The sequence below is a fragment of the Mobula birostris genome, chromosome 4, assembly GCF_030028105.1.
Source record: "Mobula birostris isolate sMobBir1 chromosome 4, sMobBir1.hap1, whole genome shotgun sequence".
NCBI lineage: Eukaryota > Metazoa > Chordata > Chondrichthyes > Myliobatiformes > Myliobatidae > Mobula > Mobula birostris.
Window position 1 is genome coordinate 29897462 of NC_092373.1, and position 127464 is coordinate 30024925.

Below are 127464 nucleotides of genomic sequence, written 5' to 3' on the forward strand. Positions count from 1 at the left end.
AGCGCTGGAAGGGATCAATCAGGTTCACTAATAAGACTTTTGCTTCTGTGTGAGAAAGCAGTGGGGTACACGCCCAATTCCAGAAACTTCCACAATCATGAGATAAATATCACTCTTTGCATGGAAACGGACAAGTTCTAGTCACTTTGAACGTCACTTGATTGTACTCTTCATTGAGTTTAATGGAATGTAAGATTGGCCAATGTCATTTTAAACCTTCTCCATTGCTTGATAGCAATGCTGATAGAATTATTGTATTACTCAAAGTGATACGTTTTGAATAGGTTTTATGCTATGTCCAACTCTTCAGGCAAACTTGAAATATATTATGGCAATATTGAAAAATAACAGGGAGCTCTCCTGTGCTCTGGACAATATTTATCCAGTAACAAACACTAAAAACAGAGTAACTAGGCATTATCTTACTGCTTTATGTGGAACCTGGCTCTTTTTAAAATTTGTTCTCATGTTTGCTAAGCCAACATGTGATTGACTTCCTGCCAGTATTGTTATATTTTGCAATACCTTTTAAAGCTTTCACAGCATTCATAGCTTTTGCTTTTAATTGTCTTCTCCTCTTATGATTGGTGTCCAGTCTGACCATTCGTTGCCCAATCACAATTGTCCTTGAAATTTACAAACTACTAGACCTTCTTTATTATTACAAGTTATTAATGTTTCACTTCTCTACCTATTCTCAGTTCTGAAACTGTTCTCTTGTGTTTCAGATTCAGATTCATTTATTTATCACCCGTATACAGAAACAAATGCAATGAAATGCAATGTTTACATCAACAACCAACACAACCTAAGGATGTGCTGAGGGCAGCCTGAAAGTGCCACCACACGTTCTGACACCAACATTGCATGCCTCCCCCATGTTCACAAAACAATACAAATAACAACAATGTCAGAACAACAGCAACAAAACAACAACTACAAAACAAGCACTTTATCTTCTCCCCACCCACCAACAATTTTTGTATTTCTCAAATGTTCTTACCCCGATTTTGTCAATGATAATCTTTTGCCTTTCAGTTCCAAACACAATGTGCTTCACCATTGCACTATTAGTGAGTTGAAATCAAGGTTCATGCAGGCATACCTCACACAAAATCTCTGCTTCTGGGATCTGAAAAGTGTTCAGTTCTTCATTCTTCTTCTTCCAATCAAAAGTTTTTAAAAACAGTTTGTTGGCACCTTACCTTCCTGAAGGTTCTCTGACCAACCAGTTGTATCTCCTTCAATTCAAATAATGTTGCCCAGTGTAATGTAATGTTATTGGCATGAAATGTTAACCACGCTCCCTCTCCACAAATTCTCCAAAATCTGTTTGGCATTTTCAACATTTTTATTTCAGATTTACAGCATACCCTATGTTTTCTTTGCACATTATTCAATAATGAATTTGCCATTCAATACTTAATAACTGGAAACTAAAAATGTCTTTTTGTCATTCAATGCAAAGATAAAGGTTTGCTTTATTCGTACACAGAATGTCAAAACACAGTGAAATGCATCATTTGTGTCAAATGAAATCAGCGAGGATTGTACAGGAGCCGTGCTTCCATTGCCAACATACCATCCTCGCACCGTACTAACCTTAACTCTAACAGTACATCTTTGGAATGTGCGGGGAAATCAAAACCCCCAAGGTCATGGGGAGAACATACAAACTTTATAATCAAACCCTGACCAGTGATCACTGGCGTGTTAAAGCAATTATATTAACCGTTTTACTACTGTGTCACCCATGTTAAAGGTTCAGACCTTTAACACACATTATCAAACACAGAATAAGCGGGCCATCTCCAAACACTTATAAGAATTTAAACCTGTGATTACTGATCAAAAGGAATGATTAAGCCCTGTCTGTATTCACAGTCCTCCAAGAGGGCCACAGCCCTGTCGTGTGGTTTGGAGGCTTTGTGTACCTCAATGGCCTGGAGGGCTATGCAGGTTGGAGCCAGGGATTTCAGCTTTGACTCTTGGAAGGGTCACCTGTGCCAAACAGGTCAAAGGGCAGAGGACAGACTGAGAGTGCTCCACTGATCCTCCAGGTTCAGGGGTTCAGCTCAGGGCTAACAACCCCAATTGGTAAAGCAAAATTGTTATGGAAACAGCAATGAAGAATCTTTCTAAATCTGAGTGTGATGGTATTCCTGAGACTTAATAGACAATAGACAATACACAATAGGTGCAGCAGTAGGCCCTTCGGCCCTTCGAGCCAGCACCGCCATTCACTGTGATCATGGCTGATCATCCACAATCAGTATCCAGCTCCTGCCTTATCCCCATAACCTTTGATTCTGCTATCTTTAAGAGCTCTATCCATCAGCCATGATCATGGTGAATGGTGGTGCTGGCTCAAAGGGCTGAATGGCCTACTCTTGCTCCTATTGTCTATTGTCTCTTTCTTGAAAACATCCAGAAACTTGGCCTCCACTGCCTTCTGGGGCAGAGCATTCCACATATCCACCACTCTGTGGGTGAAAAAGTTTTCCCTCAACTCAGTTCTAAATGGCCTACCCCTTATTCTTAAACTGTGGCCTTTGGTTCTGGACTCACCCATCAGCGGGAACATGCTTCCTGCCTCCAACGTGTCCAATCCCTTAATAATCTTATATGTTTCAATCAGATCCCCTCTCATCCTTCTAAATTCCAGTGTATACAAGCCCAATCGCTCCAATCTTTCAACATATGACAGTCCCGCCATCCCGGGAATTAACCTTGTGAACCTACGCTGCACTCCCTCAATAGCAAGAGTGTCCCTCCTCAAATTTGGAGACCAAAACTGCACACAATCCTCCAGGTGTGGTCTCACCAGGGCCCTGTACAGCTGCAGAAGGACTTCTTTGCTCCTATACTCAATTCCCCTTGTTATGAAGGCCAGCATACCATTAGCTTTCTTCACCGCCTGCTGTACCTGCATGCTTGCTTTCAGTGACTAATGTACAAGAATACCTAGATCTCGTTGTACTTCCCCTTTTCCTAACTTGACTCTATTTAGATAATAACCTGCCTTCCTGTTCTTGCCACCAAAGTGGATGACCTCACATTTATTCACATTAAACTGCCTCTGCCATGCATCTGCCCACTCACCCAGCCTGTCCAAGTCACCCTGCATTCTCATAACATCCTCCTCACATTTCACACTGCCACCCAGCTTTGTGTCATCTGCAAATTTGCTGATGTTACTTTTAATCCCATCATCTAAATCATTAATGTATATTGTAAACAGCTGCGGTCCCAGCACTGAACCCTGCGGTACCCCACTGGTCACCGCCTGCCATTCTGAAAGGGACCCGTTAATCGCTACTCTTTGTTTCCTGTCAGCCAGCCAATTTTCAATCCATGTCAGTACTCTGCCCCCAATACCATGTGCCCTAATTTTGTCCACTAATCTCCTGTGTGGGACCTTATCAAAGGCTTTCTGAAAATATAGGTACACTACATCCACTGGCTCTCCCTTGTCCATTTTCATAGTTACAGCCTCAAAAAATTCCAGAAGACTAGTCAAGCACGATTTCCCCTTCGTAAATCCATGCTGACTGGGACCAATCCTGTTACTGCCATCCAAATGTGTCGTAATTTCATTTTTTATAATTGACTCCAGCATCTTTCCCACCACTGACGTCAGGCTGACTGGTCTATAGTTCCCTGTTTTCTCTCTTCCTCCCTTCTTGAAAAGTGGGACAACATTAGCCACTCTCCAATCCACAGGAACTGATCCTGAATCTACAGAACATTGGAAAATGACTACCAATGCGTCCGCGATTTCTAAAGCCACCTCCTTAAGTACCCTGGGATGCAGATCATCAGGTCCCGGGGACTTATCAGCCTTCAGACCCAACAGTCTATCCAACACCATTTCCTGCCTAATATAAATTTCCTTCTGTTCTTCCATTACCCTAGGTCCTTTGGCCACTATTACATCTGGGAGATTGTTTGTGTCTTCCCTAATGAAGACAGAACCAAAGTACCTGTTCAACTCCTGCCATTTCCTTGTTCCCCACATTAAAATTTCATCCGTTTCTGTTTTCAAGGGCCCAATTTTGGTCTTAACTATTTTTTTTCCTTTTCACATACCTAAAGAAGCTTTTACTATCCTCCTTTATATTCTTGACTAGCTTACCTTCGTACCTCATTTTTTCTCCACGTATTGACTTTTTAGCTACCTTCTGTTGCTCTTTAAAAGTTACCTAATCTTCCGGCTTCCCACTTGTCTTTGCTATGTTATACTTCTTCTCTTTTATTTTTATATTGTCCTTTACTTCCCTTGTCAGCTACGGCCTCCCCTTACTCCCCTTAGGATCTTTCTTCCTCTTTGGAATGAACTGGTCCTGCACCTTCTGCATTATTCCCAGAAATACCTGCCATTGTTGTTCCACTGTCATCCCTGCTAGGGTATTGTTCCATTGAACTTTGGCCAGCTCCTCCCTCATAGCTCCATAGTTCCCTTTGTTCAACTGTAATACTGACACTTCTGATTTTCCCTTCTCTCTCTCAATTTGTAGATTAAAACTTACCATATTATGGTCACTACCTCATAATGGCTCCTTTACCACGAGGTCCCTGATCAAATCTGGTTCATTGTACAACACTAAATCTAGAATTGCCTTCTCTCTGGTAGGCTCCAGTACAAGCTGTTCTAAGAATCCATCTCAGAGGCATTCCACAATCTCTTGGGGTCCAGTACCAACATGATTCTTCCAGTCTACCTGCATGTTGAAATCCCCCATGGAATATGGAGTAAAGTCAGATCTAACATACAGAGAGGCTTTGAGGAAAGAGAAGCAGAATAAACGGTGTAAAGACAGTAAGGTAGAAGGGCTGAAATGTGTGTACCTCGATGCAAGAAGCATCAGGAACAAAGGTGATGAACTGAGAGCTTGGATACATACATGGAATTATGATGAGGTGGCCATTACAGAGACTTGGCTGGCACCAGGACAGGAATGGATTCTCAATATTCCTGGATTTCAGTGCTTTAAAAGGGATAGAGAGGGCAGAAAAAGGGGAGGAGGGGTGGCATTACTGGTCAGGGATACTATTACAGCCACAGAAAGGGTGGGGAATGTAGCAGGATACTCTTTTGAGTCAATATGGGTGGAAGTCAGGAACAGGAAGGGAGCAGTTACTCTATTGGGGGTATTCTATAGGCTCCCTGGTAGCAGCAGAGATATAGAGGAGCAGATTGGGAGGCAGATTTTGGAAAGGTGCAAAAATAACAGGGTTGTTATCATGGGTGACTTTAACTTCCCTAATATTGATTGGCACCTGATTAGTTCCAAGGGTTTAGATGGGGCAGAGTTTGTTAAGTGTGTCCGGGATGGATTCCTATCACAGTATGCTGACAGGCCGACCGGGGGAATGCCATACTAGATCTAGTACTAGGTAATGAACTGGGTCAGATCACAGGTCTCAGTGGGTGAGCATCTGGGGGACAGTGACCAGTGCTCCCTGGCTTTTAGCATTATCATGGAAAAGGATAGAATCAGAGAGGACAGGAAAATTTTTAATTGGGGAAAAGCAAATTATGAGGCTATAAGGCTAGAACTTGCAGGAGTGAATTGGGATGATGTTTTTGCAGGGAAATGTACTATGGACATGTGGTCGATGTTTAGAGATCTCTTGCGGGATGTTAGGGATAAATTTGTCCCGGTGAGGAAGATAAAGAATGGTAGGGTGAAGGAACCATGGGTGACAAGTGAGGTGGAAAATCTAATCAGGTGGAAGAAGGCAGCATACATGAGGTTTAGGAAGCAGGGATCAGATGGGTCTTTTGAGGAATATAGGGAAGCAAGAAAGGAGCTTAAGAAGGGGCTGAGAAGAGCAAGAAGGGGGCATGAGAAGGCCTTGGCGAGTAGGGTAAAGGAAAACCCCAACGCATTCTTCAATTATGTGAAGAAAAAAAGGATGACAGGAGTGAAGGCAGGACCGATTAGAGATAAAGGTGGGAAGATGTGCCTGGAGGCTGTGGAAGTGAGCAAGGTCCTCAATGAATACTTCACTTCAGTATTCACCAATGAGAGGCAACTTGATGATGGTGAGGACAATATGAGTGAGATTGATGTTCTGGAGCATGTTGATATTAAGGGAGAGGAGGTGTTGGAGTTGTTAAAATACATTAGGACGGATAAGTCCCCGGGGCCTGACGGAATATTCCCCAGGCTGCTCCACAAGGTGAGAGAAGAGATTGCTGAGCCTCTGGCTAGAATCTTTATGTCCTCGTTGTCCACAGGAATGGTACTGGAGGATTGGAGGGAGGCGAATGTTGTCCCCTTGTTCAAAAAAGGTAGTAGGGATAGTCCGGGTAATTATAGACCAGTGAGCCTTACGTCTGTGGTGGGAAAGCTGTTGGAAAAGATTCTTAGAGATAGGATCTATAGGTCTGATCAGGGACAGTCAGCATGGCTTTGTGAAGAGCAGATTGTGTCTAACAAGCCTGATAGAGTTCTTTGAGGAGGTGACCAGGCATATAGATGAGGGTAGTGCAGTAGATGTGATTTATATGGATTTTAGTAAGGCATTTGACAAGGTTCCACATGGTAGGCTTATTCAGAAAGTCAGAAGGCATGGGATCCAGGGAAGTTTGGCCAGGTGGATTCAGAATTGGCTTGCCTGCAGAAGGTAGACGGCGGTGGTAGAGGAAGTACATTCAGATTGGAGGATTGTGACTAGTGGTGTCCCACAAGGATCTGTTCTGGAACCTCTACTTTTCGTGATTTTTATTAACGGCCTGGATGTGGGGGTAGAAGGGTGGGTTGGCAAGTTTGCAGATAACACAAAGGTTGGTGGTGTTGTAGATAGTGTAGAGGATTGTCGAAGATTGCAGAGAGACATTAATAGGATGCAGGAGTGGGCTGAGAAGTGGTAGATGTAGTTCAACCCGGAGAAGTGTGAGGTGGTACACTTTGGAAGGACAAAGTTGAAGGCAGAGTACAAAGTAAATGGCAGGATACTTGGTAGTGTGGAGGAGCAGAGGGATCTCGGGGTACATGTCCACAGATCCCTGAAAGTTGCCTCACAGGTGGATAGGGTAGTTAAGAAAGCCTATGGGGTGTTAGCTTTCATAAGTCAAGGGGTAGAGTTTAAGAGTCGCGATGTAATGATGCAGCTCTATAAAACTCTTGTTAGGCCACACTTGGAGTACTGTGTCCAGTTCTGGTCACCTCACTATAGGAAGGATGTGGAAGCATTGGAACAGGTACAGAGGAGATTTACCAGGATGCTGCCTGGTTTAGAAAGTATGCATTATGATCAGAGATTAAGGGAGCTAGGGCTTTACTCTTTGGAGAGAGGGAAGATGAGAGGAGACATGATAGAGGTGTACAAGATAATAAGAGGAATAGATAGAGTGGATAGCCAGCGCCTCTTCCCCAGGGCACCACTGCTCAATACAAGAGGACATGGCTTTAAGGTAAGGGGTGGGAAGCTCAAGGGGGATATTAGAGGAAGGTTTTTTACTCAGAGAGTGGTTGGTGCGTGGAATGCACTGCCTGATTCAATGGTGGAGGCAGATACACTAGTGAAGTTTAAGAGACTACTAGACAGGTATATGGAGGAATTTAAGGTGGGGGCTTATATGGGAGGCAGGGTTTGAGGGTCGGCACAACATTGTGGGCCGAAGCGCCTGTACTGTGCTGTACTACTCTATGTTCTATAACAACTGTAGCATTATCTTTGCTACATGCCAATTTTAACTCTTGATTCAACTTACACCCTACATCCAGACTACTGTTTGGGGGCCTGTAGATAACCCCCATTAGGATCTTTCTACCCTTAGAATTTCTCAGTTCTATCCATACTGACTCTACGTCTCCTGATTCTATGTCCCCCCTCACAAGGAACTGGATATCATTCCTCACCAACAGAGCCACCCTACCCCCTCTGCCCATCAGTCTGTTCTTTCGATAGGACATATAACCTTTGAAATTCATTTCCCAGGCCCTGTCCACTTGAAGCCATGTCTCTGTTATTCCCACAACATCATACTTACTGATTTCCAACTGTGCCTCAAGCTCTTCCACTTTATTTCTTATACTCTGTGCATTCATATACAATACTTTTAATTCATTACTCCCCTCACCTCCCAAATCAATTCCTATATCACTTGGCCATACCGTACAATCCCTTCTTGAGCTTTCTGCTCCGTTGATTCTGTTGTCTTTCTTAACTTTTCTTATTCTCACTTTCCCTTTATCTCCATCCTTATATTTCCAGTTCGTACCCTCCCCCCCCACTACTTAGTTTAAACACACACGTGTGGCAGAGGCAAACCTGCCTGCCAGAATGCTGGTCCCCCCACCCCTTCTATTAAGGTGCAACCCATCCCTTTTGTACAATTCATCCTTACCCCAAAACATACCCCAGTGGTCCAAGAATGTAAATCCTTGCTTCCTGCACCAGTTCCTCAGCCACACATTCAGATCCATTATCTCCCTGTTCCTGCCCTCTCCAGCATGCGGAACTGGAAGCAAACTGGAGATAACCACCCTGGAAGCCCTGCTTTTCAGCCTTCTTCCGAGTTCTCTGAAGTCACGCTGTAGAACGTCTTTCCCCTTCTTCCCCACGTCATTTGTGCCGACATGCACCACCACTTCACCCTTGAGGATTCTCTGTAATCGGTCTGTGACGTCCTGGATCCTGGCACCAGCGAGGCAACACACCATCCTTAAATCTCGCCTGTTGCCACAGAAACCCCTCACTATGGAGTCCATTACTACCACGGCTCTGCCTGACGTCTGTCTCCATCCAGGACTTTCATGACTGACAGTAGTGAAAACCGAGAGGAAGCTACTAACATGACGAAGGAAGCCCTGAACCCCCAGAGATGGAGGATCTTCATCACTGCCCTAAACGCTAGTGGTGTAACAAGCAGTAGGTAAGTAAATATTCACAATATATTGGCAAAATATAAACTACTCTTGTTCCTACTCAGCATCCATTAAAAGAAATCTGTTGGAGTAAAACCTTTACTGATTAAGTTGCAGATAGTGTCAAATTTAATGGCAATGAAAACAGAAGATGAAAGTTCGAACTGCTAAACCTCAGAAGATTGTTGTTTAGGGAGAAATAGAAGAGGCCAAGGGGAATAACAACATCAGTATGCAATGGTAAAAGAAGTAAGTGCTCTTTTGGCTGTATTGAGTGTTTAAGAATGGAATCAACTAAATGTGCTAATTGACAGTAGAAAAGGAGGGTCCAGTCAACTGTGTCAAAGTCAGGACAAATCGCCTCTTCCTTTATTATGCAGAAATACTTTTATGCAGAAATATTTTGATGAAGAAATATTTTGATACAATGGTGATGAATGTAAGATGAAAATATTTTAACAGTGTTTGAACTTGAAAGGTTCAAATTTCAAAGTAAATTTATATCAAAGTGTGTATCTGTCACCACATACTACCTTGAGATTCATTTTCTTTGTGGGAATTCACAGTAGAACAAAGAAACAGAATAGAATCTATGAATAACTACACATAAACAAATACTGACAAACAACCAATGTGCAAACAAAGTCAAACTGTCCAAATACAAAAACCAAATAATAATAAATAAGTAAACAGATCATATAATAAATGTAATATATAAATGTATATATAATTATTTAGGAATAAATGCTTATTCATAGACCATACCCATATGGGAACTTGAGAGGTTAAAATATATTCATAGATACTAGAGAGGTAAAGGAGGTAATAGCTTTCAAGAACAGACCACCATTGCCTTTTTGATGAGGCAGGTATGTACTTTTAGGGTGTTAAGGAAAGATTTGAACGAAAGAGGACCTGGTTCATGATATTAAAAATATCAGCTAAAATGGGGGCCAGGAAGGAAATTATGGTGGGAATAGGTTCAAGGAATAAATTGGTGAGTGCCAAGGTCAACATCAGCTCAGAGGGATTATGAGGGTGAAGGGGAAAAGGGACCAGAGAAAGATGAAAGGTCAAGTATTGTCTAAATGGGAAGAATGGGAGTTACGGGAAGGAAAGGATGAGGGAAGAGGAGGGGCAGAATAAGATTTATTCATTTTAGTCACAAGCAAAATTGATATTACAAATTTGGAATGTATTTTTGTAAAGGAGAAGCAGCCAAATATTTTGCAGTCTAAACCAAAGCTATAGCTATGATTTTGAAAGTATGTCAGTATGTAAATTGCATTATAACTTGAGCATTAGATCCTGCTCTGATGCTTGAGTGCACAAAGCAAAATGCTGTGAAACCCTCACTTGCAACGTCCGCCAGCATAGAGCCCATTTCAGAAATGTTTATGCATAGACCATATGGGAACTACGGAAGCCAAAAGAAATTTAATAGAGAAGTAAGCAGTAAAATTTTACAGTACAGAAAGGGACTTGCAGCAAGTTTGCTTCCAGTAAAGGGATTGCCAATCACTGAATGTACAAATATTGGTGTTAGTCTTAGTTAATTATTATCACATGTACCAAGATACAGTGTAAAGCTTGTCTTGCATGCAGTTTACACAGATCATATCATTACACAGTGCAAAGAGCTAGAATAAGGTGTAAAAGATACCAATAAAGTATATACAGGTAAACAATAAAGTGCAAGATCATGATGAGGTAGTTTGTGAGGTCAAGAATCCATCTAATCATACAAGAGGTCCATTCAAGTTTCTGATATTAGTAGGATGGAAGCTGTACTTGATCAGTACATGCTTTCAGACTTCTGTATCTTCTGCCCAATGGGAGAGAGGAGAGGAGAGAAAGCCCAGGGTGGGTGGGGTCTTTGATTAAAATGGCTGCTTTACTGAGGCAGTGAGAACTATAGACAGAGTCCATGACAAGAGGCTTATTCCCATGATGTGCTGAGCTGGTCCACAACTCTGAAGTTTTGTGCGGTCACATGCTGAGCAGTTGTCATTCCAGGCCATTATCTGTCCAGACAGAATACCTTCCACTGAGGATTAATTAAAATTGGTAAGCATCGACGGGGATGTGCGGAATTTCTTTCATAATTTCTTTAAGACTTCTCAGAGTGTAGAAGCATTGGTGAGCTTTCTTGGCTGTGAGTCTATTTAATGATTGAAAAGAACATCGGTTATGATCTCAATGACTGAAGTTGAAACTTTCTCCACTTAACTTTTCAACAGCAAAGCAAGCTCTTCTGATGATTCTTTTTCAGAGCTGGTGGGTGTATTAACCAATCTCCTCACTACCATAGTTGACAGGCCTCTCAAATGCGTCTGTTAAACCTCCTCCACGTCTACTCCCTCCTTCCGTCCAGACCAGGAATAGGGAAGATTGTCCTGAACTTTCCATGCCCCTAGTTTCCACATTCAAAGGATTAATCTTTTTGCATCTGCTGTTTTCAAAGTGATGCTACCACCAGACACATCTCTCCTCCCCTTCCAGCATTCTAACAGGACTGTTTTCTGCGTGACACCTTGGTCTGCTGATCTGTCTCCAACAAAACTCGCGATGCCCTCTTCTTGCTACTACTATTGGGCAGGAGGTGAGGTCCCTTACCACCAGGTTCAGGAGCAGTTATTACACTATAAACATTAGGCTCCTGACCTGGCGTGATTAACATCACTCACCTCAACTCTAATCTAATCCAACAACCTACAGACCTACAGACTTACTTTTAAGGACTCTTTACAGCTCATTTTCTTAATACATTTTTTTATCCATAATTTGTCTTCTTTTGCTCTTTGGTTGTTTGTCAGTGTTTGCATTTGTATAGTTTTTTCTTAAACTTTAAATTTTCTTTATTTTCCTGTAAAAGCCTGCAAAAATTAACCTCAAGATGGTATATAGTAACATATAGTAACATATAATAATTTTGACTTTGAACTTTGAACTTGTCTCTTTCATTTGCCATCCCTCTCTGATCTTTCTGGCTTTGGCCTCCTTGCATTTTTGGTAAAAGCATCCTCTGAGTACAGAAGGGCAGATTGCAGCCTTCAGAAAAATATCATTTTATTTATTTAGAGATATAACATAGCAACAGGCCCTTCTGACCCAATGAGCCCACGCCTCCCAATTACACCCACGTAACCAATTCATTTACTAACCTGTACATCCCTGGACTGTGGCAGGAAACTGAAATACCCAGAGGAAACCCGTGTGGTCATGGGGAGAAGGTATAATTTTCTTACAGACAGCGGTGGAGCTGAACTGCTACGCTACCATGCCAACCCTTGATCTCCGATCAGTGATCGCTGGAGCTATAAAGCATTGCGCTAACTAATACGCTACTGTCTTAAAAAATAAATATATAAGCAATAAATATTGAGAACATGAGCCAAAGAGGCCTTGAAAGTATGGGAACAGTTCGGTGAGAGGATAAGTGAAGTTGAGTGAAGTTATGCCCTTTGGTTCAAGAGTCTGATGGTTGAGGGGTAATAACTGTTCCTGAACCTGGTGCTGTGAGCCCCAAGGCTCCTGTACCTTCTTTCTGATGGCAGCAGTGAACGAGAGCATGACCTTGGTGGTTGGTGTCCCTGATGACGGATGCTGCTTTTCTGCAACAACACTTCGTGTAGATGTGCTTATTGGTGGAGAGTACTTTACTCATGATGGATGCTTACTACTTTTTGTAAGAATTTCTTCTCAGGGGCATTGGGGGTTTCATACCAGGCTGTGATGCAGCCAGTCAACGTATTCTCTACCACACATCTATAGAAGTTTGTCAAAGTTTTAGACGTCATGCTAAATCTTCACAGACTTCTCAGGAAGTAGAGACACTGCTGTGTTTCTGAAATATTAACACCAAGAATTATGTGGTTACTTGAGCTACTGTTGCCTTCCTGTCAGCTTGAACCAGTCTGGCTATTCTCTTCTGACTTCTCTCATTAACCCATAAAGCCATAACCATAATCTCATTCACTGGGTACTTTTGTTTTTGTTTTGTTTTTCACAGTTTCAGCAGTTTCTGAGATACTCAAACCTCTCCTTTCTGGCACCAACAATCATTCCACAGTCAAAGTCAGGTAGATCACATTTCTTCCATATTCTGATCGTTGGTTTGATTCGAACAACAACTGAACCTCTTGACCATGTCTGCATGCTTTTATGCATTGTGGTGTCACATGACTGGTTGAATAGATATTTGCATTAACGAGGTGTACAGGTGTGACTAATGAAGTGGCCACTGAGTGTACAATAGAATCAATGGAAAACCACACTCAAAGATTGACAAGCAACCAATGTGCGAAAGATAAATTGTGTGCCTACCAAAAAACCACCCAAAGAATAAACAAACTAACAAAACAAACAGATAAATAAATACTGAAAACGGAGTCCTTGGAAGTGAGTCCATAGGTTGTGACCAGTGATGCGATGAGTGAAGTTATCCACTCTCAGGAGCCTGATAGTCGAAGATTAATAATTTCCTGAACCTGCTGGTATGGGACCTGAGACTCCTGAACCTCCTGGCCAAAGGCAACAACATGGAGAGAATAGCCTGGATGGCGGGGGTCCTTCATGATGGGTTCTGCTTTCATGTGGCAGCACTCAATGTGAGGAGGGCTTTTCTTGTGATGGACTGGGCTGCATTCACCACTTTTTGTTGTCCAGTCACAACAAGTGGTTAATATAATTGGTTTGACACTATAGCCACCACTAGAATGCATTTCATTTCACCGGGAATAGCTTATTTTATCCTGAATTATTCTGTTTGCCGTAGTTAGAATGAAAGTAAATGATATTGTTTGGCTTGCCTCTCATTAGTAAATCCTATAGCTGGTCCCACTTCACCTTCAACTTACTCTGTACTGCCTGGACATTCCCATCCCTACCCAGAGCCAGTGGTCTTCTGAATGAGACGGGAAAACAGACCAGGCAAACTCAGAGAGAAAAGTAAGCTGAAACTTTCCTCTTAAGGTGATCAACTCTACAGCAGGCGATCATTCATTCTGTGTGTGTGGTAAATCTCATCCTAGCCAGAAGCAGCTTCAGCCCTCGTTGAAAACATTCAGCAAGTCACCCTATGTTACTCGAATAACAAGCGGCATAACTTTTCACTAGAGTTCTCTAACCTAATTCTCCCCAGATAAAAGCTCACAAGACTAAGTATTGTTTGTTGCAAGCTTGGTTGCTTCACTCTTAGTTCATGGCCCAGGTGACAAAACTGAAGAAGGATTACTGTCATAAATTATTGTACCATCAATAGAAAACATGAGAGTCCAGTGCACCTGGTATTACTTCTAAACACTTCATTCTTGTTGCAGAGTCTTGGCCTGACATGTCAGCTCGTTATTTCTCTCTATAGATGTTGCCTGGCCTGCTGACTTCCTCTCATGTTTTGTGTGTGTTACTCTATATTTCCAGCATCTACAGAATTTCTGTGTAATTTCTCTGACAGGTATGTACATTGCATGGTAGTTATACCTAAAATATTTTCTCCTCTACTGTGATACCCCTGTGATCAAATAACTCCTTCGCCAAGTAATGCTGGGTTGCCTTATTTCAACCAATTGGAAGTAACCATGAAGGACAATTGTGGTACATTTGTTTCTTTTGCCATGCAAAGTATAAATCTTCAGTTGGAATGGCACCAGAGTTTCAGACAACGATGCCTTCTTACAAAGTTCAGCCACCCAGGTAAACTAATCAACCTCATACTGCTTCCTTGACAACAGGCTGGCCGATGTATCATTGAGATCTCTTTGCTGGATTGCAGCTGGATGCTGCATATATTACCACCAAATACTACCACCCTAAAGCCTGCTTTATACTTCTGCGTACGGTCTACGCCGTAGGCCTGCTTTATACTACTGCGTATGGGCTACGCCGTAGGCCTGCTTTATACTTCTGCGTACGGTCTACGCCGTAGGCCTGCTTTATACTACTGCGTATGGGCTACGCCGTAGGCCTGCTTTATACTTCTGCGTACGGTCTACGCCGTAGGCCTGCTTTATACTTCTGCGTACGGTCTATGCCGTAGGCCTGCTTTATACTACTGCGTATGGGCTACGCCGTAGGCCTGCTTTATACTTCTGCGTACGGTCTACGCCGTAGGCCTGCTTTATACTACTGCGTATGGGCTACGCCGTAGGCCTGCTTTATACTTCTGCGTACGGTCTACGCCGTAGGCCTGCTTTATACTTCTGCGTACGGTCTATGCCGTAGGCCTGCTTTATACTACTGCGTATGGGCTACGCCGTAGGCCTGATTTATACTTCTGCGTAGCTCTACGCCGTAGTGAGCATACGTTGTTGTGCCTGCGTCACTCTGCAATTCACCGCCAAAGTGCTAGTTGGCGGTGGGGTTTCTATGCCACTGCATAGAGTTTCTTCGTGAGAGACATGGACGAGGAAATGCATTTCAAATATTTTCAGATGTCGGCAGGTAGATTTGACGATTTGGTTCATTGTCTCCAACCATTTACTTCGCATCAGTGTACAGACATGGCGGAGGAAAGCAACAGGAAATGCAATGCTACCAAGCGGACCAATCACAGTTGTTGCGGTCTGTGTCGCCGCGACACGTGAGTTACCTTTTTGGGGAGGTGCAGGTCACCCTACGGCGTAGATTTGATGCAAAAGTATAATCAGGCTTAACAACATGACTTGATGGTATACTCCCAAATGCCCATGGTTCAAAACCAAAGAAAGTCTCATCAAATCAAAATGAAAAAAAAGTCACTGAGTGCCAGTGATTCAATGTCTGACACCAATTCTGAGAATGTTGTGAGCAATATACACTGACTGCCCATCCTTCCCCTTCTTAACCTTTGCATTCTAAAGAAAACAAGAACCTTATACAACCTCCTCCTGGCTGAAACACTATACTTCTATGCCTACCGGAAATATGAGACCCCCTTGTTCTTACAAAGAGTCTCGGACCTGAGACATTAACTGTTTCTCTTTCACCATACACTGCTTGATCTGTTGAGTGTTTCCAGCATTTTCTGGTTTTACCTCAGAGCTTCAGCATTTGCTGTTTACTTTCCTTTTCTCCACCAGAAATAAAATGGTAGTCTATTAAATAAAGTTTAATTCTTCTGTCACTATGATGGCACTGTAACTATTGATACCAGCGTTAGCAAAGGACTTTCAAGTAGCCAACAAGCTGACTCAGCTTTGGGTTAGAGTCACAGAGAAAAATGGCATAGAAATCACCCCACCCATTTGGCCCACCTATCTATGCTGATTGAAGGCGTGGGGTAATGCAGTGGGTGGAAACATACACTGTGCATTAGTCATAACCACTGACATTGAGCTGGGGTTCAATTTAAGAGGTTGGTCTGATGTGATGACTTAATGACATGAAGATTTTTTACCGTGCTTTAGATTCTGTGTTTGGTGGAGAATAAAGGAGTTGTTACAGTTCCCCTTAAGCGTAAGATGCCATTTTATTTACAAAATTCTACAAAGGTACTACTCCCAAGCTAGACCTATTTATACTTTTACTTTATACTTTACTTTATACTTTATTGTCGCCAAACAATTGATACTAGAACGTACAATCATCACAGCGATATTTGATTCTGCACTTCCCGCTCCCTGGATTACAAATATTAAATATTAAAAATAGTAAAAATAGTAAAAATTAGTAAATATTAAAAATTTATATTATAAATCATAAGTAGAAAATAGAAAAATGGAAATTAAGGTAGTGCAAAAAAACCGAGAGGCAGGTCTGGATATTTGGAGGGTACAGCCCAGATCCGGGTCAGCATCCGTTCAGCAGTCTTATCACAGTTGGAAAGAAGCTGTTCCCAAATCTGGCCGTACGAGCCTTCAAGATCCTGAGCCTTCTCTCAGAGGGAAGAGGGACGAAAAGTGTGTTGGGTGGGTGAGTCGTGTCCTTGATTATCCTGGCAGCACTGCTCTGACAGCGTGTGGTGTAAAGTGAGTCCTGCATTTGGCCCATATTTCTCTAAACCCTACTTATCTAAGTATCTTTTTAAATGATATTATTGTACCTGCCTCAACTACTGTATCTGGCAGCTCATTCCATACACACACCACCCTCTGTGAGGAGAAGTTGCCCCCCAGGCTGTTTTTAAGTCTGTCACTTCTCACCCTAACCCTGTGCCCTCTCATTTTAGTTACCTTTCTCTGGGAAAAAAGACTATGTGTGTTTACCCTGTCTAGATTCCTTGTGATTTTGTATATAGAACATAGGAATATAGAAATTTACAGCACATTACAGGCCCTTCAGCCAACCATGTAACCTACTCTAGAAGCTGCCTAATATTTCCCTACTGCATAGCCCTCTATTTTTCTAAACTTCATGTACCTACCTAAGAGTCTCTTAAAAGACCCTATTGTATCCACCTCTACCACCATCGCTGACAGTGCAATCCATGCATCCACCACTCTCTGTGTGAAAAACTTACCTCTGACATCCCCCTTGTACCTACTTCCAAACACCTTAAAACTATGCACCCTCATGTTAGCCATTTCAGCCCTGGGGAAAAGCCACTGGCTATCCACATGAGCAATGTCTCTCATCACCTTATATATCTTTATCAGGTCACCTCTCATCCTCCGTAGCTCCAACGAGAAAAGCCAAGTTCATGCAACCTATTCTTAGAAGGCATGCTCCCCAATCCAGGCAACATCCTTGTAAATCTCTGCACTCTCTCTATAGTATTCACATCCTTTCTGTAGTGATGTGACCAGAACTGAACACAGTACTCCAAGTGGGGTCTAATTAAGGTCCCATATAGTTCAAGAGCTGCAACATGACCTCACATCTCTTGAATTCAATCCTACGGTTGATGAATGCCAACACAGCACACGCCTTCTAAAGAACACTGTCAACCTGCGCAGTAGCTTTGAGTGTCCTATTGACACGGACCTCAAGATCTCTCCGATCCTCCACACTGCCAAAAGTCTTATCATTAATATTATATTCTGTCTGCAAATTAGACCTTCCGAAATCAGCTACTTAACACTTATCTGGGCTGAACTCAATTTCTCACTTCTCAGCCAAATTCTGCATCCTATCGATGTCCTGCTGTAACCTCTGACATCTTTCCAGACTATCCACAACACCCCCAATCTTTGTGTCATTAGCAAACTTACTAACCCACCCTTCTCCTTCCTCACCTAGGTCATTTATAAAAATTACAAAGAGGAGAGGTCCTAGAACAGATCCCTGAAGAACACCACTGGTCACCGTCCTCCATGCAGCTTCTGTGGGCAAGCCAATTCTGGATCCACAAAGCAAAGTCTCCTTGGATCCCATGCTTCCTTACTTTCTGAATGAGCTTTGCATGGGGAACCTTATCAAATGCCTTACTGAAATCCATATACACGACATCCACTGCTCTATCTTCATCAGTGTGTTTTGTTACATCTCCATAAAGTCACCTATAACACAGGCTCTCCAGTCCTGCAGCACTCTGGTAAATTTTCTTTGCACACTTTCCAGTTTAATGAAGTCTTTCCTGTAACAAGATGACCAAAATTGTCCACAGTATTCCAAGTCGCCCACAGAAACAGTCTAGGGTGGCTTTAGGAGAGAGAGGGCATTAGTGACAAAGATCAGGAGCAGATAGTATACAAAATTACAACATTACATGGTCACTAGGTTCCCTGGTTTTCGATCTTTTTCATAATTCCTCATTTAGTCTTCTGCGCATTATCCTTGTTCATTTTTATACCCAAACTCTTCTCTGCCTACAACAACATCATCAGGGCAGCATAGTAGAAACTAACTACCTGATGGATCACCATCAATGACCAGTCATCAAAGTTGAACTCGGGTTTATTGTCAGGTGCATAAGTGCATATATTTGCGGGTTCAGGGAAAGACTTACTTGCAGCAGGATCACAGGCTTGACAGTCTCGCCAAGCATGGAAACCATACTAAAATGAAAGTAACCAATCTGGGCTGGCCACAACGTCATATGGATGATATATGATATGACAATTGGAAGGTTGATGGAGGAGGCTATTTCAGCCCATTAAACTGGTGACAGATAACAAAACAATCTTATTTCACCACCACTTTTCACTGCAACCTATCTTTTCCACACTTCCTTCAATTTCACCACCCCATTCTGCAAAGAGATGTTCTAGCCTGGAATTTGGGATCCTGCTGTCAGCCGGATGTTTGGGGGCGGGGGGGGAGTGGTCAATACCAAAGATTAGAGCCCAAATGTCAATTGGAAGTCTGGAATTTGAATCCAGTGTCTGAAGCGTGGAGACTAGAGGTCTCTATGGAGTTGGAGGACTGTCCATGTCAGTGAGTAGGACGGAGGGTGGCAGGGAGGAAAGGGGTGTGTTTCACTGGTGTTGTTTCGTTGCTTGTTCTGCTGAGCATTGTGGGCAAGTTCTGTTGATGTTGGAATGTATGGTGATACTTGTGGGCTTCTACCCAGCACATCGCTGGGCGGTGGTTATTGTCGCGAATGATGCATTTCACTGTATGTTTCAGGATTTAAAAAATTTGAATCTAAGTACCAATTTGAGAAGGCCAGGGATCAGGATTGAACCCAGATTGATGGAGATTTGAGCAACAGCTGTACCAGCGGCAGCACTGCACCACCTCGCCTGCTTGTTATATAGAGGTCAAACGGAGAGGCAGCAAGGACATAGGAATTGAGGAACTATTGCAGAGCATCCTCAAATCTGATGAAGCATCAGACACATTGTGTAAAAGAAACTGAAGGGGCAAAAGAATATAACTTGCATCTCCTTGGCTGACAGTAAAAGGCAGTGCAGGCATCATTCTACCCTGACAAGTTTCCTGAATCTACGTGTGGAAACTCGTTCCAGTGTTAGGGACAGTCTCTGGTGTTTACTTTTGCATTGTTCCAGAGTTAATTTAGCTTCTCAATCATTCGAGTAAGTACACTTACTGGTCGCACTGGAAGGTTTCACTGAAGGTACATATGCCTCCTTTAGGAAGATCAGAACCATTTTCAGCAATACATTGCAAGGACACTGCCTGCGATTCCGCACTGGTCAGAACATTACAGGATCACTAATGCTGCCTGTTTCCAGGTCGCGCTCCCACATCCGACAACCATCAGGTCCATAGGCGCCGGTAAACCTTTATCAGTGTGTAACTGAAAACATACTGACCTACTGCATGACAGAATGGCACACTAGCTGCAACAAGATCGACCAAAAAGCGCTCCAGTGAGTGATCAGGACAGCACAGAACACCGGTGGGACACAGCTACCACATATGGAAACCATCTGCAACTCACGCTGTCTATGGCGGGCTCGTAACATTGTGATAGACTCATCCTGCCACTCTAATCACTCGTTCACTATCCTACCATGCAGCAGGAGATACAGAAACACCTCTCAGGCGTTATTCTACATTTGGTCGTTGTGCTTTTAGTAATTGATTTGCCAGTGTGCTGTTTTACACTGAATGGAGCAGCACTGCAATCTCATTGTCCTCAGTAATGACAATAAATTTTTAACTAACTAATTAGCATATAATCCTAAAAGTCTCAGACACATATATATTGCTAGAGAGCCTAAAACATTTGATCAGCACTGTAATTTTATGTTTTGCACTGTCCTGCTGCTGCGAAAAAAAAACAAATTTCATGACATATGTAACTGATGATAAACTTGATTCTGATATGGGTCTGTATTGTGAACTGAGAATGGGAAGGGAGACTGGGAGAAGGGAATCATGGTTGGGAAAGGGGGAAGAGAGAGGGGAGGGAGCAGGAAGCATCAGACAGACATTCTGTAATGATCAATAAACCGATAGTTTGGAATAAAATGACCTTGCCTGGTGTCTCAGGGCTGAGTGTGACTGCACCTGTGCCATGCCACCCCCGCCCCCTGGCACTCCTTCTCTGCCACCTCTCCCCCACTGCTTCACTCTTGCCATTCTCAGCATCTGTTACTTCTTCCAGATTTACAAACTTGCCGTCCACTTCATGTTGACAAATACAGTACTGTGCAAAAGCCTTGGGCTCCCGAGCTACATACATATATGTGCCCGTAACTTTAGCACACTATTGTATACTTGTTACTAAGCTCATGTTTGAGGCAAAAATGGGACTCCACAAACCATAAAATAGTCTTTCCCTTAGTTTTTGTCTTGAGTTATTTTCCAACCATTTTGCTTAAAAATATCTTCCTATCACAATCTTTTAACTTTCTCCTTACGGCAGAGAAGAGTCGACGAAGATGTTTGACCTCCATGGTCTCGTCCTGCCAATACATGGCTGATCGCACTTGGAGATTGGCAGCTGACGCTCAGTGTGGAGGTACATACTTTTGTGTGCGAGCTTACAAGATGAAACAACAGCCATAAAAGAAGTGACTGAGAGCATCTATTGAACAACAGGTGCTTATTTCTTCATTCCTTAAAAGGCAAGGTTGGTTTGTCCTTCAGCTCTCTGTGAGAATGATGCCTCAGCTGTCCACTTCACTTTCCAAACATCAGGTCATCCTTTGGAATATCAGTTTGTATCAGTTTGACTATCACAAATGATAGAGAAAAAACCATAAGACCATAAGATATAGGAGCAGAATTAGACCATTTGGCCCATCGAGTCTGTTCTGCCATTCAATCATGGCTGACCTTTTTTTTCTCTTCTCAGCCCCACTCCCTTGCCTTCTCCCCATAACCTCTGATGCTGTGTCCAATCAAGAGCTTATCAAGCTCTGCCTAAAATACACCCAAAGACCTGGCCTCCACAGCTGCCTGCGGTAACAAATTCCACAAATTCACTATCCTCTGGCTAAAGAAATTTCTCTGCATCTTTATTTTAAATAGAGACTTCTCTATCCTGAGACTGGGCCCTCTTGACCTAGACTCCCCACCATGGGAAACATCCTTTCCATATCTACTCTGTCTAGGCCTTTCAACATTCGAGAGGTTTCAATGAGATCCCCCCCCCCCATCTTTTAAATTCCACCAAGTACAGACCCAGAGCCATGATGTTAACCCTTTCATTCCTGGAATAATCCCTATGAACCTCTCCTAAACCTTCTCCAGTGTCAACACATCTTTTCTTAGACAAGGAGCCCAATTCTTTCGCAATACTCAAGGTGAGACCTCACCAGTACCTTAAAAAGCCTCAGCATTACATCCCTGCTCTTGGTATTCTAGACCTCTTGAAATGAATGTTAAAAGAATGTTTATCACCCTTCCTCACCATATCAAATTTGGTTATGATCCTGACATACAAGAGAAGATCTGCAGATGCTGGAAATCTGAGCCACACACACAAAATGCTGGAGGAACTCAACAGGCCAGGCAGCATCTATGGAACAAAATCACAGTCGATGTTTCAGCTGAAACCCTTTGGCAGGAAAGAAGTAAAGAAGCTGAGGAGTAGATTGAAAGTTCTGAAGGGGGTGGGGGGAGGATGTACCCACCTTTCAAATCTACTCTTCAACGTTTTGTTCTCCAGTTCTGCCGAAGGGTTTTGGCCTGAAACATTGTCTGTGCTTTTTTCCATAGATGCTGCCTGGCTAGCGGAGTTCCTCCAGCATTTTGTGTGTGTGTTGCTGGGTTATAGGTAGATAGAGAGATAGATATACTTTATTAATCCCGAGGGAAATTTGATAACTGTCAACTGAAATATATGCTATCAAACACACATATTTAAATTAATTCCATAAGACCAAAAGACAGAGGAGCAGAATTAAGCCATTGAGCCTGTCAAGTCTGCCCCACCATTCGATCATGGCTGATTTATTTTCCCTCTCAACACCTTTCTCCCGCATTCTCCCTCTAACCTTTGGCACTCCTACTAATCAAGAACCTATCAACCTCCGCTTTAAATATACCTCATGCCTTGGCCTCCACAGCTGTCTATGGCAATGAATTCCACAGATTCTCCACCCTCTGGCTAAAGAAATATCTCCTTATTGTTGTTCTAATAGGACATCCTTCTAATCTGAGGCTGTGCCCTCTGGTCCTAGGTCCTCCTGCTACCTTATCCATATCCACTCTACATAGGCCTTTCAATATTGAGTTTGTTTCAATAAGATCCTCTCCCATTCTTCTGAACTTCAGTAAGTACAGGCCCAGAGGCATCAAACAGGCCTTACACATTAACCCTTTCATTCCCAGGATAATTCTCAATTACCTCCTCTACACCCTCTCCAATGCCAACATATCCTTTTTTAGATGTTGGGCTCAGAACTGCTCACAATAGCCCAAATGTGGTCTGATCAATGTCTTATAAATTCTCAACATTACATGCTGCTTTTATGTTCTAGTTCTCTTAAAATGAAAGAATTTGCATTTGCCTTCCTTCCAACCAACTCCACCCATAAGCTAACCTTCAGGGAATCCTGCACTGTGACACCCAAATCCCTTTGCAGTTCTGATTTCTGAATCCATTCCGGATTTAAAAAATAGTCTATGCCTTTATCCCTTCTCCCAAAGTGCATGACTATACAATTCCCAACACTGTATTTCATCTAACAATTCTTTGTCCATTTTCCCGATCCATTGAATTCCATCTGCTGATTGTCTACATCCTCAACATTACCTGCCCCTCCACCTACCTTAGTATCATCTTTAAATTTAGCCACAAAGCCAATAATTCTATCATCTAGACTATTAGCATAAAATGTGAAAAGTGGTGGTCCCAACACCAACAGCAGCAGACCACCACTGTTTATGAGCAACCAACCAGAAAAGGCCCCCATTATGCGTGCAGGAAGCAGCGCCAATGCAGTCGTCGATGTAGCGAAGGAGAAGTGGGGGACAGATACCAGAATAGGTTTGGAACATAGATTGTTCCACAAAGCCAACAAAAAGGCAGGCATAGCTAGGACCCATATGGGTGCCCATGGCTACACCTTTAGTTTAGAGGAAATGGGAGGAGCCAAAGGAGAAATTATTAAGAGTAAGGACTAATTCCGCTAGACAGAGCAGAGTGGTGGTAGAGGGGAACTGGTTAGGTCAGTGGTGTGTGTGACAGTGTACAATGGCAATGTCAGAACCCCAGTGCAGAGCAAAGACAGACTTCAAGTGTAGAGATAGCAACCAGAGTTTATTCATAAATTCCAACAGAACATCGGTGGTCAGGCAGCCGACAGTGTGAGATGTGACAATCATCCTCGGAACGTAGAAGACTGAGGGGAGATTTGACATACAAAATGATGAAGGGTATAGATAGGGTAATTGAAAGCAGGCTTTTTCCACTGAGGTTGGGTGGAACTACAACTACAACTAGAGGTCATGGGTTAAGGGTGAAAGGTGAAAAGTTTAAGGGGAACATAAGAGGAAACTTCTTCACTCAGAGGGCTGTGAGAGTGTGGAACGAGCTGTTAGCAGAAGTGGACTATGCAAGCTCAATTTCAATATTTAAGAGAAGTTTGGGTAGGTACATGGATGGGAGGGATATGGAGGGCCTTGGCTGCAAATCAATGAGATTAGGCAGTTTAAATGGTTTGGCACTGACTAGATGGGCTGAAGGGCCTGTTTCTTTTCTATGACTCTATTCCCAATCTTTGCCTTCTGCAAGTCAGCCAATCTTCTGTCTGTTTGTACCTTTGCAATCATTCCATGGACTCTTGTCCCGTTTATCAGCCTCTTGTGCAGCACTTTGTCATAGACCTTTTGAAAATCAAAGTAAAGAACTTTCTGCACGTCTATCCTGCCTGTTACTTGCTCAAAATGTTTCAACTGATTTCTCAGGCAAGATATTCAGTTAATGAAGCCGTGCTGGCTTCGACCTACTTTATCATCTGCCTCCAACTACCCTAAAATATCCCTCACCCCCCACGACAATCATAACATTCCTGTCAATGAAAGTATGTATCAGAATCAGGTTTATTATCATTGGCATGTGACGTGAAATTTGTTGACTTAGTAGCAGCAGTTCAATGCAATACATAATCTAGCAGAGAAAAGAAAAAAAAAATAAATAAACAAGTAAATCAATTACGTATATTGAATAGATTTTTAAAAAACATGCAAAAACAGAAATACTGTATATTAATAAAAAAAAATGAGGTAGTGTCCAAAGCTTCAATGTCCATTTAGGAATCGGATGGTAGAGGGGAAGAAGCTGTTCTTAAATCGCTGAGTGTGTGCCTTCAGGCTTCTGTACCTCCTACCTGATGGTAACAGTGAGAAAAGGGCATGCCCTGGGTGCTGGAGGTCCTTCATAATGGACGCTGCCTTTCTGAGACACCGCTCCCTGAAGATGTCCTGGGTACTTTGTAGGCTAGTGCCCAAGATGGAACTGACAAGATTTACAACCTTCTGCAGCTTCTTTGGGTCCTGTGCAGTAGTCCCTCCATACCAGGCAGTGATGCAGCCTGTCAGAATGCTCTCCATGGTTCAACTATAGAAGCTTTTGAATGTATTTGTTGACATGCCAAATCTCTTCAAACTCCTAATGAAGTATTGCCACTGTCTTGCCTTCTTTTTAACTACATCAATATGTTGGGACCAGGTTAGACCCTCAGAGATCTTGACACCCAGGAATTTGAAGCTGCTCACTCTCTCCACTTCTGATCCCTCTACAAAGATTGGTATGTGTTCCCTCTTTAGCAAAGGATCTGACTGTTGTAACATGGTGATGTTTTCTGGCACTTCCCACTTAACATCTGACACAGCATTTTCAGGCATTTCACAAGATAAAGGTGTACCAGCATGTTTCTCTAACCTCCGTTGTGGACGTGTCTTTCTATGCCCTTTGGTTCCAGCATTGCACAGACTACCACACAAGTCTGGCAAAGGTTGTATCCCAGACTGAGCTTGGGTTTTTGCCTGGGACTGTGTCATGACAAAACAAGAGGCATGCATTTTCAGTTCTGACACAGGTTCACGAGCATTACAGAGACTTTTACCCCTGCTTAGGAGATCATACAGAACAGGCAAATCCCACCCCAAAAGCACCTCCACTGGTAAGCTCTCCACCACCCCCACTGTCATCAGATACAGTGGAGGTAGATGGTCAAAAGTAAGTTCTACCTGTGGCTCCGGCTTACAGTCACCATGTACACATAAAACCTCTGTTCGCTGGCTGTAGTCAATAGCACAGGGCACACAACTTTTTCTTATGAATGAAATGGAACTACCAGAATCAGGGAGAGCAGTAAGGGGTTTACCATTAACTTTTACTGGAACAGATCTAGACTCTCCCTCCCTGTCCTGGCAGTCGCTCTGCTCACCTTGTCTAGGCACATAACACAGTCCAGTCAGTTTTGATCTCTTCAGGGGGCAAACAGATGCTTTATGTCCCTGCTGCTGACAATGACACCAAGACTGAGACTGAGCAGTGTTTTCCTTGTCATTTGCCCCCCAATTACCTTCAAAGTTTTTCGTAAAGCTGTCCCTGGGGTGGTTGTAGTCCCTGGAATCCAGCTGTGTTGGTCGTGACAGGGTCCCCTTTCTGGTGTTCAGGTACTGCATGGCCAACTTCACTGCCGTCAGTCCATCCCTCCGGTTCATGTTCTCTCACCCACGTCCTGATGTCTGGAGGAAGCACCTGCAGCAGCTGCTCCAGGGTGATGGTCTCCCCCAGCTGATCCTTACTCCTCTGCCCTGGCCACATCCAGTGATGATAGAGGCCTTTCAGCCGGTGATATGTCTCTGTCGGTGTCTCCCCAGATGATGTTGAGGTGGCCCGGAACAGTTGACGATAGGTCTCTGACGAGATGTCAAATTTGGCCAACAGTGCCTCCCTCAGGTCCGTATAACAGTTGGACTTGTCCTCATCCATGGCTGTGTAGGCCTCCAGGGCCTTCCCGGTCAGCAGGGGAATTAGTCGACAGGGCCACTGCCTTGTTTTTGCCATGTGTTCAAAACGTAGAAGGTAATTTTCAATGTCCTCCCCTTGTTGATACACTGGTATCTTGGGTTCCTTACACTGGACTGCTGGGAATGGCTGTAGGACAGGCTGTTGGGAGGCCTCCAGTGAGATCTGCAGGCCCTAGAGCTCTTCTTGGAGAATATCATCTCTCTTCTGCTGGGCGGCTAAAAAGTCCCTGAAGAGATTTACCTCCTCTAGGGTTGAGGGACCCTCTTCCGGCGATGACCCAGGCTGTAGCTGTCGGGTTTTGGATCTTGCCCCTTGTGCCTCTTCCTCTGACGTCACCACTGTCTCCCACTCATCCTCATTCTTCATCTGAAGTTGCTGGCTTTGAGACCGTAGTCCAGTTTGTTTTTTAAAAGCACACTTAGTTTTGTGACTGGCCATCCCACCACTGCCACCATATGTCATATCTCAGGCTAGCCTCTTGGTTCTTTTGACCTTCAATGTACACTGACGTGCAGACATATTGCAAAACGTGCACAGAGTGTCAAAAAACCAGTGCTGTCCGTAAATCAGACCGAGCACCCCTTCAATCCATGCCAGTGATTACCACCCCATTTAAGCGGATTGCAATGGACATTGTGGGGCCCCTGGAAAAAAGCTCAGCAGGATATCAGTACATTCTTGTTGTATGTGATTATGCCACCCTCAAACCAAACACCAAAGAAAACTAACCGCAAAGCCTTGGTAACCTGAGGCTTATAACTGCTAAGCCCCTCCCCCTAGACCAACCAAAAGCTAATTAACTCAATTATCCAATTAAAGATGGTATTCTCCACCATCAGCACACCTGTGCAGGTTGCTGCTGCCTCTATATGAGACAGCTCCATGCAGCAGCTCTGGTTCAGACCCAGTCACTATTACTGCTGGGGATGAGTGTTTTACCGAGTGCACCATGTGCTGTCCGTAGTCAGTGTCGGGCCTTCATCACAGTCGTCTTACCCTTCCTGAAGTCCACAATCAGCTCTTTCGTCTTACTGACGTTGAGTGCCAGGTTGTTGCTGTGGCACCACTCCACTAGTTGGCATATCTCACTCCTGTACAACACCCTCTTGTAGTTTGTCTTACAACAATTACCTGGTTTGGTTTCTCTGCTCCCAGGATCTCCTGTACACATCAGCATCAGTTTGCTTCCTTCAAGAGTGTACAATGTGGTTATAGAAGTCCATAACATATTGCAGCTGAAAGCTTGCAGTTCTGCTCATTGGTTTCTACGCACACTTGACTTTCATCATGCTGTTAGAGCATTTAGTAAGGATCTCTTGATCGCTGTTGTTTGATTCTGTTCTGAAAAAACACACAGGAGAACTCCTTTCCCCTGACCATCAACGTTTGGAATGACTAATCTCAAACAATGGCTTCTCTTTGACTTTGTTGTGACAAGAAGTGTTTCCTGTGGGGAAGCTTCTTTGCAGGAGATGGACAGTTTTGGCTCCTGGACTTGGATGCCATGGGAGTCAAGATCTGAGTTGCAGGCAAAGTGCAATCAACATCTGGCAAGTGATCTTCTACAGCTGGGGATTGACAGTAAAGCTGGAGGAACGATTGATAAGTGAACAGTTACTTTTTTTGCATTAATATCTATAAGGCATTATGAAAAGTGGTATCATCCCTGTCTAGATACACTTACAGTCTTGATAGTGTCCTTGTTAACTTTACAATTTAATATAGCTTGCTTTAAGGTAGTGTATATACAGCAGGTTCACCTAATGAAACCCCTATAAGCAAAGGGGAGTGTATTAGATTTTCATGGTGAAAGATCCTTAATTTTGGTACCTGTATAGGAACAGCCACTTGAGTTTTTTTCATTTGAGTCGTGGGTAACTGGAACTCATTTCCTGTTACTTACTTTTGATTCTTTGATTCTTGTGCCAAACAAAGTCTGATATTCAATACTATATTAAGGTCCTTATTGCAAAACTGGACTGAGGAAAGCTCAAGAGAATGGTTTTCGATAAGTTAAGGGCAGTGTAGATAATTCTGCAGAGTACAAGGTAAGTAGTTGTGTAAGTGGGTAGGATGTGGAACTACCAATTCTTCAGTAAAGTGATCAAATTTCTATGATTTCAATTCCCAAAGAGAAAAATAGTGGATCTGAAGGTGCTGCCACCTTCCACTGGCCAAAACCGAGGAGGTTTCAACTGCTTGTCACTGTGAAGCTGAAACCAATCTACAAACATCAAGGAGCTGCAGAAGGTCATGATATAAATGGCCAATTTTTGTCTTGGAGGTGTTGATTGAGAAACAAATATTGCCCAGCACATCAGAACTTCCTTACACTTCTTCAAAAAAAATATCATGGCTCTTTTACATCAGCCTGAGAAAGTAACTGCAATCTTAGTTTAACATGTATAAAAGGCATCTCTGAATATGCACCCATCTCTTAGCACTTGATGAGGTGTCTGCCTAGCTATCCCTCAACTGGAGTGTATATCTTTATATTCCAGGGAACAGGAAATTATGAGCTGAATATTATTTTCCTTGATTTTACAATGACAGCATATGTCTGCTAAATGCCTACATCCTGACACTGAAGAGAAAAATCTGGATTCTTATCATAACCTTTCTCTTATCTCGTGATCACAAAGTACACTGTGCTGTTTTAAACAATTGTGCAAAGATGGGTATCCCACATCTAAAACCAGCATGACAGTCCAATGTTTTGAAATTCCTATGAGCTCTGTCATGGTTCCCAGTTACCTGCATGCAGACTTTTTTTTAAATCCAGGATTGTTTTTCAAAAAGATGTGGAGGATGTAAGCTAAACACTTTCCCACAGGTGGGAGTGATATTCACATTACATTTTACCCTTACATAAGGCTGGTAGATATATTGTGCAGCTCCGACAAAAGCCTTGGGGTACAGGAAAAAAGATAAAACACTGAAATATCCCCATGTTAAGATAATATACTATGAATTACTTACTTACTGCCTGTTATGCCACTGGTGTTTAGGACAGTCATGAAAGTCCTCCATCTCTGGCTTCCTTCATTGTGTCAGCAGATTCCTCTCGGTTTTCACTACTGTCAGTCATGCAACTTCTAGGTGGTTTCTCAGGAATACCATTGCATGCAGATGTAAGATCCTTCATTGCTGTTTCCATTTCAATTTCATTTCACCAGTTCGCCCTGAGCTGAACCCCCGAACCTGGAGAACCGGAGGACCACTCTTTGTCTGGTCTCTACCCTTTGGCCTTTGACCTGTTTGACATAGGTGACCCTTTCAAGAGCCAAAGCATAAAGCCCTGCCTCCAGCCAACAGAGCTCTCCAGAGCATTGAGGCACACAAGCCTCCAAACCACAAACAACAATTGTGGCCCCCTTGGAGGATCCTATAAATTAAAAGCAGCAAAATACTCGACTGATTCCATATTCAGAGAGCAAATAGTGTGGGTTGATGTACAGACAGAAAGGGGGAAATTTTACTAATCTCCTATCTTGTTTTGACACCTCTGGTTGTTCTATTAAATTCAGTTCAAATAATGAATCAAATCGTCCAAGTTAAAGTGATGGTACAGTGCATGATTTTATCCTAAAATATCTTGTGCAATTAATATAGGCACTATTTATGAAACAGCATTAAACTTGTAACAGGAGGAAATAAAGAAATGAAAGCAGCACACACAAAGTGCTGGAGCAACTCAGCAGGCCAGGCAGCATCTATGGAAAGGAGTAAACAGTTGACATTTTGCGCCGAGACCCTTCATGAGGGCCTGGCGAGATCACCGATGAAGGGCCCTAGCCCGAAACGGTGACTCTTTACTCATTTCCATGGATGCTGCCTGGCCTGCTGAGTTCCTCCAGCATTTTGTGTGTGTTGCTTCAGATTTCCAGCATCTGCAGATTTTCTCTTGTCGGTGAAGAAAGGAAAGTGTCCTGGCTTACATTTACTTCATACCTTTCACAACACCATAATACCCAAAAGCACTATACAGTTATAGAAATACTTTTGAGGCGTAGTCATTGTAGAAGCCAGAACACATAGCACCAAACTTGCAGTCAGCAAAATCCCACAAACTGCAATGGGACCAGATCATCCATTATTAAGACCATAAGACAGAAGGGTAGAACCCAGTCTGCTTCACCATTCCATCATGGCTGATCTCAGATCCCACTAAACCCCATACACCTGTCTCCTCGCCATAACCTTTCATGCCCTAACCAATCAGGAAATGATCAACTTCCGCCTTAAGTATACCCATCAACTTGGCCTCCATTGCAATCGGTGGCAGAGCATACAACAGATTTACTGCTGAATGGCTAAAAAAAAAATTCCTCCTTACCTCTGTTGTAAAGGCTCACCCCTCAATTTTGAGGCTGTGCCCTCTAGTTCTGGATAGCCCCACAAGAGGAAACATTCCTCTTCACATGCACCCTATCCAGTCCTTTCAACATTTGGTAGGTTTCAATGAGATCCCCATGCATTATTCTAAATTCCATCCGGTGAGCACAGGCCCAGAGCTGCTAAGCACTCCTCATATGTTAACCCCTTCACTCCAGGAATCATCCTCGTGAACCTCCTCTGGACTTCCTCCAGTGACAACACATCCTTTTGGAGATATGGGGCCAAAAGCTGTTGACAATACTCCAAGTGTGGCCTGACTAGTGTCTTAGAAAGGCTCAGCATTATCTACTTGCTTTTATATTTTATTTCGCTTGAAATAAATGCCAGCATTGCATTTGTCATCCTTAACACAGACTAAATGGCCTGCTGCGTTCACCAGCAACTTTGGTGTGTGTTGCCTAAATCTGTAAGTTCACCTTCTGCGAGTCTCACACGAAGACTCCTAAGTCCTCAGCACCTCTGATCTTTGAACCTTCTCCCCATTTAGACAATAGTCTGCACTATTGTTCCTTTTTCCAAAATGCATTATCCAACATTTCCCAACACTGTATTCCATTTGCCACTTCTTTGCTGATTCTTCCAGTCTGTTTAAGTCCTGCTGCAATCACATTGCTTCCTCAGCACTACCTACCCCTTTACCAATACTCATATTTTCTGCAAACATTGCCACAAAGCCATCAATTCCATTACCTAAGTCATTTTCAAACAATGTGAAAAGCAGCAGTCTAAATACTGACCCCTGAGGAACACCACTAGTTACTGGCAGCCAACCAGAAAAGGCCCCTTTTATTCCTACTAGTTGCCTCCTGCCTGTCAGCCATTCCTCTATCCATGCCAGTATCTTTCCTGTAATGCCATAGGATTTTATCTTGGCAAGCAGCTTTAGGTGTGGCACTTTATCCAATACCTTCTGAAAATCCAAGTAAATGACATCTACTGCCTCTCCTTTGTTCACCCTGGTTGTTACTTTCTTGAAGAACTCTAACAGGTTTGTCAGGCAAGATTTCCATAGAACCATAGAACATTACAGCACAGAAACAGGCCTTTTGGCCCCTCTTGGCTGTGCCAAACCATTTTTCTGCCTAGTCCCACTGACCTGCACCTGGACCATATCCCTCCATACACCTCTTATCCATGTACCTGTCCAAGTTTTTCTTAAGTGTTAAAAGTGAGCCCGCATTTACCACTTCATCTGGCAGCTCATTCCACACTCCCACCACTCTCTGTGTGAAGAAGCCCCCCTCCCCAATGTTCCCTTTAAACTTTGCCCCCTTCACCCTTAACCCATGTCCTCTGGGTTTTTTCTCCCCTAGCCTCAGTGGAAAAAGCCTGCTTGCATTTATTCTATCTATACCCATCATAATTTTATATACCTCTATCAAATCTCCCCTCATTCTTCTACGCTCCAGGGAATAAAGTCCTAACCTATTCAACCTTTCTCTGTAACTCAGTTTCTCAAGTCCCGGCAACATCCTTGTAAACTTTCTCTGCACTCTTTCAACCTTATTAATATCCTTCCTGTAATTTGGTGACCAAAACTGTACACAATACTCCAAATTCGGCCTCACCAATGCCTTATACAACCTCACCATAACATTCCAACTCTTATACTCAATACTTTGATTTGTAAAGGCCAATATACCAAAAGTTCTCTTTACGACCCTACCTACCTGTGACGCCACTTTTAGGGAATTTGTATCTGTATTCCCAGATCCCTCTGTTCTACTGCACTCCTCAGTGCTCTACCAATTACCTTGTATGTTCTACCTTGGTTTGTCCTTCCAAAGTGCAATACCTCACACTTGTCTGTATTAAACTCCATCCGCCATTTTTCAGCCCATTTTTCCAGCTGGTCCAAATCCCTCTGCAAGCTTTGAAAACCTTCCTCACTGTCCACTACACTTCCAATCTTTGTATCATCAGCAAATTTGCTGATCCAATTTACCACATTATCATCCAGATCATTGATATAGATGACAAATAACAATGGACCCAGCACTGATCCCTGTGGCACACCACTAGTCACAGCCTCCACTCAGAGAAGCAATCCTCCACTACCACTCTCTGAGTTCTTCCATTGAGCCAATGTCTAATCCAATTTACTACCTCTCCATGTATACCTAGCGACTAAGCCTAACTAACCTCCCATGCGGGACCTTACTGTAAGGCCTTACTGAAGTCCATGTAGACAACATCCACTGCCTTCCCTTCATCCACTTCCCTCAAAAAACTCTAACAGATTGGTTAAACATAACCTACCATGCACAAAGCCATGTTGACTCTCCCTAATAAGTCCCTGTCTATCCAAATACTTGTAGATCCTATTTCTTAGTACTCCTTCCAATAATTTACCTACTACCGACGACAAACTTACTGGCCTATAATTTCCCAGATTACTTTTAGAGCCTTTTTTAAATAACGGAAGAACATGAGCTATCCTCCAATCCTCTGGCACCTCACCCGTAGATACCAACATTTTAAATATATCCCCTGGAATTTCAACACTAGTCTCCTTAATAAGGTCCTTAATAATAGACGCCAACATTTTCCCAACCACTGAGGTTAGGCTAACTGGCCTATAATTTCCTTCTTTTTGCCTTCCTCCCTTCTTAAAGAGTGGAGTGATCTTTGCAATCTTCCAGTCCTCTGAGACCATGCAAAATCAAGTGATTTTTGAAAGATCATGACCAATGCATCTGCTATCTCTTCAGCAACCTCTCTCAGGACTCTGGGACGTAGTCCATCCAGTCCAGGTGACTTATCCACCTTAAAACCTTTGAGTTTGCCTCATACATTTTCCTTTGTAATAGCAATGGCACTTACTCCTGTTCCCTGACAATCACAGACCTCTGGCACACTGCTAGTGTCTTCCACAGTGAAGACAGATGCAAAATACTCATTAAGTTTATCTGCCATTTCTTTGTCCCCCATTACTATCTCACCAGCATCATTTTCCAGTGGTCCAATGTCAACTCTCACCTCCCTTCTACTCTTTATATAACTGAAAAAACGTTTGGTATCCCGTTTTATATTATTGGCTAGTCTGCCTTCATATTTCATCTTTTCCCTTCTTATAGCTTTTTTAGTTGCCTTTTGTGGGATTGTTAAAGCTTCCCAATCATCCAACTTCCCACTCACTTTTGCTACCTTATAATACCCTTTCCTTGGCTTTAGTTAGTTAAGGGCAGATGCTGGTAAAGGTATTGGTGAGAACAGCCCTTCTTTTGTTCAAAGTTATGTCCCCGGACATTTTATTCTTACCAAAATCAAGTCAGTGGTTTAAGATCACATTTGAAAGGTATTTATGATAGGCATAATCTGCTTTTTTCCCTCACTTTAATACCTTAAAGACTGTACGTGGTTGAGTTCTTTTTCCTTAAAAGGAATTACTTGTTAATAAACCCAGAAACAGTTTGTTGCTGAGACATGTTTAATGTCCTCACTTGAAAAGCGAATACTATCAAATCTCCCATCTATCAGCGTGAATTTGATTATTCACACAACTGATTCATGTAGCTGTGATATTTGATATGTGAAGAGGAGGTGAGTGAGAATTTTAACCCTTGTAATCCCTGTAGAAACCTCTTGCTAGGACTGTTAAAATACCCTTTATTATTTAACTGGTTAATCCCTGCTGGTTTCCTGGGAGCTCCAATCTAATCCAAACTATGTTGTAGTCTAGATGGACTCTTCTTACACAGTAGAGTCACTCAAAAGTTGAATATGGAGATTTAAGAATGATTCTAAATATGTAGGTAATTATAGCCATGGAAACTGAAGTTACTTGTTTAATTGTTTTAGTGTTCAAAAAGAATCAAACATTATGTTGAGAGAGAAGAACTAGATTCTCTCCAGAAGATCTGCTGTAAATCAGTCAAGACCTTTTGTATCTCCCAGATGTGGCTCAGTGTTTCACAACAACTAGGTAAATTGAGAAACATTTTGTCACAGGTTTTCTTATTGCCTCTGTAGATCGGACATTTAACTTCCTCTCATCCTCAACTCCCACCCACTTAAAAGAAAAATCTCATCTATCTCCAGAACTCTCAATTTCAAAGATGTTTAAGAGGCTGTAGTCCAGAATGTGCCCAAAGGGACAACCTCTACAAAACAGCTCAGATTTGCTTTGAAAGTAAGCTCCTTGAGAAACTGTTGAAGACAGGAAACATTGCAGCATTAAATACTTATAATGGGAGCACTGTCAACTAACAGAACTGCTTTGAATACTCAAATACTGGTAGATGGTCCAAGAGCTTCTAAGCACAAACTCCGGACACCCGATATATACCTGTTTAGTCACAGTGCTGTGGCAAGGATATGCTTTGAACTGGAGATGGGCCACTTGATGTCTTCCCTGATCTCACCCTAAAGTCTTTAATGACTAGCAATTAACACCAACATTGTCCTCCCGTGTAGTTTAGTGTGACTGAAAATGTCCCACACCCTATGACCGGTTTCAACACCTTAAAGATCATTGAACTATTAACAAGTTTTAATCCATGAAGACCGGTTCTCATTTTAGTTAACATCCACTATCCATAATTTTAAAAACCTGACTAATCCTTAACAATGATCAGATATGCACTGGGCATATTAAGTGATGTGCAATCGAGTTGAAGCCGGTAAATTGGGTGATTAATAATTTAGCAATCAGATTATAATGATATTGCTTGAGGAATAAAAGCTGAATAATTCTTTGCACCTCCTTGAAATAATGCCATGAGACCTTTTAAGTCCATTGAGAGGATAAAACAGTACCTCACCTGAAAGATGGCACCTGTCAATACAGTACAGGTCTGCCCCAGTTTACAAAGACTAAATTTATGTACAGTCCATGCAAATGGAAAAGCATTTGTGAGACCAGTGGTATGGGTTCGCCAGCTGCTGTGGAGCTGCAATTATCTTCAGCCATGTGGCATGTGCAAGGAGCATTCGTAACGAGGTGGATGAATTGAAAGTGCAGATTGTTATTAATGATTATGATATAGTTGGGATCACAGAGACATGGCTCCAGGGTGACCAGGGATGGGAGCTCAACGTTCAGGGATATTCAATATTCAGGAAGGATAGACATGAAGGAAGGGGAGGTGGGGTGGCGTTGCTGGTTAAAGAAGAGATTAACGCAATAGAAAGGAAGGACATAAGCCGGGAAGATGTGGAATCAATATGGGTAGAGCTGCGTAACACTAAGGGGCAGAAGACGCTGGTGGGAGTTGTGTACAGGCCACCTAACAGTAGTAGTGAGGTCGGGGATGGTATCAAACAGGAAATTAGAAATGCGTGCAATAAAGGAACAACAGTTATAATGGGTGACTTCAATCTACATGTAGATTGGGTGAACCAAATTGGTAAAGGTGCTGAGGAAGAGGATTTCTTGGAATGTATGCGGGTTGGTTTTTTGAACCAACATGTCGAGGAACCAACTAGAGAGCAGGCTATTCTGGACTGGGTTTTGAGCAATGAGGAAAGGTTAATTAGCAATCTTGTCGTGAGAGGCCCCTTGGGTAAGAGTGACCATAATATGGTGGAATTCTTCATTAAGATGGAGAGTGACATAGTTAATTCAGAAACAAAGGTTCTGAACTTAAAGAGGGGTAACTTTCAAGGTATGAGATGTGAATTAGCTAAGATAGACTGGCAAATGACACTTAAAGGATTGACGGTGGATATGCAATGGCAAGCATTTAAAGGTGGCATGGATGAACTACAACAATTGTTCATCCCAGTTTGGCAAAAGAATAAATCAAGGAAGGTAGTGCACCCGTGGCTGACAAGAGAAATTAGGGATAGTATCAATTCCAAGGAAGAAGCATACAAATTAGCCAGAGAAAGTGGCTCACCTGAGGACTGGGAGAAATTCAGAGTTCAGCAGAGGAGGACAAAGGGCTTAATTAGGAAGGGGAAAAAAGATTATGAGAGAAAACTGGCAGGGAACATAAAAACGGACTGTAAAAGCTTTTATAGATATGTAAAAAGGAAAAGACTGGTAAAGACAAATGTAGGTCCCCTGCAGACAGAAACAGGTGAATTGATTATGGGGAGCAAGGACATGGCAGACCAATTGAATAATTACTTTGGTTCTGTCTTCACTAAGGAGGACATAAATAATCTTCCAGATATAGTAGGGGACAGAGGGTCCAGTGAGATGGAGGAACTGAGCGAAATACATGTTAGTAGGGAAGTGGTGTTAGGTAAATTGAAAGGATTGAAGGCAGATAAATCCCCAGGGCCAGATGGTCTGCATCCTAGAGTGCTTAAGGAAGTAGCCCAAGAAATAGTGGATGCATTAGTGATAATTTTTCAAAACTTGTTAGATTCTGGACTAGTTCCTGAGGACTGGAGGGTGGCTAATGTAACTCCACTTTTTAAAAAAGGAGGGAGAGAGAAACCGGGGAATTATAGACTGGTTAGCCTAACGTCGGTGGTGGGGAAACTGCTGGAGTCAGTTATCAAGGATGTGATAACAGCACATTTGGAAAGCGGTGAAATGATCGGACAAAGTCAGCATGGATTTGTGAAAGGAAAATCATGTCTGACGAATCTCATAGAATTTTTTGAGGATGTAACTAGTAGAGTGGATAGGGGAGAACCAGTGGATGTGGTATATTTGGATTTTCAAAAGGCTTTTGACAAGGTCCCACACAGGAGATTATTGTGCAAACTTAAAGCACATGGTATTGGGTGTAAGGTATTGGTGTGGGTAGAGAATTGGTTAGCAGACAGGAAGCAAAGAGTGGGAATAAACGGGACCTTTTCAAAGTGGCAGGCGGTGACTAGTGGTGTACCGCAAGGCTCAGTGCTGGGACCCCAGTTGTTTACAATATATATTAATGACTTAGATGAGGGAATTAAATGCAGCATCTCCAAGTTTGCGGATGACACGAAGCTGGGTGGCAGTGTTAGCTGTGAGGAGGATGCTAAGAGGATGCAGGATGACTTGGATAGGTTGGGTGAGTGGGCAAGTTCATGGCAGATGCAATTTAATGTGGATAAATGTGAAGTTATCCACTTTGGTGGCAAAAATAGGAAAACAGATTATTATCTGAATGGTGGCCGATTAGGAAAAGGGGAGGTGCAAGGAGACCTGGGTGTCATTATACACCAGTCATTGAAAGTGGGCATGCAGGTACAGCAGGCGGTGAAAAAGGCGAATAGTATGCTGGCATTTATAGCGAGAGGATTCGAGTACAGGAGCAGGGAGGTACTACTGCAGTTGTACAAGGCCTTGGTGAGACCACACCTGGAGTATTGTGTGCAGTTTTGGTCCCCTAATCTGAGGAAAGGCATCCTTGCCATAGAGGGAGTACAAAGAAAGTTCACCAGATTGATTCCTGGGATGGCAGGACTTTCATATGAAGAGAGACTGGATGAACTGGGCTTGTACTCGTTGGAATTTAGAAGATTGAGGGGGGATCTGATTGAAACGTATAAGATCCTAAAGGGATTGGACAGGCTAGATGCAGGAAGATTGTTCCCGATATTGGGGAAGTCCAGAACGAGGGGCCACAGTTTGAGGATAGAGGGGAAGCCTTTTAGGACCGAGATTAGGAAAAACTTCTTCACACAGAGAGTGGTGAATCTGTGGAATTCTCTGCCACAGGAAACAGTTGAGGCCAGTTCATTGGCTATATTTAAGAGGGAGTTAGATATAGCCCTTGTGGCTACGGGGGTCAGGGGGTATGGAGGGAAGGCTGGGGCGGGGTTCTGAGTTGGATGATCAGCCATGATCATAATGAATGGTGGTGCAGGCTTGAAGGGCTGAATGGCCTACTCCTGCACCTATTTTCTATGTTTCTATGTTTCTATGTAACTCAGCCTGTGGCAACTCAGCTTGTGGCCACATTTCTGACTTACGAACTCTCTAGGTTATGAGCAGTTCACAGAAATTAAGTGCTTCCATAACCTGGGGACAACCAGTACCTGCTTTGTGACGGCAAAGCAAACAAGAATGGATATTGAAGCTTAGTAGAAAAAGATTACGGATCAATTTTATTCGGCATATACAGTATTTCACGTATTAGGAATTTGCTGTGGTGTGTTAACGTGCCATGCAACAAAAACAGCATTCAACAATTATAAGAATAAAGAATTATATAAAAACTAAACTGGAAGTACGGATATGAAATAAAATGTGTGTAAATACATGTATACCATCATGTACTTACAATGAAAAGTTAGGAGAGACAACTAAAAAATCGTCTCTAAGGACAGAAGGTGCAAGAGAGGATACGAGTGTGGTGGACATTACAGAAGAGGGTAGAACAAGACCATGGAGGAACTTGGAGATGATTTTACATTCATTTCACTGGGGTATCTGGGAGTTAGTTTTGGTCAGTGGAAGTTTTATAATGAGCTAATGTACCTGATGAAGAATATACATAACTGAGTTTTAAAGTACTTGTAGCTTCAAAAGGGCATCAATCATGCCAATGCCCAAGAAGAGCAGTTAAGCTGTCTCAGCAACTATTACCCGGTAGCACATATCTACAGTGATGAAGTGCTTTGAGAGGTTGGTCATGGCTAGAATTAACTCCTGTCTCTCAAGGATATGGACCCACTGCAATTTGCTGACTGTCACAACAGGTTTACAGCAGACACAATTTCACTGACTCTCTACTCGGCCTTGGACTACCTGGACAACAATGATACCTACCTCAGGCCACTGTTTATTGATTAGAACTCGGCGTTCAACACTGTCATTCAATCCATCAGCTTCAAAATCCAGCCCTTTGCAACTGGATCCCTAACTACCTCATCGGGATTCTACAGTCAGTGCAGACTGGAAATAACATTTCCTCCTCATTGAGAATTAACACAGGCATATCTCAAGGATGCATTCTTAACACCAAGCTCTGCTCAATGAACATTCTTGACTGTGCAGCTAAGCACAACTCATGCACCATCCATAAATTTGCTGATGACACAGCAGTAGTTGGTAAAATCACAGATGGTGACAAGGAGGCATGGAGGAGTGAGATAGATCAGCTGATTGAGTGGTGTCACAATAACAATCTTGCATTCAATGTCAGCAAGACCAAGGAATTGATAGTGGATTCCAAGAAGGGGGTGAAAAGAGAACACACACCAGTCCTCATTGAGGGGCCAGCAATGGAAAGGGTGAGCAGTCTCAGGTTCCTGGGCAACATCATCTCAGAACATCTATCCTGGGCCCAACACTTTGATGCAATCATGAAAAAGTATGCCAGAGGCTATATTTCATTAGGAGCTTTGGTATGTCACCAAAGCCTCTAAAAAATTTCTACAGATGTAATGTGCAGAGCTTGATGACTGGATGCATCACTCCTATTAAGGAGGCTTTAATGCACAGGATCAAAAAAAACTTCAGAGGGTTGTAGACTTAGCCATCTTCATCATGGGCACTAACTAGCCTCCCCATCACCGAGGATCTCAGGAAGGCGGCATCCATCATTAAGGATCATCACCATCCAGGACATGCTCTTTTCTCATTACTACCATCAGGGAGAAAGTAACAGGAGCCTGAGAACGCACACACAAACATTTTAGGAACCGCTTCTCACCCTCCGCCATCACATTTCTGAATGTTCTCATTTGCACTATTTTTTTGATTATTTTCTTGTGGGCTGCCCCGACACATCCTTAGATTGTTCTGGTTGTTAACGCAAGCAACACATTTTACTGTGTGTTTCGATGTACCTGATTGCAACCTACAGTAATTTTTAAAAATGTGAACACAAGGGATTCTGCAGTTGCTGGAAATCCAGATTAACACACTCAGAATGGTGGAGGAGCTCAGCAGGTCAGGCGTTATGTCATTTGGCTTGCTGGAATATGATATTGTTTCATACAGAAGCTGGGAAAATAATTTCTGAACCTTATGGTGCATATTCAAATACAAATTTTATTTTACTTATCATCAATGCATTACAGTGGTGTCTGAAAAGTTTCCAAACATCATTTTACAACTCCTACCCATAAGATGGGGAAAAACAAGAAGAAAGCAATAAAATTAGGAAACAAAGATATAGAGAAACAGAGAAAAATGACTTGTATTTGGATAACATTTTCCTGCCCTTGAGATGTTTTGAAGTATTTCATGATTACTTGATTGCTTATTTGAGCATATTGTTATGTAAGTCCGACATAAATAACCGTGAGATACAAGCCTGGTTAATTTGTTTAGATGATAAAAGTGGAACGTAACATTGTAATATTTCTCTTACCTTTCTGCTAGTAATCATTGTAGGAATTTTATGTCAGAATCAGAACCACTTTATTGCTGGCATGTGAAACGTACCAGAATTGGTTGTGGTTCAGTGCCAAGCATAGAACACGGGCCAATACCATATAATAGCAACCAACAATTTACAAGACAATAGTGCAAACAGCCATGGGCAATCAACAATTAGCAGAACGGTCACATGTGCAAATGTCAATAATCAAACTTAAATAAATGGGAAAATATGAACAGATTTAAATAATTATCATCAGAATGAAAAGAGGAGGAAAGGCCATTTAACAGATGTTGTACAAGGATAGTTACGGTATCACATCTGAGCGAGTTTTGTTGAGAACCTAGGTAGATGCAGGAAAGAAGCTTCAGAGATGATGTGCAGTCAAGGTGGTGATGGATTTTAGTGATTGGCGAATAGCTTGGCTCTAGGAAGGGTGGAGTCAGCAGGAATTTTTTCAGCTCTTTTCTTTGCTCTAGTGATGAACAGGTCTTCTAATGTCGGTAGCTGACAGCCAATGATCTTCTCTGCTGAGTGGACCACTCTCTGCAACCTGGACTTGGAGCGGGAAGAGGCGGTGGGAAACCAAAAGGCCAGACTAATTTTGTCCTTTTCTTCTTTAACTAAATTGATTTAACTTGTAACTTCTAATCCTGATATTGCAGAAACCATCTCACTAAATATGCAAGATAATTTCAATAGTAGCTGAATTGTTTGAACACATGCAATTACTCTAAAGTCAAAATATGCAATCATTTTTTCCAATATCATTACCTTACCCAAGGCCCAGCAATGTTAACAGAGAAACTATTTTGGCGGCAACTACTGCATGTTGGCGCCAGAACATGTGGTGACACTTGTGGGCTACAACTAGCACTCCCCAGGGTGTTGTTAATGCAAACGATGCATTTCACTGTATGCTTTAAGATGTACATGTGAGAAACAGATTTGAATCTTGAATCTTAACAGAGATACACACTGAGGGGCTTAATGTGAAGGGAAGATCTCAAAGGGGGTTAAAGGTAGAATTCTGTCACTTCAAAGCCATAATTCTAATTTTCCACTCTGAATTCACCTGACCAAATGTAGTTTCCATGTAAAATCTAAATGAGCAGTTAGCTTCAGGAACTACTTCACACATGATTCCATGTTTTTCCTCTCATATTTGCTTGTACCTTATTACATAGTCTTTCATTAGCCACATAGGAGGGTTACCACTGGTGGTGTATGAATTTAAATATCTCTGTATGGTTTCTCTCTTCTCCCCCTTTCCATTGGGCAGAAGACATACCACCAGGAGCAGGGGCAGCTTTTGTTCCACTGTTATAAAACTCTTAAATGGATCTCCTGTACGATAGGATGAATGAACTCTAGATCTCTGAGTCTAACTCATTGTGACCCTTGCACCTTATTTGTCTAGCTGCACTGCCCTCTCTCCGTAACTGTGACACTTTATCCTGCATTCCGTTTTTGCTTTACTTTTTGTATCGCCTTGATGTGCTTATGTTTGGGATGATCTATCTAGACAGCATGCCAAACAATTTTTCCCACTGAGTTCAGTTCAGAACTGCCCAAGCAATACTCTCACCGGTTCAGAATCAGAATTGGGCCTTTTTGTTGTCACATGTATCGAGGTTCAGTGAAAAACTAAATAACTAAATAGTTGGAAAAAGAAGATTCATGATCTGTAGTAAAAAATGACAGCAGAGGAGAGAAGCTGTTCCTAAATGATTGAGTGTAGGTCTTCAGGCTCCTGTACCTTCTCCCTGATGGTAGTAATGGAAAGCAGGCCTGTCGCGGATGGTAAGAGTCCTTTGTGATAAGTGCTGCCTTCTTGAGCCAACATCTCTTGAAGATGTCCCAGATGGTGGGGAGGATTGTTCCAATTTATTTCTTAATCAACAGACAGACTTATCATAGAAAGATACTTCATGATAATAGGTCCTCAGCCTACTGACTCCATGTTGATCAGTAACCACCCATTTACACTGACTGTGGGTGACTGAGGGTGTATGGGGTGTCAGGGAGGGGTAGCACCTCTGGTGGGGGAACATGTCGCGTCCTTTTCAAGGCGGTTAGTCCACCTTTGGTCCCCACCTGGCACTCAGCTCTCACCTGTGGCTCCCCGTAGCTGTTTGCATGCGACAGCGGCCACACCCCAAGCAACGGCTTCGACAAGCCGGCTAAACCAGGTGAGGGTAGCCGACGGGTCTCAAACCCTCGGTGAGATAGGGAGTTGTCTATCCCAGCATGTGAAGACAGACTCCGGCGGACTGAACGGACGAGACCAATTGAAGGTCCAACGGTCAAGAAGGCGGTCTCTGCAAGCGTCGTGGAATGTGTAGAGCAGGACAAGACACAGAAGATGTCCTGGTCATCCACTGCGCCTAGTCCCATCTCCAGCCGTCTGGACTCTGTCTTGCCACCGGACCCAGATGGGAATTGGGAAGAGAGAGTGAGGCTGACGCTGCGCAACTCTCCCTCACTTAAATCCAAATCACGCGCTAGTCTTGACACCATCATTATGGTGTCGAGGTCCTCATCGACGTCAATGATGGATGAACAATACACTGACTGTACTAGTCCTATTTTTATACAATGCCATTATGATCTCTGTACACTTCAAGCAAAAGTACTGTAAAATAATAAATGTCCATTATTAACATTACTTAAAGCAACAACTAGCTACATGGCTAAAGAGAAGTTACTAAAATATTAAACAATATACTCATTCATCCCAACAAGACTATTTACTCTATAAAATCCACTTATAGGAGTTAAACTACCATAGATAAACATCAAAGAAAATAAAACTTCCGCTGGATTCCCAGGAGCGATCAATATAATTTCAGAAGATTACTTCAAATTTACAACTCTTTAAAAAAGAGGCCACACTCAGGTTGGAGGAACAACACCTCATATTCTGTCTGGGTAGCCTCCAACCTGATGGCATGACTTCTCTAACTTCCTTTAATTTCTCCATCCGCCCTCTTCTCTCTCTTTCCAATTTGGTTCCCCTGTCACTGCTCCCTCCCCCCCCCCCAGCTCATCATCTCCCTCTGGTGCCCCTCCCCCTTCTCTTTCTTCATGCTCCACTGTCCTCTCCTATCAGATTCCTTCCTCTTCTGTGCTTTACATCTTCCATCTATAAGCTTCCCAGCTTCTTCAGTCCTTCCCCTTCCCCCTCACCTGGTCTCACCTATCACCAGACAGCGGTACCCCTCCCCTCCCCTCCCCTCCCCCACCTTCTTATTCTGGCTTCTTCCCCCTTCCTTATCAATCCTAATGAAGCGTCTCGGCCCAAAACGTCAACTGTTTATTCCTCTCCATAGATGCTGCCTGACCTACTGAGTTCCTCCAGCATTTTGAATGGGTTGCCCTATATCGTCACTGGTTTTCATTCATGTTCACTGCAAAGCACATTTCGTTTCTTATTGTTCCAATGTGCCCTATCAGCATTAATATCAAAGTTATCTCTGTACAGATATTTATTCAAACTTTATTTAAATGATTTAGTCAGCTGAGTGTCGATTTTTGTTTAGTTGAATCTCTTTGTTTGTGGTTCTGCTGCTCTCTAACCTTGACAGTACTTAAAGAAACAGATTGTTCAGGAAACCAGATTTAGATTTCAATTCTATTATTAATTGACATTAAAGTCTCTGCTGTGCAATCTTTTTACTATCATAAATAAAAATAATGCTTTGCAACCTGTTTCAAATGAATTCTGTTGAAGTCTTTATCTTTAAAATGATTTGTGTGTCATTAATTTGATTGTATTTGTCTTACAGTACTTGGACCTTTTTAGAAATATTTATATTTAATGATTTCCAATAATTCTCTGGGTAACAACTCTTATTTGCATTCAGTTTTTATGCAGAGAAGGTGTAGAAACCAAATCCAGTAAAACCATAGATAGGAGCAAGGCAGATGTGGGCTGAAATTCAGATATAAAGTTATTTTTGACTTACTCTCATGATGCAGATAGTGCTGGCAAGAGTGGAAATTTTTGGACACCCATAATTGCCCAGATATGAAGGTGATATGCACTTTCAACCACTGCTGCCCATGATCTCAAGAGAATTACAAAATTGTACTATGATGGTAATGACGTTAAAATAACTTAAAAAACTATATTTTAATTTAAATTTTGAACTGATTTATATTAATTCTGCGAAGCCCCACACACACGATGAAATACTCAGCTTTGCAAATAGTTCGAGCAGATTTGACGGTATTGTGTGAACATTAATTTCAATAGCCAAAACTCCAATGATTTAGGAACACGAGTATGTAGAGCAATCGGATTTACATATCTGTATGACCTGGGATATAGAAATGATTTTTTTTTGTATTTTGTACATTGGTACTTTACATTCCAGCGTCCAGCCCAGGTACAAGTAATTGCCATTGTTTCCTCCCAGTCTGACATTTTATGGCACTCAGTAGGTGGCAGTAGAGTGGTGCCAGCACGGTAGCTTTGCACCTCAACAGCAACACAGTGGAAAGTACGGTTCTGCAACACTTGACAAGCCGCAAAATGGAAACGGGTTGAAATTATATTCTCTCAGCAACGTTTCTTCCTCAATCTGGATGCAGTCGCCAATAATATGGAGCGCGAGAATTATAACGCGCTGGCATTTCTTTTCTTTCAAAGCGGCAATTTAAAATATACAATTTGCACCAATATTTCAGAAAGTTTTAAAATAATCGTTGTGTTATAAGCTCGCCGTAAATTAGCCATCAAGCAGAATAAACCAGGGATTCCTGCAAGTCAACGCAGATGTTTACAATTCTCGGACCGACTAAACATGTGGTCCCTATATCGTTGTGCTATGAATTTCTCAATTATTAAACATTGTCTGTCTGTATCTTGTTTTACGGCGGTTGGTTAAACATTGTCGGTTAATTAATTTATATAACTGCATCTCTTTCCCCAATCAAAGGAGAGCGCTGTAATTTAATTTGAAAACGCATTCGCTTGTCTTTTTTCATGTGGTTTCGTGATAGGGCAGTTGTAATTACGGAACAGTTCAAACATTACGAGATAACGTGTTGTTTTCCATTTGAAAGCGGCAAGAACATCGTGACAGCACCTGGGGTAATGTGCAATGCAGAGCAGAATGCGGAGGTTGGGATTTGAATCCTAACCCCGCAGTTCTGCATCACAAACTTGCAGCATTGCTATTTCTCCGGGGATTTAATAATATTACGAACTTATGATGTGAATTTAAGGACTTTTATCTAAATCGCATGGTGGTTCCGCTGACAACTGCATGTGGATTAGTTTATTTATTTCAGATGTGTCTAAAATTTGCTTCCTATCACTCTTATCAAGGACAGAGGAGGGAAAATGCAGCACATACTACCACAAAAATACACTATAATTTGAAATTGCAATGCTGGGACCTTCTTCTAGCCTTGGCAATATCAATGATAATGAATGGCGGGTGCACCTTACTACGATACGCATCCACCGAACCAAAAGGCGGGGGCGTCTGCAGAAGGAGGGGAGGGTCGAAGGAGGCGACGGCGAGCGAGCAATAGGCTGGGGATGATTGGCAGCTCGTCCGCGTGAAGGAGGGCGGTGCTGGGGGGGGGGCGAACGCGACAACATTCCGAAATAGAACGTAAACAAGGGGGGCAGCTGGCCAATCGTCGACGGCCATGGGAGGGGAAGGTGTAAGAGGCGGGTGGGGGGGGGCACCCGGGCAGACGGTTGGCTGGGCGTAAGAGCCCGTAAGCGCGCTCGCAGGGGTGCCGCGCCCCCCTTCTCTCCTCAATAGCAGGGCGGGCGGGTGCGCGCACGCGCGCACCCCCGAAGTTGAGTTGTCAATCGCGGTGCGCGCGGACAGCCGACAGCGCGGGAGCGAGGAAGGGTTACTCACATCGGGCGGGCTGCGCGCTTGTTGTGGTTCCCTCTCGGAGGCGGAAAAATAATTTTACATTTAATTGGAGAGAGAGAGAGTAAGGGGTGGGAGCTTTAAAAAAAAGTGAAAAGTAATCCCGAGTGGTTGGAGGTGTTTTATTTTGCCGGGGGAAACCAGTCGGTGTAGTACTCGCCCTCACACCCCCTCAAGCCTCCAGCTTGCTGTTTGTAATTGTTTTAATTTATTTACTGAATCCTGATAGTGTGTCCAGCCGGGCCAGCTCGCCCGGACTCCGAGCAAATGGCGAGTCCGCCCGAGCCCAACTCACCCGGCACTGACGGCTTCTCGGACGTGAGGAAAGTGGGCTACTTGAGGAAGCCCAAGAGCATGCACAAGAGATTCTTCGTGCTGCGGGCGCCCAGTGAACTGGGCCCGGCGAGACTGGACTACTACGAGAACGAGAAGAAATGGAGGCACAAGGCGAGCGCGCCGAAGCGGTCCGTACACCTGGAGAGCTGCTTCAACATCAACAAGAGGGCCGACTCGAAGAACAAGTACCTGGTGGCCCTCTACACCAAGGACGAGTACTTGGCCATGGCCGCCGACTGCGAGAGCGAGCAGGACAGCTGGTACCAGGCGCTGCTGGAGCTGCACAGCAAGGGCAAGCTGACCGGTGAGGAACGGGAGGCTGCGGCTGGCTCGGCCGCCCACCCCGGCGGCTCGGCGGCGGTTGAGGACACCTACGGCGAGGTGAGTCCCGGGCCGGCTTTCAAAGAAGTGTGGCAGGTGGTGCTGAAGCCCAAGGGTCTGGGACACACCAAGAACCTGGTGGGGATTTACCGGCTGTGCCTGACCAGCAAGACCATCAGCCTGGTGAAGCTGAACTCGGAGGCGGCGGCCGTGGTCTTGCAGCTGATGAACATCCGCCGCTGCGGGCACTCGGAGAACTTCTTCTTCATCGAGGTGGGCAGGTCGGCGGTGACGGGCCCCGGCGAGTTCTGGATGCAAGTGGACGACTCGGTGGTGGCCCAGAACATGCACGAAACCATCCTGGAGGCGATGAAGGCCATGAGCGAGGAGTTCCGACCGCGTAGCAAGAGCCAGTCATCGTCCAGCTCCAACCCCATCTCGGTGCCCCTCCGTCGGCACCTCAACAACCCACCTCCCAGCCAGGTGGGCTTGAGCCGCCGGTCGCGCACCGAGAGCATTACGGCCACCTCGCCCGCCACCGGCAAGCATCATTCGTTTCGGGTGCGAGCTTCCAGCGACGGCGAGGGCACCATGTCGAGACCGGCCTCGGTGGACGGCAGTCCCGTGAGTCCCAGTGCCGCCCGGACACATTCCCAGCGCCACCGAGGCGGCTGCAGGCTGCACCCCCCTCTCAATCACAGCAGGTCCATCCCCATGCCGTCGACCCACTACTCGCCTTCGGCCACCAGCCCGGTCAGTTTATCGTCAAGTAGCACAAGTGGCCACGGATCCACTTCCGATAGCCTTTTCCCCAGGCGATCCAGCGCTTCCATCTCTGGATCACCGAGCGATGGTGGGTTTATTTCATCGGATGAGTACGGATCCAGTCCGTGTGATTTCAGGAACTCCTACAGAAGCGTCACTCCCGATTCTTTGGGACACACTCCTCCTGCAAGGGAGGAACAGGAGTTAAATAACTACATCTCTATGGGGAAGCATTCGAATCTGATTCCAAATTGCCACAACAGGGGTACTCAGAGGTGGGCTTCTACTAAATTAGATGATGCAGATTCGGATAAAGGATTTAGGAAGAGGGCTCATTCGTCAGGCACATCGCCACCCACTGTGATGCACCAAAAGACCTCTTCTCAATCTTCCACTGCTTTGTTTGAGGAATACACAGAGATGACACCATGTTACCCAGGGGGACATTTGTCCACCTGTAAAAACTCAGCTTTCGTACCTACTCATTCTTACCCTGAGGAATGCTTGGACCTTCACCCAGCTGGTAGGCGTTTCAGCCAGATGGATGATGGATATATGCCAATGTCACCAGGAGTGGCTCCTGTGCCTAATAAAAGTGACTACATGCCAATGAGTCCCAAAAGTGTTTCTGCTCCACAGCAGATTATTAATCCACGCCAACATTCACGAAAAGATGGGTATATGATGATGTCACCCAGCGGTAGCTGCTCTCCGGAAAACGTGAGCTATGGAAAAATTTGGACCAATGGAGGGAATTCTAAGTTGTCCGTTGAAAGTAATGAGGGAAAACTATCAGTTAGTGACTATATAAATATGTCTCCTGCAGGTTGCTCAACCACAAGCACACCACCAGACTGTTTCTTCAATCCAGTTGAGGAGTCTCATAAACCAGTTTGTTCCTATTTCTCGTTGCCTCGTTCCTTCAAACATGTGCATCGAAAAAGCGAGGAGTCCCCTTTAAGAATCGCTGTAAATTCAGGTCGTCTTTTATATGCTGAGGATTCTTCTTCATCTACAAGTAGTGATAGTTTAGGGGGGCAAGATGGTGGGCATCATGCAGTTAACCCTGTTAAAAATGACTTGTACGTACCAATGAAAGGTAAACTTGTACGGCCCACGAGGCTATCGCTTGATAACACTAAAGCGAGCACTTTGCCCAGAGCACGAGAGCATCCACTTCCACCAGAGCCAAAGAGCCCAGGAGAGTATGTAAATATTGACTTCAGTGACAAAACCTATTCTTCTCGTTCATTGTCTCTTGTTGGACCCTCTTCAGGTGCAGGGAAACTTGTTCAGCAAAGGCAGTCTATGTCAGAATATATGAATATGGACTTAAGAACTGAGGCACACAAGTTTTCTGGCATACCAAAATCTACTGCGGGTGTCACCAGGTCTGCAGCCAGCTGCGCTTCCAGCACTTGCAGGAAGAATAGAGGGCAGGGAAATGGTGATTACGTTACCATGCAGCTAGCTGCCACCTGCTCAGACTTACTAGAACCGCCAGTAAGTAACTATTCAGAGATGACAGTTGGTGAAGGTGTAGTACCTTCTATTTCCGTTCTACCTCAGGCAGAAGTGAGCTCATTGAACACCGTTTCTGATGCAGTACCTGGTCCTCTAATGGACCAGATTTCAGGAAGGAGTGCCTTTACTGTGCTTAATCTTGCCCCTAATCGGAACCAAGGTGCCAAAGTCATCCGAGTTGATCCTCAAGGTAGAAGAAGACATAGTTCAGAGACTTTCACTTCCACAGCCAGTGTAGCTGGCATGACACTTTCTTGCGTTGACCACATTAAACGACATAGTTCGGTATCTTTTGAGAATGTGTGGCTTAACAAACCAGGAGATTCTCTGGCTTTAAGTTCCAAAGATCAGTCAAATGATGTCACAGTGCAGAATGATTGTAAAAATGGTATGAACTACATCGATTTAGATTTGCTAAATGACTTTAACAAAGAATGGCCCTCCTCTCAACATGTAACCCCTCATCAGCTTCAAGGAAGTACCTCTGGTGGTGGTAAGAGTGATGATGATCTGAATTCGTATGCAAGCATCACCTTCCAGAAGCCAGATGAAATAAACAAGCCTGCAGAAAGGGAAGGTAAAAGCACTAAGTGAATTCTAATAGATACTTGGAATTATGTTTCCCCTAATTTAAATGTGATTTTTTTTAGTTTCTCTGATCACTTTACTAATGACTACAAAACATGTTTTTCTTTAAATGATTGCAGTTAAGTTAATTGCTAGAGCTGCTTTTTGTTTTAAAGTTTTCTGTTTGAAAATACAAAAGCATTTACATTCTTGGTTGGCTAATAGATGATTGTAAATACAGATGATTGAAATCATTGGGCGAATAGAGTCAAATTTAAATATTTCACTGAATTACCAGGGTCGATCCTTGGGAATTAACCCCGTTTGGCCTGTATGAAAATTTCCACATCGGCTGTAGGGTTGGAAGTTAGTCGTGTATGTGGAAAATTCTCAGAAATTATTTACTCTATTATCTGTCAATAAATGTTGATCCCCATTTAGTTAGACAAATAATAAAGCAGTTCTGTCAACATTGAATTTTTTTCTCTCAAATTTTATGCTTTGTACTTGTGTTCAGACCTTCCAAGTTGAGCCGGGGAAAAGTGAACCTCAAGAAATAGTTGCCTTGGTTACACAAAATGTTTTGCAATTGAGAGGCATATGTATTTTCCCAATTAGGTCTGCCTATGGAATTTTTAGTGCTCAGCAAAAGCTGGTTTTGAATTGGTCAATTCCAGTTAGAGTTGCTATTATGGAATCCCTGGCATCGTAGGGGAATGGGGAACAACCTATGAGAGACCAGAACACTTGTCAATTTAGATACACGGTCAGCACTACTGAGTTAACATGCGGAGCTTCAAGCGGTTTTGATCATTAGAAAGCGAGACCCAAGTGATCTAAGCGTCACTTCCTGTGACTTGGCAGGAGCACAGTAGAACCTTGTAGCTTTCCTTCTATCATGCTTATAAAAATAGTGAAATGGCTGCAACATTTTATTGAATATTTTGGAGAAATCTGTGGAGCCACTAATCTGCCTTCATGGTTTGGCAGACTGTTACTTCACCACAAGAGCACGTCACTTAACCCTTTTGACAACTGAAGCAGCAGTTCTCTAGCAAAATAAGGCTTCTGTTAGTTCAACAAATGTGAATTAAGAATAATTTCCTGAATCCATGTGTTTCTCTGATGCTGTGCACGAAGGAGGAGGAGAGCCTTCAAGAATGTATCATTGAAAACAGGAATCAGGGTCGGAGTTGAAATTCTTGTAGAGTAAATCATACATCTTCTGGAAAATTTCCAAGATGTATTTCTGTGAAGTACAGGTATATTACATTTTATGAGACAGGTTGCTAATTGTGAAGAAGTCTAGTATATTATACTGACATTTTAAGGACTCTGTAGGATGCATTCTACGGCAGTCTGGACTGGGGGTGAATGGAGAGTTAGTAAAGTTAGTGGTGCATGTTTACTAGGTACTGTAGAATAGCATTGAGGTACAGTAATTGCAAGTGTTCGAAGGAGTTAATGGGGGTTGGAATGTGAAGATGGGGAGGGCAGAAAAGAGGAAGCAAGTACTTCCTTCAAATAGCCATTTTCTTGATTATTTGTAATAAAATGTTATTGTAAATACTTGTAGAAATTAGTGAGCAGAGACTGTTTTCATACAAATATAACTTGCTCTGAGTAAATCTCTCTCAAAATGAAGAAGCAAATTGTATTGAGCTGCAAAATGTGGATTGTTAATGCCAAACAGTGATTTATTTCAGCTTGTCAAGGGCATAAGGTATGGCTTTTCTCTGGTCATGCTGCAGAGATAATGATATATTCATAAACAGCATTGTTCAGCAAGAGTTGATTTTTTTTATCTCCCATAATTATTTTGCAGATTGTTATTTTAGCTTAAAACCTTTCATATTGTTGGGGCATCTGTAACAGTCTGTACATCCTCTTCGTGGAATATGTGGGTTTCCTGCCACAGTTTAAAAGATGTACCATTTAGTAGATTGGTCATTGTTAATTGTCCTGTAGTTATGCTAGGGTTAAATATGGGGTTGCTGGGCAATGCAACGGGAAGGGCATATTTTGCATTGTATCTCAAAAAATAATGTGTATAGCATGTGGCTTGTGTATTTAATGGTAGTGACATTTGCTCTGCTTCTGTCTTGTGATTGGTAAGACTTTGAAGCATATGAAACAATATAATGAACCAAACTGTATGTTGCATTGTGTCAGAGGAAGATATTGGATGTCTTTCTCTGGCTTCAAGTTTTCAAGGAAAGCTCTTTTTGGAATTTTATAAAGTACAAAAAGATACAATGTGAAAATGTGAAGAATATTTTAAATCTATATGGGATTCAATTAATGTACCATTGGGTACATCACTGAGTAGAAATTATTTTGCAAACATAATCCATGTTGAATGGACGATCCAGATTGTCCAGGGCCTGGAGCACGGTAACCATAGTTGGGTACCTCATATATTTTTGTGGATTTATTTCATGTGTAAGGTCCAGTTTTATTTTCAGTTTATATTTTTAAAAATGCAATGACATGGTTGTGAGCTTTGTGCATTTGTGAATCTTTCTGGACTTGGCAGCAGCGTTAGCAAATCTGATGTTACAGTAGTAAAGCATGAGTTGCACCATTTTATGACTGTGTCACTTATTGATTGCTTGTTTTAACCACAGAGGCTGATTGGAATGCAAATCATTGCCAGAGAAGTTGAAAGGAAATGATCTGTTTACTTCATTCTGAAAATCACTTCTTAGGGGAAAAAAAAGTCTTGCATAGGTTGCATTCCGTTCTGCACCGTGAGAATCAATGGAGTTTCTTTTCTCAATGTTCCTTGTATCCTATCCATTACAATGCTGATTTGTGATACCTTTTCTCATATGGTTTTGGTTCAAGGTACAGTCTGAGGAAATTGCAGGCTCTCATGTCTATTTGCACAGCAATTTTGATACTATTTTCTAAGTGTGTGTATGAAAACGCAGCTTGTTCACGAAGGCATTCTGGCACTCACTTCAGTTGCCCCTTCATGGGTGTACAGCTTTGTCAGCTAAACTCTTTAAGAAGACCTCTTCATTGAGCACCTTCCATTCAGCTTTTATTGTTGTGTATTTTAACTGGACTACTTGGGGCATGCCATTTGATAGTCACATATGCATTCCTGAAATTATCTGAATTCCTTTTAAGGGTGTGTCTTTAATTTGAAAGAGGGAATTTAAGTTCAAGGGGCATGCTTTTTGTGATTGTATGTATTGCAGAAGCCATCTATTTGTCTATTTTCATACTCATTGTGTACCTCACCTTTGCCCCACCCTTTGGTTTGTCTTCTTGCACTTGCATTCTTTTAGTGAAAAGCAGTTTTTTTAAATTCAATGAGATCATGCTTTTGAGTACAATGTTTAGCTACCAACTTCTCAGCAAGTGCAAACCCTAGCTTTCCAAAGCTTTAATGCTTTTGAAGATTAACCTGGGTGATCCATGATTTGGGTGCTGACATTTAATCAGCTGTTACTGCTTTTATGCAGTGCAAACTGTTGCCATCGTGCTCTTGCTGTATTCCTGTACTTGGTTGTCTACCATGATACAGGGACCATGTTTTTATCAAAAAACTACATGTAGCACAAACTTAATTTGAACTGAGTGTCTGACTTGCCATTTTAATTTTAACACCAGCAAAAATTTAAGTAATGAAGTAAAAGTGAAAAAAAATTGTAAATAAATCTGACAATTCTCAACTCTGATAGGTGTGAGACTCAGCTGTTGGGAAAAAAACTGAATTCGCCTTTCAAAACAGTGAACCCTACGTTTGACCATATTTTCTTCTGTAGGAAAATGTTTCCAGCTGTGTTATATCAGCCTATTTTCTTTGTTCCACAATAAGTGAAAATTGTGGGGGTCAGGGATCAATTAGACACTTTTGTAAGTGGATGGAGATGAATCTGGTTCCAGATGCTTTTCCATGAGATTCAATCATTTACTTATGTTTCTGATTTGGACCTTTAAACAGTTTTTCAGTCTTTGTTTTGTATAAAAGTAAAAACAAATCCTTTAAACAGCTGCTGAAGATGTCAAAATGAAAATGGGCTTCTAAATCAGTTAATGACAGATTTAAAAAAAAAGTGCAGTACAGAGTGGCTTTTGGGGGAAAAAAGTAGAAGGTATTATGTTTTCTGAGGCTGAGATATTGTATGAACCCTGTTTTGGTGTGGAAGCAGTTATGTGGCAGTGGTTGTAATATTACTGGAAATTGGTATCCACTGGGTGTGGCTTTTACCTGGTACATTGTGTGCTGCATTTCTAAGTATTAACACTTGCACGACTCTTGGTTGGTAAATATTGATGGCTTATAAAGCGTGGGTAGGACTATACTTTGAAAAATTATTTAAGAAAATTCAAGAGGTTTTGAGCATTAATCTAGTTCCAGAAACTTTTTCATGAGATTTGGTCATTTACTTCTGTTTCTGCCCCCCACTTTAACAATGATGTGGAGTTACCTAGTAAGTGGAATGTGACTGATCATTATGGGAGGTCTGCCAGAACTGTTTTTCCGATTAGGAACCTGGAGTAGTTTGATGCCTTTGCATTAGCACTTCTTCCTCTGTGCTCTGAATGAAATACCTGTATGATACTCCCTTCAGTTTGCACTTCAGTATCTTCTCTATTGCTAATGTACATTATTGTGAATTAGCGAACGAGAGAAAATCTGCAGGTGCGGGAAATCTGAGCAACACACAAAATGCTGGAGGAACTCTGGCAGTCCCAAGCAGCGTCTATGGAAAAGAGTACAGTCAACATTTTGGGCCAGAACCCTTCGGCAGGACTGTTGTGTGATAGTGTACCCCTGGACAAGTTGTTGCACAAAAGGTTTATGCAAATATAGCTAGCCTTGGCATGCACTACTGAAGGAGGATCTATTGCTAATGAGAGTAAAAGAAAATTGGCAACCTTTTAGACTTGGATGTGCAAAGAAAGTTTTCTTTTCTCAAGCATCTCCAGTATGTATAATGCTGACTTGTCATGCTACATCTGCTTTATATTTTGTGAATTCTTATCCTGTGCCTTATTATAACTGAGAACAGGTTTGCTGATTATGATGGGACTTGTTTTGCAGTTGGGTTTCAAACATTTGTGCAACATCAAAATCTTGACAGCAAGCAAGTCCCTGCAGGAAAATGTTTTCAAAGCAGGTGCTTAGTTGGTGGAGGAACTGCCTTACAGAGCCTTTGAACTGGATAAGGAATGTCTCTGAGAAGAGACTGCTGCTACAAGCCCCAGGGCCTGAAACTGGTGAGGAGGAATGTCATTGTGTCTTTCAAAGCAGGTTTCTCACATCTTTTTGAAGCAGGGTGCCTGTGGAGTATCCATCATTACTGAGCCTAACAGACCTGATCTGATTTAGAAAGTAATTGTTTGGCTAGTTTTGAGATGAGGGGCCACTGGAAGGTTCTGTTTTCTACCATCAAGTTGAGTTCACAGGGCATTGTTTTGAGATGGGTTTTTACCACAGAAGCTTTTCTAAAAGTTCGTGGATTCTCTGCTGGTATTTATTTGGGCCACACAGTGTGACACAAGCTCTACTGAAAGTTAGCTGGCATTTACCTTATTAAATTCATGATTATTTAAATTACTTTATAATTTAAATACTTAATCTTTTTACATGATGGAAAATCTTTGAAAGTGGGATCAAAATATCAGCCGTATGGATCATAATATTACAGGTTTAAGTCCTTCTCCAGAGACTTGACAAATATCTCAGCCGGTGCTCCAGCTAAGAGTTCCCCAGTACTTCACAGGATGGCTGGTCCAAACTTCTCTGCTGCTGTTTTGGAAATGCATAAGACCTTGTATCTGTTTTCTGCAGTGCCTGCCTCCTGAGTCAGTGGTAGCTCCCACTGATTCTTAAGTGAGATCTCTGAGAGCCAGAATTGGTCTGTATGTGCATATAGGATGCATTGGGAGTTGAATCAAATGTCCAGATCAAGCACCTTGAGAAACGTGGGCTGGATTTGGGCACTGGGGATTAGAGTGATTGTGCCCACATAGGTAAGCAGAGTGAAAAGTGAAAGTGCTCAGGGGCATGCAGTGTTGGCACCGGAATGTGTAGTGACACTTTTGGGCTGCCCCCAGCACATCTTTAGGTTATGATAGGTTGTTAATGTAAGCAATGTATTTCACTGTTCTAATGAATAAATAAATGAATCTCTGAGTCTGAGGTTGGTTGGGTTCCAGGGTACAGTGTTTGAAGAGTGTTGAAATTGAAAGGGGGGTGGGGGAAAACATGTTGTGTGTCAGTGATATAAGTGAAGATCACTTTCACTCAGTGAATTAGTCCTTACTCTTAATATTCCAGACCTAATCAGTTCCCCTCTACCACCACTCTGCTCCGTCTAGCGGAATTAGTCCTTACTCTTAATAATTTCTCCTTTGGCTCCTCCCACTTCCTCCAAACTAAAGGTGTAGCTATGGGCACCCGTATGGGTCCTAGCTATGCCTGCCTTTTTGTTGGGTTTGTGGAACAATCTATGTTCCGTGCCTATTCTGGTATCTGTCTCCCACTTTTCCTTCGCTACATCGACGACTGCATTGGCGCTGCTTCCTGCACGCATGCAGAATTCATTGACTTTATTACCTTTGCCTCTAACTTTCACCCTGCCCTCAAGTTTACCTGGTCCATTTTCGACACCTCTCTCCCCTTTCTAGATTTTTCTGCCTCTGGAGACAGCTTATCCACTGATGTCTACTATAAGCCTACTGACTCTCACAGCTATCTGGACTATTCGTCTTCTCACCCTGTCTCTTGCAAAAACGCCATCCCCTTCTCGCAATTCCTCCGTCTCCGCCGCATCTGCTCTCAGGACGAGGCTTTTCATTCTAGGACGAGGGAGATGTCTTCCTTTTTTTTTAAAGAAAGGGGCTTCTCTTCCTCCACTATCAACTCTGCTCTTAAACGCATCTCCCCCATTTCACGTACATCTGCTCTCACTCCATCCTCCCGCCACCCCACAAGGAATAGGGTTCCCCTGGTCCTCACCTACCACCCCACCAGCCTCCGGGTCCAACATATTATTCTCCGTAACTTCGGCCACCTCCAACGGGATCCCACCACTAAGCACATCTTTCCCTCCCCCCCCCCCCCGCATTCCGCAGGGATCGCTCCCTACGCAACTCCCTTGTCCAATCGTCCCCCCCATCCCTCCCCACTGATCTCCCTCCTGGCACTTATCCGTGTAAGCGGAACAAGTGCTACACATGCCCTTACACTTCCTCCCTTACCACCATTCAGGGCCCTAAACAGTCCTTCCAGGTGAGGCAACACTTCACTTGTGAGTCGACTGGGGTGATATACTGCGTCCGGTGCTCCCGATGTGGCCTTTTATATATTGGCGAGACCCGACGCAGACTGGGAGACCGCTTTGCTGAACATCTACGCTGTGTCCGCCAGAGAAAGCAGGATCTCCCAGTGGCCACACATTTTAATTCCACATCCCATTCCCATTCTGACATGTCTATCCACGGTCTCCTCTACTGTAAAGATGAAGCCACACTCAGGTTGGAGGAACAACACCTTATATTCCGTCTGGGTAGCCTCCAACCTGATGGCATGAACATCGACTTCTCTAACTTCCGCTAATGCCCCACCTTCCCCTCGTACCCCATCTGTTACTTATTTTTATGCACACATTCTTTCTCTCACTCTCCTTTTTCTCCCTCTGTCCCTCTGAATATACCTCTTGCCCATCCTCTGGGTTCCCCCCCCCCCCTTTGTCTTTCTTCCCGGACCTCCTGTCCCATGATCCTCTCGTATCCCTTTTGCCAATCACCTGTCCAGCTCTTGGCTCCATCCCTCCCCCTCCTGTCTTCTCCTATCATTTTGGATCTCCCCCTCCCCCTCCAACTTTCAAATCCCTTACTCACTGTTCCTTCAGTTAGTCCTGGCGAAGGGTCTCGGCCCGAAACGTCGACTGTACCTCTTCCTAGAGATGCTGCCTGGCCTGCTGCGTTCACCAGCAACTTTGATGTGTGTTGCTTGAATTTCCAGCATCTGCAGAATTCCCGTTGTTTTTGTTGTTGTTGATCACTTTCACTCAGTTACTTTGTTTTTACTGGTTGGTATACAACATATCTTTGTTAGATGGTGTTCTGCCCAGTATGCTTCAATCTATGATAGTAGAATAGATTAACTGGTGATTATCACTTTAGTGTTTGTGTGCAGCTGCAGTGCTATGTAGGCAGGTATTTGCATTTATGATGCTACAGTTTTACTTCAGAGGTACTTTATGGCTGTTTAAAGAGACACAGGGCTTCCAGAAGCAGTGAAACGTCACTGAAACTGTATAAATCGTTTTAATTTACCTAGATCATAGCATTACCAATGATCAAATTAACATTGAAGAGACTGTCCATCTGCTGTATCCTGGGTCTTATTAAGCTTTTTAAGTGTTTGTGATTCATTCAGTCACCTTGTGTTTTGAAATTGTGGCAGGACCATCAGGATTCATGAAGGGATTTAAAGCTGTAGCTTACCTACCATTGTGTACCAAGTTCAAGGTGAAGACAAGATCTCTCTGAGTAGCTGAATTTAAGAGAGTGGGGTTTTGAGGCCTTATCAGTGCCGAAGAAACTGCATTTCACACTTAAAATACTAGTTCCTGCATTGATCTATACCTGTAATTCACTTATTGCCCAGTGCTGTGACAAACAACCCCTGGTTTATAATCACATTCTCAAGGGCAATACAAAAGAGAATGGTAATGAGACATAAACTAAAAGGGGGTGTAGAAGGAATGTATGAGAGGAACTGTCAATGTAATTATAGCTAATCCAAGGATTGCAGAGGGCAACATAATTAGCAAAGTTGAAGGTTTCTTTTTGAATAAAATATGTCCTACTCAAACTTCAAGTCTTTCTGTCTGAGAGCAGATGTGGTTTTGGTTTAATGACTTGCCTGAAGGATGGCTCTAAAGAAGGTGTAGTACATTTGTATTCGTACAGTGGACTGTTGGCTGGATCTCCGTGTGAGGAATGGGACTCGAACCCACAGTGACAGAGCCCCAGCTGCCAACCCTGGTGTTTGTATTCATCATGAAGTTTTACTGAAGGATATTTACTTTTAAACTGCAATGACTGAATAAATGCAAGCCATTGAGAGGCTTCTAGGAGGTTTCATGCATAAAAGCTTATCATAAATCAGTGCAGCTGTTCTCTAGAAAAGCAACTTTCACTGGTGTATATCAGTTGGCTCAATTACATATGTGACCCGTACATTAAAAGTGATTGTAGAACACATTACTTTGTTCATAAGTGACGATATTCAGAGACCTTGATACATTTCTCAGTATTTCAAATTAACTCTTAGCACAAGTGCATACTTAGGATGAGTAAGCCATCAACAGTTTTGAGGTGGCTCATCACTTTTGCTATGAGGCAACAACCTCCTCTCAGTATTCCTGCACAAATCCCTTCATTTTCTTAATATCAAGAAATCAGTTGATTTTTTTTTTATTTGAAGGAATTTAGTTTTGAGCCTCCAGCCCTTCAGGGTTGGGATTTACAAGGCTTACTACTGCTTGAGTGAAGAAATTCTTCCTCATTTAGGATTGAAATGGCTTATCCTTTATCCTTTTATTCTGACCTCTGGTCCCTGACTCTTCAGCCAGGGAAAGCACTTACTCCATTGAACTTTGAAAGAGTGTTAATCCAAATTCTTTCAAACTCTAGGATGCAGTCTCAGACTCATACACGGGTCCCTGATGGATGCTGCTTTACTGTGACAAAGCTCTGTGTGGATGTGCTGAATGGCGACGAGTGCTTTACCCACAATATGCTGGGTTGTTTCCACAACTTCTTGTAGATTTTCCATTCAAGGGCATTAGTGTTTCCATATCAGGCTGTGATGCAGCCAGTCAATATACTCTCCACCACACATATTTAGAAGTTTGTCCAAGTTTAGATGTCATGTTGAATCTTCTAAGGAAGTAGAGGTGTTGCTGTGCTTTCTTCATAATTGCACTTGCATGCTGGGCCCAGGACCGATCCTCTGAAATGATAACATGAAGGAATTTAAAATTTCTGACCCCCTTCCACTTCTGATGCTCTGACTTGTGGACCTTTTTTTTTCCGTTTTGAAGTTAATAGTCAGCACCTCGGTTCTTGTTGACATTGAGTGAGAGGTTGTTGTTGTTGTGGCACCACACAGCCAGATTTTCAGTCTCCACTCTATGTGCTGATACGTCACCACCTTTGGTTTGGTCTACGACAGTGATGTCATCATCAAGCTTGAATATGACATTGGAGTTGTGCTTAGCCACACAGTTATGTGTGTAGAGTAATGTGAGTAGAGCAGGGGGCTATGCAGGCAGCCATGTGCATCTGTGCTGTTGGAGATTGTGGAGATGTTACCAATCTGAACTAAGTGGGATCTGTGAGTGAGGAAATCGCGGATCCATTTGCACTAGGAGGTATTGAGGCCAATGTCTTGAAGCTTATCGATTAATTTTGAGACTATGATAGCATTGAATGCTGAACTGTAGTTTGTAAACAGCATCTGATGTATTCATCTTTGCTATTCAGTTGTTGCACTGGTTGGCAATTTGGAATAGATCCAAGTTGTTTCTCGGGCATGAGTTGATATGGTTCATGACCACCCACTCTAAACATTCTCAGCACAGATCTTTAGTACTTGGCCAGGTACTCCATCTGGACCAGCTGCTTTTTGTAGGTTCAGCCACCTGAAGGATGCTCACATGTTGACATTGGAGACTGAAATCACAGGATCATTGGGCACTGTGGGAGTTTGTGATGGTTCTTCCATGATTTGGCGGTCAAGTCAACCATAGAAGGCATTGAGCTCATATAGAAGTGAAGCCCTGCCAGAACTTTTAAGCATCCTTCGTTGATTCAAGTTTAGTCCAGAATTGCCACTTCACCCATGAGATGGCTTTCTGGAGATAGGTCCTAAATCTTGTGTAACTTTCTTAGTCTCCAGACTTGAATGCTTCTGATCTGACCCTTAGCATTTTGCAGATCTCATGGTTCATCCAGGGCTTCTGGTTGGCAAGACTCTGAATAAATTTGTGGGGCCGCACTCATTTAAAAATGTTTTTATAAAGTCAGCGATAGCTATGGTATACATTCAGATCCGCAGATATGTCCTTGAACACGGCCAAGTGAACAGACTTGAAGCAATCCCTTAGCCACTCCTCTGCCATCTGCAGCCACCTCTTTGTTGTCCTAATGTCTGGAGCCTTACTCTTTATTCTTTGGCTGTATTTGGGTAGGAGAAGGATAGCCAAGTGATCAGATTTCCCAAATGTGGTTAGCGCATGGAATAGTAGGCATTCTTGTGTTAGTATAAGTGTTTTAGTGTGTTGGGACCTCTAGTGCTACAGGTTATACCCTGATGGTAGTTGGGCAGGGATTTCTTCAAACAAGCCTGGTTGAAGACCCTAAACATGATTTGAAATGTGTCAGGATGGACTGCTTGTTTGGTGATGACATCATGTAGTATCTCAAGCACTTGATTATAGTTGGCTGCTGTTAGTATGTAAACTCTGGTGAGGATCATTAATAAGAACTCCCTAGGTAAATAAAACTGATATTTGATCACTAGGTGTTCAAGGTCGGGGGAACACGTTCAACAAAACTACCACATTAGAGCCCCACCAAAAGTTTTTCTTGAAACACACATCTTCACCTTTTGCCTTTTCTGAATCAGCAGTTTGGTCCATCCTATGAATTGAGAAACCTGTGGTTTGATTGCAGTATCTAGCGTGCTGGGAGTAAACCATGTCTTGGTTGAACATACAACACAACAATCTCTTGTTTCCCTTTGATACAGCAGTCTTTCCCTTTGGTCCTCAGTTTTGTTCTCCAGAGACTGCACATTCACTAAAAAGATGTTGGGTAGAAGGGGTCTTATTCCTTGGGTGTTTCAGCCTGACTTGGAGTCTCCACCCTCCCCCATGCTTCACTTCTGGCCATAGCAGTGAATCTTCATACCTATAGGTACAGTTGATGTTTCAGGCAGGGACCCTTTGTCAGGACTTGTCAACTGTACCTCTTCCAATAGATGCTGCCTGGCCTGCGTTCACCAGCATTTTTTGTGTGTGTTGCTTGAATTTCCAGCATCTGCAGATTTCCTTGTGTCAACCTTCATACCTGCTTGCTTGTGTCCTTCAGAAGATCATGAAGTCTCTGTAGTTCTTTAACTTGATTTTAAACTATTTCCCTTAATATTGTATGTAGTCTGCAGAATGTCGCTGTGGTTCACCAGCACTGTCCTGAGAATCCCTGCCCTTCTATGTGCATCTGAGACATTGACCATCAACAATGTCTCTCTGAAATCTGCCAAATTTGCCTGAAGGTTAAATGCACCAGTATCTTTTGTGAGACCAGCACCCTCAGCATTGGCACACTAGTTACCCTCAGCTTTATTGGGCAGGCCACATTAATTTGCTTCAATACTAGATTTCCTTAGCAAACAGTTTAATCTGAGCTGTGTCGTGGAAAGTGTTAGCAGGAGGACGGAAAAAGGTTCAAATGTGTGCTCAAAGTCCCCTTGAGGAAATGCAAAATCCCCCACTCACCTCAGGCAGTCTTTGGCCTAGTGTGGTGAAGGAGCATGATTGCCACAGTATTGCGAACCTCGTCTACATATCAGGAGCACTACCTCACAAACTAGTAAAGGTATATTATCAGGCAGACATCAGAATCGCTTGGATGACAGCTTAATAAAATGATCAGACTTGCCTTTATATCAAATTTAATTGTATTCCTAGCTTAACTATATAAAATGGAAATTGAATAATTCTGATACCCAAGACCATAAAATATAGGCGCAGCCCGAGGCCATTTGGCCCATTGAGTCTGTTGTTTAATTCTATACTTGCTGTATTATTTTCTTTGTTGACAGCTGATAAGGTAATTGCTATACTTTTATATTCATGACTTCTAATTAGGACTGTGAAGTGGTAACAATGTGGGGGAGAAGAATACAGAAGGGAAATTACAAAGATTTCAATTCCTATTGGCAACTTGATGTATTGGCCTTTATTAGCAAAAAATCTATTATTTCATTGTATATGAATTTATCTGCATTTTGTGACAACCTACATATTTTCAATCTTTGTGATCTGGCTGTTCGTTAGTTGTATTGTATTGGAATGAAAGTTCTGATGCCTTTGATGTGGTAGCAATGAGTATGAGAAGAAACAAAAGTAAAGGGTGATATTTGAGAGGCTGCCAGCTAGCTGTCTACCTCTGTTTGACTGTATTGCTAAGCTACAATGATAATTCACCATCATATTGGCTTGGTGTTCTACTTCTGTGAAGCAGCTTGCCATTATTCACAATGAGGTTGATTGCAATGCTAACTGCTGAATGGAAACCAGTTGACAAACAGGCATTATCTGCTCAGAACCAGGCCATTTCTGAAGTGAAGCTGCAAGTTTAAAGTAGACAGGGATTCAATTTATAGAAATGCTCTGTTATGCCGCTAACCTTCCAAATTTCTAAATTAGTTTTAACCAAACCTGAGTAATAAAGTGACCATGACCAAGGAAAGTAGTTACCAGGGTTTTCCCACAATAAATTTCTGTGGCTGTTGTGAAGGCAGGAGACCCCCCTATTAAGTCTGGAGGACAGTAGTATTCTTTGGGATCTCGAAGGAAAAATTGTTTTACCCTCTAGGAGACTACCCCCAAAACTATTTCACAGTTGCCACTTTCCAATTCACTTAGAGGCCAGCAGGTGGTTAATAATTGCTTATGCTGTCTCTGTGTATTGTGGAAAAATAGACCAAGATTAAAACTCTCTGGCCTCCTTTGAGCAGAATTCAACCTGCTGGTGTGATTTTCTTTTTGTCAGAAGCCTGCTCTGCAGCTTCTATGTCATTGCTTGTCTCCTTTTGCTTTTTTCCACCAAAACAGAATTCAAGTCAGGTCTGAGTATTGAATGTGGAGTTTCACGAACTGTACATGTGGAAGTTTCTGGAGATGGAGGCCTTGTGCAGAAACATATTGTGTCTCATTAATTCAAACCACATTTTCGAGATATTTTGTTTTCTGCACCAGCTATTGGTTTGAAATCCTAACACAGGATCTGCTGATTTCACAGAGCTTTTGGAGTCAGTTGCTGCTGTCCTTGTTTCAACTTGATTCCCAGCCTTCTTTGGCTCAGAGTTGAGTGTTGGTTGCAGGCCAGTACAAACACACAGGGGACTTGGGGGCGGGTTGGTGTGTGAAGCACGAAAGGTTAGTAATGTAGTGCTGTAATGCGCTCTGCCTCAAAATACAACCTTCTCAAAAAGGTAAGAATTAAAAGGTTGGAACAAAATTGAATCCATAGTGATCAGGCATTTAGAATAGTTATAGAAAAGGAGGCTTCAGTGATGAGGTTGATTACTGGGGAATGTGACTCATTAAATTTGCATCTTAGGGCTGAGCTTTCCGTTAATTTTTATGTGGTGAAGACTTTATTTAGCTGCTAGTGTTTTCTACGCTGGAAAACCTGTCATCTTGGCTGCCCAGGATTTTTTTTATAGGGAAAAATACATCTTTTTCTAGCATATTGGCTAGAAACCTATGCAAAGATTTCAAAATGCTCCAGAGAAATATGTGGCCATTTATGCAGCTATGTTGTCCCTCTTCTGTCAAAACAGAAATGGACTTTCAACAGAGAGTGGTGATACAGCCCAATCCATTCCATGCAAAGCCCACCCCACCATTGTGCACATTTATAAGGAGTGCTGCCACAAGAAAATAACATCCGTCATTTAAGTAGTCCACCATCAATGCTCTGTTCTCACTTCTACCATTGGGCAGGATGTACAGAAGCTTTAATTCCCATACCACCAGTTTCAACACCAGTTATTACTCTACAACCATCAGGCTCCTGAACCAGTGTGGCTAACTTCACTTATCTCAACCCTGAACTGATGCCAGAACCAAGAGAGACACTTCCAAGGACTCTATAATTCACATTCTCAGTACTACTTTTTTATATTTGCACAACTTGTTGTCTTCTGCACATTGGTTGATTGTCAGATTTCATGTATTTTGTTTTACAGAATTTTATACTTTCCTATAATGAACCTCAAGGTGGTACATGGGTGACATGTATATACTTGGATAACAAATTTACTTTGACAGATGTGGCATATATTGTGGAATGAAAATGTTTTATTGGAATAGCCTACAGATTTCATTTATGGCTGTTGGATTGAGCAGGTGAAGCATCAATCCTTGTACATTTCTTATTTTCTGGCAAGATAGCAGAACATTTGGCCTGTTAAATCTGTTGGCTGTAGAGCAATTCCATCATTATCAATCCTGTCAATTATTTCCCTGGCTCTTTAACACTCCGATTCAACTGCCCACACTGTATAGCAGGGAGTTAATCAAGCATCTTGATCACCTTGGTGATGTGGGAGAAAACAAGAGCACCTGGGAGAAACCTGTGTATATGGGTACAAAGGGAGTGAGGTCCAAGATTTTGCATTAGTTCCCATGGATAACCTTTTTGTTCAACTTTAAGTTTACAGGAATGGAGCATCTGTTTAATTGTTGTCTGTGCTATTAAACGTGTAAATATTTCCTAAGTAATATATAGTGAGTTTAGTAGCAATGTAATACAAAGCAACTGCAGAAACCCACAGTATCCCCAACAATTCTTGGCTTGGCAAAGAATCTATTTTTCCAGATTGAACAAACCTTTCTATATTAAGTCCATATCAATAGAACCTGCTATGTGTGTCAGTTTCTGTTAAGATTTTTTTTCCACATAGTTCTTTGTAAAACTGACAATGCAATTGTGGGTTTTCCTTTTCTGGGACCTCAGGTGTATAATCTTATGTTCTTGAGCTTGAGCCTTTTTGTCTTTTTCAATACACCTGAAAAATTACTGTACAGGTTTAATAAGATAATGCCATATAAGGCTTTAACCTCTGTCTAAAATAGAAGATGCTTTGTCATTTCTACTTTAACATCTTCCATAATAGTGATTCCAAGATGTCTGTCTTGGAATTAATGGGTTTGTTTTTGCCCCAGCAGAAATGTTGTATTTTATATAAACCGGCTACTACAATGTTAATGTGGGGCATTTATCTGTAGGTTTCCTGCCTTCATCTGTATTACAGATCCTACAATGTATTAATTTTCAAAAGTCTGAGGAAACTTTAAAACAAAGATTCAACTTCTCAAAGCTTTCTTTGTCTGCTTTTCCACTTCATTCTTCACCTCATTCAGTATTCGTATAAACTGACATTTTTTCCTTTCAAGTGACAAGGAGCCCAACCCTGGATCCTCTTCCTTACTTTGCCTTTCCCCTTGGATTGTTTTCACTGTCCCTCTTGTATTTCTATTTCCTAATTCTGAATAAAATGCCCTTAGCAGTGACCTGTCTTCATCCCTTTACACAAATGGATTCAGAACTTGATGTGTGTGAGCTTCTACCTTCATCTTTGTGCACATGTCTTTAACTCCAATTCTGTTGACAAGACCTCTTCTCCTATCTTAAAAATTCCTAGTCCCTTGTCCTCTAATTTCACTGCAGTTTTTTATTCACTTTAACCTATTCCCCTGTGAACTTGCAGTACTATTTACTAAGAGCCAACAACATCATTGTCACAAACTGTTGATATTCTCAAATTCAAGTTTGGTTATTTTCATAGGCATACAAACAAAGGGTTAGATGCCATGAACATTAGAATTTTATGCATTAGCATAGTACATTACAAACATGACCAACATGTACGTAGCTTGCACATTAAAAATAAGCATAATAACATTAGTGCAAGTTGTGAGAGAGCAGGAGAAAGCAATATATTCTTTGAGGTAGTGTTAGAGTTTTTCATATTGGTTCAATAGCACGATGGCAGTGAGGGAGAGATTGTTCTTGAACTTTGAAGATTGGTCTTTCAGTCTCTTGTACTTCCTGCCTAATTGCAGCATTGAGAAATGGCAGTGCCTTGGATGGTGGGGGTTCCTGGAGATGGATATCATCTGTTACATCCCCTCTTGATGGACGGAGATCTACCTCTGTGATGTGTTACGTAACTGGCAACAATGAATATCAGAAGAGACAGGTTATATAAAAACAACCAAACATTTATTAAACACGGATAAATAATAAAAAGCAAACGAAAACCTTAACTGGAAGTTAACTGCTATGCAGCCGTTCAACAAATCGTAACTTGGCGCTGGTTCTTAAAGTGTTAAATGTGAAAACGGTTCTTAGAGCAGTAAAGTCAAATACAGTTCTTAAAATGGTAAATTCGAAAGTCCAACAGATTTATACATTCAATTGGGAGAGACTTCTCTGGAGAAGGATTTTTTCATGGACGCGACTTTCCTGCTGGTTCTGTCCAAAGGATTCACACTGAAGGAAATAAACGGCTTAAAACAACTGACCTTAATTTCTTCTAGAGAGAACCTTGCATGAACTACCTTGCTCTTTCGGCAAGAGTTATCTTCGATGCAGGTTACTACTTCAACGAAGACTCTAAGGTCGATCCTTTATTAAATTGCCGAACATTCCCGACTTCTCTCAATCCTTCATCTCCTGTACTTCGATAAAGTCTTCACTCTCCAATACTACTGGAAAAAGGCACATCAACACATCTAGCAAAAGTTGCCAGTCCAGCACTATTATGCCCTGCAACAGAACGCAACACTCCGCTCCAAAAATGAAACTGCGTCATAAAATAAATACGCAACAGAAACGGAGACAGACTAACATTCTAGCTGGAAAACTAAAAACTAACAGCATCATCTGAGGTCTTCCCTTACAAATGCATGGTGAACATGTCATCACGGGATCTCACATCGGCGGGAAAATTACATCAGGTGACCTCCAAAAGGCCACTACATCATTCTCACAAGATCTCCTTGAAGTATGTAACAGATGGAATTAGCTGAGTCCAGTGTTCCTGTGATGGAGCTTCTGTATTAGGCCATGATTGAATCAGTCAGAATGCCTTCCATTGTACATCTGTAGAAGTTTTTGATGACGTGGAATCATACAAAATGTCAACTGAACTTTCAGTCCAACTTTCCATGCCAGCATTGTGCCGAGTAACGTAGTCTCTTCTGCCTGTGTTGGCCTATATCCTTCTAAACCCTTTCGAAGAACTTATCCAAGTATCTTTTGTATACTTGATTCAAACACATTCTTTGGTTGATTCCATATATGTACCATCTTCTGGTCCCTTTTTAATGTTTTAGCTCTCCACTTAAACCAATACCCTCTAGTTTTAGTCTTTTCCCCAAAGAAGAACTATGTGCGTTTAGTCTCCTTGTGATTGTATGTGCCTCTGAGGTCATCAATCAATCTTAGGTATTTCAATCTTCGGTATTTCAAGAAGTAGTCAGAGCTTGCCCAACCTCTCCCTATAACTCAGGTCTTGAGTTTTGGCAGCATACTTGTAAACCTTCTCTGCACTTTTTTCAGTCTATTCATGTCTTGTGTCTTTTCTAAAACTGTACACAGTATTCCAGACCCAAACACAGACATTGGTCTCACTAACGTCTTGTACAATTGCAACATTATGTCCCAACTCCTACACTCAATGCCTTGACTGAAGACTGGCACGTCAAATGCTTTCTTTGCTACCTTGTCGTCTTGCTCTCCTGTTTGTGTTCCTGCTTTCAGTGAGCTGTGTATTTGTACTCTTACGACCCCTCACTGACCGTTCACTGTACGTACTACTTTAATTTGACAATTAAATATTTATCATTTACCTGAACTTAAAGCTTTGGCCAACTTAATATCTGATAACCGTTTGTACTGTTACCACCCATTTCAGTTTTATTCCCAAATTTCATAACCAAACCTATTTCATGTATATCTAAATAATTTCTGTAAATAATGCTAAGCTGAGTCTCCTTACACATCAAAAGTAGAGACACTGTTATGCTTCTTTCATGGTGGCTTGCGTATATACTTGGTCCAAAATAAGTCCTCTGAGATCTTGATACCAAAGAACTCTAAGCTTTGCACCCCATTGTTTATTTTTGTAGTAGGAAGACAGGAATCTTCAGAAATAGATAAAATGTTTTGCCATCATTCCAAGCTGGAAATAAAATGAATATTGGATTTGTTTGCATGTTCCAAAGTATGGGTGCAGAATGATGGATGAGGATTGTGGAGTAATACTTGATCTAGTATATGTAGTGAAAATAAATGTGCACCACAAATGGGGTTTGTTGGGACAAATCAGTTGGTAATTAGAAATAAGAACAGAAAGTAAAATGTAATCAGCTTGTTAGATAGCATCTAAGGGAAGAGAGATTCATTGTTCTCAAGAACTGAAAGTTGGTAATGTTATTCTAAGAGTCACTTTGCAGCTGAGGCATGGATATTATCCGCTGCAACCATAACTGGCCACTTGAGCACTAGTTCAAGCAGGAGTGGCAAAATGATTGTAGCTGAAGAAAGGGTATCAACGCTTCAGGATAGTAACAGATTACAGTTGGAGGTGCAGACTGCATGGGGAGTGAGTTGTGAGGGAGCAGGTGGGATAGGAGTTTTTTTTTGCTACGTCATCCTGTGTAGTCTTGCTACTTGGCTGCTCGTTTCCGATATTTTATTCTAGAGGAGACTAACATCAGTAGCTTTTCAGAGGATTTCATGGTTTGTTTCCACAAAAAGCATAATTGCATAAATGGCTTCTTTATATATTAATGGAAGAGCAAAAAGTACTTTAATATTGTAAAGCACGGTGAATTTTCAATGTCTTTCTTCTATTTGGCTTTAAATTCCAATCTCTTCAGTTATTAATGCCATTTCCTTTTGTAACCCCTGCCATAATTTCTTTTCTGCATGGTGAATTCTTTGTGGATAACTGTTTTTGCTTTGTGAATGTGAGGTTACAGACGCTATTGGATAAAAAACAGAAATTAAACCTGTAGGCAACTTAGTGGTAAAGCAAAAGAATGGTGTGAGATCTGTTTGATACACAGGCAATAGTGGAACATCATATCTTCAAGTTGTCAAGAGCCAGGACACTTGCAGGACATCTCCCCAAATATTAGTAGTAAAGATCTTGCTGACATTTTTGGGTGTTAAGTACCAGAATTTTATTTGTGATTTACAATTGGAATTCCTCAAGGTATTACTTGTGTCTCCAAGAGCAAAGTGTTTCCATGGCAAATGACTCTTGGCTGCAACAAACCAGTGGATGAAGTGATCTCAACATAATTTGCAAGAGAACAAAAAGCTATTAATCCCCTGCAGTGCTGACCACATACAAAGTGAGTGAACACCAGTAAACAAAATGCTGGTGAACGCAGTAGCCCAGTCAGCATCTATTGGAAGAGGTACGGTCCATGTTTTGGGCTGAGACCCTTCGTCAGGACTAACTGAAAGAAGAGATAGTAAGAGATTTGAGAGGGTGAGGGGGAGATCAGAAATGATAGGAGAAGACAGGAGGGGGAGGGATGGAGCTAAGAGCTGGAAAGTTGATTGGCAAAAGGGATACAAGGCTGGAGAAGGAAGAGGGTCATGGGACGAGAAGCCTAGGGAGAAAGAAAAGGGGAGGGGAGCCCAGAGGAAGAAGGAGAGCAGGCAAGGAGTTATAGTGAGAGGGACAGAGGGAGGAAAAAGAGAGCGGGGAAAAAATGATAAATAAGGGATGGGGTATGAAGGGGAGGTGGGGCATTAACCGAAGTTAGAGAAGTCAGTGTTCATGCCATTAGGTTGGAGGCTACTCAGACAGAATATAAGGTGTTGTTCCTCCAACCTGAGTGTGGCTTCATCTTGACAGTAGAGGAGGCTGTGGATAGACATATCAGAATGGGAATGGGACGTGGAATTAAAATGTGTAGCCACTGGGAGATCCTGCTTTCTCTGGCGGACAGAGCGTAGGTGTTCAGCGAAACGATCTCCCAGCCTGCGTCTGGTCTTGCCAATATATAGAAGGCCGCATCAGGAGCACCGAACGCAGTACATTACCCCAGCCGACTCACAGGTGAAGTGTTGCCTCACCTGGAAGGACTGTCTGGGGCCCTGAATGGTGGTGAGGGAGGAAGTGTGAGGGTATGTGTAACACTTATTCTGCTTACAAGGATAAGTGCTGGGAGGGAGATCGGTGGGAAGGGATGGGGGGGGAACGAATGGACAAGGGAGTCGCGTACGGAGCAATCCCTGCGGAAAGCAGAGAGCGGGGGAGGGAAAGATGTGCTTGGTGGTGGGATCTGGTTGGAGGTGGCGGAAGTTACAGAGAATTTTATGTTGGACCCAGAGGCTGGTGGGGTGGTAGATAAGGACAAGGGGAACCCTATTCCTAGTAAGGTGGCGGGAGGATGGGCTGAGAGTAAATGTGCGTGAAATGGGAGAGATGCGTTTGAGAGCAGAGTTGATGGTGGAGGAAGGGAAGCCCCTTTCTTTAAAAAAGGAGGACATCTCCTTCGTCCTGGAATGAAAGGCCTCATCCTGAGAGCAGATGCGGCGGAGACGGAGGAATTGCGAGAAGGGGATGGCATTTTTGCAGGAGACAGGGTGGAAAGAAGAATAGTCCAGGTAGCTGTGAGAGTCAGTAAGCTTATAGTAGAGATCAGTAGATAAGCTGTCTCCAGAGATAAACAGAAAGATCAAGAAAGGGGAGGGAGGTGTTGGAAATAGATCAGGTAAACTTGAGGGCAGGGTGAAATTTAGAGGCAAAGTTAATGAAGTCAATGAGCTCAGCATGTGTGTAGGAAGCAGTGCCAATGCAGTGGTGATGTAGCAAAGGAAAAGTGGGGGACAGATACCAGTATAGGCTTGAAACATGGATTGTTCCACAAAACCAACAAAAGGGCAGGAATAGCTAGGACCCTTATGGGAGTCCATGGCTACACCTTCAGTTTGGAGGAAGTGGGAAGAGCCACAGGAGAAATTGTTAAGAGTAAGGACTAATTCCGCTAGATGGAGGAGAGTGATGGTAGAGGGGAACTGGTTAGGTCTGGAATCCAAAAAGAACTGGAGAGCTTTGAGACCTTTCTGGTGGGGGATGGAGGTATATAGGGACTGGACATCCATGGTGAAAATAAAGCGGTGGGGGCCAGGGAACTTAAAATTATTGAAAAAATTCAGTGTGTGAGAAGTGTCATGAACATAGGTGGGAAGGGATTGAACCAGTAAAGAGTTTTGTTTATTAAATTTAGATCTAGTGCCGGGCAAATGACCCAACAACTTGGATTTAAAATTCAAGAGCTGTCTTCTGTAACATTACATCAATGGAGTACATCGGTTTCAGGGAAAAAAAAAGTGGTTCCTTTCAACCAAGGGGTAATTCTGTGACATAAATTAAAGGGTACTGATTTGAAATTGCCTTAAACAGAATTTTAGTTTGATTTCAACTCCCTTCAAGTAAGCTGCTTTGTAATATGTATTGTTATTAAATAAAAGTACATATGGATGTTTGAGTGTATTGCTTTTTCTGGCTTAAATATTTAAGGTTAGTTCTCCTTCCTTTATCATTTGAAGGTGCGATTACGTGAACACAAATATTTATTTTGGATCTGAAGAGCAACTCAGTAGCACTTTAAAATGTCAAGCTGCTCTGAATGTTTGCTTATTTTTCCATATTACTTTTGCATTTCCTTCATTTTAAATTTTATAATAAGAATATGTATATCCGTAAGATTTCAATATCTAAGATAGCTAAATTTGTACAAGATAAATATCAATGTGGTTTTCTTTTTCCTACTATGTTCTCCAAGGTACAAGGGAGATTTTATTTTCTAGTGGAGAAGTGGCTGCACAAAACATGATTTGTGTTAAAGACCAATTTTAAGTCCATAGAATATGGCCTTTCAGATACATTTGTTTTCTCGGTGGATTGGTTACTGACAGCAGCAGCCTGTGTTCCCATTGAACCGTGAGTGTGTCATGTGTGTCATGTGTGCAGTGATTTCTGAAGGTATTAATTTTTTTTGGTGCATTCTTTTCCAGAGATCCCATGGATGCCAGTAATACTTGCTCGGTCAAAAATGAAATGAAATTCCAGTTAAGAGTTCAATGCCATTCTGCTGCCTTAATGATGCCCACAGCATAGTTTGATTCGTACATACTGGCCACATTTGCTCTTTATGTTAAATCAAACCTTTCCAGAAAGAACAAGGAAAAACTGTCAATGTACAAAACATATTTGAAGTACTTTTTATTCAAAGGATGTGGCTGTTGTTGCTGATGCCAGTAATGATTAACCATTCCAAGGTTAATAATTAGCTTGATGAAGTGATCTCTAGTTTTGAGATTGCTGCAGTTCTTTTGATAAAGTTATAAGGCACTGTTAAGTTGGAAGTTCCAGGATCTTAATCCACTGGCAGGAAAGAATTGGTGTTACTTTCATAAAGGTAGTTATTGAGGAAATTTTGTAATTAGCTGAAAGGCAGCTGCCACCTTGTAATATCAGTGGTGAGGGACTGAGGCAGTTGGAGTGCTGTTAAAGTGGTCATCTTTGTTTTGAGTAGTGTTGAGCTTTTATTGAAATTGTAATCACCAAGGCAACTGGAGAATATTCAATCGTACCATTTGTTATTATATGTAGTTCCTAGCTTGCATAAAAGTTCCATTGCTGATTTCACTGTCAGAAATGTCACCCCTACTGTATTGCTCTACATGTACTTGCTATGATTTAATTGATTATTCAATTTAATACTAATGGAAGGTATACTGTAATTGGTCATTAGATTGCCATGGAACATTTTATAATTATCATGAAAAACGCTTTGGAAAATACACAGAATTTGAGTAAGGTTAAATTTCCGTAAGTCAGGTCATTCTTAAACCAGGCACCATCTATACCTTCTAGATGGTTAGGTACATAAGTCACCCAGACCAGAGGAACTGTACCCTAGGGTTCTGAAAGAGGTAGTGTTGGAGATTGTGGTGGCATTAGAAATGATTGTTCAAAAGTCATTAGTCTCTGGCATTGTGCTAGAGGACTAGAAAATTTTGCAAATGTTACTCCACTCTTTAAGAAAGGAGGAAGGCAGCAGAAAGGAAATTATAGAATAGAATTATTAGAAATTATAGGACAGATAAAGGGGATGCAGTGGATGTTATATCTTGGGACTTTTAGAAGGCCTTTGACAAGGTGCCACAGATGAGGCTGCTTATCAAGTTGAAGAGCCCATGGTATTACAGGAAAGTTACTAACATGGTTAGAGCATTGGCTGATTGGTAGGAGGCATCGAGTAGGAATAAAAGGATCCTTTTCTGGTTAGCTGCCAGTGACATGTGGTGCTCTTCAGGAGTCAGTGTTGGGACCACTTCTTTTTATGCTGTATATAAATGATTTAGATGATTGAATAGATGGCTTTGTTACCAAATTTGCAGATGATACGAAGATTGTTGGAGGGGCAGGTAGTGTTGGGGAAACAGGAAAGATGCAGAAGGACTTGGACAGATTAAGAAAATGTATTTCATTTACCACTTTTTTGTCGAATGTTGGAAAATGCATGGTCATGCACTTTGGTAGTAAAAAATAAATGTGCAGACTATTTTCTAAACGGGGAGAAAATCCAGGAATCTGAGAAGCAGAGGGACTTGGGAGTCCTTGTGCAGAGCACACTGAAGGTTAACTTCAGGTTGAGTTGGTGGTGAGGAAGGCAAATGCCATGTTAGCATTCATTTCAAGAGGTCTAGAATACAAGAGCAAGGAGGTGATGCTGAGGCTTTATAAGGCATTGGTGAGACCTCACCTTGAGTATTGTGAACAGTTTTGGGCCTCTCATCTTAGAAAAGATGTGCTGACTTTGGAGAGGGTCCATAGGAAGTTCATAAGGATGATTCTGGGAATGAAAGGGTTATCATACGAGGAATGTGTGATGGCTCTGGGTCTGTCCTTGCTGGAATTCAGAAGAATGAGGGCGTATCTTATTGAAACCTTTCAAATGTTGAAAGGACTAGACAAGTAGATGTGGAAAGGATGTTTCCCATGGTGGGAGAGTCTAGGACAAGAGGGCACAGCCTCAGGATAGAAGGGCACCCTTTCAAAACAGAGATGTGGAGAAACTTCTTTAGCCAAAGGGTGATGAATTTGTGAGAATGTTTTGCCACATGTAGCTGTGGAGACCAGGTCGTTGGGTGTAATTAAAGCAGAGATTGATAGGTTCTTGATTGGACATGGCATCAAAAGTTATGGGGAGAAGGCAGGGAACTAGGGTTGAGGAAGGAAGAGATTTAAAATAAAAGAATCAGCCTTGATTGAATGGCGGAGCAGGCTTTTTGGGTCAGATGGCCTAATTTTGCTCCTATATCTTGTGGTCTTATTGTTAGAGACTTCCATATGGAGATATGGAGTCATTCTTTACATTATAAGACTTTGACCATCTTTGCAGCCACAGTATATGTGACTGGTCTATTTTAAATTTGTTTTTTTATATGCTTTCCAACGCATTACTAGTATTGACAATTGGAATGATAACATCAAATCTCAAAGGGAGATTGCTACACTTGTTAGAGATGGTTATTACTTGACAATTGTATATGGGTGTTACTTGATACCAGTTTAAGTATGTATGTTATTTGGGTCTTCATGTATATGGACACTAGTTGCTTCATTATCTGAGGAGTAGTGAATACAACTTGGTGCTGTCAAATTTTGTATGAGCTTCCCCACTTCTCCCTTGTGTTAGATGATGGGTCATTGAGTAATTTGTTTTGCATATCAGTATGTGAAAGTTTGTCAGGACCCAGATCTTTTCCTGTGTTCAGTTATTTCTTGCTTACACATGGATAAGGACTGCACATATGATAAAGAAGATCTGAGTGGAGAGATTGAGTGGATCTTTTTGTAGATCACTTTTTGTTAATGCTTTAACTTTTATTTAACCTGTATTCTAGTCTCTAAAACAGGGGTTCCAAATCTGGGGTCCACAGAGACCTTGCTTACTGAGATTGGTCCATGGCATTAAAAAAAGGGTTGGGAACTCCTGCTCTAGAGTCATCAAGTATATTTATGGAACCAGAACCTCATGTTAACTACTCAGTTGTTCCTCATTATTTGTGTAAATGCTGAAAAGATTTGATATGTTGGGGGTTGATAGTTTTATTTTAGCAGTCCTCTATAAGAACATGTCTCAATCTCTCCCCTCAGTTTTCTCTAGCATGAGAGATAGAAACAGGAGCAAACTATTAGGCCAATGAGGTCTGTTGTGCCATTTAGTCAGATCGTCGTGTGACCTTTCTTGCGCTATGCCCATAGCTCTTTAAGATCCCTAATAAATGAAAATCTATCAATCCCTGTCTTAAATATTTCAGTGATTAACATGGTCACTTTGGGGAGAGGATTCCAAAGATTCATTACTTCTGACACGAAGAATTTCTTTCTCCTGGATGCCAATCAGTGTGACCCCCGGTTTAAAACATTTCAGCTGGGGAGGGGGATCATTAACCCTGTGAATCTCCTTATGAATTTTGTACTGCTTTATCTATTTAATATGTGTTTATTTCATTTTGTCCATAAATGTGTATCAACTATTTTAATCATTGTATTTAAATTAGCATCTTATCTTTGGGATATCTACTGCTGTTTCTCAGCGGTCCCCAACCACTGGGCCGCGGACCGGTACCGGGCCGCAAAGCATACGCTACTGGGCCGCAAGGAAACGATATGATTTAGCGATATGAGTTAGCTGCATCTTTCCTCATTCCCTGTCACGGCCACTGTTGAGCTTGAATGCACGCGAGGTCATTACGCAAGTGTCATCCATGTCAGCGCGGGAAGGAGATCAACTCCTCAAGCTTGCAAATGACGGTGGGCTGAAAAGTATGTTTGATATAACATCTCTGCTGGCATTCTGGATCAAAGTCAAGGCTAAATATCCTGAGATAGCCACGAAAGCATTGAAAACATTGCTTCCATTTCCAACATATCTCTGCAATGAATGCAACGAAAACTAAATTGCGGAATAGACTGGACATAAGGAACCTCCTTCGAGTATCGCTGTCTCCCATCACCCTTCGATGGGACCGTCTTGTTGCAGGGAAACAAGCCCAGGGCTCCCACTGATTCGGCGATATTGGTGTGTTGCAATGATTTTATATGTTCCTATGGGGAAAATATGTACTGTGTGTTTAATATCCAAACGTTGCTTAAAATGTTATGATGCTATTGACTTATATAACCATATAACAATTACAGCATGGAAACAGGCCATCTCAGCCCTTCTAGTCCATGCCGAACGCTACTCTCACCTAGTCCACTGACCTGCACTCAGCCCACAACCCTCCATTTCTTTCCTGCCCATATACCTATCCAATTTTTCTTTAAATGATAATATAGAACCTGCCTCTACCACTTCTACTGGAAGTTCATTCAACACTTACTTCAAGCTCCCCTGTCCTCCCCTGATAATTGACTTATCACTATATTCATGCGAGGAAAATATGCGCTGTGTGTCTAATATTAAATTTGTTAGATAAACCCTTTTAGAAACGAAGTTGAGTGTATTAGCCACTTATCGCCTGTATTGCGTTCGTGATTAACCCCAACACACCTCCCGAACAGAATCGCCAAAAACGATTTGTAGGAGGAAATCGGCACGCACGCGCATGCGCAAATCACACATGCGCACTGGTTCCCGCGCAAGGCTTCATGGTCATTGTAATCTTTCTCCGGGTAAACCCAACGTATATGAAACCGGTCCGCAGTGCGATAAAGGTTGGGGACCCCTGCTGTTTCTGACACACCCATTTACCTGTGTCTGTGATCCTTTGACCCTTGTTAAGTTTCTACTGTCAATAACTAATGAACTAACTAATTATGTATCAACAATGCCTCTTATCTCAGTTCATATATGCCCGAAAGTTTATTGTTATATCTGTTAGCTTTCTATTGCCAAAGCCTATGATTATGATCTTTATATAATCTGGAATATTTCTATTTAGTACCACTAGACTTTGGCAACAAACCAATCGTTGGCATTTCTGTCCTACCAATTTAAACTTCTTTGTTTTGCAAATTTTTCAGTGGAAATGACCTTGAGGAGCTTGTGTAACATTACTTGGGGACAACATTCCTATCGTACACCGTAGTAGCTATTTGCCATATCTGATCTTTTAATTTGGTGTATTGCGTAGAGTTTGACCTCCCGGTGCTACTATTCAGTGAACCTTTTGTGCTTGTAGTTACACACTGTTCCCAAGTTTGCAGCTGTGAGCAAAATATAGTGCAGTCAGTCAGAGTGCTGTACGGAGCATTCAGTGAAAGATAAGTTCAAATCATTTTTATAGCTCTAACACTTCAGTGTTTTGCTCCCTATGCATATGACTTTCGTCATTTGAATGTCAGGTTCCAGTTTATTTTTGATTTCCAATGTTGTAACAAGGTAACTTTGGGGTTCAAACCATCTCAATTTGCTGCTTTAAAAACTTCAGTTTGTTCTTTACGGAGTTTGTCATTATAGGGTTGCTCAGATTATAATTGAGAAAGTGTGGCCTGCCTTAAAATACATCTGTCAAATCAAATCTAATAAATCAATGGATTAAACAGTGTGTTGCTATTTCATTTTGAATCATAATGACCCGGTGGTCAAAGGTAGCGTAACCACCAGGGTCATTTAATACATTTCACTGCCTTTTTTTTTAAGTTAACAAATTCAAATTGTGACTTGTGTGACTTATGGATAAGTTGATCCGGAAGTGGTTAAATGTCTTTTCCAAACTGGCAAATGATGTAAAGCAGAAAGTTCAAGGCAAGATTGTGTAGTTTGAGAAAACGCCCTGAAAGAGAGGTCCACTTAGAATAAGACGTTAAGTGCAGAATTAGGCTATTTGGCCCATTGACTCTGCTCTGCCATTCCATCATGGCTGATTTATTATCACTCCCAACCCAATTCTCCTGCCTTCTCCCCGTAACTTTTGAAGCTCTGACTAATCAAGAACCTATTAACCACACTAAATATTCTCATCTACTTGGCTTCCACAGGCATCCGTGGCAACGAATTGCACAGATTCACCACCGTCTGGTTGAAGAAATTCCTCTTCATCTCTTTTCTAAATGGATGACTCTCTATTCTTGGGTTATGCTCTCTGGTCCCAGAATCACCCATGACAGGAACCATCCCATCCATATCCACTCAATACTAAGTCTTTCAATATTCAATAGATTTAAATGTGATTTCTCCCCCTCCACCCCATTCTTCTAAACTCCAGCTAATACAGCCCCAGAGGCATCAAACACTCATCATTAACCCTTTCATTCCCAGTATTATTCTCATGAACTCCTGGACCATCCAATCCCAGCACATCAATTCTTAGATAAAGGAGCTCAAAACTCCTCACAATACTGCAAGTGTAGTCTGATCAGTGCCTTTTAAAGCCTCAGCATTACATTTTTGCTCTATTCTAGTCCTCTGGAAATAAGTGCTAACATTGCATTTGCCTTTCTTACCACCGACTCAACCAGCAAGTTAAACTTTAGGGAATCTTACGAGGACTCCCAAGTCCCTTTGCACCTCTGATTTTTTTTAAAATTTTCTTCCAGTAAGAAAATAATGTACACCTTTATTCCTTCTACGAAAGTGCATGACCATACACTTCCCTACACTATTTTTCATCTGCCACTATTCCAAGTCTTTCTGCAGGCTCTCTTTCCACTTCCTCGACACTGTCTTTCCATCTATCATTACAAACTTAGTAACAAAGCCATCAATTTCTTCATCCAAATTATTGATACATGATGTGAAAAGAAGCACATTACTGACCCCTGTAGAATGCAAATAGTTGCCAACAGCCAACCAGAATAGTCTCTTTTATTCCCACTTTTCCTCCTGCCAATCAGCCAATCTTCTATCCATGTTAGTATCTTTCTAATAATACCATGGGCTCTCATCTTGCTAAGCAGCCTAATGTACAGCACCTGACCAAAGTTGTTCTGAAAATCCAAGTAAACCTCTTCCTCTGATTCACTTTTGTCTATCTTGCCCGTTATTTCCTCAAAGAATTCCAAAAGATTTGTCAGGCAAATTTCCCCTTGAAGAAGCCATGCTGGCCTTGGCCTATTTTATCGTGTGCCTCCAAATAACCTGAAATTTTATTTTTTAGTAATGGTCTCTAACTCCTTCCCAACCTCTGGAGTCAGGCTAACTGGCTCATAATTTCCTTTCTTTCGCACCCCCCCCCCCCCACCCTTCAAGAGTGGAGAAACATTTGCAATTTTGCAGTCTTCCTGAACCTAGTGATTCTTGAAAGAATTATCAGGTCCTCCACAATCTCTTCGTCATCCCTGGGGTGTCTTGTCCAGGTTACTTATCCAACTTGAAACCTTTCAGCTTCCCAAGAGCTGTTATAATAGCAACAACACTCACTTTCTAATTTCCAGCATTCTGCTAGTATCTTCCACTGTGAAGACTGACACAAACACTTGTCAAATTTGTGTGCCATTTCTTCATTCCCTATTACTATCTTTCCAGTGTTATTTCTTAGCAGTTTAGTATCCACTCTTGCCTCTCTTTTACTCTTTAGAAATCTGCAAAAGCATTTGATATCCTCTTTTATATTATTGGCTGGCTTGCCTTCATATTTAATCTTTTCTCTCATGTTTTTTTTTGGTTGCCTCCTGTTGGTTTTTAAAAGCTTCCCAATCCTCTAACTTCCTACTAATTTTTGTTATATTGTATATCCTTCCTTTTGCTTGTTTGACTCCTGTTGTTAGCCATGGTTGATTTTTATCTTGCCTTTGGAGTAAATACTACTTCATCTTCAGGATGTATCTTTCCTGTGCCTTCCGGGTTCCCCCAGAAACCCCTGCCATTCTGTTCTGCCACCATCCCAACTTAGTCCAGCTCTTCTCTCCTGCCTCTGTAGTTCCCTTTACTCCAGTGTAATACTAATACATCTGACTTGTCTTCTCCCTCTGGAATTCTAGGGTGAATTCTATCATATTATCACTGGCTCCTCAGGTTTCCTTTACCTTAAGCTCCCGAATCAAATCTAGTTCACTACACAATGCCCAACCCAGAGTTGCCTTTCCCCTAGTGGGCTCAAACACAAGCTGTTCTAAAAAGTCATTTCATAGGCATTCTACAAATTCCTTCTCTTAGGAACCAGTACAAACCGATTTTTTTTTCCCAATCTACCAAAGGGTTACAGGGAGAAGGCTGGGGAATGGGGCTGAGGGGTTGGGGGAGGGAGAAGATCAGCCATGATTGAATGGCGGAGCAGAGTCAATGGCCCTAATGGCCTAAATCTGCTCTGGTTATCTTTTGGAGCACAAGTATTAAGGATAACTTATTATTGGCTTTTAAATGCAGATTTTGAAGGCTTTCTTGCTGGTTCTCATCGAGTCAGGAGTGGAGAGGTTAAGCAGCTTCAAATTCCTGGGTGTTAATATCTCAAATGATACAATCACAAAGAAGATATAACAGTACCTCTACTTTCTTAGAAACTTGGAGCTCTGGCATGTCACCAAATACTTAACAAACTTCTTCAAATATTTTGTTTAAAGTATCTGTTTCTGTCATGGCCTGGTACAGCAATGCCAACATGCAGGGATGCAAGAAGTGTCAACACAGCCCTCCCCACCATTGTGGGTGTGCTATATTGGTGCTGGAAGCCTGTAAGCATTGTACTCAGCACAATCCTTACTGATCTGATTTGATGCAAACATTGCATTTCACTGTTTCAATGTACAGCTAATCTTTAATGTTTAACCATTGACAGCATCTACTGGAGGTATGGCCTTGAAGTAGCATCAGTCATCATGTATCTCACTCATAATGTCTCTTCTTGCTGCTACCTTCAGACAGAAGACTGAAGTCCCTTGCTACCTATTGGAACAGCTGCTTTTCTATAGCCATCAGCTCTTTAATAAACCAGCACAACCCCAACTTTAACTCGCAACTGAACGCTCTGGATCACCTATTGCATTAAAGTGGACTTGTCTCTGGTTGTGTCTTTATTTATTCTAAAGTTTTGTCTCTGACTCTGCACTGTCTTGTCTAATTTATATTCTGTGTTGTCTGTGCCTGTGATGCTACAGCAAGCAAGTTTATAATTGTACCTTGCCGTACTTGTGCGCTTGATTATAAACTCTGCTGTGAAACATCAGAATCATATTTTAAAGCAAGAAAAGGTGTGGAAGAATGATTTTATTTTGTTTGTATTTTGATAAATAGATGCCATTTCATTTTTAGTGGATCATTTGTTGAACAGTGAAGTCAATCAAATGTTGCCTTAACAACAATACTTCTGAGGGGATGGCTTGGGTAGTCTGTGATATGTTCCTGTTTCAGGCACATCTTGAACTGGCTGCTTTTTAATGTTTTTTACTAGATAATATAAACAATGATAGGCTCAAGGCTTCGTAGTTGTAATGGAGTAGGATGTAGTTCATGTTTTTATATTGTTATAGGAAATTGGTTTTATTCAATTTTAAGGAAAGCAAACTGCAAAAGAATGAAGCTGAAGTTGGCTTTGGTAGCTTGGGGAAACTGCATTAAAAGATGAGGCAGTAAACTGGCAATGGCTTATTTTAAAGAATTAGTGTTATTTATCCCCTTATGGCAATAAAAACTATTAGGGAAAGTGGCCAGGATATAACTAATGGGCAAAATTAAGTTAATGTTAGAATATTGGAAAGCACTTGCAATGCTGCCAAGAAGAGCAAGTAAACCTAAAGAGTGGAAAAATTTCAGAGGACCAATTAAAAGCAAGCAGAATGCAAAAGTAATCTCAAGGAACTCGAAAACAAACTGAAAGCTTCTGTGGATATAAATGGGAAATGATTAGTGAAGGTTTTTGCGGTTCAGACTTGTACAGGTGAAAAATTATATAGGGAAATAAGGAAAAATGATCTGGGATGAGGGAATAAAAATAAAGAAATTCTAGATAACAGACTATTATGTGTCAGACTTCATGGAAAACAGGAAACCTCCCAGAAACGTTGGAACACAGGAGGGATAGAGTGAATAAAGAGCTGAATGAAATCAGTAATAGTGAACAAAGTATTGGAGAAATTGATTCAAGATTGAAAATTCATATATTATCAAGCAATGTATAAATTATACAACCTTGATTTGCTTGCTCACATATAGCCACAAAGCAAGAAACCAGAAAGTACCCAATTAAAGAAGAAAAGAAAGACAAAAATGAAAGACCAACACTCTTGGGGGGGAAGAAATCATAAGCAATTCAGAATCAGGTTTATTCTTACCGGCATGTGACGTGAAGTTTGTTAACTTAGCAGCCGCAGTTCAATGCAATACGTAGTATAGAAGAGGAAAAACAAAATATAATAAGTAAATCAATTACAGTATATGTATATTGAATAGATTAAATATTGTGCAAAACAGAAATAGCATGTATTAAAAAAGTGGGGTAGAGTCCAAGGGTTCAATGTCCATTTAGAAATCGGATGGCAGAAGGGAAGAAGCTGTTCCTGAATTGCTGAGTGTGTTCCTTCAGGCCTCTGTACCTGCTACCTAATGGTAACAGTGAGAAAAGGGGATGCCCTGGGTGCTTAATAATGAACACTGCCTTTCTGAGACACCGCTCCTTGAAGATATCCTGGGTACTTTGTAGGCTAGTACCCAAGAGTAAGCTGACTAAATTAAAGTGAACAGCAGCATTCCAAACCAAAAATGAGACTCTTTTGATAAATCCCAACAACCCAGTTCATTGCACCCTAATATTTTGAAAGATGTGGCTGTGATGATAATATTGGTTGTCATCTTTTGAAGCTCAGTTGATAATTGTTCAAACAGACAGGTAGCAAACGTAATTCTACGATTTAAAGTTAGAAGAGAGAAAACATGGAACTACAACCAGTTATCCTGAGATCTCAGCTGGGGCAAGTGTTAGAATCTATTATTAAGGAAGTGGTATGAAGCACTTAAATATAAATAGGATTGAACAGTGTCAACATGGAATTATGGAAAGTAAATTATATTTGACCTCTTGGTTCGTTTTCTCTTTGAAGTTTTAACTAACAGTAGATATAGGGCTCCAGTGGATTTGATGTACTTGAACTCTGAAGGTCTTCTATAAACTTCGTATAAGAATTGTTAAAATTATCAAAATTGACATGACGTACTGGGTAAATTGAGACTAACAGACAGGAAACAAGTTGGGAATAAATAAATTAGTGAATACCTACAATATTCCTTGTTTTTGTTCTTTAAATATAACATGATTTTATTTATAGAACTTCTGAAAGCAGAAAATAAAACTGCAAATGTTGGAAATTAAAAAATAACTAGAATCATTTGATTTGAAAGTTGTTGATCATTATAACATTGATTCTACTGTTCCTTCCCCAGATGCTGCTTGCTGTATTTCCATTATTCTCTTTTCATTCAGAATGCTACCAAACTGACCTTGTGCAACATTTCTCAGTGAAATGTTTTTCAGATTCATTTTGTTTTTCTCATCATTATCCTGTCTAAAATTCACATAGTAATAGTAACCAGTTATGCTAAGTTTAGCTTAAGTATTTTCTATTAACCAAGTGATGTGATCTTGACTGTGCAAGAGTTGAGACTGACATAATTGTAAAGGTGCTTTAGCATCAGTCACAGTGACAGAAAGATGAGTATCCCTACAGAATCCCTCTAGCTTTATGGGGAAATGCTTCTTTCTTTCTATGCTTTCTACACTCCATTACTTTGTCTTCCTCAATCAAGTCCTACTCGAACTTTATTATAAAATGTGGCCTGATATTCATCCAAGTCACAATAGTAGACAAACACAACCTAAGCTAATAACACAAACAATTATACTACTTGTCAATACTGTGTACCACATTTAAACAATTGCAGTCCAGGTTCAAAGAAGTATGTGAGCCTTTGGTGTTATGTCTTCTAGAAAAGCTATTTAGAGTCGGGTGTTCCAATCAACAAGATGAGATTGGAGGTGTGGGTTGCTGAAAAATGTGTGTGTGTGTACACATAGATATACATACATGTACAGACACAGGTTACTGATAGTCTGCTCTTCTCAAGAATCTGTAGCTAGGAGCTTCCCATTATTTGGCATATTTACAGACAGGTACGTAAAAAGGGCCCAAAGGATCATTGGGGACCTGAGTCACCGCAACCACGAACTGTTCCAGCTGCTACCGTCCAGGAAATGTACTGCAGCATAAAAGCCAGGATCGACAGGCTCTGGGACAGCTTCTTCCATCAGACTGGTTAATTCATGCTGACACAATTGTATTTCTATGCTATATAGACTGCCTGTGGTACATACTATTTATAAATTGCACATTGTGCATTTTGATGGCGAGGTAATGTAAAGATTTTTTGCTCCTCTGTATGTGAAGGATGTAAGAAATGAAGCCAAATCAATTCATGTAAGAAATCCCAGAAATATTGAGAATCTAAAACACCTTTGTATGGAGGAACGGTCTTAAAATTCCTCCTTGTCATTGTGTAAGTCTGATCAGCAGCTACAGGAAGCATTTGGTGGAAGTTATTGCTGCTAAATGAGGTTCTGCCAGTTATTAAATACAAGGGTTCACATACTTTTTCCAGCCTGGACTGTGAGTGATTAAACAACATGTTCAATAAAGACATGAAAAGTAGAGTTTGTGTGTTAGTTTAGGCAGATTGCTTGTCTATTAGTGTGAGTTAGATGACGATCAGATCACATTTTGAGTAATTAATGCAGGAAACATGGTAACTGCAAAGGATTCACAAACTTTTTCTTGCAACTGTATGTTGGTGATTCAGCTTGTATGGATGCACTGTCAATTTCTGAAATGATGCTTGAAAACATGATATTCACTTGTGTATAATTGCTAAGTGAATATCATGATATGGTTAGTTTCCTCACATATCCCGATGGTCAGATGGTTAATTGGCTGGTGTGAACTGCCCCAGTGAGTGGCAAAACCTGGAGGGAATTCATGGGAATGTGGGGAGAATAAAATGGGTTAAGCATAAATGGGCGGTTGATAGCACAGACTTGGTGGGCCTTTTTCTGTGCTGTGTATCTCTGACACGACTATGGTAAGTTGTACAGTGTTCGAGTCAGTGATGCAGCTGATGGAATATACCATAGAAAGATACATTCATTGGCCTTTTATTAGTCATGTGAGGCAAGTGAGACCATTGAATACATTGCTGCACTTCAGGCTTTTTAGGCATGACTTATGGCTTTGATCATGGTGAGCGAGAGCTAAAAATTATACGGAGAGCCAGCTTCTCATTCTTCTCTTTGGCACGTGCACACCTCAAATCTGCAGTGTTATATCAGAGAATCTCTCTCGTGTTTTGTCATTTTCCAAGCATCCTTGGTCAGAAAATTGCTATGAGCAAGTTCTGTAGCCACAATTCACCATCCCTTAGAGAATCAGCTGAACTTTAAATGTTGCTTGCACAAGATGCTGGCTCCTGCTAAGGTATTTAGCTACTCAGCAGCATAGATATTGCTGGCTGGATACTGCAATTTGTTTAACAATTCACAGGCTGCGCAAGCTTGGTGAGCTGTTTATTTTGGAGGCAGTGGGAGGTATCATAGTTTGGCCTTTTCCTCCTCCCCTACTTTCTCTGTCACCTGTTTTAAAAGACTATCCAATTTAGATCCTTGTTCTTAATTTATGATTTACCAACTATTGGAACCCAGATTATTTATGCTGTGTTGTGATGCAGTTAGTATTTGCTGGAGAAAAAATTTGTTTCCCTTGGGTTTCTGGCAAAAGTTAAGCTGACTGAATTGTGTACTGTGATTTAAGTGGAGAACAGAGCTATTTGATACTGTTAATGTGGTTTTAATAAGATTTAATAATTATCTCTAGGGAAGACTTTGCCTGCAGGAGGGGTGTGAATGATGTTTGTTTGAATAGCAGGAAAACGTATTAATCGTATTTGTGCAGGTGTGCAAACTATACATTGTACTTCAGTAGTGCAGCAAATGAAATTGTTCAGCAAAATCAGTTATTTCAAAAGACCACTATTTGAGGGCTAAACTAATGAATTTGAGTAGAGTCTATTACATATAAATTCAGTGAATTCTGGTTAATTGGGACACCGTGACAAGTACATTTTGCCCAATTAAGCAGCTGCCCCAGTTAATTGAAGTTTCATGGAAATAGTTGAAGGTATTAAAAAAACAAACTGCAGTATAACTGAGTGACAAATCATGTATTTAAAATACAGAACAAATTGAACACGACCAATGCTACGACAATACTACAACAATATTGGTTCCTAATAGTTATCGACATAATTCGTCCAAAGTACGCTGTTATGTATCGGTGTCCAGGAAATGTGTTCATTCTGGTGTATCTCGCTCACCTTTGGACACTCAGCTCCCACCAGTGACTCCAAGTAGCTGTTTGCATGTGACAGCAGTGACACCCTGTATACGGTAGCCTCATACCTTGGTGAAATTGGGACATGCCTGCCCTAGCATGTGAAGTCAGCTCTGGTAGTGGGATCCAATAGCCAAGAAGGTGGTTCTGCAATGTTTTGTGGAGAGTGAAGATCATGACAAAGAACAGAAGAAGTCATGATCATCCACTGCAACTAAGGAAGACCCCAGTTTGTGATGACTACTCATACCACTGGACCCAGATTTCCAAGGTCGAGAGAGTGGAACTGTCCCACTGCAACGGCTTTTACACTTTTTAAAACTCTGCTGTGCAGGTTTCACTCTCATTGTATATAACTCGCGTATTCTTGTGACTGTAAATGAACAGAATTACAGCAGCACCTTGTGCAGGTAATGGACTGTCTTCATTTAATGCTTTTGACAAATGCATCTTCCCAATCTTCTTTTTCATTGTAATATGCAAGATTGTTGATACCTTCAAATTCTTCAAAGTTCCTAATTTGCTGAATTAGTGAAATCGTCTCATTTGTATTCCTGGCTGTTATTGGCATCTTCAAGCCTGAATGTTTGAAACTGCAGTGAGAAAAGCGATTCTAAATTGTGTTGCTGCATATTTCTCTCCATTTGTGACAACAATCACCACTTTTTGAACACAAGCATGCAACTGATGCTATTTAAAAACTGTTTGCACTATGCACGGTAGAGTGCTGGACGGCCACACAAATTTGCGTGACTGACCTTAGAAATTGGCAACAGTCTCCTGTCCCAATTAAGTAGCATAGGGTCCCAAATAATCAAAGGGAGTCCTTCCTATTTTCTCGATTAGTTTATATTCTTTAAGAGTTGTTCCAAATAAGCAGCTGCACTGCTTAGCTGGTGGCCCAATTAACTGGAATCCACTGTATATATTTTATACATACCGAGAGAGAGGCATTTATAGCATGTTTTCACTGGAGCTGCTTGGTCACTGCAAAACTGTGTAATAAAGATTACGGTCCAAGATTTTTGAACTGCAGACTAAGAAGCAAATTAATAGCTTGTATAATTTAATGTGACCAATAGGGGCACTAATCAACGAAGTCCAAATGTCCAAGATGTGGGAAAGTCTAATGTTACAGGATTGAATTTAGTGGGTACAGATGGAAGACAGATTAGTCTTCTGTTCACTTGAGGCAGTTGTTTATCTCATTTTTTAGAGATGGAATAGATTAGTTTGCTCTTTTGTACAAGTACCTGTGTTAGCTAGTCAATTATGGTATATTTTTCAATTTCTTCTTCACGTTTTGTTTCTGCTGTAAAACTATTCTCATAGGCTTAGATCCCTGTAGACACCTTGTCCAGATAGTTATTGCATCATGCTTGCATCATGGAAGGGTTTGATGTAATCTTCAGTTTCCTTGATGTACACTTACAGCAGAAATGCATTTTCTGGCTAATTTTCAACCTAATCTGTTTTGAGTACTAATTCAGCCTTTGTCTCTACAGTTCTAATTTTCACCCTCAGCTGAAGTTGAAACTAACTCAATGATTGTGGCTGGACATAATTACATGGGAGTTACTATGCTGGTACATCCTCCAGTTTGAGTGTTATTGCAATCATGATCTGTTTGTTCTTCCTTACTCTATTGTCGCCAACTTGCTGCTCAGGTTTACACTGTCATTCTTATTTGTGCCTCCTTTATTTGCATTTGGATTAAGTGGTATGTTTTGTGTCTCCAATTTCATTTTTACTTTAAATGAGGCACACTTATCACGTGGTGTGATGACAAATGCCATTCACGTAGGTTTACATATAACCCATACTGAATTACTTAAACAAACAAGAATGCTTACTCAAACAATATATTTACAATATTATTTAAATATTGCTAAAAAATTAAATACACAACACTCCTTCCTGTTTAGCTATGAACTCCAATTCTCACGTGTTGTGTCGTGCTCTGAGCCCATGATTGCCTAATCTTTTTAACACTGTCTTGAAATTTGGAAATGTTCCTCATCATCCATATTGGTAAGAATGATGTCATCTAGATAAGTGTGCCTGGGCAGCCTTGCAGCATCTGGTCCATAGCTTTCTGCCAGAGTGCAGGTGTTGATGCTACTCCAAAAATAAGCCTATAATAGTGATAAAGCCCTTTGTGAGTGTTTATGGTGGGAAGCACTTTTCACTTCCAGCTCCAACTGTAGGTAGGCCTCAGCTAAGTCCACTTGCTGAAATGTTTTCTTCCAGAATGGTTGCAAAAATAACCTATATTCTAGGTAGAGGGTATTTATTAGCTTTGAGTACTGGGTTGATGACCTTAAGATCACTACAGATCCTAACAGACCCATTCTTCTTAGCTACTGGGACCACTGGCATTGCCCATGGGCTCCACACAAACTTGGAAAGAATGCCTTCAGCCTCCATGTGATCTAGTGCACTGTCCACTTTATCACAGGTGGTATAAGGAACTGGACAGGCTTTGTAAAACTTGTGTGGCAATTTCATTTAACAATATTTTACCCTTGAAAACTCAACCATAACAATGTCATCTTTGTACACTGAGGCATCATCTCCTACCTTTCTTAATTTGCTTTCAGTTGGCTTTATTGACAGGTATGTGGCTTACAAATGGTGAATGGATCTCCAATCAAGTTGTAGTTTCAATCATTCACACTCGCACAATGCTGGCCTTCCTGATTTTACCACATAGAAGCCTAATGTGGCTTGTTGGTTGTTGTATTTCACTGTAATGACTGTCATTCCCATAGGAATGATCTTTTCTCCAATATTTGGTTAGTGTAGCCTTCACTTCAGTATTTTTGAAATGCCATTCAAACTCATTTTGTGGAATGATTAAAATGACTGAGCCAGTGCCCAGTTCCATTTTAATTTGCCATTGACTTCTGGTGTAAGTCATATTACTCATCTCTTGTTATTTCTCACATTGTAAGTCTCAAGGCTACTCAGTACTGTGTCACTTCCATTTATCATCAACAGCGTGCAGATTAGATACCTTATTGATCCCAAAGGAAATTAGTGTCACAGTAGCATTACAAGTCTATAGATCTAAATATTAGAGAAATAGAAAGAATAAAAAAAAAAGTTACCACAAACAGTCTAACAGGAGGGGGTTATCACTCCCCCCGCTATAGGTTTACTAATTATGGAGTCTAATAGCGGAGGGTAAGAGTAACCTCATATAGCGCTCTTTGGAGTAGCGCAGTTGTCTTAGTCTATTAATGAAACTGCTCCTCTGTTCAGTCACAGTGGCAAGCAGAGGGTGAGAGACATTGTCCAGATTTGCCAGGATTTTCTGTAGGTCCTTTGTTCTACCACAGCTTCCTGTATGTCCAGTTTGACTCCTATAACAGAGCTAGCCTTTCTAATCAGCTTATTGAGCCTGTTGGCATCACCCATGTTGATGCCATTGGCCCAGCACACCACTGCATAAAAGATGGTACTGGCATCATTAAGCCCATTATTGAATTGGCAATGCTTAGACAATCTCTTCAATTCAGCCACATGCTGAAATAGACTCCTTTTCCTTTTGAACCTGTTTATGAAACCTACTTTGGTCCTGCAATCAACAATGGTTTCAGTTTTAAATATTCTTGTATCGCTTTCACTATTATAGCCAAGCTTGTTTCGGTTGGTTTGTGTAGAGCAGTAATACTTCTAAGCAAACTGTGACTCTAAAGGCTGATTTATACTTGTGCGTCAAATGTATACCGTAGGTATCGCGTACCCTATGCTGTAGGGTGACGTGCACCTCCCCAAAAATGTAACTCGCGCGTCGCGGCAACACAGACTGCAGCAACTGTGATTGGTCCAGTTGGTAGCATCGCATTTCCTCGTGCATTTCCGGTTGCTTTCCTCCGCCATGTCTGTACACTGATGCGAAATAAATGGTTGGAGACAATGAGCCAAATCGTCAAATCTACCAGCCGACAACTGAAAATATTTGAAATGCATTTCCTCGTCCATGTCTCTCACGAAGAAATTCAACACAGTGGCATAGGAACCCCACCACCAACTAGCGTTTTGGAGCTGAATTGCAGAGCGACGCAGACACAGCTACGCATGCATGCTACGACGTAGGGCTACGTAGAAGTATAAATCAGGCCTACGGCGTAGTCTGTACGCACAAGTATAAATCAGCGTTAAACCCAATACACTCAGCAAAACTAGCACTTGCTTCTCATTGCCTATTTCATTTGTTTCAAAATTACAGCTCAATTTGCTCTGTGTACATTTTCCATTATCTTGTGCAGTTGAACATGTCTATCTTAACAATATAGCCAGCCATTTCTGCTTTTTAAAAATTTATTATTATTACAGTTTGAACCAATGAATTTGTCCGTTTTCTGCCTTTTTTTTAACTGGGCCGTTTCTTTTTTCGAAGATGCACATGTTATGCTGTTTTTTTTTTAATTCAGCCACTTCTCATTACGCTTTTTTTTGTTTACTTGAACAGCTCATTGCACTTCAGGTAGGTAGTCGTCTCAGGTTTGTTTAAAACTTCCTCCTTGCTACTGTTATGTTTTGTAACTCCAAAACATGAAAACCTAGTTGAAGGAAAACAGGGGAGCCGAGTATGCTAGTTTGCTTTTGTTTTTACATTAAGTGAGGAACATGTATGACGTGGTGTGATGACATAAGCCATTCATGCATGTTTGCGTATAACAAGTAATTGTTTAAACAGACAAAAAAGTCTAATGAAAAATATATTTACTCTATTGCTGAAGTATTACTGAACTATTAAATACACAAAAGAAATCATCAAAGTATCTACATTGTCAACTTGAGAAAGTGGTATCAAATCCACATTTGCTTCTGCATGTTCTTAAAATGATATGGCTAACAGGGCCATTTGAGAGTGTGGTAATCTGAAGAAGGAATATAATTGGGTATAATTTTCCAGTCATAGATTGAGAAGAAAAATGTTTTTCTTCATACCTCCAGTCATCTATTCAATTTAGTATCTTTTTATTAAATGAAGTCCTTCAGGAGAGCTATTGGTGTTTATGGTCTAGATATCCTATTGGAAAAAAGAAAGGACCACGTTTTTCACAGGAGTCATTACAGATTAATCCACTAACCTCATTGTACCTTTGGGAAATAACCACTCACTGTTGCAAATCTGGTGTGCCAGACAGAAATAAAAAGACCTACTGCACAGACTGTTTATCTGATCAATAGAATGTGATAGCTGATATTAAATGAAGTGCACCTGCACGTTTTTTTTTCTTGGCTACTTAATTTTTGGATGAGAAATGAAGCTGCATTACACAACCATTTAAAATTGAGCTGTTCTTTTATCGAGTTACAGATGGCTGTTTCTCAGTTTGAAAAAAAATTAACAAACCACCTATGAAGGTGAATACATTTTTGAAATATTTGTGTTGAAATATTTGTGGTGAAAGATCTTGTCTCTGGTTGTAAATACAGTGCAAAGTCGCAAAAATTCTAGATATATTTGATCTTATTAGCAAATTCTAGAATTGTAGAATGTTTTCAGGAAACTTGGCCAAGTATTTTTTTGTGTATTCTTGGCTTTTGACTTTTTACAAGTGATACATTTTGCATAGTGATAATTTAGTAGGTTTGAAATAGAGGGAGATATGCAACTAAATATAACCTTTAAAAACCAGGCAAGGATCATGCTATAGCAAACCTCTCTATAATGAATTCCCAAGACTAAGGATCCTTGACCTTTCTGCAAAGCTCCCTATGGTGTGATGACTTTGATGTACTGATTACTACCAACTGGAAATGCATTCTTTTAAACTATTCACGAGAATAATTACATGATTTGTGTTATCAAGATTAGTGACTTCTGTAAAGTATTAAAAATGAAATAATTTATAAGAAAAACAAAATTCACAACATAAGGAGTTAATCTGACCACTGTGACCTTTATGGTAAATGTGCTGTTACTTTGTCATAATTATACTTTTGTTTACGATGTCCATAAACACTGCTGTTCCACAGCATGACAAACTTGTGTGAAGTGGTACCTAAATCTGTATCATTTGTAACATGCACAACACGCTGGAGGAACTCAGCAGGTCAGGCAGCATCCGTGGAAACGAGCAGTCAACATTTCGGGCTGAGACCTTCTGTCCTGACGAAGGGTCTCGGCCTGAAACATTGATTGTTCGTTTCCACGGATACTGTGCGACCTGCTGAGTTCCTCCAGTGTGTTGTGTGTGTTGCTTTGACCCCAGCATCTGCAGAGTATTTTGTGGTCTGTATCATTTGTCCCTTCTGAATAGGGGTGATTTGTTTACTTGAATGGAAAATAATGACAAAGTTGCCTTTTTTGGCCATCATAAACTGTTTTGATCCATTTCTGTTTCACCAATCAAGTTGTAGGTTTCCAAGAACATAAGTCAACTTGAACTCTTATAGTAACTTAGTATGAAAATTTTGAGTTTCATAATCTGACAGTGTATGAGTCCACCATGGTTCCTCTCATAATTTGGAGAAATGCTTTTCTGAATTACATATAACTTTTGCCCTGTTGTTTTGAGAGGCCTAAAGGTTATTCATCTTTAATTTAGAGGTAATTCTATATTTTATCTTCTGTTGTGCATCCCCTTCACTGGAAAATTAGTTGCGAATGCCCTCTGGTAGTTTGTAAGAAAGCAGTTCATTGGTAACAGATCAATTGAGCAGTTTCAATGCTTATCTGGCAGGCAGATGCAAACTATGTCTGCATCAGCATTTCTAACACATCCAAGTCACTGTGTTTCAGTACATGTGTGCAGTTTCACGCATGTAGGTCACTGGCAAAGCAGATCTCAACAAGTTGCATTTGTTTAAGCCAGCGGTCCCCAACTACCGGGCCGCAGACCGGCACCGGGCCACAAAGCATGTGCTACTGGGCCATGAGGAAACAATATGAGTCAGTTGCACCTTTCCTCATTCCCTGTCATGCACTGTTGAACTTTGAACATAGGGTTGCCAACTGTCCCGTATTTGCCGGGATATCCCGTATATTGGGCTAAATTGGTTTGTCCATACGCCCTTGTCCTGTATTTCCCCTGCCAAGGTAGAGCGTTCCTATGAAACGGTTCGTGCTGAAATGGCGTAAAGTGAAAAAGCAATTGCCATTAATTTATATGGGGAAATTTTTTGAGCATTCCTAGACCCAAAAAATAACCTACCAAATCATACCAAATAACACACAAAACCGAAAATAACACTAACATATAGTAAAAGCAGGAATGATATGATAAATACACAGCCTATATAAAGTAGAAATAATGTATGTACAGTATAGTTGGGAAGATTATGGCAAAACTGATTTGTGAGGGGAAAGAAATCGGCACTTACACGCAATATGTACACGTCACACATGTGCACACAGGTGCCCGCACAAGGCTTCATGGTCATGGGAGTCTTTCCTGGGGTAAACACAAGTGTCCTGGGATTTGACTGCTACTTTTGTCCCTTATTTGGGAGTGATAAATTTGGCAACCCTAACTGTAAAAGACATGTTGAGGTGAGTTTAATCCTACTTGAACACCGCCCCCCGCACCCCCCCCCCCCCACCCCCGGGTCGGACGGTCCGCAAGGATATTGTCAATATTAAACCGGTCCGTGGTGCAAAAAAGGTTGGGGACCCCTGGTTTAAGCGAACGGATTTTTATTTTGTTGGAATTAGGAAGTAAATTTAAAAGCAAATTAAAAATACAATTTATATTTTCATCATGATCTAATGTTTTAATTTTGTCTGACGTAGTTTGGTTTTGTATAATTTTGTATGTTCAATTTGAATAGTGTAGATAATTTGTATTTTTTTTGCATTAGTAAAAAATTATTTGTCTATACATTGTGTCACACTTTAATGCTTTTTAAATTCATTGGATTGGTTTGATCAAAGCAGTAGCCTATCAGAACAATTTTTAGGGACTTTAGATTAAAACTAAAAAAACTTTCAAGAGGGCATAGTTGAAGCATCCAGAGTAATAAAAGAATATTATCAATAGAGTTTGTATTAGTCATGAAAAGATGGTGTTACTCAGGAAAGAAAGCGAGATTGAGAATGGAATGTGACCTATGAAGATGGTCGTAATGTATTTTACAAGCCTCTGTTCTTGAGGAATGTTATTTCCTAACTGGTCCATTTTTTAATTGGAAGAGATTTATCCTGTGTCCTTGACCCAGACTAAACAGAATATAACAAAAATAAAGCTCACTCCTCTTGTACATAGTGACAGCTCACCTTAAAGAGAGGTTTATCGGCAATCACTGCCATTTTAGCTTTTCTACATTTTGAAATATCTCCAAGTTGCTTTAACCAACCCTTGGGTATATGTCTTTTTGCTATGTAAGCCATACTATAACTTGCGTTATATTGCAACCTACTGCAATGCAATTAAAAACCATTGGATTGGTTTAAGCCAGTGGTCCTCAACCACCAGGCCGCCAAGATGTGCTACCGGACTGCGAAGAAACGATATGATTTGGCGATATGAAAAGATATTGAGTCAGCTGCACGTTTCCTCATTCCCTGTCACGCACTGTTGAACTTGAACATGCCCCCCCCCCCCGTCAGCAGGTCTGCAAGAATATCGTGAATATTAAACTGGTCCGCAGTGCAGGTCTGCAAGAATATCGTGAATATTAAACTGGTCCGCAGTGCAAAAAAGGTTGGGGACCCCTGGTTTAAGCCATTATTGCTTGGAATGCTTGCCCATGAGGGTAAACCTGAAACTTTGTAGGGTTTTGTTGAAGAGGCATGATATTACCTAATCCACTGTTAATAGTGGGACAAAATGAATTCTCCTTATGGTAACACACATCAAAGTTGCTGGTGAACGCAGCAGGCCAGGCAGCACCTCTAGGAAGAGGTACAGTCGACGTTTCGGGCCGAGACCCTTCGTCCTGATGAAACGTCCGGCCCGAAATGTCGACTGTACCTCTTCCTAGAGGTGCTGCCTGGCCTACTGCGTTCACCAGCAACTTTGATGTATGTTGATTGAATTTCCAGCATCTGCAGAATTCCTCGTGTTTACGTTATCTCCTTATGGTATATAGAATTTTAAGATATTGTTACATTCCAGTTGCTCTATGAAAATGGCAAAACAAAACTAGCTAACCATTAGTAAAAGAAATATTGGCATTAACTGTTGAATTACTTTTCAAGTGTAATGTTATAAAAGAGAAGGGGAGAACCTTTTGTGAACCATGAGTAACAATTCAAATATTATTTTTATTCAAGTAACTGATAGTGTTTTATATTGTGGGGATGGCCAAGTTCTCATGTTTGCTACACATTATAAATTATGATGTTGTAGTATTTGTTGTATATAACTTCAAAATTTGGTCAATCTAGCATTTAGAGCTATTGGATCTAACCTTTTTAGTAAAGTATTTGTTTTCTAGATCTATCATTAAACCTGTAGTACGTTACAAAACTTAATCTTTCTATGAGAATTTAGAAAGAACAATAAGAAAATGTGTTTTAAATTCTTCTGTCAAAGGATTAGATTTTATTCAGACTGATTGCTGATCAAGGATGTAAGTGTGTTTGAAATAGGAGATTGCTGAAGATATGGGAGTCTTGTTTCTCATCAGAATTATGTGTGTGCATGTATTTGCAAACTTGCTTTTTTTTTTGATTTTGTGGCCAAACATTAATTGAAATTTGGTTTTGCAATGAAAGCATTGTTTTCTCTTGGTCAGCTGACTTACGTCTTTTAAAAATAAAACAAGAGTTCCTGTGGGCGTAACTATTTCTAAAGCATTTCCCAGGGAGGGTTGAAAACCAGATCAGATGATGATAAAGTAACTAGACTACAGTCATAATTAGATAAATGATTTAAGATAATAAAGGACATGGGAAATTCATAAAGAAATTGGATTAGAACAGATGTTCTGATAAGGGATGTTATCATCGGCACAAGCTCTCCCCCAATAGCTTCCTGTGCTGACAATAATTGGATAGCCCTGTGGGTTGGTAAGATTACTTAGTTTTTCAAAAATGTTGCATTTTGGAATACAGCTATCAGATATGAATATGACATATAAAAGAAATTTCTGTTCTTTAATATATAAATTATGTTGTTGCTAGAATGAGGTCATTAATTGATTAGATTGGTCATTGTCCTGACACTACAATCCATTGACCTTGCTTGTGATTCAATACCAGCAGCTACAAGCATTTCAATTGAATTTGCGTGCTTGTGCAAAATGTGGATGTTACAAGTGGTTGATTAATGGGTCACAAAATAGAATAATGTGTGCAGCATCTTTCTGGAACATTTTTAAAGTTACTCTGATCAGAGGAAATGGTGTTGTAAGTGACATGAGAAATTGATACAGATGTATTGAAGTATTTGATATATCCACCTTTCAAATTAATACGGAGCTAACAATAATAATTGAAGACACTGAACATACACTCAGCTTTTTATTTTAAGTTTTTATCTTCAGGTTTTTGAAATTAGTATCTCCAAAAAAAACCTAGTCATTGGTAAATCTAGTAGGTGTATACTTCCAAATTTAAGCAAAGTACTTTCTTGTAAATTGTTGACAAGAGGATTAAAGATTGAACATGTGTGGCCAGAAGAGATGACTTGAGGTATAAGGAAGAGACCATGAAAAGATTTGATGATAAAGACAAATAGATTTTATACTCAAAATATTTGGGTATGAAAAGTAAATTAGTATTATTAAGTACTGACGATATGGAAAAACAGGACCAGACTAATTAAACTGCGTAGAGAATAGTAAGGGGAGTGTTTTGGAGAGAGAGAGAACCATATGAAGTCACTGGAAGATCAATTAAATCTCAAGGTTTAAAATTGGAGAAGCACTTTAGTTCTTCTATAAAATTAGTGCAGCCCTTTGACCATCTCTTTGCTGTTTAAAGCTGTTAAGAAATTTCAGTGGTGGGACAAAGAGCATTCATTCAAGCAACACACACAAAATGCTGGTGGAATGCAGCAGGCCAGACAGCATCTATAGGAAGAGGTACATTTGACGTTGAACATCCATTCAACATCATCAAAGTTTAACATGTTTGTGATTTGGCCTAATGGAGATGTCCTCTTAAATTTTTCCTCCCAGCTTTCAATTGCATTTGACAGTTTGTACATTGAAAAAATAGTTGCTACAGAGGAGCATAATGGTTATCAGGTGCCCATGGAAATGCAAGCTAGTGCATACACTGCCTTAGCTTATCCAGAGAAATTGCATCTGACTGCCGTTTAATTTAATTTCCTTCCTGAGTACTATAATTATATGTAATTAGATTATTGAAATGACACAACCTGATTTGGCTGCTATAAGACTTTTGACCCTGGTTAAACTCTTTCATTCCAGTGTTATCTTTCAAAGTTTCTCTGCACTCTTAAATTTCATCACTTGTTAATCAAACTAATGTAATAGCAAAATAGAAAAGCAGAACGAGGAAAGATACAGGCTGCCTTTAGCCACAGTACTTTCTCATTGGCTTGAGTGAGGCAAATTTTGGAATAATTGCTGATTTTAACTGAAGAAAGTAGGCTATAATATTCAAAAATATCCACATGCGCAATGGTTGTAACAGTTTTGGCCACTTAAGCTGAATATGCAAGCAGGTAACACTTTTTATTGTTGTAATGTACATCAGTAAATGTATAAAAATGATCAAACATTATTTGAAATGCTGGTTGAGAATGAATTGGGTTGAAGTATAGAGAGCTGAGTTCTGTATTGATTTGCCTCCATTGCTGTTAACACCATTATTAGGGTCTTAACCACATTCCGTCGTGTCCAATAATGACAGGAAACCTGTGTGGGAGAGTTCTTAAAGTGGAAAAGCCATTAAAATATCCACGTTAATGACAGTTGCTTGTAGAAAATGAACATAGAAGTAAGTATTAATTGTATTCAGAAATGGGATTGAAACAAGAGCAATTTTCCTTTGGGATCCTTTTGCTGGGTTTCTATCACAATTGTGGTGGCCATATTTTGCTAAGGACACAAATAGGAAGATGCCTATGACTTTACTGAAGATGAGTCAATTCTCTGTACCTGCAAGATAAGGCAATACCATCTCTATTTTTAAATGTAGACCGGGATATTGCTGCTTCCTCCAAAATGTGGGCTTTCAACTGCCTCTTCTATTCTCTAAGTGTATGCATGCACATATGTTTGGTTGTGTTATGAAGTAGTAGTTGTATATTGTAATAGATAACTTTATAAAGAAACTTGTGTTCATTTCCTGATGATATAAGAATCCAAAAGATTAATGAAAAGATTCATCCTTTGTATTTATACTGCTGTTTTGCTTTGTATATAGGTGTGTGTATGAATAATTTGTTTTGCTTTTGCTCAGTGGGAACAAATCCTAATTTACTTTATGCTTCTCTTTTCCAGAATGACATCTCCCTAGCTTTCAGCAAGTCCTACATGGAACTAATGACCCAGGCTTCGAATAATTTGTACAGTACTACTAGGACCTCACTTTCACATAAATTATGGTACAACCCGTCAAAATCACTCCAGTTTGCTGCAAGAAACCTCAGGACATAATTTTTTGACTGGATTGCATGTTCGTCTTTGTGAGTGTCCTTGTGCATATGTGCATCTGTGATGCACAGTCAGCGTTATGACACAAGCACTATAGCGAATCTGCCTCAGTTTCCTCATCAGGACATTCTACTTCAATAATCTCAGTAAACAGAAACGGAAAAACTATCAGCAATGCAACTCAGACGCCTAACCTGGACTGTAACATAATGCATTAACCTTGACTTTCACATGCTGCTGAAAAACATTAAGGTTTTCACTGTAAATTATTAAGTATAGAGAAGTATTGATTTTTAAGAAGTTGCTAATGTTTGAAAAATACAGAATAATATTTAACAGTTTTTGCTTCCTTTATATTGATACTTTTTTGAACTGAACGTGTAACTTTTTTTCCTGATGCACATCCATTATTGATGTGTCTGGAAATAAATTACAGTTCTAAATATAAACAATTTTGTTTAAAACTTGTGAATATATGTAGTGAAAATGGATTATGTTTCTATTCTTGGATAAAGGCTGTTTATACATAGCATAATCCTGAAGTACAGGCTTTCGTGTACAGTCCCTGTCACTGATATGGTTAAAATACCAGTAATGCAATCTACCTGCATAGAAAATTTCACGATTTTATACTCAGCCTTCCTACGTGAGATATATTGCAGATGGGATGTTAACGTCGCTATACATGGTACTGAATTTCAGTGAAAATCAAAACTGTACACAAAAACAATCACATTTAGTCTTCCTTTTCTTTATGTATATATTCTGTACCTGGGCAATGTATACATACATGAACTGCCATGGGATGGGCAGTGTTGTGTTTGTAATTTCTGGAGATTTACCCCCACCCACCCACCTTTCCCCAGCTCCGTGTAAGTAATAAATTAGAAAATGAGTTCACTCTTTTGTCCTGCTGGTGAATTGATTAAATAATAGGATGTGTTTTTACTGCTCACAAGATGATTCACAGGGTGCTTTATGTAGAAATTTACAAAACGTTGGAAATAATTGCTACCTCTTAATGCTGAAACGTTGGTAGTTTTTACTAGTGAATTGATCCTAAAACAAAATAAACTCTTATAGGATTGACATGCAAGAAAGTTTGGAACAAGATGCAAAAGTAAGTTTGGATGGGTATGAAGCATTTTGGGTAATGCAGGGAAATGTTATGGAAATAAAGCTCTTATTTAAAAAATGATTTATAATTTGTGATCTAGGTTATTTGCTAAATTGTAAAAGTGCTGTTTTATATTCGGTTCTGATTACCTGTCTCAAAGAACTAGTCCCAATTTTAACCTTTGCTTGTTTCACTGGATTGCTAGAGGCATTGATCTTGGGCATGCTTGAGTGCTTGCTGCACACTTGAGTGCCCGGTGGAGGGCGCTGATGCTTTTTTGCTGATAGGGCGGGGTCGTTGCCTTGCTGCTGCTCGTGCGTGGCAGGGAGAGCGGGGGGCTTTGGGTTTCTAACATTTAACTGTCATTCATCCTTTGGGGCATTCCTTTGTTTTCATGGATGTTTGCGAAGAAAAAGAATTTCAGGATGTATATTGTATACATTTCTCTGACATTAAATGTACCTGCTGAAACCTATTTTAAAATATCCTTCCCTCTACTGTATAAAGGATTGATACTTCCAGCAATTTTGATAATGCACATAAGTATTTCATGCGTGGTCTCTTGCACAATTATTTAGCTGCATTTTATGAGTTAGATTTCATATTCAGTCTTTTATGACAAGATTTTACTGCAAAAATGCTGGAAGTAATACATCACCTTGTGTGAATACTTTGACAGTGGCTCATCATTCAGAAATTTTCTTATGTAAAATAACATCTAATCACAGCTGAACACTTTTCATTTTTTTATTAAAAGATGACCTGGACTGGTTATTAAAATAAGAGGAGTTAGGAGACACAAATGATTGAAGCTTCCAGCAGAACTGGAATCAGAATCAAATGTATTATCACTGCATACACGATGTGAAATTTGTTGTTTTATTGCAGCAGTACAATGCAAAGATAGAAGAAATTGCTATAAATTACAAAAAGGTGCAAAAACAAAAGCAGCAGCAAAAAATGCATTTTTGATCTTAAACTGTTTAGATAACCTGCTACAGGAAGTATTTGAGCAGTGGCATTAAACCAAAAAAACAGTGTTTAAGAACTAAATAATGCCTTGCTCCAGATTGGCAACAAGAAATGCTTACTGGATTTCAGCTTTAAAAAAAATTAAATCCACCTTTTTATTTGCTTTCTCCCAGTGAGCCTACATCTTCATTGAAGTGATAATTGAATTTAAAATGAACTCAATTAGGAAAAGCAGAAGTTGACAATAGTCCCTTAGTGAGTGGAGGTCTTCATAATTGGTTCTGTTAGTTTAGGTTCTGACTTTTGTGCTGACATGCAGAAATGGTTGACATTTGAAAATAAAAGCTGTGATTAAGAAATCTGTGGAAGATGCCAAAACAGAGTAATAAAAACATGAATCACTGGACTGCAGGAAGATATCAATGAATTGGTTTGGCAGACAAAAAAGAAATGACAAATAGAAGTGGCTGGCATCCTGCAAGTCCTGTGACCCAGGTTCATTTGTGACCTTGGATGCTGATGGTCTGGAATTTGCCACTTCTCGCTGAACGTGTGTGATTTCCCCTGGGTGCTCTAGTTTCTTGCCAAATAGCAAAACCATGCAGATTGGTAGGTTATTTGTTAACTGTAACTAGTATGTAGGTGACTGGTAGAACTCAGTAGGAATTGTTGAGAATATGGACCACATCAAATGGGATTAGTGTAACTGGGTTGGAATGGTTTTGGGTCAAAGGATCTGTTTCCATGCTGTATGCTTCTGAAGTAAAACAAAGGCATGGAACTACAAGATAAGTTGTACATGCATTCTGTTCCTCCATGTTTGCTTGTATGTCCATAAATCTCTGAACACAGAGCAAATTGATAGTGATTCTGAATGCATACAGGATCATTTAATTTTTTGGGTGAGGCACAGTATGATAGGAAAATCATACAGGAACTATCTAACTCTAGTTAGAACATAGCTATTGAAAAGTCCTTAACACATTACAGGAAGATGAGATTTTTTGAGGTTCCCAGGGCTGGCAAGTTATGAAGGGAGTCTGGGTTGTGTTTGCTTCCTTGATGAGGGGAGACTCAAATCATTTAAAATCAAAAGGCGGGCAGAGTGGGGCATAGTTAGTATAAAACGGAAGGGTGTTACGGGCGAATTGTTTTACGTATTGAATAATGGTGGTGTGGGACTCCCTGAAAAAGCTGGTGGAGGCAGAAACCTCACAAGAGATAATAAAAATAAGGCATTTCTAGCAGGTGCTGTTTGTTGAGTTACAGTGTTTGAAAAGTAGTTTGCTATGCTTGTGAAGATTCTCAACCAACACGCCACTACCAGGAAAGCAGGAAACGAACTAATTTAAAGCCTATTTTTTTGTCTTTGATGAGCCCAAGGGTTTCCCATGACCTTATAGGAGGTTGGCTTTAAGAATACCTACTTGGTGCTTTTTTTTTACTGGTTCCTGTGCTTTGAGGAAAAGTTCTTGGAAGTGCTTGAAATACCCCTAATTTTAAGGCATACTAGCAGTCTACTGGAGTTGTTTCTGTCTAGTAAATATTAATCTTTATTTTTGAGAGATTTTCCAGTCAAGATGGCACCAAGCTGCAATATCTGTTCAGGTCGTGGCTCAGTCCTAGGTTTTTTTTTAGGTCCATGGGGTTGGTTTTGGAGACGGTGTGGGAGTTAGTGGTTAAATTTGTATTTAGGAACAGGTATAAGGGGTAGTTAAGAGGTCAGGGGCAGGAGCCGGTGTTTGGAATCCAGGATGGTCTTCCACAGTCAAAGACCAGTGATCCCTGTGGATGGACAGTGAATTGGCAGGTGCAGAGGATGAAGACCAGTGATTTTCCCGTGGGCAATGACAAGTTTGCTGAACCTAATGGATGAGGGCTGGTGACCCCCTATGTCTGAGTTCCTCCACATCAGCAAGTCCTGGTGTTGGAAGTCCATGTGGGCAGGAACCATGAGAGCAGGTGAGCCCCTACCCAAACAGGCTGGCGAGTCCTAGGGTCAATAACCAAGGTTTGGCTAAGTCCAGGAATCAGTATGTCCAGAGGTTGAAGACTTGACATCCTAGTGTATATTAAAACCATGTCTATTTTATTTGATACAGTCTTCATCTCTGCTCCCATGGTCAAGTAATGTTGATATGAACATTTATGGCAGATAAATATATCTAGAGAGGAAATTTCGAGAACAAAGAACACAACGTAGAACAGCCTAGCACAGGAACAGGTTCTTTAGCCCACAATGTTGTGCTAAACCAAATAAATTAGTAATCAAATGGCCAACTAAACTAATCCCATATGTGTGTGCCATATGTCTGTTTTCCTCATATTCATGTACCTACCTAAACATATCATAAAACACCCTTGTGTATCTGCCTTTACTACCACCCCAGGCACCCAACACTGTTTAAAAAAGAAAAAATCAAAACTTGCCTTCACATCTCTAAAATTACCCCCTTTAACCTTCAATGCACAGCCTCTGATATTAAACATTTCAACCCGAAGAAAAAGATACTGTCTGTCTACTCGATCTATGCCTCTCATAATCTTATAAACCTCCATCAAATCTCCCCTCAGTCTCTGCTGTTCCAGAAAAAAACAACCCAAATTGTACAACCTCTTGTCACAACACACTCACTCTAATCCAGGCAGCTTCCTGGTAAATCACATCCTTTCCAAAGACTGGACATCCTTCCTATAATGGAGCAATGAGAACTGAATGCAATACTCAAGATGCTAACTAGAGAATGCACCACAATTTAGGATAGTTTTTTTTTCTGTTTAATATGAAATTGCTTTTAGATTTCAGAATAAGACTTCACATTGCATCATCTATATGAGGCTACCCGAGCAGGGAACCCCACCATCCAGGTCATGCTCTCTTTTCACTGTTGCCATCAGGAAGAAGGTACAGGAGAAGGACTCACGTCACCATGTTCAAAAAGTTATTACCACTCAATCATCAGGCTCTTGAACCAGTGGGAATAAGTTCACGTAACTTCACTTGGTCCATTACTGAACGGTTCCCACAACCTATGGACTCACTCTCAGGGACTCTTCATTGCATACTCTCGATATTTATTGCTTATTTATTTATTATCTTACCTCGAAGTCCCTCTATAAAGTGTCGCACTTTTGGAGAACAAGCCAGAAAAGGGCATACACAGTGAATAGTAGGGCAGTAGGAAAAAGGGATTTGGAAATAAAGATCCACAATTCCTTAAAAGAGATGTTACAGGTAGATACTGCCATAAAGAGTGTTTTTGGCACATTTGACCATCATAAATCAGAGTACTGAGTACAGGAATTGGGATGTTCTCTTGAAATTACTGTATATAAAACATTGTGGAAAAGTGTGTATGGAACCGGAGGAGATAGCAGAGATGCTTAATACCTTATACTTTATTGTCCCCAAACAATTGATACTAGAATGTACAATTATCACAGCGATATTTGATTCTGCGCTTCCCGCTCCCTGGATTACAAATATTAAATATTAAAAATATTTAAAATAGTAAAAATGGGTAAATATTTTAAAATTAAATTATAAATCATAAAAAGAAAAATGGAAAGTAAGGTAGTGCAAAAAAACAGAGAGGCAGGTCTGGATATTTGGAGGGTATGGCCCAGATCCGGTCAGGATCCGTTCAGCAGTCTTATAGTTGGAAAGAAGCTGTTCCCAAATCTGGCTGTACGAGTCTTCAAGCTCCTGAGCCTTCTCCCGGAGGGAAGAGGGACGAAAAGTGTGTTGGCTGGATGAATACTTTGCTTCAGTATTCACTACAGAAAAGGATCCTGGCAATTGTAGAAATGACTTACAGCGGATTGAAAAGCTTGAGCATATAGACATTAAGAAAGAGGATGTGCTGGAGCTTTTGGAAAGCATCAAGTTGGATAAGTCTCTGGGACCAGACAAAATATACCCCAGGCTATTGTGGGAGGCGAGGGAGGAGATTGCTGAGCCTCTGGCAATGATCTTTGCATCATCAATGGGGACTGGAGAGGTTCTGGAGGATTGGAGGGTTGCAGATGTTGTTCTCTTGTTCAAGAAAGGGAGTAGAGATAGCCCAGGAAATTATACACCAATGAGTCTGATTTCAGTGGTTGGTAAGTTGATGGAAAAGATCCTGAGAGGCAGGATTTATGAACACTTGGAGAGGCATAATATGATTAGGAATAGTCAGCATGGTTTTGTCAAAGGCCTTACGAGCCTGATCAAATTTTTTAAAGATGTAACTAAACACGTTGATGAAGGTAGAGCAGTAGATGTAGTGTATATGGATATCAGCAAGGCATTTGATAAGGTAACCCATGCCGGGCTTATTGAGAAAGTAAGTAGGCATGGGATCCAAGGGGACCTTGCTCTATGGATCTAGAATTGGCTTGCCTAGAGAAGGCAAAGAGTGGTTGCAGATGGGTCATATTCTGTATGGAGGTTGGTGACCAGCGGCGTGTGCCTCGGGGATCTGTTCTGGGACCCCTTCTCTTCGTGATTTTTATAAATGATCTGAATGAGGAAGTGGAGGGATGGGTTAGTAAATTTGCTAATAACAAAAGGGTTGGGGGTGTTGTGGACAGTGCGGAGGGCTGTCAGAGGTTACAGCAGGACATTGATAGGATGCAAAACTGGGCTGAGAAGTGGCAGATGGAGTTCAACCCAGATAAGTGTGAGATGGTTCATTTTGGTAGGTCAAATATGATAGCAGAATATAGTATTAATGGTAAGACTCTTGGCAGTGTGGAGGATCAGAGGGATCTTGGGGTCCAAGTCCATAGGACGCACAAAGCTGATGTGCAGGCTGACTCTGTGGTTAAGAAGGCATACAGTGCATTGGCCTTCATCAACCGTGGGATTGAGTTCAAGACCTGAGATGTAATGTTACAACTATATAGGACCCTGGTCAGAACCCACTTGGAGTACTGTGCTCGGTTCTGGTCATGGAAACTATAGAAAGGGTGCAGAAAAGGTTTACAAGGATATTGCCTGGATTGGGGAGCATGCCTTATGAGAATAGGTTGAGTAAGCTTGGCCTTTTCTCCTTGGAGCGACAGAGGATGAGAGGTGACCTGAAAGAGGTGTATAAGATGATGAGAGGCATTGATCGTGTGGATAGTCAGAGGCTTTTTCCTAGGGCTGAAGTGGCCAACACAAGACGGAGCAGTTTTAAGGTGCTTGGAAGTAGGTACAGAGGAGATGTCAGAGGTAAGTTTTTTTTTATGCAGAGAATGGTGACTGCGTGGAATGGGCTGCTGGTGATGGTAGTAGAGGTGGATACAATAGGGTCTTTTAAGAGACTCCTGGATAGGTACATGGAGTTTAGAAAAATAGAGGGCTATGGGTAACCCTAGGTAATTTCTAAAGTAAGTACATGTTTGGCACTGCATTATGGGCCGAAGGGTTTGTATTGTGCTGTAGATTTTCTATTTTTCTATTGGTGAAGTCTAATTTGGAGTATTGTGTCCAATATCTACAGGAAACATCAATAAGATTGAAGGAGTACAAAGAAAATTTACAAGGATGTTGCCTGAACTTGACTTGAGGTATAAGGAACAGGCTGAATCGGTTAGTATTTTATTCCCTGGAGCATAGGAGAATGAGGGGCAAGTTAACAGAGGTATACAAAATTATGAGGGGTATAGATAGGGTAAATGCAAGTTGGATTTCTCCTCTGAAGTTGGTTGAGGCTAGAGCTAGAAATCAAAGATTAAGGGTGAAAGGTAAAATATTTAAGGGGAGCTTGAGGGGAAACTTTATTCAGTGAGTGGAGCGAATGTGAAAAGAGCTGCAGTGCAAGTGGTGGATATGGGTTTAATTGCAACATGTGAGAGATGTTTTGGATAGGTACATCGATGAGACATGTATGGGGGCTATGGTCTACGTTCAGGTTGATGGGCCTAAGCAGAATAACAGTTTGATACAGACTAGATGGGCTGAAGGGCCTGTTTCTGTGCAGCAGTGTTTTATGACTCTAACCTTCCTTATATCTACACAGGTCTGCAACCTTCCAAGATGACTAACCTTTCCCAGTTCTGCATTCTTGATTCTATCTGTTGCTGCACCAACATCAGCTGTGCTTCAGCTGCTGAGGAAATTTCTCCACGAAAATCTGTTTTCTTTCATTAAGAAGCAGATGTGGAGGAGTATGCCTCATGATCAACTCTTCTTGGTGCACAAATATATCAGGGCTGTTCCAATTCTGCTCACCAGAACTGGAATATCTAGCAGTAAAGTGTCATCCTTTTTACCTACCACGGGAGTTCTCTGGGGTCATTCTGGTAGCAGCTTACATTCCACGTCAGGCCAATGTCAAACAGGCTTTAGATGATCTGAGTAATGAGATCAACATGCACAAAACAGCACACCCTAACGCCTTCACCATCATTTTGGGAGATTTTAACAAGGTCAGTCTGAAGAAATCACTAAGCAACTACCATCTACAGATCACTTGCAATACCAGACGAAACAACACACTGGACCATTGCTACACCACCATCAAGAATGCCTACCGTGCTATCCCATGCCCTCACTTCTGGAAGACTGCAGCACCAGCAGTGAGGATCAAGAAGGTTTGGACAAGGGAAGCACAGGAGTGCCTACAGGACTGCTTTGAATTGGTGGACTGGACTGTATTTAGGGATTCATCTTTAAATCTGGATGAGTATGCTGCAGTTGTTACCGACTTCATTAAAACCTGTGTGGATGAGTGTGTGCCTACAAAGACTTACTGTACATTCCCAAACCAAAAGCTGTGGATGAAATAGGAGATATGTCGTCTGCTGTAGGCTAGATCTGTGGCATTCAAGTCTGGCAACCCAGGCCTCAATCAAAGAACCAGGTATGATTTGCGAAGGGTTATTTCAAGGGCAAAGAGACAATTTCAAACAAGGTTGGAGGCAATATCAGATGCACAGCAACTCTGGCAGGGTCTGCAAGACATTACTTCCTACAAAGCGAAACCCAATAGTATGAATGGCAGCAATGCTTCATTACCAGATGAAGTCAACGCGTTCTATGCATGCTTTGAAAGGAAGAACACAACTACAGCTGTGAAGATCCCTGCTGCACCTGATGACCCTGTGATCTCCATCTCAGAGGCCGATGTTAGACTGTCTTTAAAGAGAGTGAATCCTCGCAAGGCAGAAGGTTCTGATGGTGTACCTGGTAAGGCTCTGAAAACCTGTGCCAACCAACTAGCGGGAGTATTCAAGGACATTTTCAATCTCTCACTGCTACGGGCAGAAGTTCCCACTTGCTTCAAAAAGGCAACTATTATACCAGTGCCTAATAATGACTTTCGCCCAGTTGCACTCACATCTACAGTGATGAAATGCTTTGAGAGGTTGGTCTTGACTAGACTGAACTCCTGCCTCAGCAAGGACCTGCACCCATTGCAATTTGCCTATCGCCACAATAGGTCAATGGCAGACGCAATCTCAGTGGCTCTCCACGTGGCTTTAGACCACCTAGACAACACAAACACCTACATCAGGATGCTGTTCATTGACTATAGCTCAGCATTTAGTACCATCATTCCCACAATCCTGATTGAGAAGTTGCAGAACCTAGGCCTCTGTACCTTACTCTGCAATTGGATTCTCGACTTCCTATCTGGAAGACCACAGCCTGTATAGGTTTGTGATAAGATATCCTCCTTGCCAACGATCAACACTGGCACACCTCAGGGGTGTGTGCTTAGCCCACTGCTCTACTCTCTATATACACATGACTGTGTGGCTATGCATAGCTTTAAATACCATCTATAAATTTTCTGACAATACAGCCATTGTTGGTAGAATCTCAGGAAGTGACGAGAGGGTGTACTGGAGTGATATATGCCAAATGGTGGAGTGGTGCCACAACAACAACAACCTGGTGCTCAATGTCAGTAAGATGAAAGAGCTGATTGTGGACTTCAGGAAGGGTAAAACAAAGGAGCACATACCAATCCACATAGAGGGATTAGAAGTGGAGAGAGTGAGCAGCTTCAAGTTCCTGGGTGTCAAGATCTCTGAGGATCTAACCTGGTCCCAAAATATTGATGTAATTATAAAGAAGGCAAGACAGCGGCTATACTTCATTAGGAGTTTGAAGAGATTTGGCATGTCAACAAATACACTCAAAAACTTCTATAGTTGAAACGTGGAGAGCATTCTGACAGGCTGCATCACTGTCTGATATGGAGGGGCTACTGCACAGGACCGAAAGAAGCTGCAGAAGGTTGTAAATCTAGTCGGCTCCATCTTGGGCACCAGCCTACAAAGTACCCCAGACATCTTCAGGGAACGGTGTCTCAGAAAGGCAGTATCCATTAGTAAGGACCTCCAGCCCCCAGGGCATGCCCTTTTCTCACTGTTACCATCAAGCAGGAGGTACAGCAACCTAAAGGCACACACTCAGTGATTCAGGAACAGCTTCTTCCCCTCTGCCATCTGATTCCTAAATGGACATTGAATCTTTGGATGCTACCACTTTTTTTTTTAAAAGATACAGTATTTTTGATTTTTTGCACGTTTTTTAAAATCTATTTAATATATGTAATTGATTTAGTTGTTTATTTATTTGTTCTGTACAAAGCACAAGATTTCTTAAATCAGGAATCTTTGTATACATTATACTGTTCACTTATAGTCCCATACATGACTTACTGTGTAGAGGTATGGGGAAATACATACAAAACAAATACAAACTCCATTTTTCTACTCCAAAAGAGAGTCATACAAATTGCAAATAAGGCAAGTTATTATGAGCTAACCAATCCACTATTTATTCAACTATATACTTCAAAATTCAGAGATTTCGTAGATTTTAAAATAATGCAAATTATGTATAAAGTAAAAAATGGACAGCTACCACGTGTCCAAAGGTTGTTTAAAATGAGGGAAAGTCAACATGATTTGAGAGGAACATGTATATTTCTAAAACAAAGGATAAGAACAGATGTAAAAAACCATTGTATTTCAGTCAGGGGGTGAATCTATGGAACAGTTGTTGTGAGAATTTAAAAACATGCACCACATTTAACAAGTTTAAAAAAGTATTTAAAAAATAATTTAATGAACAAATATAAAATACTGTACATGATTTAAAATGAATGGGAGTAATGTAAATAAATGATACTCAGAATTGGATTTTGTGTTAAAAGATTATGAAATCTTTTGTTTTGATGTAATGATTGACGCCAAATATGTTGTTGTATAAGTAAGAGGGGCAGGCGTAAAAAGCTGTAGCTTCAGCCTACACCCTTTCAGTCTGTTTTAAGGAATATCTATGGTTTTTTTGTTGTAATTTTGTCTCATGAAATCATCGTTGAAAATTATGCTTTTTGTTATGTTTGTACTGACCAAATAAATTTCATTATTTTTTTTTCCCCTGCTAGATTATGTATTATATTGAACTGCTGCTGCTAAGTTAACAAATTTCACGTCACATGCTGATGATAATAAACCTGATTCTGATTCTGAAGTACTCATTAAAATCTATAACTTTGATCGTCTGAGTCATTATATCCTAATATGGTTCTGAATTTCCTTTAGCAAAACTGCTATGAAGTGAATAGGAGACCCTGCAGTGTTAAGGAGAGTATGTAAGTTCTCATTGTTTAACTTGTAAAATTTAATGCATCTGGGCTAAGCTTAAGCAATATAAATAATGCATGCATAAATTAATTTTTCTCATAAATACTTTGAATTAAGGTTTATATTCAATGAAGAAGCTTTATCTGGATTAACTGAGCACAAGCTATTGGATGTTGTTAGTTACCCTTTTCAGTGAAACCAAGGTTATCAGCTCACTATCTCAAGGGCGAAGAGACAATTTTGAACGAGCTTGGAGGTGGCATCGGATGCATGGCAACTCTGGCAGGGTCTGCAAGACATTACTTCCTACAAAGTGAAACCCAATAGCATGAATGGCAGTGATGCTTCACTACAAGATGAGTTTAACACCTTCTATGCACGCTTTGAAAGGGAGAACACAACTACAGCTGTGAAGATCCCTGCTGCACTTGACGATACTGTGATCTCTGTCTCAGAGGCTGATGTTAGGCTGTCTTTAAAGAGAGTGAACCCTCGAAAGGCGGCAGGTCCTGATGGAGTACCTGGTAAGGTACTGAAAACCTGTGCCAACCATCTAGTGGGAGTATTCAAGGACATTTTCAACCTCTCACTGCAATGGGCGGAACTTTGCACTTGCTTCAAAAGGGCAACAGTTATACCAGTGACTAAGAAGAATAATGTGAGCTGCCTTAATGACTGTCACCCGGTTGCACTCACATCAACAGTGATGAAATGCTTTGAGAGGTTGGTCATGACTAAACTGAACTCCTGCCTCAGCAAGGACCTGGACCCATTGCAATTTGCCTATCGCCACAATAGATCAACAGCAGACGCAATCTCAATGGCTCTCCACACAGCTTTAGACCACCTGGACAACACAAACACCTACGTCAGGATGCTGCTCATCGACTATAGCTCAGCATTTAATACCATCATTCCCACAATCCTAATTGAGAAGTTGAAGAACCTGGGCCTCTGTACCTCCCTCTGCAATTGGATCCTCAATTTCCTAACCAGAAGACCACAATCTGTGCGGACTGGTGATAACATCTCCTTCTCACTGACGATCAACACTGGCGCACCTCAGGGGTGTGTACTTAGCCCACTGCTCTACTCTCTATGTACACATGACTATGTGGCTAGGCATAGCTCAAATACCATCTATAAATTTGCTGATGATACAACCATTGTTGGTAGAATCTCAGGTGCTGACAAGAGGGTGTACAGGAGTAAGATATGCCAACTGGTGGAGTGGTGTCATAGCAACAATCTGGCACTCAACGTCAGAAAAACAAAAGAGCTGATTGTGGACTTCCAGAAGGGTAAGACGAAGGAACACACACCAGTCCCTGTAGGGGGATCAGAAGTGGAAAGAGTGAACAGCTTCAAGTTCCTGGGTGTCAAGACCTGAGGATCTAATCTGGTCCCTACATATCAATGTAGTTCTAAAGAAGGCAAGACAGTGGTTATACTTTATTAGGAGTTTGAAGAGATTTGGCATGTCAACAAATACACTCAAAAACTTCTATAGTTGTACTGTGGAGAGCATTCTGACAGGCTGCATCACTGTCTGGTGTGGAGGGACGACTGCACAGGATGGAAAGAAGCTGCAGAAGGTTGTAAATCAAGTTAGCTCCATCTTGGGTACTAGCCTACATAGTAGATAGATAGGTAGATAAACTTTATTGATCCTGAGGGAAATTGGGTTTCGTTACAGCTGCACCAATGAAGAATAGAGCATAAATATAGCAATACAAAAACCACAAACAATCAAACAACAAAATGTAAACTACGCCAGATGGAAAAAAGTCCAGGACCAGTCTATTGGCTCAGGGTGTCTGACCCTCCACGGGAGGAGCTGCACGTTCAATGGCCACAGGCAGGAACGACCTCCCGTGCCGCCGAGTGTTGAATCTCGGAGGAACGTGGCCGAAGTCCAACAGTAAAAAAGTTCAATATCCGGTCTACAAACACGTTCCTCGATCGTAATATGACCCGGATTGCACCATCTGTTGTTAACCAGAACAGTAAGCACCCAACTCCTTCACGCTTACCGCTCTCAGTGCACTTCTGGTCAGCCCGAACGGTCTGGAAGCCGTCCATGGAAAAGTTTTGATCGGGTATGTCCTCGTGCAGTCCCGTTCCAGTGAAACACATAACACTGCACTCCTGAAATGTTCTCTGACGCCTGGCTAGCGCCGTGAACTCGTCTATTTTATTACCCGCCGAACTCCTCTTCTCCATAAGTCTCTGTTGTCTCGACCCGGTCCTCTTTCCTCGATTTTGTGATCCCCCTCCGCATCCTCTGTGTGTTTTCCTCCAGATTTCAGCAGGGGTGTCCGTCACTCTGCTCGCTAAACCGGCCGGCATTAGCGCAAGCTGCTGGTCCCTGGAATAAACAATGCGAACATGCTTCTGTCCCACGTGTCGGGACGTAACTATTTCCAGCGCTAAAAACCCAAATAAAACTCTCTCTACCAGCATGTTAGAGAGGGTGCAGCTTCGACATGTTACCGTGGGAAAAAAAAACAAAAAAATAACGTAAGTTAAAAAGTAAGAATCCGAACGGAACAGCCGTAACAGGCTGCATGCACAACCGGCGCATGCGCACCCAGGACATCTTTAGGGCGCTGTGTCTCAGAAAGGCAGTGTCCTTTATTAAGAACCTCCAGCACCCAGGGCCTGCCCTTTTCTCACTGTTACCATCAGGTAGGAGATACAGAAGCCTAAAGGCACATACTCGGAAATTCAGGAATAGCTTCTTCTCCTCTGCCATCAGATTCCTAAATGGACATTGAATCTTTGGACACTATCTCACCATTTTTTTTTAATACACAGTATTTCTGTTTTTGCATTTTTTTAATCTATTCAATATACATAATTGATTTACTTGTTAATTTATTATTATTATCATGTTGTATTTTATTTACTTTTTCTTTCTTCTATATTATGTATTGCATTGAACTGCTGCTGCTAAGTTAACAAATTTCACGGCACATGCCGGTGATGATAAACCCGATTCTGATTCTGACTGGAATTGAAATATTGTGATCATATCCTGTTAGACCTCATGAAGTCATTGGCAGTTGTTTGACGGCATTTTCAGAATCTGTTTACAAAATATACCAATTGAAGTATTGAAGAAGAACATCCTTATGCTCCACTAGACAACGGGGTGACCCATTGGGGCACCTTTGAGAGAAAGCTAGTGCAGTCTGATGTGACCAAAATGAACATTAAATTTCCTTGAATGCTATTGCTATCGCTTTGCTTTGCAAAGTAAAGAAGAAGAACTCAGTTTATTAAAGCAGAAAGACACGTAGCAAGATAAATATAGCACCTCCTCGTTTAACGAAGGATTCTTTCGATGACAACATTTCTGGCTGATCTGCCACCCTTCAGGAATACTCTAACATTTTCATTTCTTTTTCCCCGGCTTAAAGCCACATACAGCTGACCATGCTGGAATACCAGTTTCTTCAGATAAGTCAACACATTCTCCATGGTTTGGCCTTGCGCCTTATGAATAGTCATAGCACAGCGTGACTGTATTGGGAACCGGCTCTGCTGAAGAGGGACATCTTCCCCTTCTGATAAACTGAGAGTAATCCTTGGGATCACTCCAGTATGAGAGGGCATGATTTAAGGAATGAAGGGCAGAAATACGAAGAAATTTTTTTAGAGGGTGGTGAATCTATGGAATTTGTTGCCACGGGCAGCAGTGGAGGCCAAGTCATTGGGTGTATTTAAGGCAGAGATTGACAGGTATCTGAGTAGCCAGGGCACCAAAGGTTATGGTGAGAAGGTGGGGGAGTGGGACTAAATAGGAGAATGGATCAGCTCATGATAAAATGGCGGAGCAGACTCGATGGGCCGAATGGCCTACTTCTGCTCCTTTGTCTTATGGTCTTATGGATCATGACAATGTCATTTTTGAATACATCATTGTTTATCTTTGCTACGATGAGATTGTCATGCAGTTCTTCCACCATCATTCGCGTTCCATTGCAAAGCCTTGGTGGATCCAATTTCCTCATTGAAATGATGGGAGATCCCCTCTTCAATTCCAGTTTATGCAGTGGCAATCCAGAGAGTTCGACCGAATCAAGGAATTCTGTTGGAAAGTGAGTGGCGTTAGCTCCTTCACTTACAGCATTGAAGGAACAATATTCTTTCATGATTCCAGGGAAGCGTCTAATGCATGCAAAGTTTATTTTTTGCATCAGTTCATTGAGAGGAACCAAGATAGAATTCCTCGAGAACAGTTCTGCAGGATTGGCGAATGTCGGGTAGATGAAATCAATAGTTTTTGCTGGCAGAATCATATCTTCAGGTAATTCGATTTCATTGTTTTCATTTTTCTCAATCTTGTCTTCTCCAACGTCCAATAAGAACTCAGAGTATTGACCTTCTCCCTCATTCAATCACATGTTTCTCTTCAATTGAAACTTGATGAAGCTTCTCCATAAGTAGGATTTTTTTATGCGTGAATTCTCCACATTAGCATCATTTCTTCATTTCACAACTGCTAGAAACTGATGGAAATTGCAACAGCAAATGGTTAAAATACCCCTGAAGGCCTCATTCTTGCCGCATACATCACGAAGAATCTGGTCCATGGCTTCGAAGCTCTCCCTCCGAACCATGGGGCACTCATCTCAGACAATAAGCCTCCCATTTCGGAGTAAATTTGTAGTATTGGTGTTTTTATCGATGTTACAAAGGGCATCTTCATTGACTTTGAGGGGTATCTTGAATCTTGAATGTGCTGTCCTACCACCAGGCATCAATGTTGCTGCAATGCTGGATGATGCTACAGCAATAGCAACATCTCCATCTCCCCTAACTTTAGCGAGGATCAAATTGATGATAAATGTCTTGCCCGTTCCTCCTGGTGCATCAGTGAAAATCATTGAAGAGAGATTCCTTTCCAAGCAGTCGTACACATATTCATTTACTTCTCTTTGCTCATTATTCAATAGAGGCTCCTTTTGTGAAACAAATACCTGCTATTCGTCTCTGTTGTATTGCAGTTCACACAATAATTCCAGATTGCCAGCACTTTGAGTAACTGTACCGTTTCTTGGTGTCAGCAAGTTATATTCTTCAAGTTTTTTGTCCAAGTTCTCAAGCTTCTCTTGGAAATACTGAAGAGCTTGTCCGTGATGCCTCTCATCGATCATGATATTAGGATCATTGATAGTTCTCCTCTCCATTGGTAAGAAATCTTCAGACGTTGCGTTCTTGAACCGGTTCCATAATTGCTGTGGATTGTTGATTTCAGTGTTTGTTAGCAAGACGACAAGCAAATCTCTCATTGCTCTGGGCATTCTTGTTCTCTCTGCTTCTTCCATAGTTTGCTGCCAACGATCATCAGCTTGCAACAATCCTCCCTCTCTGCAAACGTGTTTGAATGATGGAAGGATATCTCCATCATGCTTTTTCAATGATTCGAAAGATACTGGCCCCCTTATGTGATGAAGAAGAAGTCTCAAATAGTAGAGATACACCCGAACCAGAACATTTGCTTCAGAAATGCCGGAGTACTCCTCCACTCTTTTCCCCATTCTCCTTCTTTGCCATCTCTTTTTAGTCCAAGTGTAGAATCTGGGAATATCTGCACAGTACAGGGTTCTTGCAAAGGGATCGCGAGTGCAAAGATCCATGAATTCCGTTAAGGTGGTTCTCACCATAATGCACAGCAGCATTATCTCGAAAGAATACTTGATGCTGTTGGGGAAGGTTCACTTGAAGGTGAACAACGGCTGGTTCCCTCTGGTGAATTGGAAATCCAAGTATCGATCCGACATCTTCAGAGGGCCTGATATATCTGCCTATCAAATACTGTGTGATTTCGTCTTCTCTATTCACTCCAGAAATTGCCCGATCACTCCCCTTCATGGTATACTTGATCACGTATCTGATGGACTTGACAGATGAGCATATTTCTACATTAAGATGACAATTGAACAGCCTCAATAGTTGGGCATTATAGGGGACCACCCATTCAGAGGTTGTCCTACTTGATGACCTTCGAATTCTCCCATTTCCACAGACCGTCTCCTATACACAGGATATGAATCATCCCCACACCTTGTATGCTCAATGAATGGCTTTGGGTACCTCTTACTGCATGTACCATTTTGCCAACACAGTGATTTAGTGGTGCAATACGGATTATATACCACGTGCTTCAAGACCAATTCATGCAGCTCTGGATCTTCATTTGGGTCTGGTATTTCTACTTGAACGAATTTATCACAATCTTGTCGTCTCGGCTTAGATGCTTTATTCAGCTACAGTAGACAGTGCAAATGAGGCAGACCCCGCTTTTGGTATTCCACACTTACAATGTAAGCGATACACTTACCAAAGAGACCAAATGTTCCAATGGGATACTTCATAAACAACTTTCTCTTCAAGTCAAACACTCTCGCAATTAAATCGGACCGATCGTTTGGTTGCTGATGCAAAAAAAGATACTGTCGGATTTCGGGCCAGTTTGGATTGCATGTCATTGTAATGAAAAATGAAGCATTGCGTACTTCCGTATATACATCATGGCGTCCTGACATCGTTCCGTCATGTATCTCGGTCCACCGACAAATGTTGAAGAGGGGATGATGCGCCTTCCGATGTTTCTGAAATCATCATCATCATTCAATGCATCAGTCAGACCTCTTGTATGTTGTTGATCTCAAGGTTGCTTGATTCATTCGGATATAGCTCAGCCTCTCGCCTTCAATCTTAGCAGCCATATCGACCAAGTATTGTTGGAATAGACGTCCTCCTCTGAGAAGGTTATTAAACTCAATCTCATGGTTCATTATTCGATACGCATAATAACGTATTGTCATCAGTTTCTTGTTGTTCGTCATTTGGAGTTGATGATGGCAGCTATCGTCTCCAAGTGGAAAGAATAGTGCGTATTGAAAGCTGTCATATGAGCGATGGGACTCTGAAATTATTTGCAAATTACCTCCTCGTTCTTTCAACACAATGTGCCGTGATCTTGCTTCAGGTTCAGTGCTGTTCTCGGTATAATGACAGCGACCTCGTTGGCAATTTGTGCATTAAATCTTCTGTCATGTTCAAATGCCAGTCTCTGGTCTGGATCAATGACAATAGATGCCTCTGGCATGCCTCGGATTTGGTCTATTGCAAGTTGAAGGGACGCAATGTACGGGTTTATCTGTCGTAGTAGGTTTTTCAATAATTCAACAATCTCACGTTGAATTCCATTATTCTGTAGTATCCCAATTCTCTATTCTATGCTGTATTGAAGAATCATGAAGTAAACTTGAAGGAATCAGGCTTGCTGGTTGGGATCTGGCATTAAATGTCCGATGTAATGATGGATTTGGCCTTGAATAATCACAGAAGGATTCCATCCATTCCTCGTTGGAAGGACTTGTTTGGCACCAAAGGATGTCATTTGGAAGAGGCAACTGTATTGTCCAATGTTCTTTCTGAATTCATTTGCAATAGGTTCATCATTGCTGTATAAGTTGAGGAGTTGATTGGGTAGAGGTTGCAAATTGCCTTTCCTGACCTTTCCCTTCGTACAGCAGAAATTTATGGTTTCTCCAGTGAATAGGAAGGCACGACAGTGAGGGCATACTCTGGTCATTGTACCAACATCAGCAGAAATGTTACGGCGTGTGAGTCGTGCATTTTGCCCTGCTCTTTCTCTGTCGAGGTATTGTCATTGAAAGCGGGCGTTATCATCTGCAGCAATTCTCGCAATAATCACTCTTTGCCACATATTCTCGAGTCGATCTTTCCTTTTCTCCTCTGTCTCTTCCTCTCTTCTCCTTCTGTGCCTGTTTTTTGTCATTCTGGAGACGTGCGGCCCTTTCATCCCCCGTCTCTTCATCTCTTCTACCATTTGTTCTTTCTCTCTGATCCTGGGGTCGTGCAGCCCTGGCTTGATCCGATTCTTGTTCTCTCCTCCTTCTGTGCCTATTGCTGTCATTTGGGATGTGCATGCCTCTCCTCCTCTGTCTCTTCTTCTCTCATCTTTTTTGTCCTGACTCTTTGATCCTGGAGTCGTGCGGCCCTGGCCTCATCCGATTCTTGTTCTCTCCCTCTCCTTGCCGCTTCCCAACGACGTTTGGCGTCATCTCTTGACCATAATGTCCCCCTTCTCTTTCCACGTGACATAATTAGGCTGACCATTTTTTTTTTTACCTTAATGCTGGATAGAAGATACGAAGCAGTAACACCAAAGCCTCCAGGATGCTGATTTCTCTTGATGACGTGGTTGGCGCTCTCCTAAATGGATGTGATATAGTCACTGCTGTCCTTTGACTGCAGCAAAGGGTTTGATGGGTGGTTTGAAGTACTTCATTACAATAAGATTTAATTATCTCTTATTGATGGGTGGCAGTTAGATCTGTCCCAATCCTACACATGCTGATGGTGATTAGCAGAATGTGACCCCTCGAAATAGAGCTGCCCTGCCCTTTTGCTATGGTTGGTGTCGCTGCTGAGGCTGGCCATGCGCATGCGTCATGGTGTCGTGCCGTGGTTTCCATGAAAGCTGAAATCAGGTGCGGAAAGCGGGGCCTGTTGACGAGTGAACAATTTTATACGAATATAACCCTGACCTTTGCATGCATTCTGTAAGTTAGCGCATTTTAAGTCCATTTAGTCAAAAAAAGTGCCGCTATAATGCACCGTTTGGGCTAATTTGAGGACACAAACAGACAAACCGACAAACAGATGAGAATTTTAGTAATGTATAGATATTGCCTCCTCTGTTTCACCCCAGTTCAGCATAATTTTTTTCTCTGGGAGCAATATAAATGTGGTTAACTTTGATATTTTTGCTCCAGGTGCTTCAAGGATGTTATCCATAGAGTAGAGCTAAGACAATTATTTTCAGGAATAGGGTCTAGCATTTGGAGGTCGTTGAGGTGAAAATGTTGAAACTATGCTGCTGGTTTTCTGCATTCAAGATTCAAGATGGCTTATTGTCATTCTTCAGTACATCAGTGTAAAGAATGAAATGATTGTAGTGCCTTTGGATGACGGCTTCCATCATTAAAGATTGACATGCCCTCTTCTCATTGTTACCATTGGGAAAGATGTACAGAAACCTGAAGACGCATACTTTGCGATTCAGAAACAGCTTCTTTCCCTCTACCATCCAAGCCCTCAATGAACATTGAACCCATAAACACTACCTCACTACTTAAAGATTTTTTTGGCGCTGCTTATTTTAACTTAACAGTTTAATAGACATATGTATGTGTATACTGTAATTCATTTCTTCTTTCCATATTTATTTATTATGTATTTCATTGTACTGTTGCTGTAAAGTTAACAAATTTTATGCCGTATGCCAGTGATATTAAATCTGATTCTGATAATGAAATGATTGTTATTCCAGATCTGATGCAGTATATTTAGTCATGCCTAACCCTAACAATAGCAGCCTTCTCATTTCACTCTTCATTTAAATCACAATGATTCTGAGCACCAGGAATATTGAAAAGCATATAATTCTGAATAATTTTCGGTGATATGAAAACTAAGTTTGTGTAAAGTTCTGAGCAGCAAATTAACAGATTCCATGTGTATTTGGAAGGTGCTGATAAATTATAGGAAGCAATGAGATGTCACATTCGGGGTATTTTAGAGTAATATTGATACAGTGTGCTAACAGGTCTCATTAATAACTATTTTATAATTTGTAACAAGGCCATTTGATCCAAACATTTTCGTACTATACAGAGTTAAGGCCTGAATAACAGCGTTGGTAAAGACTGATATACAGAGCATGGAAATTTTGTTTAATCATTCTGCACATACATTGCAGCCAAAATATTAACTGAAATTCACACAAGTTCTGAAGAAAATCTTTGGGAAACAAAATGATGGTAATTACAATGTTTATGAAATAAATTTTCTAATTCAAAAACAATTTATCAATTTAAAGAACAAAATGAACAGAGGGTATATTGCTTTCAGTAGGCCATTATTGGATGAAGTCTGTTCCTTTTTGTAAAGATCAATGTAATCTACAGAACGAACCCATAGACCGAACGGGCATAATCGTGGCAGTATTTAAGGATTAGGAGAAAGGTAAAAATATAAATTCAGGTTTTAAAAAACTCATTGATATAATATAATTGCAGACGTGTGTATTATTTTAAGAGCTCTCAGTGTCCACTTTAACAGCAGGGCTAGGAATGGGTTAGCCTGGGTTTAACAAAATTGATGGACGATAAATGCCATCAAGAGTTTCTGAACTGTCAGGGTGTGATTTGTTATCATCAGATCAGCTAAGACGTTGTTCATAGTGTGCAACATTGACAGAGTTTCTGACCATTGCTATCAAAACATTATATGGAGGAAGTGACCTGATCCACTGACATTCTAGTCATAGCTTTAGATTACTATCATTAACAGTAATTGATGTAGTTCTTCAGGATTGATAAACAGGATCAACATACTCATTCCCAATATGTCTTTTTTATTTTTAATGTGGCTGCACTTCAAGAAAGTAGCAGTCTACAAGGACCTTAAACATATAAACTACAGATAGAGCAAGATCCAATTAGGATAATTCCCAGGAAAATATTACTAGCATTTTCAGGCTGACAGCTCCTCTTATACAATGGAAGTAATACTAATACCACATGGGAGAATATCCAGAATTTTGGAACTTCATCCGACTTAATATCACTGGCAAATCTGTGTTTGTCATAACGCTTTAAAACACAGAAACATACCCTTTCTCTAACTCGTCCATGCTGACTAATTTGTCTGACTGAGCTGATCCTACTTGCTTGCAGTTGGCCGATACCCCTCAAAACTCCCTCTATCCATGAATCTGTCCAAATGTCTTTCCCTTGCTTCTGTATTTCCTCTGGCAGTTTGTTCCACATATCCACCAACTTCTGTGTGGAAAAACTTGCTCCTCATCTTAAAACTGTGCCCTGTAGTTTTAGATTCCCCTTCCTTGGGAAACTGTCTATCCGTCTTACCCATATCCCTCGTGATTTGGTAAACCTCTGTAAGGTCAATCCTCAGTTCCCTTTGCTCCAGGGAAAACGGTTTTTACCTATCCAGTCTCTCCTCATATCTTCAGCCCTCCAGTCCCAGCAACATTGTCATGAATCTTTTCTGTACAGTTTTTAGCTTATTCATATATATATGGTGACCAGAAACACACAGATATTCCAGGAGTGATCTCACATTAGTTGCTGTGCTATTATGCATCATTTGATCCTATTAGAATAACTGCTAACCACTCTGTCTGGTTGTGCGTTAAATTGGGAAATAAAAAGATTGTTACATATTTTACTTCCATCTGGAACACAGAACTCATATGTTGTGCATTTTACAGGGCAATAGCACTCACAGGTTGATAACAAGAGAGACGGTGTAAGTGTCTTTTTAAGGGGGTAAGATGGGTAACGAGCTTTGGGGAGAGCATTCCAGTTCTTGGGGTCTCCAAAGCAGGAGCAGGGAAGTGGGCGATACACAAGGTAAGCAAGAGAGCTGGGGCTGCAAACTTTGCAGGGCTTCAGGAACGTGCCCATTGAAAGGACTTCATCTGCAGAATGGCAACCTTCAAATTGCGCATTTTGTTTCCATTGTTAATGTGGATCAACAAGCAAGGTCTTTTAGATAGGGGGCGGATGGTATGAATTAAGGCAGAAAATTTTTGGGGATTGCTGACACTGAGGTTGGCGTTGAGAAAGTTGCCAGTGCTGCGATAGTGTGGGTGTAAGAAAAGAGTTCTGTAATACCGTATATGACTTATGTTACAGCAGTTAATGATTTTACAAAGGATGAACTAGCAAAGCCAGCATTTTTTTGTTCCATTCCTAACTATCTTTGGAATGAAGTAGTTTGTCAAGCCATTTCACAGGGCAATTAAGAGTAACCCTCTGGGTAACAATGTCAGGTTTTCTTCCCTGAAGGACATTAATGAACCATATCGTTCTAAGTCAGAGTGCTAATGGTAACGATGGAAAGGGCTGGATTTTTTTATTACTACTGGTCTCCATTCACAGGAGGAAGATATCACTGACAATGCTGATATTTATTGTTCATGGAATGTGCAGTTAGTTGAAAGTTAAATTAGTGGGTCTGGCGTCACGTATAGACTAAGTAAGGTAAAGATGGTAAATTGAAACTCAGCAGAAGATGCTGGAAGTACTTGGCAGTTCACTCAGTATCCGTGGAGTGTGAAACAGATCCAGTTCTGATGAAAGGTCATTGACAGGAAAGATTAACCCCCTGTTTCTCCCTTTACAGATGCTGACTTGCCAGCTGAGTTCTTCCAGCATTGCCTGTTTCTATTTCAGATAGAATCAGAATCAGAATTAGGTTTAATATCACCGGCATATGTCATGAGGTTTGTTCTCTTTGTGGCAGCAGTGCAATGCAATACATATAATGGAGTGGAAAAACTGTGAATTACAGTATTAAATAGTTAAATTAAATAAGTAGTCCAAAAAAGAAATAAAAAAATAGTGAGGTTGTTTTTATGGGTTCAATGTCCATTCAGAAATCAGATGGCAGAGGGGAAGAAGCTGTTCCTAAATCATTTTGTGTGTGCCTTCAAGCTTCTGTACTTCTTTCCTTATGATACAATGAGAACAAGGCATGACCTGGGTGATGGGAGTCCTTAATGATGGATGCCGCTTTCTTGAGGCATCGCTACTTGAAGATGTCCTGGATACTGCGGAGCTGACTGATTTCACAACTCTCTGCAATGATATTCAGCAATTGTGGTGTTTTAGTTCCAAAAAAAAATTGTTAGGCTTCCTCCCCAAAGGGCCATTGATGATGTAAATGGAGTTTTGGTACAGTGCAATGGTTTCATGGTTATCTTTACTGAGACCAACTTTTATTTTAATTTAATTAAGTAATGAATGAAAGGGAGATAGGATCATAGCTCAAATCAGGAAACAACAGTAAATTCATGGTGTACACAGCTGGCTGAAGCCTAAGTGATTGTCTGGAAACAGGGTGGAACTGTGGTGAATATGCAGATGACAAAAGATAATGAGATTATTTTTTTCCCTGATTGGACAAAATTACCAATCATTCATAGCTAATTAATAGACCAATAGAGCATCTTCAGACTTCATTTGAAATCTGACTTTGTGTCTTCAAGCTGATGGGATAGGAAAGAGGGAGGAGGACAAGCCTTTGCAAAGATACATAGGTTATAGTTAGCTAAAGGTGGAACCTAGTGAGAAATATACAGTAAGCATAAAAAATTATCATATTTGACCTTGCTAATTATTAATGATTTTAACTTTCCTGTGAAAGAGTGGTGAAATATAAATATGAAATACATCAAATTTTGCTGCTCATTCCAGGGAAACAGAGAGTCCTGCACCGGGTTCTGACAATACATACGTGTTTCTTTTTTATTTTGAAGGCAATGCTGTAAATTAAATTATGGCATCCTAAAGATAATGTGAAAAAGAGACACCCAAAAAAGAAAACCAATAGTGTAAAAGGCCATTTGTATCAAGTGGGGTTTTCATCTTGTAGTTTAGCCACATTTTCTCCAGCTATTTGTCCTTTGAGATAAGTGCAGCGGCAGATGTTAGAAGGAATGATGCTGCTATTATACTTCAGGACAAACGGACTGAACCGTCGTGGACAACTTCACTCATCATGATTTCTGAACTGATTCTGTAAACTACAGGCTCATTTTCAAGGACTCTATAACTCATGTTCTCAGTTTTATTTTTAATTGCGCAGTTTATCTTTTGCAGCCTGGTTGCTTGTCAACCTCTGTTTAATTTTGTTGTAAAATTCTATAGTATTTTTTTCTGTGAGTGCCTGCAGGAAACTGAATCACGGGGTAGTACTTGCCTGCTGTTGGCAACCGAGGTTGAGGTCGAATCGTTCAGACAGAGATGGCACTCAGTTCTCGGTGTTGGAGAGCTGATCAGAGCTCGAAGTTTTCGGACTGTGGTCGGCATGGCAGGGAGAGTTTTTCTTCCTTCTCCTGTCTGCGTGAGATGTGCGACATTTGAGAGACTTTGAACTTTTACTGTGCTCATGGACTTCTTCATCAAGTTATGGTATTGTTGCACTGTTGTAACTGTATGTTATAATTATGTGGTTTTGTCAGTTTTTTCAGTCTTGGTCTGTCCTGTGTTTTGTGATATCACACCGAAGGAAATATTGTATCATTTCTTAATGCATGCATTACTAAATGACAATAAAAGAGGACTGCGTGTCTTCATAATCTAATAATCTAAAACATACTGTTTACGTACTTTGATAATAAATTTTACTTTGACTTTGAAGTCTTTCACTCTATCGAAAAGATATAGAGCTGAATCTTCCAATTTCCTATCTTTATCATAATATGTGCTGATAAACCTTTATGGACTCTGCAACTAAGACTGAATTTGGTACAAAGATGGGAAAATCTGCAGATGCTGGAAATCCAAGCAACGCACACAAAATACTGGTCAATTCTAAGATTAAGTTCGAGTTCCAATTCCATTCCAATGTTGACCATCAGAAGCCACTCCCTTTCCATTTAAGGAGCTGGTATCAACTATTAATGCCTTCCACATGGAATGTTTTGTGCACCAAAGGTAATGCAGTTTAGTGTAAAATATTAATCACTGAAGATTGATCATTCCACTTACAGTTAATGAACTACAGTTAACAGGAAGTGCAGAATATATAAAACATTGTATGAGAACAGGCAGTTCTGTCCACAATGTTGTATTGAATCAGAATCGGGTTTATTATCACCGGCACGTGTTGTGAAATTTGTTAAGTTAGCAGCAGCAGTTCAATGCAATGCATATTAATGTAAAAAGAAAAATCAATCAATCATTTATAGTATATACTTGCATACTGAATAGATTAAAAATAGTGCAGAAACAGAACTATATATGAAAAAAGTGAGGTAGTGTTCATGAGATAATTGAACAAATAGTTCAATAGTTTCATTTAATATCAGAGAAATGTAATCAATATACATCCTGAAATTCTTGTTCTTTGCAGACATCCATGGAAACAGAAATATGCCCCAAAGAATGAGTGACAGTTGAAATGTTAGAACCCCTACTCCCCCTCCCATGCACAAGCAGCAGCAAAGCTACGAACCTCCCCCAACCCCCACTCACTTCCGCAAAATAGAATCAGCACCCTCCACCCACCAAGCAAGCAATGGCAAAGCCTCCAATAAAGACCATGATATGCAGTACAACAAAAACTACTCATTCACCCGACAATTCACCATACTACAGTCTCTCTCTCGCCCTAATAAAGGAAAAAAAAGAAGTCCCCTTTCACAGCGAGAGGGGAGGCATAACAAAACAACTCACTGATTTACGGGGTTCAAAGTCTGTTGCGCCGCATTTTGTCCTGAGTTCTCCACCCAGAGAATTGGCAACAATCTCCCTCCCATCAGTGAGAGAGAGAGAGAGAGAGAGAGAACGATTTGCTGAG

At 41.2% G+C, this 127464-nt stretch overlaps 1 protein-coding gene across 1 annotated transcript; it reads left to right on the top strand.

The window, feature by feature from the left end:
- The first annotated feature begins 47070 nt into the window (after positions 1–47070).
- On the top strand, positions 47071–101270 carry irs1 (insulin receptor substrate 1). The gene is made up of 2 exons (XM_072255090.1): positions 47071–50669; positions 100218–101270. Exons 1-2 carry the CDS (start codon positions 47414–47416, stop codon positions 100220–100222), a joined length of 3261 nt encoding a protein of 1086 aa, XP_072111191.1. The 5' UTR covers positions 47071–47413; the 3' UTR covers positions 100223–101270.
- Positions 101271–127464: the final 26194 nt, after the last annotated feature.

What these genes read in the sequence shown, in the direction of transcription:
- irs1 (XM_072255090.1), top strand. Translation starts at nt 47,414, where the DNA reads ATGGCGAGTCCGCCCGAGCCCAACTCACCCGGCACTGACGGCTTCTCG.